General features: G+C 38.5%; 4 protein-coding genes across 4 annotated transcripts in view; 3 read left to right on the plus strand and 1 right to left on the minus strand.

The window, feature by feature from the left end:
• Nucleotides 1-54533: 54533 nt before the first annotated feature.
• LOC104101143 (serine/threonine-protein kinase Nek6-like) lies at nt 54534-118579 on the plus strand. The gene is made up of 6 exons (XM_070189918.1): nt 54534-54550; nt 117264-117346; nt 117545-117594; nt 117682-117755; nt 117850-117901; nt 118001-118579. The coding sequence occupies exons 1-6, from the start codon at nt 54534-54536 to the stop codon at nt 118577-118579; spliced, it is 855 nt and encodes a 284-aa protein (XP_070046019.1).
• A 2014-nt stretch (nt 118580-120593) lies between these two features.
• Nucleotides 120594-121421, plus strand: LOC138902106 (protein MAIN-LIKE 1-like). The gene is made up of 4 exons (XM_070189919.1): nt 120594-120599; nt 120693-121049; nt 121134-121319; nt 121398-121421. The coding sequence occupies exons 1-4, from the start codon at nt 120594-120596 to the stop codon at nt 121419-121421; spliced, it is 573 nt and encodes a 190-aa protein (XP_070046020.1).
• An 8278-nt stretch (nt 121422-129699) lies between these two features.
• Nucleotides 129700-131645, minus strand: LOC138902107 (uncharacterized). The gene is made up of 3 exons (XM_070189920.1): nt 131264-131645; nt 129886-130370; nt 129700-129837 (listed from the first exon to the last, which is right to left on the minus strand). The coding sequence occupies exons 1-3, from the start codon at nt 131643-131645 to the stop codon at nt 129700-129702; spliced, it is 1005 nt and encodes a 334-aa protein (XP_070046021.1).
• A 7090-nt stretch (nt 131646-138735) lies between these two features.
• Nucleotides 138736-143316, plus strand: part of LOC104101142 (protein NLP3-like) — a 5253-nt gene continuing 672 nt past the window's right edge. The window contains exons 1-4 of the mRNA XM_009608563.4: nt 138736-138981; nt 139948-140480; nt 141799-141846; nt 141954-143302. Of these exons, the coding sequence (XP_009606858.2) occupies nt 138858-138981; nt 139948-140480; nt 141799-141846; nt 141954-143129 (1881 nt within the window). The 5' untranslated portion in view covers nt 138736-138857 and the 3' untranslated portion in view covers nt 143130-143302. The remainder of the gene's footprint in view (nt 138982-139947; nt 140481-141798; nt 141847-141953; nt 143303-143316) is intronic.

Here is a 143316-nt window from a genome sequence, read left to right on the forward strand (position 1 = left end):
TGTCGCGAAAAATCTCAATTCGGTGCCGAAACAAATCCGAAACTATCCAAAAGTTATATAAAATAATTAATACATGCTCAATAATTCGAAATTAGACTATTAAATAAATTACCATATCCAAAAATGTTAAATTTCTAAAATTTACCCCGGGCCCACGGCCCGGACTCTAGAAATATTTGGAGGAAAACGTTACCCATAATCTCAAGAACTCAAATATACAATTTCTATCCGATTCCATAACCATTTTCGTGGTTAAAATCTCATTTTTGTCAAAACCTAGGTTTTTCATCTAAACCCTTGATTTTCAAGATTTACAGATTATAATCTACCCATAATCTATGTATTTAACTCAAAGTGTGTAGAATTAACTTACCTCCAAGTTGCTAATTGAAATCCTCTCTCAAAAAGCTGCAAAATTGCCCAAAAATGGATAAAATGGGCTCAAAAATGGCTGAGCCCCGATTTTTAACCCATTCTGTCAAGCAGCATTTTCACACCTGCGGAGGGCTAGCCGCACCTATGGAAAAAGCCTCGCAGGTGCGCATTTCTCCACTTTGCCTGGCTTCGCACCTGCGGTGAAGTGGGCCGCTTCTGAGCGTCCGTAGGTGCGACCAATGCCCTCGCACATGCGCTATTTTCGCTTCTGCGCCTGCTCCTTCGCACCTGTGTTACTCGCACCTGCGACTTCCCAACCGCAGGTGCGATTATAGCAGAAGTTGGAAGCTTCAGCAGTTGCTCAAATTTTTTAAATTGATCCGAGCCTCGTCCGGTTAACCCCCGAGGCCCCCGGGGCCCCGCTCGAATACACCAACAAGTTTGAAATCATAAAACAAACTTGTTCGATCCCTCGGAATATGTAAAACAACATCAAAATTAAGAATCATACCTCAAACCAAATTGATTCAACTTAGAATTTTCAAATTTTTCAAACTTACTCCGAACACGCCGAAACATACTTAAACTACTCAGAATGACACCAAATGTTGCATGCAACTCTTAAATCACCATATGGAGCTGGTCTCAGGCTCGAAATTCCAAACGGACCTCAATTACTCTAAAACCTACTCCAAACCAAATTTAAAGAACATTAAACCTTCAAATAGTTGATTTTCACTATTAAGCGCCGAAATGCTCTCGGGTTGTCCAAAACCCGATTCGAACATACGCTCAAGTCCAAAATCATCATACGAACCTATTGGAACCGTCAAATCCCGATTCCGGTGTCGTTTTCTCAAAATGTTGACCGAAGTCAAACTTAGCATTTTAAGGCCAACTTAAGGAATCAAGTGTTCCGATTTTAACCCGAACACTTCCAAGTTCCGAAACAACCGTCCCCGCAAGTCATAAATTAGTAAAAACACATACATGGAGTTTTATTTAGAGGAATGGGATTCTAAAAGTCAAAATGACCGATTGGTCATTACAACAACAAAGTTTTACAATTATGCTTAAACATACATCAATAAATAATGTAAATTTAAAGTAAAGAAAACATTAAAAAAATATTTACATGCCTCACACGTAACACTCAAGACGTGAGAAGAGAAAGATAAGAATATAAAAGTCATATTATGGTATGAAATGAGACTATTGATATTAGAACCGTATAACAATACGCGTCTAATTAACTGTTTACGCAAGATAGGCGAATACTTGTAAGCAGAAAAATATTGATAACTTCATGAATAAGAAGGTATTAAAGATGCTACTTTGTATATTTACCTGACCTCTACGATGATTTTCTACCTTTAACTTCAATGCACTTGATGGATATGTTTCATCCTCGTTTACTTTGGATATTATCTCGATCATAGAGAGATGCAGATTTGTTGTCGTTTGCAATTACTTTCTCCAACAAAGTCTTTTATTTCTACTAAAAGTTAGATTACATATGAATTTTTATTTTTAAAAATACCTTAAAAGGGACATAAGCGAACAAATTTGCATAATATTTTAAGTTGATTTGCTAACCATGTGTGTTGTTTGTTTTGGACTTCATAAAAAGATTACCAATTTGTATGTATCCTCCATCCAATCGACATATAGTCAATTGGGTCTATCATTCACTTGAATTACTTATATTCTCAACCAAAAAAAAAAAAAACCAACAAACAAACAAACTCGTCAAAAGTTATTGAGATCAAATAGTCTTATCATCCAAGCCAAAAAAAAGAACATTAAAAAGAAACCTTCAACAAGTTACTATACCGCCAACCGTCAATTTTGATGGGCACAAGAAAGGTAATCAAGAAATTCAGTGTAAATATCTTATATATAAAAATCAGAAAAAGATGAGAACTTTTGAAGACTATATAGGTGGAACGAAACAAGTAGGGATTAACATGCCAATTCCACCGGGTTGAGTCAATATCATGATATCTTGCTCAATATGATCTGATCGTTCAATTCATTAAAGCACTAATAGGTCATGGAATTATATTGCACATAGTAAAATTTATAAAACCTTTCAAACTGTTACCGCTAGTCTGCCAAACATAAATGTAAGGCCCGGAAAATTTCTAAGTACTTAAGCACTATTAAAAAAGTTGATGTACCCTAATTATATTATTTTGCGTGCATACGAGGACTATTAATGTGATGGATATCAATTGGATATGATAATAAGTGTACGAGGTATATTATAAGTGATTTGGAGTCTAAGGAGAGGCCTAAGTCTAAGCCAAGTTGAAAAATTACACGATAGACTAAAGTTCAAAATGAGTACGCACAAGACCAAACTTTGGACGAGCATATATATATATATAAGTATTTATGTGATGAACAACTTATCCAATTAAAGATCTTCGAGTCTAGTTTCTAACGCTTCAAACTATTCGTCATTTGGACACTCCTACAAGAAGTTATGACTAAATTACCAAAAGCTGGCAGAATTTTACACTACCGCGCCGCCCCATGCGGTGCAGCTGTGCAAATTTCCAGAACACTTCGAAAAATGATTTCTGGACACACTTTTCACTACCGCGGCGCGGCAGTGCAATTATGTATTTTTTTAACCCGACCCTCATTTCTTTAGCTCGTTTGGGGTTCATTTTTTGGGGAGTTCTTGATATTTTAGAGAGATGAAAGAGCAATTCTAGAGAGAGGAAGAAGCTCAAGTGCCTTGTTCATCAAAATTTTGTCCAAACCTTGAAGTCCAACAAGAAATCCCTCAAGTTCTTCATCAAAGAGGTAAGTTTCCATACCCCAGTTTTTAATTTCGGATTTGGATTAAAAGTAGGTTATGAGAAGTATGATTCTTAGGTGTGAGAGTATTATGTATACATGCGTGGATTTATTATGGAAATGTGAGTATGAATCGAGTATTGGAACTCATGGTATGGTGATTGGAAGCCATAAATTCTCACTTTAAATGAATACCCATTGTAGAGATTGAAAAGTGATTATTTGATGGAATTTTATTGGTTGGGTGTGAATGGTTGGTCACACATGTGATGTTGGGAGTATAGGTTGTTAAAGAATGATGGTGGGATGAATTATTGGTAAAGGGGTGTAATTGGAAGAACTAATTATATGGTTAAGAGATGTAGAAATGTATGCCTACTAGGTATTTGATAAATTATCTAAATGGCATAAACTATGGAATTGGTTACTAATGTTGGTCCCATTGGATGTTGATATTGTAGATTGAAGTTTCTTAGTGTAGTAGATCGATGTTGTGTCATTAAGGGGTGAATTTCAGTTTCGGCTCGTTAGCATTGAATTGAGGAGACAAGAAGGCATTCATAGGTGGATACGTGTGGAATGGAATTTCCGGAGTATTGATTAGCTTGCTCGACATTGGATTCGTCTTGTTTAAGGTAAGTAACACTTTTAAACTTGGAGCTGAGGGTATAAACCTCGAAAATACGTGTTACATGATTTGTTTGGAGGTGACGCACATGCTAGGTGACGGGCGTGTAGGCATGCTCCGTAGAAATTGTGACATAATTGTTTCCGTAGAATTGTATAGTCAAATAATCTTGAAAGTTATCCATATACATTTATGTGTTAAAGAAATTGAGTTGAGAATCATGTTAAAAATCATGCTGAGGCTATATGCCAGTATTATTAAGACCCACAAAGGTCATATTGCTGTTGAATTATTTGTTTAAATTGAAATTTCATACTTAGTCATATTCCTTCATTGCATATTATATCTCAGTCTCCGTTATTATTTATTGATACACCATATCATCATTTTAGGCTAGTTTCATGACATTGTGAGCCCGAGAGACTGGAGAAATTAATGACTGGGTGAGGCCGAGGGCCTGATTGTGAAGATATTATTATCGGATTGGGCTGCACGCCGCAATAAGTTTTATTTATTTATGCCTGGATCTGGCTTATTATAGCGGTTGGGCTGAAGGAGCCCCTCCGGAGTCTGCACACACCCTCAGTAAGCATAGTTGATTTATATATATATATGGGATGGATCTTCCTTGGGCATGGATCTTTCTATATATATATATATATATATATATATATATATATATATATATATATATATATATATACACATTGAGGGATGGATCTTCCCTGGACATGGATCGTGTTCGAATCATTTATGTTTGGGGATTGATCTTTCCCTGGGCTGGATTAGCCTTATACAGTATTGAATGACTAAATGTCAGTTATTATGTATATATATTTGGGATGGATCTTCCCTAGGCTGGATTGGCCATATACAGTACTGAGTGACTGTGCGTGATTGTTATTTTTATTTGGGCTGGATATGCCCGGTACAGTGCTGAGTGACTGAGTGTGCTGGGTATTAGGCGTGATGAGTGAAAATGCGAGATAGTGAGATTGAGCACTCTGAGAGTGTGAGTACATGAGTTCATCACTGTGTTGCATTGCATTAGACATGCCATATTATAATGAAATTTAGTACCTATTGTTAAAGTTTTTGATAAAAATCACAGATTTTAGACTTAATCATATTTTTGGTGTTTTCGGCAAAGGACTTGAGTTTTACTAGTCTACTTGAAAAAAAAATGTTTATTATTCAGGAATTGTATATGCGTTGAGCATTTATTGATGAGTTATTAATGGTGTTACTTTCATTATATTGTTATGAACTGTTATTGGATATTTGTGTGGACTCTGATCTTAGTACAAGCTCGTCACTACTTTCAACCTAAGGTTAGGTTTGTTACTTATTGAGTACATAGGGTCGGTTGTACTCATACTACAATTCTGCACCTTGCGTGCAGATTTCTGATGCTGATGATGTTGTGTATGGAGGGAGCTAGCATTGAAGATGTACCTGCAATCGAGTCATAGCTGCCTCTTGTTCATGGTAGCTTTAGAATATTTAATCTGTTCATGTATATTTCAAATAGATGATGTATTTTTATTTCATGCCAGCTTTGTAAATTCTTGTCTTAGAAGTTCATGATTTGTACTACTAATTCTTGGGGAGTGTATTAGAGTTAGTTAAATATTAATTAAATCAGATTGTTGTTATTTGGCTTACCTAGCAGGTGATGCTAGGTGCCATCATGGCTAGTCGAATTTTGGGTCGTGACAAGTTGGTATCATAGCACTAGGTTCATAGGTTCTACAAGTCATGAGCAAGTGTCTAGTAGAGTCTTGCGGATTGGTATGATGACGTCCATACTTATCTTCGAGAGGCTACAGAGCATTAAGGATAAACTTCTCATCTTCCTTTCTTTATCATGCGCCATTGATTCAGCTTTAATTGTACCTCCTTGAATTACTTCCACTCACTCACATGCATATGTGAATGCTCGGTATCAGCTATGCATCGACAGCGTGCTATTCTATGAACGAGGTACGAGATGTGTTTTATGTGTTTTGATGTTGGGCCACTCTGGAGGACTTGAGGCCAGGTGTAGACCACAGCTTATGCTCGGTAGTTTCAATTTTAAAAACTTGTGTGTTTGACTTATGTGTTCGGTAGTGTCCTTATAAGTTGAAATATGTGGCTCGATGAGTGGTTGAATGGCTAAATGATGAGTATGAGGTGACTGCGGGATGTGTTCAGATGGTTCGATTGTGATGAAAGGAGTTTGCTTAAAATGTCTTGGTGTTTGTCTTGATTTGACGTATCGTCTTGAGTTATGAGTATGTTGAAGGATCTTTCATGTGGTGTAATTGTGGAACAAATTAAATTTTCATAACTTGTTGATGAGTTAAAACTCATGAAGGTTAAGTGATTACGTAGTGGTTGCGGCAGTAAAAAGGGTATAGAAAGATGCCAGTTTGAGGCTAAACAGGCGGGTTATCACCTACGGAATGAACTACAGAGGTGTGATCCTTACAATATTGGGTGGAGAATTTGCTTTACTACCAATAGGGTAGATGTATTGGGATTTGAATTTGAATTAGTCAAGAAAGTTGACCTGACCGTCACGAGAGTGAAGGAGAGCTTAGTAGATAATTTGAGGTACCATATAGGTTGTGTTGCATGAGCTTGGGAAGAATTTCGTTAAATCTCACTACAATGTTATGGCAGTAATTGAATATGGGTATTGTGAATTACTGAATGTTTTGATCTATGGCTTTGAGCCAAGTGGGGGAGCCTGCTATTGACAATTCGATTTTACGATTATATATTAAATTTTTGTGTGGATTAGTTATGTCTGCATAGGTTGATATCGAAGATGACTCGAGCAAGAAAATTTCTGAATACGGGTTACATTGCACTTTATAAAAATATAAAAATTATGGAATGATTAAGTTGTTATTTTCGAAGAATGTAGTGCGCACGAAGTATGAATTTGATTGGTGGTGTTAAAGATAGAGTTATTTCTTTGGGAATTGTTGTGCTAATAGGATATGTGTCTTTCGACCTATTTGGGCGGTGCCATTTAGATTTGAGCAGAGTGAGTGACTCCTAAGAAGGTTCTAATGGATCCGAGATTTATATATAACAATTGAAAAAAATTTTGGGCTGTGTGTGGATAGAATATGAGATTTGCATTTGATGGTGCCGGGACTCGCAGTAATTCTGTATGACTATGAATTCTACATTCCAGTATAAGAAATGTAAAATAACAATTTTAAGTCCACATAACGTCATTTTAGAGTGGGTATCTCAGTTGTGGTATTTATGAGTGTAATTATGATGCGGTGAGGCTCTACAGATGCTTTGGTGGCAATATTCCTGGGTTTGGTAACCTACGTGGCTTGGTCGAGTTAGAGGAATTCAGTTTTGATAGCTTGGTTATGTGCAAACAGGTTTCAAAGTGTTCTTGATGGTTTCTACAATGGGTTGAGCCGGATATTTTCTACCGTTGTGAGGAACGTGTTGTGTATTGTGATTTTCTCCTGAAAGGGAGCATATGGAGGATTTCTAACTAATCGGGTATGTATTCTACTGGTGACTCGGAGTTGATATAAAATTCTCGTACTTTTCGTATGGTAGTCTAATAGAGGCGGTGTGTCCGATGGGATTGAGAATTTGCATGTACAAGGTGGCAGTTCAATTTTGAAGGGAAGGTCATGAATTATGGATAACATGGTCAGTTTCAGATATTTAGATGAATGTTATAACTGCTCGGTAATTCCTGAGAATGGTGCACATTTCAGAAGGCGCATTGTGTTCTGACTTGCGGATGTTCATTGCTATTGTTGTACTCACCTGGTGGATAGGCTGTTGATATTCAAATTATTGTTATTTGGCCCTGTCACGACCCAAAATTCCCACTGTCGGGACCGTGATGGCGCCTAATATTTCACTTGCTAGGCAAGCCGACGTTAGAGAATTATTAAGCAAATCCTTATTTAATTCAGTAAATAACAACAAATAAGCTAAAATGAAATAAAACGAGTACGAAATAATATAAAAACTTCATTAATTACTACCACACGGATCTGGAGTCACAATTCTCGAACTTCTAGGATTTACTACAAGTAAAAGTCTGAAATAAATACAACTGTTTGAATGAAAGAAACAGTAAAAGAAAAGAGCTGAAAAGATAGACAGGGACTTCAAGGTCTGCGAACGCCAACAGAACTACCTTGAGTCTCCGATGAACCAGTCCGAGCTGCTACGCCTCTCGATCAGCTGGGACCAATACCAAAATCTGCATAGGAAGTGCAGAGTGCAATATCAGTACAACCGACCCCATGTACTGGTAAGTGTCGAGCCTAACCTTGACGAAAGGCTATGACAAGACACCTACATAACAAACCTATGCAATTTTACTGTATATGTACAAATAACAGCTAAACATGTACTATTGGGAGGGGGAACATGATGAGGGGAATGCGAGATAGAGAACTACAGCAGAATGGTAACTTGAACAGTTAATATACTATGAGCCAATAAGAACAAGTAAACACAGTAAAGGAAAAATGCACGGCATCACCCTCCGTGCTTTTACTCTCAATCTCACCATAAGATCAATAGAAACGGCACGGCATCACCCTTCGTGCATTAACTCTCATAACATGGAACGATATCACCCTTCGTGCATTAACACTTACAATGTGGCACGGCATCACCCTTCGTGCATTAACAATCATAATGAAGACCGAGTGACTGTACAAGCTAGAACACGGCTGGGCTCTGAAATATCCAACCTCACAAACTGGTTGGCTAAAGTCTGAACATCTTATGCAAGTGGCCTCTCACCGACTGGAATGAACGCAAGGATGCCCATACTCACTGCCTTTCTACTCAATGCATCGGCCACCACATTGGCCTTCCCAGGACGATACAAGATGGTGATATCATAGTCTTTCAATAGCCCTAACCACCTCCTTTGCCTCAAATTGAGATCCTTTTTCATGAACAAATACTGAAGGCTCCGATGATCCGTGAAAACCTCACATGACACACCGTAAAGATAGTGCCTCCAAATCTTCAGCGCATGGACAATGGCTTCCAACTCTAAGTCATGGATAGGGTAATTCTTCTCATAATCCTTCAACTGCCACGACGCATATGCGATCACCCTGTCCTCCTGCATTAATACTGCACCGAGCCCTACACGGGATACATCATAATATATTGTATAAGATCCTGAACCTGTGGGCAACACCAACACCGGTGCTGTAGTCAAATCAGTCTTGAGTTTCTGAAAGCTCACCTCACACTCGTCTGACCATCTGAACAGGGCACCCTTCTGGGTCAACCTGGTGAACAAGGCTACTATAGATGAAAACCCCTCCACAAATCGACGGTAATAGCCCGCCAAACCCAAGAAACTCCTGATCTCCGTAGCTGAAGTTGGTCTAGGCCAGTTCTGAACTGCCTCAATCTTCTTAGGATCTACCTGAATGCCCTCTGTAGATACAATGTTCCCCAAGAAAGCGATTGAATCCTTCCAAAACTCGCACTTTGAAAATTTAGCATATAACTGGCTGGCTCTCAGAGTCTGAAGTATAATCCTAAGATGCTTGCATTCCCCTCTCGACTGCAGGAGTAGATCAAGATATCATCAATAAACACGATCACAAAGGAGTCCAAATGAGGCTTGAACACTCGGTTCATAAAATCCATGAATGATGTTGGGGCATTTGTCAACCCAAAGGACATCACCAGAAACTCATAATGCCCATACCGAATCCGAAAAGCTGTCTTAGGGACATCGGATGCCCAAATCCTCAACTGATGGTAGCCAGATCTCAAATCAATCTTCGAAAACACCTTGGCACCCTGAATCTGATCAAATAAATTATTAATCCTCGGCAATGGATACTTGTTCTTGATGGTGACTTTGTTCAACTTCCGATAATCTATGCACATCCTCATCGATCCATCCTTCTTCTTCACAAACAACACAGGTGCACCCCAGGGCGAGACACTAGGTCTAATGAAGCCCTTATCAAGCAAATCTTGTAACTTTTCCTTCAAATCTTTCAACTATGGCGGGGCCATATGGTATGGCATAATGGAAATGGGCTGAGTACCCGAAGCCAAATCAATACAGAAATCAAGATCCCTGTCGGGTGGCATCCCCAGCAGGTCTGCATGAAACACCTCTGGAAACTCACGAACAACTGGTACTGAATCCATGGAAGGAACCTCCGCACTAGAATCGCAGACATAAGCCAAATAAGCTAGGCACTCCTTCTCGACCATATGTTGAACCTTCATATAAGAGATAACCCTGCTGGTAGAATGGCCAGGAGTCCCCCTCCACTCTAATCGAGGCAACCCCGGTAAGGCTAAGGTCACCGTCTTGGCGTGACAATCCAATATAGCATGATAAGGTGACATCCAATCCATACCCAAGATAACATCAAAATTTACCATATCGAAAAGTAGAAGATCTACACTAGTCTCAAGACTCCTAATGGTGACCACACACAAACGATAAATACGATCTACAACAATAGCATCTCCCACAGGTGCGGACACATACACAGGAGCACTCAAAGAATCACGAGGCACAACCAAATATAAAGCAAAATAGGATGACACGTAGGAATAAGTAGAACTGAAGCATCTCTACTGCAAACTGAAATAGTACCTGTGATAACAGCGTCAGATGACTTAGCCTCAGGTATGGCTGGAAAAGCATAACACCGGGGCTGGGCCCCATCACCCTGAACTATGTCCCTGGGATAGCTCTAGCTGGTTGGCCTCCACCTCTAATGGCCTGACCTCCACCTCTAACAGTCTGGCCTCTACCTCTGGCTGCCTGACCCCTGCCTCTGGCTGGCTAAGTAGGCAGTGCAACAATTGGTGCCAGAACCATGGCACGAGAACCCTGATGTTGTGCGTTGCTCGATGCCCGAGAGCAAAATCTAGCAATGTACCTCGGATCACCACAAGTATAACAAAACCTTGGTTGTTGTGACTGCTGACCCTGAAACTGACTCTGTCGACCTGAGTAACCACCCTAAAAACTCTGGAGCTGGTGGTGCACTGTAGGCTAGCTGGTCGGAATAAGGCATATGAGGGCCACAACCACCTGAGGCACCGCGGGATGCCTGGAGTGCTGAATGAAACGGCCTGGGAGGATGGCCTCTACCAAAAGTACCCCCTGCCTCCAGATAAGGAACCGTTGAACCCCCCGGAATGACGTGGTCTCTTGTCAGACCCCTGACCTCCCTGAGCAAGAACCATCTCGACTCGCCTGGCGACATTGGCAACCACCTGAAAAGAAATCTCACTCCCAGTCTCCTTAGCCATCTGCAATCTGATAGGCTGAGCAAGTTTGTCAATAAACCTCCTCACCCTCTCTCTCGGTAGGAAGCAAAAGAAGAGCATGATGGGCCAAATCCACAAAACGGGTCTCATACTGAGTAACAGTCATACTGCCCTGCTGAAGACGCTCGAACTGACGGCGATGTTCCTCTCTAAATGTGATAGGGAAAAACTTCTCTAGGAAGAGCTGAGAGAACTGGTCCTAAGTAAGAGCAGGCGATCCAGCTGGTCTGGTCAACAAATAATCTCTCCATCATTTCTTGGTGGAACCAATCATCTAAAATGCAGCAAAGTCGACCCATTGGTCTCCACTATACCCATGTTTCGTAGCACCTCATGACAGCTTTCAAGATACTCCTAGGTATCCTCTGAATGAGCACCACTGAAGTGAACTGGGAAGATCTTGGTAAACCTGTCCAATCTCCATAAAGCCTCAGAAGACATAGCTGACCCATCGTCGGCATGTGCCGCAATAACCGGCTGAACTACTCCGGCTGGCTGAGCTACTGGAGTCTGATACTGGGGAGCCATATGCTCCAGAGTGTGAGTAGCAGGAGTTTGTGCTCCTCCTTCCGCCTAAGAGCCGGCTGGTGCCATGGGAAATATACCAGTCTGGGCCACACTCTCCATAAGGCCCACCAATCGGACCAAAGCATCCTAACGCACTGGGGTGGAAATGAACCCCTACGGGACCTGAGCTAGCCCGGCAGGAACAGTCTGGGCTGAGCTCTGCCCCTGCCTCGGCCTCTGGAATGACCTCGACCTCGACCTCTGCCCCTCGTAGGAGCTGCCACTGGAGGCTCTAGCTGTTGCTTAGCTGAAGATGCAGTACGTGTTCTCGCCATCTGTGAAGGACAATAATAGAAGAGTTCAATCAGCAATGATAGAATAACATCGCATGACAGAGAAGAATAGAAGTGAAATTTGTTCCTAAACTTCATAGCCTCTGGAAGATAAGTACAGGCGCCTCCGTCCCGATCCTTCAAACTCTACTAAGCCTGCTCATGAATTGTGAGACCTAGGCAACCTAGTTCTCTGATACCAACTTGTCACGACCCGGAATTCTCACTATCGAGACTGTGATGTCGCCTAACATTCCACTTGCTAGGCAAGCCGATGTTAGAGAATTATTAAGCCAATCCTTATTCAATTCAGTAAATAATAACAAATCAGCTAAACTGAAATACAGCGAGTGCGGAATAATATAAAAATTGCATTAATTACTACCACCCAGATCTGGAGTCACAATTCACGAACTTCTAAGATTTACTACAAGTAAAAGTATGAAAGAAATACAACTGTTTGAAAGAAACAGTAAAAGAAAAGAACTGAAAAGATAGATGGGGACTTCAAGGTCTGTGAACGCCAACAGAACTACCTTGAGTCTTTGATGAACTTGTCCAAGCTGCGACACCTCTCAATCAACTGGGACCAATACCAAAATCTGCATAGGAAGTGCAGAGTGCAGTATCAGTACAACCGACTGCATGTACTGTTAAGTGTCAAGCCTAACCTTGACAAAGTAGTGACGAGGCTATGACAAGACACCTACATAACAAACCTGTGCAATTTTACTGTATATGTACAAATAACAGCTAAACATGTACTATTGGGAGGGGGAACATGATGAGGGGAATACGAGATAGAGAACTACAGCAGAATGGTAACTTGAACAGTTAATATACTATGAGCCAATAAGAACAAGTAAACACAGTAAAGGAAAAATGCACGGCATCACCCTCAGTGCTTTTACTCTCAATCTCACCATAAGATCAATAGAAACGGCACGGCATCACCCTTCGTGCATTAACTCTCATAACATGGCATGACATCACCCTTCGTGCATTAACACTCACAATGTGGCACGGCATCACCCTTCGTGCATTAACACTCACAATATGGCACGACATCACCCTTCGTGCATTAACACTCTCCCTTACCATAATGCAATAAGCAAATAACAACAGGGAGATAGAATAACAAGTACAAGCCTTACTTCAACATTTGGTTCCACAATATCAACCTCAACTTCGGAATCAATACTCAATTATCACCAGAAGATCTGTAAACATGATAAGAACGATCAATTTAACAATACTAGTCTAAACATGGATAACATGAACAAAGGAAGCTATAATTGCAAGAAACCAAGCCCCACCCGCATGCTTTAACCCGACTACAACGCATAAGTACTCGTCACATCATATATACATTGTTCCCCAATAGTTAAACATATAGCAAATAGACAAAGAAATCTTATTTCCTCAAGTCAAGGTTAACCACAACACTTACCTTGCTCCAAAGGTCACTCAATGCTCAATTACCACTTTTCCTCTAGAATCCACCTCCAATCCACTTGTATCTATTCACAAACAACTCAATAATATCAAATATTACTAAAGAAATTAATTACATTCCATAAATTTAGATTCCCCAAAAACGTCAAAAATCGACCCCGGACCCGCTTGGCCAAAACCCAAGGTTCAGACCAAAATCTATTTACCCGTTCACCTCCGAGCCTGATTATATAATTAGTTTCGGAATCCAACCCCAAATTGAGGTCTAAATCCCCAAATTTTCAAAACACCCCCAATTCTTCCTAAATCCCTAGTTTTCTACCATGAAAGAACAAAGACTAGGGCTAGGAATTTAATAGGTGATGATAGAAATGGAAGAAAATGAGTTAAAGAGTACAAACCTACGAATTGATGTTGAGTTTTCTCTTCAAAATTGCACCTAGGCCGAGCTCTAATGGAGATTTTATGAAAAATGGGTAAAATCCCGTTTTGGTTATGTTTTAATGTCTGGGTGCCAGGCCCTCTTCGCGTTCACGAAGGGCCGGCCGCGTTCGCGATGAGCAGCAGCCTGAGTGGCTTTCGCGTTCGCGAAGGCTGCTCCCCCCTATCCTTTGTGTTCGCGAGCCCATGCTCGCATTTGCATAGAAGAATGACTGACCCCTCCCCCAAGTCCTTAAAGCTTTGCGTTCGCGAGAAGTTGGTCGCATTCGCGAAGGGTAAGGCCCCCATTGCTTCGCGTTCACGACCCAGCTACCGCGTTTGTGATTAAGAAAATCACCCTTCCCCAGTTTACTCTTCGCGTTCGTGAGAGTACCTTCGCGAACGCGAAGAAGAACACACCAGATAACAGCTGAAGCACAAAAAAGACAGATTTGTAAGTGCAAAAAGCTTCTGTAGCCTATCTGAAAATCACCCGAGCCCTCGGGGATGCAAACCAAATATGCACACAAGTCCAAAAACCTCATACGAACTCGCTCACATGAATAAAATACCAAAATAATGCCTAAAACTATGAATCGGATACCAAATCAAATGAAATTTTCAAGAAAACTTTAAAACTTCTATTCTCACAACCGAACGTCTGAATCACGACAAATCAACTCTATTTCTCACTAAATTTCACAGACAAGTCATAAATCTAATAATGGACCTATATCGGGCTCTGAAATCAAAATACGGACCCGGTATCGACAAGACCATACATCAGTCAATTCTAAAAATCATTAAACTTTCAAACTTTTAATTTTTCATCAAAATTTCACATCTCGAGCTAGGGACCTCGAAATTCGATTCCGGGCATACGCCTAGGTCCCAAATTATGATACGGACCTACCAGGACTGTCAAAATATGGATCCAGGACTGTTTGCTCATAACGTTGACCAAAGTCAACTTAAATGAATTTCTAAAGTAAAATTCTTATTTTTATCAGTTTTTAACATATAAGCCTTCCGGAAGAACACCCAGACTATGCATGCAAATCGAGGAAGACTAAAATGAGGTTTTTAAGGCATCAAAACACAGAATTAGGTTCTAAAATATAAGATGACCTATCGGGTCATCACAGGCCCGGAAGAATTATGGAAGTATTCCTATTGGGATGATCGTGCATGAAGGATATTTTAGTCATTCGAATGATGGAGTTGTGATCAGTTATGGTGATTTATATGTTCTACGAATTTGGGGACTGAAAGTTCTCCGAAGCCGACTGTTTCGGGGTCGCGAACTATGAAGATGTGGCCAAAGTTAACCAGATAATAGTACATGTTATGGTTAAGTCATTGAGGACTTTTAGAGGGATATTTATCCATGCCCGGATTGCGTTTAGGCTATAATAAGCCTGGAATTGACTGTTAAGCTTTAAGCTATGATGTTTCTCATATCTATAACATTGCGTGGGCTATTTGAGCCGTGTTTGAGGGTAAATAGGGGTTAAAATCCATGAACGAACTTGATAAATGCCTCAGTGATGAAAGATTTTCGATTCGAGCTATGATGGCACACTTTGTACATGCCTACACTTTAGCATGTCACTTATACTAGTCCAGGAACATGAAACTCTTATCTCACTCATCATATACATGTATACATATTTTAATGCTCTCATTCGATATATTTGGACAGGAGGCCTGGGACTATATCGGGCGGATTATATTATTAGCGCGTGAGTTGTCCATGCTAAACCATATATTGATATCATTGGCATGTGAGTTGTCCGTTCGGGTACTATTATTAGCATGTGAGTTGTCTATGCAACGCGTGAGATTTGCGATTCCTTGATTGGTTATCTGATTTATTGTTTCCTTCCTCTACATGCTATGATATTGCCTGATCAGGGCAATTGGAGAAAATTGTGCACATGAACGCACATATGTTCTTCTCACGGAATTTGATGAGTTGGTTTTAAATAATGTTCTGTGCCGGAAAGGCAGGATTACACCAGAATAGCTAGAATAGTTGTGCTTGGTGATATAAGGTCATTGGACCTAGAATGACTACTATCAGGTTTGATTACAGTGTGTGGAAGAATAATTTAGAATTCGGCTTAAATAATTAACTATGGTACTTGGTTGGTTTTGAGTAGTTACTATGATCGGGAATGGAGCTGCGAGTATGCGAGTTGTGTATTATGTTGTGTGATTTTATCTGGGGTTATGGTTAAAGCTTAATACAAGTTGCTCAAATTTATATAGTATGTAGATATGACATTTAGGTCTCGAAAGAAATTTTTGGATGTTGGAAATTGGATTCCAAGGTTTATGGGCTAAGGCTAAATTAGTAATTTTCAGTTATGTGGTGTCGTCATGCTTATATGGAATAGGGTGACGTGGGATCACCATTGGGTATGCATGCGTGATAAGATGAAATAGTGATTTAAAGGTTCAAACATATCAAAGAAGAAGCATCACCCCGTGATCAAATATATTGTATAGGAAATTTTATGGTCATTTTTATACTAGAACCTCTTAGAGTAATTATTGGAGGTCACCAAAGGTTTAGTTCGGGTGTTCAGCGTAGAGATTTAGAGTTGAAGAAAGTGAATGGGTTATTCTCAATATTTTCTCCACGAGGATGTTATGTGAATTTCTAATAAGGGAAAGTATGTGTAGTCACATTAGGCCTTATGAAATCTTGAGGGAAATATGCCAAACTATGAGTATGATGTCTCACTAGTATTGTCCTCAATGTATTCTATGTTTTTATATGTCTATGTCTAATGAAGGTAGTTGGAAATCCTTTGTGTACCATTTCGGTGGAAACTACTGAAGATAAAGTTAATGGATAATTGTCCTATGAGAGGTACTTAATTGTCATCCTTGTTAGATAAGTCTGGGAGTTGAGTTTGCCTCCATGAATGTGTTTTGGCGAAGTCTGTGAGTCGAAGAGCCCACCTCGAAGACTGAAATTGTTAAGGAAAGAAAATGTTCTCACTTGGTTGTATAGTCAAATAATTATGGATCGAAGGGTATTTTCTACGTGTTATGATTTAAATAGTTGCAACTCATGTCCAGGTATCAATTTTGATAATATAATTCTTGTAATATTGAGATTAGTGTTGTTGATATATATTATGATGCTTTGTCGAGTTGTGGATGTGTTTTTAGGATGGTTTTAGTGATTCTCTGGAAGGTGGATAGGCCCAATTACAAAGGAGACTCTGCCGAAATTTCTGAAAAATTTGGGAGTTAGTAAAATTTGGGAGATTAAGATGTGTGAAAGAAGAGATAAGTTATGTTATGTGTTTGGGGGCGGACTCTACTTCTCATTCGAGGATGAATGATCCTAAGCGGGGGAGAATGTAAGGCCCCGAAAATTTTTGAAGTACTTAGCGCTACTAAGAAAGTTGATGTGCGCTAATTATATTATTTTGTGTGCATACGACGACTATTAATATGATGGATATCAATTAGATATGATAATAAATGTACGAGGTATATTATAAGTGCTTTGGGGTCTAAGGAGAGGCCTAAGTCTAAGCCAAGTTGGAAAACTACATGATAGACTAAAGTTCCAAATGAGTACGCACAAGACCAAACTTTGGACGAGCATATATATAAATATATATAAGGATTTATGTGATGAAAAACCTATCAAATTAAATATCTTCGAGTCTAGTTTCTAACGATTCAAACTATTCGTCATTAGGACACTCCTAAAAGAAGTTATGACCAAATTACCAAAAGCTGGCAGAATTTTACACTACCGCGCCGCCCCATGCAGCGTGGCTGTGCAAATTTCCAGAACACTTCGAAAAATGATTTCAGGACACATTTTTCACTACCGGGGCGCACCTCGCGGCGCCCCATGCGGCGCGGCAGTGCAATTTTGGGTTTTTTTCTACCCGACCCCCATTTCTTTTAACTCGTTTGGGGATCCTAGTTTTGGGAGTTCTTGATATTTTAGAGAGAGGGGAGAAAAATTCTAGAGAGAGGAAGAAGCTCAAGTGCCTTATACATCAAAATCTTGTCCAAGCCTTGAAACACAACAAGAAATCCCTCAAGTTCTTCATCAAAGAGGTAAGTTTCCATACCCTAGTTTTCAATTTCGGATTTGGATTAAAAGTAGGTCATGAGAAGTATGATTCTTGGGTGTGAGAGTATTATGTGTACATGTATGGATTTATTATGGAAATATGAGTATGAATCGAGTATTGGAACTCATGGTATGGTGATTGGAAGCCATAAATTTTCACTTTAAATGAATACCCATTGGAGAGATTGAAAAGTGATTATTTGATGGAACTTTGTTGGTTGGGTGTGAATGGTTGGTCACACATGTGATGTTGGGATATAGGTTGTTAAAGAATGATGGTGGGATGAATTATTGATAAAGGGTGGTAGTTGGAAGAACTAATTATATGGTTAAGAGATGTAGAAATGTATGCCTACTAGGTGTTTGATAAATTGTCTAAATGGCCTAAACTATGGAATTGGTTACTAATGTTGGTCCCATTGGATGTTGATATTGTATATTTAAGTTGCTTAGTATAGTAGATCGATGTTGTGTCATTAAGGGGCAAATTTCAGTTTCGGATTGTTAGCATTGAATTGAGGAGACAAGAAGGCATTCAGAGGTGGATACGCGCGGAATAGAATTTTTTGAGTATTGATTAGCTTGCTCGATATTGGATTCGTCTTGTTTGAGGTAAATAACACTTCTAAACTTGGATCTGAGGATATATACCCCGAAAATACGTGTTATATGACTTGTTTGGAGGTGACGCAGATGCTAGGTGACGGGCGTGTGGGCGTGCACCGTAGTAATTGTGACGTAATTGGTTCCGTGGAATTGTGTAGTCAAATAATCTTAGAATTTATCCATGTAATTTTATGTGTTAAAGAAATTGAGCTGAGAATCATGTTATTATTTATTGATATACCATATCATCATTTTAGGCTAGTTTCATGACATTGTGAGCCCGAGAGATTGGAGAGATTGATGACTGAGTGAGGCTGAGGGCCTGATTGTGAGGATATTATTATGGGATCGGGCTGCACGCCGTAACAAGTTTTATTTATTTATGCCTGGATCTAGCTTATTATAGCGCTCTAGAGTCTGCACACACCCCTAGTGAGCGCAGTTGTTATATATATATATATATATATATATATATATATATATATATATATATATATATATATATATATATATATATATATTGAAGGATGGATCTTCCCTGGACATGGATCTTGTCCGAATCATTTATATATGGGAATGGATCTTTCCCTGGGCTGGACTGGCCTTATACAGTACTGAGTGACTGAATGTCAGTTATTATGTATATTTATTTGGGATGGATCTTCCCTAGGCTGGATTGGCCATATACTGTACTGAGTGACTGTGCTTGAGTTGTTATTTATATTTGGGCTGGGTATGACCGGTACAGTGCCGAGTGACTGAGTGTGCTGAGTATTGGGTGTGATGAGTGAAAATGCGAGACAGTGAGATTGAGTACTCTGAGAGTGTTAGTACATGAGTTCATCACAGTGCTGCATTGTATTAGACATGCCATATGATAATGAAATTTAGTACCTATTGTTAAAGTTTCTGATAAAAATTACAAATTTCAAACTTAATCGTAATTTCGGTGTTTTCGGCAAAGGACTTGACTTTTACTATTCTACTTGAAAAGAAAATATTTTGTAATGACCTGACTTGTCGTTTTAAGAATTTATGTTCCGTTCGGTGGTTTAAGGTTTCGAGCAGCTTTGAAATGTGTATTATGACTTGCGATGGTGGTCAAGTTTGGTTTCGAATGATTCGGGATTTAATTGAAAGAACAATTCTTGTTTTGGAAGCTTAAGTTGAAATAATTGACCGGATGGTGAATTATGTATAAACGACCCCGAAATATAGTTTTGATGATTCCAATAGCTCTGTATGGTGATTTTGGACTTAGGTGCATGTCCGGAAAACTTTTTGAAAGTCTGTAGTGAATTTTGCTTGAAATGGTGAAAGTTTAATTTTTGGGAAGTTTGACCGGGGAGTTGACTTTTTGATATCTGAATCGGAATCCAATTATGAAACTTTTCATAGATCTGTTATATCATTTATGACTTGTGTGCAAAATTTGAGGTCAATCAAAATTAATTTGATACGTTTCGGAGCAAAATATAGAAGTTGGAAGATTTGAAAACTCATAATTCGATTCGAAGCGTGATTCGTAATTTCGGCGTTGTTTGGCATGGTTTGAAGCCTCAACTAAGTTCGTATTAGATTTTGGAACATGTTTGTATATTTGGTTAAGGTTCCGAGGGCCTCGGGTGGATTTCGGAAAGTTAACGGAATGGATTTCGGACAAAAGGAGCTGCTGGAAGTTTTCTGCTGCATAAGCTGTTTTTGGACAGCAACTGGTACAATCGCAGAGCCGACTTTGGAAGCTTATATCTCGAAATTTATAAAGAATTTGAAAGTTTTCAAAACATGAAAGTTGTAGCCCTTTGATTATAGTTTGCAGAATGATAAACCATTTATCATTCGGACATTTATACAAAACGTTATAATCGATTGACTAAAGCTGGTACTGCAGTTTTTGGCTACAGCAGTGTGCATCGCCAGAAATTTTTACTGCACAAGGCTGATTTTGGGAGCTTATATCTCGCAATCTATAAGGAGATGGGCAATGAGCAAAATATAAACGTTGTAGCCCTTTGTATCTAGTTTGTAAAAAATTAAATTGTTTGGCAGTTGGAGTTGAGTATAAGAAGTTATGGATGATATACTACAGGCTGTCGGGGAAGAGTTTTGGTAGAGTTTGATATTTTCAGCATAAGCATGTATTGATCCAAAGGTCCATTTTTAGTTCTAAATATCGAAATTTGATTTCAAGACTTTTAGGATTTTGAGAATGAATTATAGGAGTGATCGGGAAAAAGTTTGGTCTAATTTCATCAAGTTGCGATTGGGTTTTTAGAACAAAACATGAGTTAATTGTTTAACGAGCGAAATTGGTATCGCATTGAGCAAATGAGCTCCGAATTGAGTTTCGATTGAACGACTAGGTTCGTATTATTATTTGTGACTCATAGGAACAAGAATCATCGAATTCCGAGTTCGTATGATGGAGTTAGAGCCTTTTACTTAATCAATAATGGTTGGTGCAAGCAAGTTCTAGTGTGAACTTTTAGTGACGAAAAATGAATTTTTAGTGACGGACTGGCAGAAACTTAAGGACCAAAAATGGTCATTTTCTTCATTTCGTTTTTGAATTTTCGGAGCACGGTTCTTGGGCGATTTTGCGTATTTCTTCACGACTTCGACTTGGGTAAGTGTCCTATATCCAAAAGTGATTATATTTCATAAATCCATGGTTATATTCATCATTTATTTCGGATTTAAAGGGAAGAAATCAAGATTTTTGTAAAACTTTTCAATAACGAAAATTTTAGATTTGGAGGTCGAGTTGTTATCGGAATTTGATAAAATTGGTATGGGTGGACTTGTAATTGAATGCATTGTCGGATTTTCTGAATTTCGTCGGATTCCGAGATGTGGGTCCCACAGGCGATTTTTGAGTAAAATTTCGAATTTTGTTGGAAAATTAATATTTTTATATGGAATTAATTCCTATAATTAGTATTCACTGAATTGAATTAATTTGTTTGATTTGAGTTGTCCGGAGGTCAATTCAAGCAAGAAGGCGATTTTGGAATATCGGCATAACTTCAAAAAGGTAAGTATCTTGCCTAACCTTGAGTGGGAGAAATTCCCCTTAGGCATTGAGTCTTATGTGCAATTTGTGTAATTAAAAACCATGTACACATGATGACGAGTACGTACTTGGTTTATATGTGCAAATTACATTGGTTAAAATCCTTAGATGCCTTTATGTATTAAATTGGAAATTATTGGCACTTATTAAATCCTTTAATTGTCTTACCTAAATCCTTGTTTTGTTGGATTTGTTTTTGAATGATGATTTGGTGTGATTGCTACTTTGAATTTTATATGAAATATTATTTTGTTGAGTTGTTCACTCCCGGATATATTTGTTAAGATTTTGTGCACATTATGGTTGAGCCATGGGCTTCTTATTATGAAAAAATAATGTATTATTGATTTCTATAGAAAGTTGTAATATTTGAGCACTTGATGTGCAATTTGTGATATGATGTAATATTTGAGCACTTGATGTGCAATTTGTGATATGTTGTAATATTTGAGCACTTGATGTGCAACTTGTGATATGTTGTAAAATTTGAGCACTTGATGTGCGATTTGTGATATGTTGTGATATGTGAGCACTTGAGGTGCAAGTTGTATTATGCTGTGATATTTGGGCACTTGAGGTGCGATTTGTGAAATATTATGATATTGATACGCATGCAGTGATATAAGGTCAGTGTGTTGAAACGCATGCGGTGAGATAAGGGTGGCTTGAAACGCATGGCTAGCAGGGGAACTACTAGAAGTCATGCGGTGTGATAAGGGTGGCTAAAACGCGAGATGCTATTTCGAAAAAAACTAATTTGTTTTAAATTAAATGTGAAAACTCCCGCGGTGATATAATGAAATGAGATATTGTCAATTTATTTATGATTTGTGACTACGAGGCGGTATCTTGGGAGTGCTCTGTTGATATTTCTTTATTTATATTCTTTTCTTGGTTGATTTTATTTCATTTAATATGTAAATTCTTGTCTTCTTCCGTGATGTACTAGTTGACTTTATTATTATGTGTTTTGTGCTCCTAGTTATATTTTGTTGGCTTTGGCTTTTTAGCACGAGACTCTGAAGAAGTATATTTCTGGTTTTTCTTACTGATTTTCGATGATTGAGTTGATTTAAATAAAAGAAATTACTATTATGATTTAAATTAAATAGTTTTACATCCAAATCAGTAGTTTATCTGATGCTTTAATTTAAATGCAATGTTATTTTCTTCACCCAATGATTTCTAAAATAAATTTATTTCTTTGTTGATTTCTTACTTGATTTAAAAAATTGTAAACTCACTTTAGTGGAAATAAATTGATCATGTGGATCTTATATACATTGATATTATTGGTACGTGAGTTGTCCATGCGGTTGTGATAGAAATATGGGCACGAGGTGCCGTGGAGATATGGAAGTGGGTTGAGACCCGTATTTTTCTGATTATGAAATGAGGTGTCACAAGGTGACTTTTATTTGAAGGAATTATATTCCAAAAATATTATTTGAAAGAATTATAGTTGAAAGAAATTTATTTGAAGGGTGTATATTCGAAATATATATTTATTTGACAAGGTTATATTCTAAGGAATTTTATTGAAAAACTTATATTTGAAAGATTTATACTTGAAGTACTTACATTGGAAAGACGTATATTTGAGGGACTTGATTGGTTGTATTTGTATTCCTTATTCGTTTGAGCCATATTTATGGTGTTCTTGTTGCCATTATTGCCATTTATTTCTATTATTATTATTATTATTATTATTATTATTATTATTATTATTATTATTATTATTATTATTATTATTATTATTATTATTATTATTATATACTACTACTCTGCACATGTTAATTGATTAGTGAGTGTCTTGAATGTACCTCGTCACTACTCCACCGAGGTTAGTCTTGATACTTACTGAGTACAGATCGTGGTGTACTCATACTATACTTCTGCACATCTTTGTGCAGAGCCAGGTACTGGAGATATCGGACTCGGGCAGAGTTAGTGTGTTGATCGCAAGGATTCAAGGTAGAGCTGCTTGGTTGTCGCAGTCCCTTGGAGTCTTTTCATTTTATTGTACTGTTAATTATTATTCGAACAATATTGTATATTCGATCCTTGTGATCATTCATAAATTCAGTTAGAGTTCGTAATACCATACTTGGGACGTTTTTAAAATTATTTCCGATGTTGGTTTCGACACGTGTGTTAAATTATATCTTTATTTTTTTTTAAAAAAAGGCTTGAATTGTAATTGTAATCGGCTTTCCTAATCTTAGAGACTAAGTGCCATCACGACGCCTGTGGTGAGATTTTGGGTCGTGACAAGTTGGTATCAGAGCTCTAGGTTCATAGGTTTTACGAGTCACGAACGAGTTTGGTAGAGTCTTGCGGATCGGTACGGAGACGTCTGTACTTATATTTGAGAGGCTACAGAGCTAGTAGGAAAATAATTTCACTTCTTTCATTCCTTATCGTACAGTATTTATTCAGCTTAAAGTATATATCTTTTGTTCTTTTGCATCCACTCGTGCATGAAATTTCGCACTCGGTATCAACTATGCGTCAATGGTTCGTGATACTACAAAGGGGTTATAAGGGAGCTAGGGTTGCTCAACCATTGTTTCCATGTGTCGTACAGATCGAGGATGCAGAAGTATTGAGAGATAATTCAACTGTGCATATGGGGGTGCAGCAGGTTCTGACATCTGGTTGATAAGTATGATCTTAAGAAGGTTTAATTAGTTGCCTAATCATCACAATCATTGTAGGGTCATGAGGTGGATGTAGTTCTGAAGATAGTTGGTGGTATTAGAGACTATGTGATTTGTATGGGATTTCCATTTAGTGAAGGGTACATACTGGTAGTCAAGGCACTGGAGGAAGCGAGTTTAACTGTCATGAGGATAACATGCGCCAAATAAATGACTTGAGGTGTCTTATGACTGGTGTCGTATGAGCGGTGAAGGTTAGTATTGTGGATCATCGGACTGTGTCCTATGGCTTCACGCCAAGTAAAGGGAGTCCACTGTCAACGATCAAATTGCGGGGTCATGTGTTATTTGAGCTTTGGACTGAGATGTATTTATGTGGTATTGAAAGGTTCTCCGAAACTTATATATGATTAAGAGCTGAGATTTGTATGGGATAATGCTGGGATTTGCGTTATTCCCCCATCCTTAATAATTTTACATTTCAGTATCAATGGGGTCATAGAAATAATTTCAGAATACTCGGGGTGTTCCAGTAAGTTCTTTTAATGTACCACCGGCACGGGATTCCTATAATGATTATTCCAGTTATCCGGCACAGACTCAGTGTGAGCAGCTGAACCCGCAGAGGGGTTATTATGAGTGTAGTGATACTAGACACATCAAGAGAAATTGTTCCAAACTTGGAAGGGATGGATTTCATCAGAGCACTCAAGCTACAAGTTTTATTCCAGTTAATACTCCACATGCACAACCAGTTAGAGGTAGAGGACAGGCGGGTAAAGGGCTCCCTAGAGGGGGAGGCCTAACCCGTTGATATATTTGCTATGGTGTGGCTGAAGCCACTACACCAGATAGTGTCGTTACAGGTAATCCTGATCTGTTATAAAAGAATATTTTTCCTTAATTTGATTCGGTTCTGAATATTAAAGCGAGTCCTCCTATTATGCTCCCCTTATGGGCGAGCTTCGTAACTTTGTGACCCACTTATATGTTTATCCCTGTTGGGAGATTTGATGATGTTAGCCCGTGTCTTTCATTTTTATTTTTGTATACCATTGAGGGCTATAAATCCAAAAGTGATTTTTATTACTCATTACACTGGGTTTTGATGTGATTTCGGAATAATTGATTTCAATTTAATGAATTCTTTGCCCTATTGGAATGAGGGGTTCATTATGTGTTGAGAAAATTGTTTACTACATTTATTGAAAAGAAGAAAGAAAGAAAATTGAAAATTTCAGTTGGCACAATGTGAAAAATACTTATGATTCGGAGTTGAGAACGAGATCCTCGCATTTTTATATGATGTGAAATATTTAAACTGGGCTACAAGCCGCGATGGAAGTTATATAAGGACGAGGTCCCTGTGGTGAAAACTTTATGAGTTTAAATTCTCCCTTTGTGAAATTAAATTTGAACTATAATATTAATGGGGAGTCATGCCTGTTAGGCCTATTTGATAATTCTTTTATATATTTCTGTGCATATTTATCCATATTCGTGCTGTAAACATTGCGTTTTAGCCTATAAGGTGAGTGCGCAGGTGGTGTTAAATGCGACTCGTTGATTCGGATAAATAATTATGAGGTCTTCATGCCTCGCGTGTTGCTGTCAGTGTTGCAAAAATTTGAAATGAGATTTTAGTTAATATGAGATTTATTGAGGATGTTGGAATTAATTATAAACAGCTATTATGACCAGAGATGTGGTTATGGGCATGCGTTGATGTGTGAGTAGGCACGAGTTGCTATAGCTTGTTGAAACTAATATTGTGCGTTAGTGTGATAATAACGCCTTTTGAAATTAATTGGAGTGCAAGAAGTTGGCTTTAAAGTTTATAAATAAGGATAAAAGAAATAATCTAAACTGAGATGGTGTTGTCGGACCCATGCTAAATTGTGGTTAAAAAAAAAGACGTAGAATAAACCGTGAGTATGCGTGTAATAATACACTCAGAAATTTAATGTTCTCAAAATAATTCTTGGCTTGTTCGAGGACAAACGTATGTTTTAAGAGGGGGAGGATGTAACGACCCGACTTGTTGTTTTAAGAATTTACGTTCCGTTCGATGGTTTAAGGACTCGAGCAGCTTTGAAATGTGTATTATGACTTGCAATGATGGTCAAGTTTGGTTTCGGATGATTCAGGATTTAATTGAAAGAACAATTCTTGTTTTGGAAGCTTAAGTAGAAATAATTGACTGGATGGTGAATTATGTGTAAACGACCCCGAAATAGAGTTTTGATGATTCTAATAGCTCCCTATAGTAGTTTTGGACTTAGGAGCGTGTCCGGAAGTTTGAGCGGGGAGTTGACTTTTTGATATCGGAGTCGAAATCCAGTTTTGAAAATTTTCATAGATCTGTTATGTCATTTATGACTTGTGGCAAAATTTGAGGTCAATCGGAATTGATTTAATACGTTTCAGCGCAAAATATATAAGTTGGAAGATTTAAAAACTCATAATTCGATTCGATGCGCGATTCGTAATTTCGGCATGGTTTGAAGCCTCAACTAAGTTCGTATTGTATTTTGGGACATGTTTGTATATTTGGGTAAGGTCCCAAGGGCCTCGGGCGGATTTCGGAAGGTTAACGGAATGGATTTCAGACAAAAGGAGCTGCTGGAATTTTTCTGATGCATAAGCTGTTTTTGGACAGCAACTGGTACAATCGCAGAGCCGACTTTGGAAGGTTATATCTTAAAATTTATAAATAATCTGAAAATTTTCAAAACATAAAAGTTGTAGCCCTTTGATTCTAGTTTCCAGAATGATAAATCATTTATCATTCGGACATTTGTACCAAACTTTATAATCAATTGATTGGAGCTGGTACTGCAGTTTTTGGCTACAGCAGTGTGCATCACCAGAAATTTCTTTTGCACAAGGCTGACTTTGGGAGCTTATATCTCGCAATCTATAAGGAGTTGGGCGATGAGAAAAACATAAAAGTTGTAGCCCTTTGTATCTAGTTTGTATAAATATAAACTGTTTGTCAGTTGGAGTTGAGTATAAGAAGTTATGGTTGATAGACTACAGGCTGTCGGGGAAGAGTTTTGGTAGAGTTTGATGTTTTCAACATAAGCATGTAATGATCAAAAGATCCATTTTTAGTTCTAGATATCGAAATTTGATTTTGAGACTTTCAAGATTTTGAGAATGAATTATAGGAGTGATATGGAAAGTTTGGTCTAACTTCATCAAGTCGCGATTGGGTTTTTAGCGCAAAACATGAGTTAATTATTTAACGAGCGAAATTGGTATCGCATTAAGCAAATGAGCTCCAAATTGAGTTTCGATTGAACGACTAGGTTCGTATTATTAGTTGTGACTCATAGAAATAAGAATCGTCGAATTCCGAGTTCGTATGATGGAGTTAGAGCCTTTTTACTGAAACAATAACGGTTGGTGCAAGCAAGTTCTGGTGTGAACTTTTAGTGACGAAAAATGAATTTTTAGTGACGGATGGGCAGAAACTTAAGGACAAAAAATGGTCATTTCTTTCATTTCGTGTCACGACCCAAAATCCCACCACAGGCGTCGTGATGGCACCTAGTCTCTAAGACTAGGTAAGCCGATTTCAATTACCTTTTGAAGCCATTTTTTTTATAATCGATTAAATAGGTAATCAAAACTAACAGCGGAATAAATATGAATGTACAACCTCCCAAGACTAGTAGTACTGAGTCACGAACTCTAACTGAATACATAGAATGATCATGTGGACCGAATATACAATACTGTTTGATTACAAGTTAACAGTACAATGAAATAAAAAGACTCCAAGGGACTACGACGACCAAGCAGCTCTACCTTGAATCCTTACGATCCCGCTTTAACTCTGCCCAAGTGTGTTATCTTCAATACCTGGCTCTGCACAAAAATGTGCAGAAGTGTAGAGTGAGCACACCACAGTGGTCCCCAGTAAGTATCAAGACTAACCTCAATGGAGTAGAGACGAGAAACAGTCAAGACACTCACTAGTCAAATAATCTGTGCAATATAGCATACGAAAATAATAGAAAACAAATAACAATAAGGGCAACACCAATCAACTAGTGATTTAAATAGCAAGGCAACACAAACATCATAAATATTACTCAACGAATAATAAACACAGGTACAACCAATTAATCAAGTCTTTAAAAATATACATCTTTTATCTATAAGTCTTTCAATGAAAGTCTCTAGAATATAATCCTTTTCAATAAATATATCTCAAATATACTTTCTTCAAATAAATATATCTTTCAAATAGAATTCTTTTAAATAAATCTCTTCTGAATATAATTCTTTCCAATAAATAGCTTTCGAATATAATTCCTTCAAGTAAATATCTTTCAAATATAATTCTTTCAAGTAAATATCTTTCAAATATAAATTTGTTCAAGTAAATATCTTTCAAATATAATTCTTTCAAGTAAATAACTTTCAAATATAATTTTTTCAAGTAAATATATTTCAAATATAATTCTTTCAAGTAAAAGTCACCATGTGACGCCTCATTTAACTTTCATGGCGTGAGAAATATATTCAACACATCACATCAAATGGCACGGCAATACGTTCGTGCACTTGTCTCATTCTCATCCAATATATATATGTAGATCAAATCAACTGGCACGGCAACACCCTTCATGCATTTATATCTTTCTCACAGTACATACATACAACAGTACCAATTAAGTGGGAGAAGTGCCAATAACAATCAAAAGAATAAAGTAGAGGCACACATGAAGCAACTCGACTACAAGTCACATAGAAAACATAGGTGAACAATAACATCTCAAGATAAAGGTATGAATGTATACACAACAAACAATATCACAATGTGTACATATCTCTCGTCCTCTCTTGCATGGAAACACCCTTCGTGCCATGATTATATGATAATATAAAAATAATTGCACGGCATCACCCTTCGTGCTTTTACTCTCATCCTCACCCGATAATATAAATGAGATGGCACGGCATCACCCTTCGTGCTTTTACTCTCATCCTAACCTGATAATATAAATAAAACGGCACGGCATCACCCTTCGTGCTTTACACTCTCAATGGCACGGTATCAACCTTCGTGCTTTACACTCCCCCTCACATGATAATATAATTCAAATGGTACGGCATCACACTTCGTGCTTTATACTCTTCCTCACCAAGAACATGTATATCATTAACAAGCAAGGTAAGAAGCATAAATAACGTCAAGGAGAGTGTTTAATCCACAACACAATACAACAATTCATATCACAATTTGCCACTGACCACAATCAAGTTCCAATATGTAGCAGAATCAATAACTTTCTCAATAAATAGCCCAAGGCGCCACATTCTTGATAATTATATTAACTCCTCAATTTAAACTTATTTAATAAACATTTACAGATAAGGATTCTATCATGAATTTAGTTCCAACAAACATATCAAATCAACAAACACACAGAATTCACATAAAATCCAAATAACAATAACACCAAATTATTATATAAAACACAAACTTGACAATTAAGGAATGCAACATGATAACTCAAGTATTTACTAGTGCCAACAATTATCCAATTTAATACATAAAGATGCCTAAAACTTTAAACCAATAAACTTTGCACATATAAGACCGAATACGTACTCGTCACCTCGCGTACACGGCTTCCAACCACACAATTTCTACATAAAACTCAATGCCTAAGGGGTAATTCCCCCACTCGAGGTTATGCAAGATACTTACCTCTTTGAAGTTATGTCGATATTCCAAAATCGTCTTCTTGCTTGAATTGACCACCAGACCGCCCAAACCTATCCAAATTAATTGTATAACTTCATTAAAATTCATCGGAAATAATTCTGGATAATAATACGTCGACTTAAAAATTTATTCTAAAAAGTCAACGCGGGACCTTCCTCTCGGAACCCGACATAATTTTCATGAAATCCGAACACCCATTCTGATACGAGTTCAACCATACCAATTTTATCGAATTCCAATAATAAATCGACCTCCAAATCTTAAATTTAAACCAAGAGGGTTTTCTAAATTTTTCAACCCAATTCACTAATTTAGTAATAAAAACAACAATAGATTCATGTAATTTAACCAAAATCAAGTTAGGAATTCTTACCCCAATGTTTTCCTTGAAAATCTCTTGAAAAATCGCCTCACCCGAGCTTCCTTGGTCCAAAAATGGAAGAACGACATGAATTTGGACTTTATTCTACTGCCCAGGGGTTTGTTCTTCGCGTTCGCGAGACTCCCCTCGCGTTCGCGAAGAACAAATTCTTCAAAAGTCATTTTCAAACTCTTCTCAGACAGCCTCTAGTATAATGGTCACAACTTTTTGTACAAAACTCCAAATGATGAATGGTTTAACTTTCTGCAAACTAGATCCAAGGGCTATCACTTTCATTTGTTGCTCATCTCCCTAATCCTTATAGATTACGAGATATAAGCTTCCAAAGTCAGCCCTATTCAACAGAGATTTTCAAACTCTTTCCGGATAGCCTATAGTATATCCATCATAAATTTTTGTACACAATTCCAAATGAAAAATGGTTTATCTTTCTGAAAACTAGATACCAAGGGTTACAACTTTTATTTTTGGATCATCTCCAAATTCCTTATAGATTACGAGATATCAGCCTTTAAAGTCAGACTACAAACAACAAAATGTCCTTCTTCGCGAACGCGAGAACCTCTTCGCGAACGCGAATAACAAAGTCCTAACAGCAAAATCCTTTTTCGCGAATGCCAGAGGCTCCTCGCGAATGCGAAGAACAACACCAGAACCAGCAACCAGCAGCATCAAAACACACAAACTTGGTCCGGAACCACCCTGAAATACACCCGAGCCCCTCGGGACCCCGTCCAATCACACCATCCAGTCCCATAATATAGCACGGACATGCTCGAGGCCTCAAATCACATCGAACAACATCAAAATGACAAATCACACCTCAAATCAAAATCTATGAACTTTGAACTTTTAAATTCTATATCTTGTGCCGAAACACATCAAATCAATCCGAAATGACTTTAAATTTTGCACACAAGTCATAATTGACATAACAAAGCTATTTAAATTTCCAGAACCGGATTCCGACCCCGATATCAAAAAGTCAACCCCCCGGTCAAACTTTTCAAAAATTCGACTTTCACCATTTCAAGCTTCAATTGGCTACAGACCTTAGATTCACAGTCCGTACACGCTCTTAAGACCAAAATCACCCAACGGAGCTAACGAAACCGACAAAACTCCATTCCGGAGTCGTCTTCACATAGTTCAAACTACGGTCAAAATTCTAAGACTTAAGCTTCCGTTTTAGGGACTAAGTATCCCAAATCACTCTGAATTATCCGGTAACTAAATTCAACCATGCACGCAAGTCAATACACATAATATGAAGTTGCGCAGGGCCTTATGCCGCCGAACAGGACATAAATTGTCAAAACGACCGACCGGGTCTTTACATTTCGTTTTTGAATTTTTGGAGCATGGTTCTTGGGCGATTTTGAGTATTTCTTCACGACTTCGACTTGGGTAAGTGTCCTATATCCAAAAGTGATTATATTTCATAAATCCATGGTTATATTCATCATTTATTTCGGATTTAAAGGGAAGAAATCAAGAGTTTTGCAAAACTTTTTAATAACGAAAATTTTAGATATGGAAGTTGAGTTGTTATCGGAATTTGATAAAATTGGTATGGGTGGACTCATAAATGAATGGGTTGTCGGATTTTCTAAATTTCGTTGGATTCTGAGATGTGGATCCCACATGCAATTTTTGAGTAAAATTTTGGATTTTGTTGGAAAATTAATATTTTCATATGGAATTAATTCCTATAATTAGTATTCACTGAATTGAATTAATTTGTTAGATTGGAGTTGTCCGGAGGTCAATTCAAGCAAGAAGGCGATTTTGGAATATCGGCCTAACTTGAAAAAGGTAAGTATCTTGCCTAACCTTGAGTGGGAGAAATTCCCCTTAGGCATTGAGTCTTATGTGCAATTTGTGTAATTGAAAACTATGTATGCATGGTGACGAGTACGTACTTGGTTTATATGTGCAAATTACATTGGCTAAAATTCTTAGACGCCTTTATGTATTAAATTGAAAATTATTGGCACTTATTAAATCATTTAATTATCTTACCTAAATCCTTATTTTGTTGGATTTGTTTTTAATTGATGATTTGGTGTGATTGCCACTTTGAATTTTATATGAAATATTATTTTGTTGAGTTGTTCACCCCCGGATATCTTTGTTAAGATTTTGTACACATTATGGTCGAGCCATGAGCTCCTTATTGTGAAAAAATAATGTATTGTTGATTTCTGTAAAAAGTTGTAATATTTGAGCCCTTGATGTGCAACTTGTGATATGTTGTAATATTTGAGAACTTGATGTGCAATTTGTGATATGTTGTGATATGTGAGCACCTGAGGTGCAAGTTGTATTATGCTATGATATTTGGGCACTTGAGGTGCGATTTGTGAAATATTGTGATATTGATACACATGCAGTGATATAAGGTCAGTGTGTTGAAACGCATGCGGTGAGATAAGGGTGGCTTGAAACGCGTGGCTAGTAGGGGAACTACTAGAAGTCATGCGGTATGGTAAGGGTGGCTAAAACGCGGGATGCTATTTCGAAAAAACTAATTTCTTTTAAATTAAATGTGAAAGCTCCCGCGGTGATATAAGAAAATGAGATATTGTCAATTTATTTATGATTTGTGACTACGAGGCGGTACCTTGGGAGCGCCCTGTTGATATTTCTTTATTTATGTTCTTGTCTTGGGTGATTTTATTTCATTTAATATGTAAATTCTTGTCTTCTTCCGTGATGTACTAGTTGACTTTATTATTATGTGTTTTGTGCTCCTAGTTATATTATGTTGGCTTTGGCTTTTTAGCACGAGACTCTGAAGAAGTATATTTCTAATTTTTCTTACTGATTTTCGATGATTGAGTTGATTTAGATAAAAGAAATTACTATTATGTTTTAAATTAAATAGTTTTACTTCCAAATCAGTAGTTTATCTGATGCTTTAATTTAAGTGCAATGTTATTTTTCTTCACCCAAATAATTTCTAAAATAAATTTATTTCTTTGTTGATTTCTTACTTGATTTAAAAAATTGTAAACTCACTTTAGTGGAAATAAATTGATCATGTGGATCTTATATACATTGATATTATTGGCACGTGAGTTGTCCATGCAGTTGTGATAGAAATATGGGCACGAGGTGCCGTGGAGATATGGAAGTAGGTTGAGACCCGTTTTTTTAAGATTATGAAATGAGGTGTCACAAGGTGACTTTTATTTGAGGGAATTATATTCTAAAAATATTATTTGAAAGAATTATAGTTGAAAGAAATTTATTTGAAGGGAGTATATTCGAAATATATATTTATTTGACAAGAGTATATTCTAAGGAATTTTATTGAAAAACTTATATTTGAAGTACTTACATTGGAAAGACGTATATTTTAGGGACTTAATTGGTTGTATTTGTGTTCCTTATTCGTTTGAGAAATATTTATGGTTTTCTTGTTGCCTTGTTTTTTACATAATTTATTTATTCTTGTTGCCATCATTGCCATTTATTTCTACTATTATTATTATTATTATTATTATTATTATTATTATTATTTTTATTATTATTATTATTATTATTATTATTATAATAATATACTGCTACGCTGCATATGTTAATTGATTAGTGAGTGTCTTGATTGTACCTCGTCACTACTCCACCGAGGTTAGTCTTGATACTTACTGGGTACCGACCGTGGTGTACTCATACTACACTTCTGCACATCTTTGTGCAGAGCCAGGTACTGGAGATATCGAGCTCAGGCAGAGTTAGTGTGTTGATCGCAAGGATTCAAGGTAGAGCTGCTTGGTTGTTGCAGTCCCTTGGAGTCTTTTCATTTTATTGTACTGTTAATTATTATTCGAAAAATATTGTATATTCGATCCTTGAGATCATTTCATAAATTTAGTTAGAGTTCGTGACTCAGTATTACTAGTCTTGGGAGGTTTTTAAAATTACTTTCGTTGTTGGTTTCGACACGTGTATTAAATTATATCTTTATTTTTTTTAAAAAAGGCTTGAATTTTAATTGTAATCGGCTTACCTAATCTTAGAGACTAAGTGCCATCACGATGCATGTGGTGGGATTTTGGGTCGTGACATATTTATTCTTCCGGAATTGTATATGAGCTGAGCATTTATTGATGAGTTATTACTGGTGTTACTTTCATTATAATGTTATGAACTATTATTGGACATTTGTGTGGACTCTGACCTTGGTACAAGCTCGTCACTACTTTCAACCTAAGGTTAGGTTTGTTACTTATTGAGTACATAAGGTCGGTTGTACTCATACTACTCTTCTGCACCTTGCGTGCAGATTTCTGATGCTGATGATGATGTGTATGGCGGGAGCTAGCATTAAAGATGTACCTGCAATTCAGTCATAGCTGCCTCTTGTTCATGATAGCTTTAGAATATTTAATCTATTCATGTATATTTCAAACAGATGATGTATTTTTATTTCACACCAGCTTTGTAAATTCTTGTCTTAGAAGCTTATGATTTGTACTACCAGTTCTTGGGGAGTGTATTAGAGTCAGTTAAATATTAATTGAATCAGATTATTGTTATTTAGCTTATCTAGCGGGTGAGGTGAGGTACCATCACGGGTAATCGAATTTTGGGTCGTGACAATAAAAGATATTGCACAAATCATCTCAGCCTGATGGCTTCCTGCGTAATGTGCACCAGTTTTTTCAAAAGAAAGGTCATTAGCATAGTTATTTCCTTAGCTTAGTAAAAAATAATGACAAATTAATTAACTTTATTATTTTCATTCTATAAATAGGAAAAGCTTTATCGAGCATTTAGTTGTAATTGTTTGTTGGGCACCAAAATCAGCATTCTGAGGCCGCAATGCTTAATGGAAAAATGACATTGCACAGCTGTTCTCAAAATAATAGCCGAAAAATATATATTATTTGTATATTTTTTATCTATATATATATATTCGTCATTATGTATGTTATATACAAAAATTATACAAATGTAACACACTTTTCGACTACCAAATATAAATAGTTTATGGCGCGGGATAAAAGTGGAAAAAGCTTAATAGCTAGGCACATAGAACTCTCTTCTTTGTATGTTATTTTTACCAAATTGTCTACAGCGAAGTAGAAAATTTGTTTATTACCTTGTCAACAAATATGGTTAATGTAAGAGTGATGTGTTCCTGGTAAAAGTCTTACCATACTTAATTTGAATAATGAAATCTATCCACCGTTTATTTACCCAAATTCTAAGTAGACATAATTCTAGTTCAATTCAAGGTTCGATTAATATTAGGCAAACTCTAAACATTATAATTTTATCCAACATTGAATTATTTATTGATCAATGTTTTAAGGCTATTTTTGTTAACCAATATTATATTCATATTTTTATAATAATACTAGTTACTATGTACATGTGTTGCACGTAAATATTTAGTCAGGACTTTTATGTGAAAGAACAACTAACTAAATTTAGTAACAAATTATTTACAAGATGATATGATCATTATAAAGTAATTAACTTGATAAAAATACAGCAATCATTTAAATGTTAAACATTAATGTTATTACATTAATAGAATACTTTAATTAAAAATGATATCGTCTTAACCTACAAAGATGATCAATTTAATTAAGTTAAGTAATATCCTATTTATAGTGTATAAATATTCTGTGTGGTAGTATCATATCTAAGACTTCTTTATAGAGGTCATTTTTTGGTGTCATATTTCCTTCTTTAACTTTGGCTTCTCATTCTCAAAAGTAAAATATATAGTTGTCCATCTTTGAATTACCTCCAAAAAGTATTACTTTTTCACTATTATACTTTGACATATTTGTGAGGGTTGTCTCAATTATTTATAAAGTTATGTCAAATCAAAATTATGTCGGATATAACCTAGTAAAATTATACTACTTTATCATATTCAAAGCAATAAAATATTAATTATACACGTGTTTTGATAAATCAAGTCCATGATTAATTAAGATTATATATATTTATAACCGCTCTCAAAAATAATATTTCTCTGTTCCAATTTATGTGAACCTGTTTGACTGGGCACATAGTTTAAGAAAAAATAAAGACTTTTGAAATTTGTGGTCCTGAACAAATCAAAAAGGGGCTCAGAGTATTTGTGTGGTTATAAAAGCTTCTCATTAAGGGTAGAATTGTAAGATTATGATAAATTATTTTCAAATTTAGAAATGGGTCATTCTTTTTGGAACGGACCAAAAAGAAAATAGGTTCACATAAACTGAAACGGAGGGAGTAGCAGATAAATATTTTTTTGTATATATGTGTATTATATATATAGTATATATTTGTTAGCTAGGTAATACCTTGAAAAGTTCAAGTTGATTTTCACATTCTATATGAACATCGTAATGTATTTTTACTTCTGTTACAGAGCCGGTCCAATCATTGTGTTCCACTTACTTTAGATTGTTTTAACCAATCATAACGCATAATACATTAATAATATTATTCTAAAAAATTTTGCTTTTTATTTGAATATAAATTGATGTAAATCTTGAATTGGAGACAATTGAGCATCTAATGAAAATAAATCAGTCAAAAGAATTTTTTTGTTAAACTTCGATATATAGAAGACTTTGACGACCTTGTTCTAGGAAACCTAATCTAACATCAATCGATTTTCTTTGAGAAATTTGTAAAGCAATTAACTACTCATACTGAAGTACAAATAAATAAATTAAAGAGCACAATCTCATCTGTATTATTAGAACCACTTTATTATCATATAAAAGAAACATATTCATATAAACTTGCCCCATTTTTTAATCCTTTAAAATTAGATTTTATATTTTAAAAAATTACTATTTAATTGTTTTCTTATTATTTAATATTTTAAAATTTAACTCAATTTATTTGAAATATGTAGTAACTCCTAATATTTAGGTAAAAGATACTAACTTAACTTAGTTTTAGCTTTATATGAACTAAATACAAATTAAGATTTTAAAGGATAGTAAGAATTTTCAACTTTGTTTAAAATGTTATTGATGTGTTTAGAATGTAGTACTAAATCTTCTTTTAGTACGTGCCTTTTTTTTCTAGTATATATATTCCTTGTTATAAAAGAATTGTAATTAGGAACAACAATTCTTTGAAAGAAAATTATGGACGTACTTTTCTAATTCAAGTAGGATCAACATTGTAGGGTCATGCATATGTATATTTAAATCGAAAAAGAATTCCATCATTAGGTAATTTACCATTAGATCCTTAAATTATACAAATATTTAAGGGTGTAAAAGTCGATCAATATTTTAGGTATATTTTAGTCGATCAACATTTAGCATAAATTATTCATGCTTTTATAACAATATAGATATAGATAGATATAGATATAAAAGATTAATATAGTGATAAATCCAATACAACCCAAACATTCATGGTAAATGACACTGTATAGCCACTCTCAAAATAAAAGCCGAAAAATATATATTTTTGTATATATACACATTATGTATGTTATATACAAAAATTATACAAATTTTATACACTTTTTCGATTACCAAATATAAATAATTTTCGACACAGGCTAAAAGTAAAAAAAGCCGAACATTCATTGTCACAACTGGTAAGAAATTAATAATTTAGGAAACAATGATACCAACCAATTAAAGATGAATCACATATTAATTAATTACCCATGCAGTATATACTAAACAAGAATTAAGCAAAATGGATCTTCTTTTGTTGAGAAGTCAAGTTCATGCTTAACATATTCTGATAAAAGAAACTGACCTTCCAAGTTCCAACCACATGCTATGGTAATAATGATAAGCATCCCAAAAATCTGAAAATACATGCAAAAGTAAAGGTTGCCCCTTCTCTTTCCTCAAGACATTTAGGGGGCGTTTGGACATAAAGAATTGTAAAATTTCGAAAAAAGTGAATTTTTTTTAAAGTGAAAATTATATTTGAAAATTAGAGTTATGTTTGGACATAATATAATTTGAAGCTGTTTTTTTTTTTTTGTGAGTAAGAAGTGAAAATTTTAAAAAATAACTTTTTAGAGTTTTTTAAATTTCCGAAATTCAACTTCAAGTGAAATTTAAAATTTTCATGGACAAACATTGATTCCGAAAAAAAGTAAAAAAATTTCTTATGGCTAAACGGGCCCTTAGTATTCAGAACTCATAAATGCTTCAACTAATCTAAATTTGTATATATAAGTTCACTAAGGAAAAAAACGCTTTCTATAAAAAAAAAAATATTTTCAAGTCTCGAATTCGAGACATCAGATTAAAGAGGAGAAAATTTCACGACCTATTATCACCACATTTCTTTGGTGGTCCTTCTCTTTCAATTAAATTTAGCAAAAGAAGACTCTTTTTGCATATCAGTCACACTCCTTAGCACACTTTGCTTTTGCCTTAAATCTTCCTTCTTTTTTCTCAATTAAAATTCACACACACATGCGTAGCTCCTTTTCTTACTACCCATCATGATTTCCTTGAGCTTTTTGCTCAATTTAATAAGAAACTTCTTTGCTCAGCTTTCATAAGTAATCTTTTTAGAATTTAATAGGGCTGTCAAATTTGGCCCAAGGCCAAATGACCCGTCCAACCTGTTCAAGGATGGGCTGGTTATTGACCCGTCCAATTATTGAACTTAGTCCATTTTGATCCAACCCATCTCAACTAATTTAAAGTTGATCCATTTTTTAGTCCAAATTGATCCATGAGTAACTTTACCAAAATGTCTTAGAAATATTTTTTTTTGATATGTTATATATGACAACTACAAAAGAAAAAAAATTTATTTAGTAATTATACAATTCATAAGAAAACACCACATATTAAGTAAAGCTTGAAAAAAGTTGGGCGGGTTGGGTTATGACCCCAATTTTAGCTCATCTTGACCCAACCTATCTTAGCCCAAGTAACTTTTAAGCGGGACATTTGACCCGCTCAATTATTGACTCAACCTATTTTGACCCGCTCAAAATCGGTCCAACCCGCTTATTTGACACCCCTAGAATTTAACTTATATATATATTGATTGTGTATATCATTAAGTTGTTGTAGTAGGTAATTTCCCTAAATTTCATGTTCTCATTAATTACTTATTATTGACTGTATAATTACTTTTAGGTAATTTGATAGTCTATAAATTATCGAGGGTTTATCGAAAATAATATTTTTACCTTTTTGAGGTAGGGGTAAGTTCTGCACCTTGATTAATTTTACGGGATATTTGTTATCTCCCACCGTCACATGTAGTGAGTAATTCTGTCCACCATATTTGGACATGTGTACTTGTTAGTGGTTCTTTCACGATTTCTTGATTTATTAATTGTCCCTCTTCTACCCTCCAGCCCCTACTTCCTCCTAATTCCAGGTTTCTTTCTCTTGTTCTTGCTCCACCCAATGGCCATTAGGGTACTAAAGATTTTCTTTATGTCTTTTTTCTTTGGGTTTTTGTTTTGTGATTTCATTTTAAAAAAGAATTTGTTGTTAATTATGTTCAACTGTAGGTATGTAGAAGATTCGGGAGAAATTCAAAAATAACCAGATTTACAAGTGGTAATTGAAAAATAGCCACAGTTTCAAAAGTAATCGAAATTTAGCCACTTTTCATGTAAAGATAAATCTGAACAAAAATACAGTTCAAAATCCAAAAAATATTCCAGCATAATATACTGGAGTTCCAGTATAATAAACTGGAACTCTAGTATAATATACTAGAGTTCCAGTATAATATACTCGTGATAACCCAAAATGTCATCTTTAAATTTAATAATTAATTCTGTATTCTAAGATTTCGAAAAGTACTATTTATTATTCCTTGGCTTACGTACACAGTCCGTAAAAATTTTTGAAAATATTTTATGTAAAAAATGGATTAAAATGTGAATTTGAACTTTAAAACTCAACTGAGTTGACTTTGGTCAATATTTCGAGCAAACGGGTTCGGTTCAGTATTTTGAAAGTTCCGGTAGGTCAGTTTCGTGATTTGGGACTTGGGCGTATGTCCAGAATCAAATTCTGAAGTCCCTAGCCCGAGATATGGAATTTAGATAAAAAATTAAAAGTTTAAGTTCAAATAGTGACCAGATGTCGAATTATGTACAAACGACCCCAGACTAGAATTTTAATGATTTCAATAGCTCCGTATGGTGATTTTATACTTAGGAGCGTGATCGAAATTGTATTTGAAAGTCCGTAGTAAAATTAGGTTTGAAATGGCTAAAACAAGAATTTAAATTTGGAAGTTTGATCGGAGAGTTGACTTGTTGATATCGGAGTTGGAATACAGTTCCGAAAATTTTTATAGCTCTGTTATGTCATTTATGACTTGTGTGAAAAATTTGAGGTCAATCGGACTTGATTTGGTAGGTTTCGACATCGAATGTAGAAGTTGGAAATTTTAAGTTTCATTAAGCTTGAATTGGAACATAATTCGTAGTTTTAGCGTCGTTTTATGTGATTTGAAGTTTCAAATAAGTTTGTATGATATTTTAGGACTTGTTGGTATATTTGGTTGAGGTCCCGAAGGCCTTGGGTGAGTTTCGGATAGTTAACGGATCAAAAGTTGGACTTAGAAGAGTTGCTGCAAGTTTTCTCTTCTGCTGGAAATTTTGGGATGTGATCGAGCCCAAGATCGAGGCCCGTGATCGAACTCCATGATCAGAGTCTAGGCTCGGAGTCCATGATCAAAGTCCATGATCGGACTCCGTGATTGGACTCTATGCTCGGAGTCCATGATCGGAGTCCATGATCGGAGTCCAGGACCGGAGTCTATGATCGGAGTCCAGGATCAGACTCCACGACCGGACTGCATGATCGGACTCCATGATCGGAGTCCAGGATCGGAGTCCAGGATCGAGGTCAGCCTGAACAGATCTATAAGTTATAAAAGCAGGGGCATTCGTCCCATTTGCCATTTTTGACGAACTTGAGCTTGAGCAGAGGCGACTTTTGACAGATCTTTCAAGGAACGACATTGGGGTAAGTGATTCCAACTTAGATTTAGTCTATATACACAAATATATCATTATTTTTACAATTTAATTAATGTTTTGAGATTGAATTTTGGAAATTATTTTTGAAATCTCATAGAAACGAATTTTCGAGATTTCGGTATCGATTCGGAGTCGGATTTAAGTGAAATTGGTTTGGTTGGATTCATAATTGAATGGGTTGTCTGATTTCGTAACTTTTGCCGGATTCTGAGACATGGGTCCCACGGACGAAATTTTAATTTACTTCGGAATTTTTATTGAAAATGTAGTATTTTCTTATAAAACTGATTCCTAGAAATTTTAGTGATTGTATCGTATTATTTTTGGTTAGATTCGAGCCAATCAAAGTTGGATAATCGAGGAAAGGGCCTTCTAGTGGATTAAATCGGAGCAAATTAACGTAAGTCTCTTGTCTAATCGTGTGAGGGTGAAATTACCCCATAAGTAATTAAAGTAATAATTGTTGCTAATTGTGGGGGCTACGTACGCACGAGGTGACGAGAGTCCGTGCGTAGCTACTATTAATGCTAAAGTCCGGGTAGTTTAGGATTCAAAAGCATGAATTACTTATGTAAATTATATTCTTTACTTAATTAATTTATATATATATATATATATATATATATATATATATATATATATATTGTGAATTGTTAGGGAAGATATTAAAGGATGAAAATCTCCTATGCTTGATTTTGGTATTTAAATTAATTAATTGTTAAGAGAAATTATTCTTCTTCCCGAATTTATCTTATAATAAATATACTCTCATTCTGGAGGTACATAAGAAAATGTCCTCCTTTCTTGTGGAGCGGGCCGAATGCCTCGGCAGGATAGATGCTTCTATGGATCGTGCTGCACGTCCCTCGGCAGTGTACACGACATTCTGGATTGGGTCGTACGACCTCAGCAGAAATCGTACTTAATAATAATAATTACACGATACTTGATAGTTTATTGTAGCTTGTGAAGCTAATTGATAAATTAGAAATATTTGGAATTTAATGAATTATTATCCCTGCTTGTTAAAGAATTATTATTATTCCTGTAAATGAGACTAATTGATAAATTGGAAATTTTTTTGAAATTGAAGGAATTTAATTATTTCTGCTCGTTAAACAAATCATTGTTATATTCTGTGAATCATGCTGATTTAGATATTCTAGTTTTAATTCAATTATTGTTACTGATCCATAGTGAGTATCAAAGTCGGCCATCTCGTCTCTACCACTTCGAGATTAGGCTTAATACTTACTGGGTACACGTTGTTTACGTACTCATACTACACTTGCTGTACTTTTTGTGCAGGACCTGAGGCAAGTACTAGTGGGGGATCTATCGTCTTACACCCACGTTATCCAGGGGCATAGTGGTAAGCTGCCTTTCTAAGCCGTTCTGCAGCTACCAGTGTCTTTCCTTGTATAATTTTTCATTCTGTCTATTTTTATTTCATACAGTATTTGAGGTTTTGTATAATCTTCTAAATGCTCATATACTTGTGACATCGGGTCTTGGCACACACATTGGTAGAATTTAGAATTGTATTATTTGTTTTTCTTGGATTTAAGTTAATCGGTATCTTTTCTAATTTCTTAATATTGCTAGTAAAATAATAAAATTTCTTAGAAAAATATTCTGAAAATAACTGATATATGTTTAATTTATTTTTTGGCTTGCCTAGTTGTAGTGTTGGGCGCCATCACGACCTATAGGTAAAATTGGGTCGTGACAACATGGTATCAGAGCACTAGGTTCACGTAGGTCTCACAAGTTATGAGCAGACCTAATAAAGTCTTGCGGATCGGTACAACGACGTCTGTACTTATCTTCGAGAGGCTATAGGGTGTTAGGAAACTACCTTTCTTAATATTCGATCATGCAATTAATGTAGTACTAAATATCCTTCTCTTATTCTCTCACAGATGGTGAGAACACGCTCTAATGAGGTTCCAGACCAGGGAAGAGCTAATCCCCCAGTTGCTAGACGCAGAGGCCGAGGGAGGGTTCCAGCCCGTGGTAGAGGGTGAGGACGTCCCAGGACTGTTCCAGTTATGCCGCTAGTGGGTCCAGCAGAGAATCCCATTATTGAGGAACATGGTAAGGTGCTTGTGGCAGAGCTAGCTCTGATGGATTTCACATCTGCACCGGGATTCCAGGATAGTCATATGTTGCGGTTCATGGACAATATGACTCAGGCCAGTTTATTTCCGGTAGACCCAGCAACATCTCAGGTGGGCAGGGGAGCACAGACCCCTACCGCACAGGCTCATGGACAGGCAAACTACTATATATCAGACCCAGGGTGCACTACCTGTGGGTGGAGCCCAGCTAGTGGCAGCAGGTACACCTGAGCCTAGGCCAGCTGTAGCCGCTGATCCGTAAAAACTATTGGACAAATGGACTAGACTACATCCTCCTGTTTTTGGGGGTGAGAGACATGAGGATCCCCAGGATTTCATTGATTGGTGCAAGGATAGACTGTACAACATGAGGATATTAGAGTCTCAAAGGGTAGACTTTGCTACTTTTTAGCTAGAGAGCAGAGCTCGTAGGTGGTGGCAGTCTTATGTTCTTGGCAGACCAGCAGATTCTCCTCCCATAACTTGGGACAGGTTCACTCGTATCTTCCTGGACAGGTATATTCCACCCTCCCAGAGGGAAGAGTTGAGGTTTCAGTTTGAGCAGCTCCAGCAGGGTCAGATGTCAGTGACCGATTATGAGGCGAGGTTTTCTGAGTTATCTCGCCATGCACTTATGATACTCCCTACTGAGGCGGAGAGAGTGCGGAGGTTTGTTATGGGTTTACATACTGGCATTCAGGCCACTATGGCTCGAGAGGTTGAGATGGGTACTTCTTATGAGCTAGTCGTGGAGATAGCCCGCGGGATTGAGGGTGTACGTCAGCGGAGCCGAGAGCAGGTTATGAGAGATAAGAGGTTCAAGTATTCTGGAGAGTTCAGAGGTGCTCCGTCTGGGGGCAGAGGTCAGTTCGTGAGAGGGCAGTCCAGAAGGCCCCCATATCCAGCACCACCGCCTTCTCGAGGTGCTCCAGTGCGACCCTATCTTAGTGCTATACCAAAGAGTTCTTATCGCCCACCAGCTATTCAGGGTCCTCCCAGTGGGTATTCAGTTCCACAAGGCCAGACTCTTAGTCAGCAACCCATCGCACCGAAGAGTTGTTATGAGTGCGGGGATCCCAGTCACATACGGAGATTTTGCCCCAGGCTTCGGGGTAAGCTAGTGCAATAGGGGCAGCAGCCTATGATTACTGGACCAGTTGTCCGACCACCAAAAGGTGGAGGACAAGTGGGTAGGGGCCATCCTAGAGGTGTAGGTCAGCCAGGCAGAGGCCAGCCCGCCAGTTGGCGCTCCAGCTCTGTTCTATACTTTTTCATCCAGACCAGATGCAGAGGCCTAGTATGCCGTGATTACGGGTATTATTTCTGTTTGCGGCAAAGATGCCTCAGTATTATTTGATCCAGGATCTACATATTCATATGTGGCATCTCTATTTGCTCCATTCCTAGGTGTTTCTCGTGAGTCCTTGAGTAGTTCTGTTTATGTGTCCACTTCTGTTGTTGTGAAGATCCTGTATTATTACATTCTGTGGTTTTGAAACTAGAGAAGATTTCCTATTGCTTGAGATGACCGATTTTGAAATTATTCTGGGCGTGGACTGGTTATCTCCATATCATGCTATTCTAGATTATCATGCCAAGACTGTTACCTTGGCTATTCCAGCATTGCCTAAGCTAGAGTAGAAGGGTTCATCTGTTAGTTCATTTAATCGAGTTATTTCTTTTATAAAGGCTCAACACATAGTTGAGAAGGGTTGTTTGGCTTATCTAGCCTATGTTCGGGATGCCACTACAGAGACTCCGGCTATTGATTCAGTGCTTGTGGTTCGGGAGTTCTCCCATGTATTTTCTTCAGATCTTCCAGGTATGCCACCTGATCGTGATATTGATTTCTATATTGACTTAGCTCCAGATATCCAACCTATATCTATCCCACCGTATCGCATAGCTCCGAAAGAATTGAAAGAACAACTTGAGGAGTTACTAGCCAAAGGGTTCGTCAAACCGAGTGTATCTCCTTAGGGTGCACCAGTATTATTTGTGAAGAAGAAGGAAGGAACAATGCGGATGTGTATTGATTATCATCAACTGAACAAAGTCACTATTAAGAACAAGTATCTGTTGCTGCATATTGATGATCTATTTGACCAGTTGCAGGGTGTTAGAGTGTTCTCTAAGATCGACTTTAGATCGGAGTACCATCAGTTGAAGATTCGGGATTCAGATGTTCCGAAGACTGCTTTCCGGACTAGATATGGTCATTATGAGTTTCTGGTGATGTCCTTCGGTTTAACTAATGCCCTGGCAGCATTTATGGATTTGATGAACAGGGTATTCGGGCCATATATTGATTTGTTTGTCATTGTCTTCATTGATTACATCTTGATCTACTCACGCAGTAAGGAGGAACACAAGCAACATATGAGAGTAGTGCTTCAGAAGTTGCGGGAACAAAAGCTATATGCTAAGTTCTCCAAATGTGAATTCTGGCTAGAGTCTGTAGCATTTTGGGGCATATTGTATTGGGCAAAGGTATTAAGGTTGATCCCAAAAATATTGAGGCAGTTCAGAATTGGCATCGTCCCACTTCAGCGACTGAGATCAGGAGTTTTTTGGGTTTAGCAGGTTATTATCGTCGGTTCGTGGAACGTTTTTCATTTATTGCAGCACCTTTGACCAAATTAACCCAAAAGGGTGCTCCATTCCGATGGTCCGATGATTGTGAGGTGAGCTTTCAGAAGCTCAAGATAGCATTGACCACAACACCAGTGTTAGTGTTGCCTTTCGGTTCGAGGATGTATACAGTATATTGTGATGCTTCACGCGTTGGCTTGGGTTGTGTATTGATGCAGGAATGGCGAGTTATTGCATATGCTTCATGTCAGCTGAAGCCCTACGAGAAGAATTATCTAGTATATGATTTGGAGTTAGCTGCGATTGTTCATGCTCTAAAGATTTGGAGGCATTATCTTTATGGGGTGTCTTGTGAAGTTTACACTGATCATCGCAGTTTGCAACATTTGATCAAGTAGAGGGACCTAAATTTGAGGCAGCACAGATGACTGGAATTACTAAAAGATTATGATATTACTGTCCTATATCATCCGGGCAAAGCAAATGTGGTTGCAGATGCCTTGAGTAGAAAAGCAGAGAGTATGGGTAGTTTGGCTTTCATTTCAGTAGAGGAGAGGCCATTAGCTTTGAATATTCAGTCCTTGGCCAATAGACTTGTGCGGCTGGATATTTCAGGGCCCAGCGGAGTTCTTGCATATGTTTTAGCTCAGTCTTTACTATTTGAGAAGATCAAGACTCGCCAGTATGATGATCCACACTTAATGGTTCTTCGAGAAACGGTACTACGGGGTGGTGCCAAGGAAGTTACTATTGGCACGGATGTTGTTTTGCGACTCCAGGATCGTCTATGTGTTCCTAATATGGATGGACTGAGGAAGAAGATCCTAGATAAAGCACACAAGTCTCGGTATTCTATTCATCCAGGTGCTACGAAGATGTATCGTGACATGAGGCAACATTATTGGTGGAGACGAATGAAAAAGGACATAGTTGAGTATGTGGCTAGGTGTCTAAATTGTCAGCAAGTTAAATATGAACACCAAAGGCTAGGTGGCCTACTTCAGCAGATGAATATACCAGAGTGGAAATGGGAACGCATCACTATAGACTTTGTAGTTGGGTTGCCACGGACCTTGCAGAAGTTTGATGTTGTTTGGGTCATTGTTGACAGGTTGACCAAGTCGACACACTTTATTCCTGTTGTGACTACGTATACTTCAGAGAGGTTGGCCCAAATTTATATTCAGGAGATAGTGTAGTTGCACGGTGTGCCAATTTCTATCATATCAAATAGAGGTCCTTAGTTTACTTCACATTTCTGGAGAGCAGTATAGAGTGAGTTGGGGACCCATGTACAGCTCAGCACAGACTTTCATCCGCAGACTGACGGGCAGTCAGAGCGAACAATTCAGATTTCGGAGGATATGCTCAGGGCATGTGTGATTGACTTTGGAGGTCAGTGGGATCGTTTCTTGCCTTTGGCCGAGTTATTGCTTTTTTTATACTTGGATCAACTTGGTGGATCATAAGAAGGACAAAAGAGACTTGAAAGGTTTAAGAAATATGATCCACCAACTTTCAGTGGCACAGCTACAGAGGATGCCCAAGGATTTCTAGAAAATTGTCACAGTATTCTCCATACCATGGGTATTGTGGAAGTGAGCGGAGTTGCCGTTACTATATTTCAACTGTCAGGCGCAACGGATCGGTGGTGGAAAATCTATGAAGAAGGTAGACTAGCCGATGCAACACCACCAACTTGGACTCAATTTTCAGAAATGTTCTTTAAAGAGTTTGTTACCCAAACTCTCCGAGATGCATGGCGCACGGAGTTTGAACGGTTGCATCAGGGCACTATGACAGTGTCAGAATATGCTATCGGGTTCAGTGAGTTAGCCCGTCATGCACCTATCTTTGTTCCTACAATCAGAGAACGGGTCCGCAAATTCATTGAGGGGCTTGATTATGATATTAAAATATGTATGGCTTGAGAGTTGCAAACGGATGCTCCATTTCAACAATTAGTGGAGATTGCAAGGAAGATTGAGGGTGTTTTAGTCGAAGAAAAGGAGTCTAAGGAGGCCAAAAGGTCTTGAAGATCTGGAGGGTTCAGTGGATTTTACTCTTCAGCTAAAACCCATTATAGCGGAGGCTCGAGCAGCCGGTCAGCTCAGTCTGCACATCAGATTACTCGGGGTGCTCCAGTTTATAGTGCACCACCGACACGAGATTCTTACAGTTATTATTCCAGTTATTCGGCACAGACTCAGTACGAGCAACCGCGACCTCAGAGGGGTTATTATAAGTGTAGTGATACTAGGCATATCATGAGAGATTGTCCTAGACTTGGGAGGGGTGGATTTCATCAAAACACTCCATCTACAAGCTTTATTCCAGCTGATACTCCACGTGCACAGTCAACTAGAGGTGGAGGACAGGCAGGTAGTGGGCGCCTAAGAGGTGGAGGCCCGACCCATTGATATAATCGCTATGTTTTGGCTGAGGCCAATACATGAGATGGTGTTGTTACTGGTACGATCCTAATTTTATTATAAAGGATATTTTCCTTAATTTGATTCGGTTCTGAATATTGAGATGAGTCCTCCTATTATGCTCCGCTTATGGGTGAGTTTCGTAAATTTTGTGGCCCACTTATATGTTTATCCCTGTTGGGAGATTTGAAGATGTGAGCCCGTGTCTGTCATTTTATTTTTGTACACCATTGAGGGTTATAAGTCCAAAAGAAGTTTTTATTATTCATTACAGTGAGTTTAATGTGTTTCGGAATAATTGATTCCAACTTTTATGAATTATATGCCCTACCAATATCAGGGTTCATTATGTGTGGTGAAAATTGTTTATGAAATATATGAAAAAGAAAAAAGAAAGGAAATTGAAATTTCAGTTGGCACAATGTGCAAAATACTTGTGATTCGGAGTTGAGGACGAGATCCTCACATTTTTATATGATTTGAAATATTTAAACCGGGCTACAAGCCGCGATGAAAGTTATATAAGGACGAGGTCCTTGTGGTGAAATATTTATGAGTTGAAAATTCTCCCTTTGTGAAATTTAATTTGTACAATAATATTAATAGGGAGTCATGCCTGTTAGGCTTATTTTGATAATTCTTGTATATTTTTTACTCATATTTAGTTATTTTCGTGCTATAAATATTGAGTTTTAGCCTATGAGATGAGTGCCCAGGTGGCGTTAAATGTGACTCAGTAATTCGAGTAAGTAATCATGAGGTCTCCATGCCTCACATTCTGTTGTCAGTATTGTGAAAATTTGAAATAATGTGGTGGTTAATATGAGATTAATTGATGATGCTGAAATTAATTATGAACAACTTTTAAGACCAGAGATGTGGTGATGAGTGTACATATGATGTGCTTCATGTCCGTATATCATTATGATAATGCAGTGCTTGTAATGCAGAGATTAGTGTTATTGATATATACATTGTGATGCTTTGTTGGATTGTGGATGTGTTGTTAGGAGTTGTTTGGTGTTACTCTGGCAGGTGGTTAGGCCCATTTGCAGGGGAGACTCTGTCGAAATTTCTGAAACTTTTGGGAGTTTGGAGGATTGAGACGTGCAAAGAAGAGACAAAATTATGTTATGTGTTTGAGGGCGAATGATCCTAAGCGGGGAAGAATGAAACACCCCAGAAAAATTTTAAAGTACTTCAACACTCTCAAGATAGTCGATGTGTGCATAGGCACAAGTTGCTATAGCCAGTTGAGACTAATACCGTGTGTTGAAGTAAAAATCAGACATTTTGTAAATGATTGGAGAGTTAGGGATTTTGCTCTAAAGCTTATAAGAATGGAAAAAAGAAATAATCTCAATTGAGATGGTGTTGTCGGACCCGTTTTAAATTGCGGGAATGTAGAATCACCCACAAGTATGTGTGCAAGAATATACTCAGTAATTTAAAGTCCTCAGAAAGATTCTTAGCACGTTCGAGGACGAACGTTTGTTTAAGAGGTGGAGAATGTAACGACCCGACTTGTCGTTTCAAGAATTTAAGTCCTGTTTGGCAGTATAAGGCCCAGAGAAGCTTCGTATTACACATATTGACTTGCGTGCACAGTTGAATTTATTTACCGGATGATTCAGAGTAATTTGGGGCGATTGGTCCCTAAAAAGGAAGCTTAAGTCTTAGGATTTTGACCGTAGTCGGAGCTGTGTGAAGACAACTCCGAAATGGAGTTCCATCGGTTCTGTTAGCTTAGTATGAAGATTTTGGACTTAGGAGCGTGTCCAGAAATTTATTTGGAGGTCCGTAGTGAAATTAAGCTTGAAATGGCGAAAGTCAAAATTTTGGAAAGTTTGACCGGGGAGTTGACTTTTTGATATTGGGGTCGGAATTCGATTCCGAAAGTTGTAGTAGGTCCGTAATGTCGAATGTGAGTTGTGTGCAAATTTGAGGTCAATCAGACATGATTTGATAGGTTTCGGCATCGATGGTAGAAGTTGAAGTTTCAAAGTTCATTAAGTTTGAATTAGGGTGCGATTCATGATTTCGATGTTGTTTAATATAATTTTAGACTTCAAGCAGGTCCGTGTTGTGTTATGGGACAGGTTGGTATGATTGGACTAGGTCCCGATGGGCTCAGGTGTGTTTAGGGGTGGTTTCAGACCAAATTTGAACTGTTTGGACTACTGTTGCTGAAGTCTGGTTTCCTTCTTCGCGAACGCGAAGGGAGTCCCGCGTTCGTGATGTAATGACCCAACTGGTCATTTTAACTTTTAAAACCCCGTTTCCTAAAATAAAATTTTTCGTATGTGCTTTTAATGATTATTGACTTGCGGGGATGGTTGGTTCAGGATTTAGAAGCGTTTGGGTTGAAATCGGTCAATATTTTGGGAAAACGACCTCAGAATCGGGATTTAACAGTTCCAATAGGTTCGCATGATAATTTTGGACTTGGACGTATGTCCTAATCGGGTTTTGGATAACCCGGGAGCGTTTTGATGCTTAATAGTAAATATTAACTATTTGAAGGTTTAAACTTCATTAAATTTGGTTTGTAGTGGAATTTTGAGTAATTGAAGTCAGTTTGGAATTTCGAGTTTGGGAATAGTTCCGTATAGTGAATTAAGACTTGCACGCAAAATTTCGTATCATTCCGAGTAGTTTAAGTATATTTCGGCGCATTGGAAGTAAATTAAAGAACTTGAAATTTTTAAGTTTGAATCAATTTGGTTTACGTTCATAAGTTTGATGTTGTTTTACGTGTTCTGAGAGTTCGAGCGAGTCTGTTTTATGATTTCAAACTTGTTGGTATGTTCGGGGGAGGGGGGTCCCGAGTGTTAATCGGACGAGGCTCGGACCAAGTTGGAAGTTGGGAGCCAAAACTGAAGCTCCCAGCTACTGTTAGAATCGTACCTGCGCTTGGCCAGTCGCAGGTGCGGCAGTAGCTCGCAGGAGCGAACCTCGCAGATGCGAGTTTTTGTGCGCAGAAGCGGAAAAGGGAAGGGGCAATCGACCGCAGATGCGGATGATTTGCGCACCTGCGAATGCGCAAGTGCGAGGCTTGGCATGTGAGGGAAAAATCGCACCTGCGAGGCTTTTCCGCAGGTGTGGAAGCCGCAGGTGCAGGTGCGAAAATGACTGTTGAGCAGGATGTGTTAAAAATCGGGGCTCAGTCATTTTGAGCCATGTTCTTCCATTCTTGGGCGATTTTGGAGCTTTTTGAGAGAAGATTTCAACTAGCAATTGAAAGGTAAGTTAATTCCACACTCATTGAGTTAAATACATAGATTATAGGTAGATTATAACTAGTAAATCTTAGAAATTAAGGGTTTAGGTGAAAAACCTAGATTTTTATAAAACTTAGATTTTAACCACGAAAATCGTTATGGAATTAGAAAGAAATTATATATTTGAGTTCTTGAGATTATGGGTAACGTTTCCATCTGAAAATTTCGGGAATCCGGGCACGTGGGCCCGGGGTGAATTTTAAGAATTTTACCATTTTGGATAAGGTAATTTATTTAATAGGTGAATTTTGAATCATTTAGCATATATTAATTATTTAGTATAATATTTGGATAGTTTCGTATTTTTCGGCGTCGAATCGAGAATTCAACGCGACGTGGTAATCGGAAAGTGGACTTTGAGATGAGGTAAGTCTTTTTTCTAATCTTGTGAGGGGGAAATTACCCCATAAGGATTAAATTGAATAATTATTGCTAATTGCGGGGGCTATGTACACACGAGGTGACGAGAGTCCGTGCGCAGCTACTATAAATGCTAAAATCCGGGTAGTTTAGGACTCAAAGCCTGAATTACTTGTGTAAATTATATTCCTTGATTAATTAATATTAATTGATATATATGAATATATTGTGAATTGTTAGATAAAGATATTAAAGGATGAAAATCTCATATGCTTGATTTTCTGTTTAAATTAATTAATTATTAAAAAAAATTATTCTCCTCCCGAATTTATCTTATAATAAATATACTCTCCTTCCGGAGGTACATAAGAAAATGTACTCCTTTCTTGTGGAGCGGGCCGAACGCCTCGGCAGGATAGATGCATCTATGGATCGTGCCGCACGTCCCTCGGCAGCGTACACGACACTCTGGATCGGGTCGTACGTCCTCGGCATAAATCGTGCTTAATAATAGTAATTACACGATACTTTAATAGTTATTTCAGCTTGTGAAGCTAATTGATAAATTGGAGAATCCTTGAAATCTAATAAATTATTATTCCTTCTTGTTAAGGAAATAGATTGTTATTCTTGTAAATGAGATTAATTGATGAATTGGAAAGTATTTGAATTGAAGGAATTTCATTAATATATTAAGAATTGTTGCATTTGAAGGAATTTAATTATTTCTGCTGGTTAAATAAATTATTGTAAATTCTTTGAATCATGCTGATATAGATATTCTAGTTGTATTTCAATTATTATTATTGACCCATAGTGAGTGTCAAAGTCGGTTATCTCGTCTCTACCACTTCGAGATTAGGCTTGATACTTACTGGGTACATGTTGTTTACGTACTCATACTACACTTGCTGCACTTTTTGTGCAGGACCTGAGGCAAGTACTAGTGGGGGACCTATCGTCTTACACCCATGTTATCCAGGGGCATAGTGGTGAGCTGCCTTTCTGAGCCGTTCTGCAGCTATTAGTGTCTCTCCTTGTATTTTTCATCCTGTCTATTTTTATTTCAGACAATATTTAAGATTTTTTATAATATACTAGATGCTCATACACTTGTGACACAAGGTCTTGGCACACACATTGGTATAATTTGGGTTTTATTATTTTTCTTGGTTTTAAATTTTGTCAATATATGCTTAATTTATTAACTTGGCTTGCCTAGCTGTAGTGTTGGGCGCCATCACGACCTATAGGTGAAATTGGGTCATGACACGCGAAAAGGAATTTGAGGGGCTGTTGGTTTGGCCTTCGCGAATGCGAAGCGTGGAATGCGAACGCGAAGGAGTTGGTCATCGCGAACGCGACGAGAAGGTCGCGAACACGAAGAGAAAATGATGGGGCAGAAACAGCTGGCCTTCGCGAATGCGACGAGGAGGTCGCGAATGCGATGAAGGATTTGAGGCAGTTGGGTTTTGGCCTTCGCGAATGCGAAGCAATGGTCGCGAACGCGAAGAAGGCGTATCTGGGTAGAATTAAAAGTCCCAAAAATGGGGGTTTGAGTTCATAACTCAAAATCAAATTTGGAACTCGGTAGAGGGCGATTTTTGGAGAGATTCTTGCATGGGTGTTTGGGGTAGGTTATTCTTATCCAGTTTTGATTTCCATGATTATGTCTTTGAATCCATTATTTAATTCGAATTTAATAGAGAAAAATCAAGATTTTTGTAAAATCTTGCAAAAATAAAAATTTAAGATTTGGAGGTCGAGTTGTCATTGGGATTCGATAAAATTAGTATGATTGAACTCGTATCGAAATGGGTGTTCGGATTTCATGAAAATTATGTCGGGTTCTGAGAGGTGGGTGCCACGTTGGAAAATGAAGTTTTCCACTTCTTTGGCATTCCGAGCTCCACTGTATGGCTTTGGCTCAGGAACTTTCAGCTTTTGTGCCATAAGGGCGAGGTTTACACCACCTCTAAATTGGTTTCCGCCTCCTCGAAGTAGGCCTTGTAAAGCAGCATTGACAACATTGAGCTGGCCTGTCAAGTTGTCTATAGTTTGTTGCATGGCAGTCACCATGTCTGCCTCTTGTTCCCTATTGGCTAAATCCTTGGCACGCTCCTGCTGGAGGACCTCAAATTTACCAAAAACTTCAGCTGCCTCTGTGGCTGCCATTTGCCGGTCTCCTTCAGAGTCGCAACTGATGTTTTCTATGTCAACTTCGGCCTGGATGAGTCTGCAATCCAGGTGTCCAACCTTTGCACTAGGCTGGTCTTTAGATCAGGCACCATTTCCATGATGAGCCGTAATGCATCAACCATTCCCTCAAGGGTCACGATGCGATCCCCATAATTTACCATGGTCAGAAATGGTGGTAATTGCAATGTAATCCCTCATCCAATGTCGAGCCTAGGCTCTGATACCAACTGTTACACGGCGCCTTCCTGAAGTTCCTTGGAAGGGCGACGTAACGCTAAGCAACCGATGTCAGTACGGTTGTTGTCCGCCAACTAAGGTCCCCTCCGTATGCTAGACTAGATTGTCAGTGCTGTACGGGAAAACCAATGTCATGAGCAATTGAAAGAGAGCAGAAAAGAGAATTGAGAATGAAAGAAAGCTTGATTGCATTGAATGAAAGCTATTACAGAAAAAACAAGACTGTGACGGGGGGGAGAGACACCAGTACAGAGAATTGTTTGCTTGCTTAAAATTTTTAATTGCTTGGTCCCCCTTAATAATGCTTTAAAAAAATAAACCAAAGTTACATGACTAGACCTATGAAAGCTGGAAAATCACACTTAAAGAAAATGCAGCAAAACTACTCTATATTTACAATGAAAAGGACTTAGTCTTCTACAAAGCAGCAATAAGTCCGTTGGCAGCAACTTTGTCTTTAGCATCAGGGTCTACGCGCGCGGCATTGTCAACGCGCGCGACGCTGTTGGCATCTGCCTGTGGCTGGGCACTGGCGATGGCTATCGGTGGGGCGACAGAGGCACATGCGCGCTTGTCACTTGGAGCTGCCGAGACCACGGGGCCGACCGTGGTGACGATCATTGGGAGGCTGGCCAGGATGCCACGGGGCGCGCCCAAGGGGTCATGGGGCATGACCCCTTGGAATCAAATTCCCAAAAATGGGGGTTTGAGTTCATAACTCAAAATCAAATTTGGAGCTCGGTAGAGGGCAATTTTTGGAGAGATTCTTGCATGGGTGTTTGGGGTAGGTTATTCTTATCCAGTTTTGATTTCCATGATTATGTCTTTGAATTCATTATTTAATTCGGATTTAATGGAGAAAAATCAAGATTTTTGTAAAATCTTGCAAAAACAAAAATTTAAGATTTGGAGGTCGAGTTGTCATTGGGATTCGATAAAATTAGTATGGTTGAACTCGTATCGAAATGGGTGTTCGAATTTCATGAAAATTATATCGGGTTCCGAGAGGTGGGTGCCGCGTTGACTTTTGTTGACCTTTTTGGATTTCAAGTCGACGTATTATTATCCGGAATTGTTTTCGATTAATTTTAATGAAGTTATACAATTAATTTTGATAGATGTGAGCTATCCGGAGGTCAATTCAAGTAAGAAGGCGATTTTGGAATATCGGCCTAACTTCAAAAAGGTAAGTGTCTTGTCTAACCTCGAGTGGGGGAATTTTTCCTTAGGCATTGATTCTTATGTGCAAATTGTGTAATTGAAAAACCTTGTATGCGAGGTGACGAGTACATACTTGATTTATATGTGCAAATTTCATTGATTAAATGTCCTTAGACGCCCTTATGTATTAAATTGGAAAATTTTGGCACTTAATACATCCCCTATTTATCATGCCTAGATCCTTGTTTGTTGAAATTGTTTTTACATGATGATTTGGTGTGATTGCCACCTTGAATTTTATGTGAAAATAAGGTATTGTTGATTTTTGTGGCAAGTTGTGATATTTGAGCACTTGATGTGCAATCTATGATAATTTATAATAATTGAGCACTTGATGTGCAATCTGTAATAAATTGTAATATTTGAGCACTTGAGGTGCAATTTATGAGATGTGATATTGGCACGTTATATTATGGGGAAGTTTTGTTCGGGTGTTTGCACGAGGCTTCTGCCGTGCTATTATTATTATTATTATTATTATTATTATTATTATTATTATTATTATTATTATTATTATTATTATTATTATTATTATTATTATTATTATTGATTTATGCACATGTGGCGTGACAAGACGGGGTATATATATGTGGGTTTGCGCATGTGGCGAGACAAGCTGGGAACATTATTATGCACGTGTGTCGAGACAAGGCAGGCATTTATGTTACTATTGCAAATGTGGCGAGACAAGGGGGGCTATGTCGGGATTGATTTGTGATGGCCTGGGGGCATTGTTATTGTTGCATATTTATTTTGGGACTACAAGGCGGTACCTCGGGATATCCCCTGTGTGATGACCTAGAATATCATCTTTAAATTTAATAATTAATTATGTGTTCTAAGACCTCAAAAAGTACTATTTATCATTCCTCGACTTGCATGCGCAATCCGTAAAATTTTATGGAAAGTTTTTTATGTGAAAAATAGATTAAAATGTGGATTAGAGCTTTAAAACTCAATTGAGTTGACTTTGGTCAACATTTTGAGCAAACAGACTCGGATTAGTATTTTGACAGTTCCGGTAGGTCCGTATCGTGATTTGGGACTTGGGCGTATACCCGAAATCAAATTCCGAGGTCCCTAGCCTGAGATATGGAATTTTGATGAAAAATTAAAATATTTAAGTTCAAATAGTGGCCGGATGTCTAATTATGTGAAAACGACCCCGGAATAGAATTTTGATGATTCCAACAGCTCTGTATAGTGATTTTGGACTTAGGAGCATGTTCGGAATTTTATTTGAAAGTCCGTAGTTAAATTAGGCTTGAAATGGCTAAAAATAAGAATTTAAGTTTGGAAGTTTGACCGAGGAGTTGACTTTTTGATACCGGAGTCGGAATACAGTTCTGAAAATTTTCATAGCTCCATTATGTTATTTATGACTTGTGTGCTAAATTTGAGGTCAATCGGAGTTGATTTGATAGGTTTCGACATCGAATGTAGAAGTTGGAAATTGTAAGTTTCATTAAGCTTGAATTGGAGCATAATTCATGATTTTAGCGTCGTTTTATGTGATTTGTAGTTTCAAATAAGTTTGTATGATGTTGTAGGACCTGTTGGTATATTTGGTTGAGATCTCGAGGGCCTCGGGTGGATTCCGGGTGGTTAACGGATCGAATTTGGAATTTGAAGAAGAGTTGAGGCAGCTGATATCTGGTACATCGCGAGTGCGAAAAATCCATCGCGGGTGCGAAAATTCAATCGTAGGTGCGAAAAATCCATCGCGGGTGCGAAGCCGCAGGTGCAAAAAAGTTTGCCGCGGGCGCGATGATCGCTGGGCAGTGAGTGTTTAAAGCGGGGATTTGAGTATTTTTTCTCATTTCTTCATTCTTGGACGATCTTGGGAGCTTCTTGAGAGGAGCATTCACCGAGCAACTTGGAGGTAAGTTAATTCACACCTATTGCAAGTTAAATACATGGTTTATATATGGATTTTGACATGAAAATTTGTAGAAATTTGGAGTTTTGAAGAAAAACCTAGAAATTGGTATTTTTGAGTTTCATCACGGAAATGGTTATGGAATTGGATGAAAATTATATATTTGAGTTCTTGAGATTATGGGTAACAATTACCTCCGAAAATTTCCGAAATCCGGGTACGTGGGCCTGGGTGAATTTTAGGATTTTTACCATTTTGGATAAGATAATTTATTTAATAGATAAATTTCAAATCATTTAGCATATATTAATTATTTTGTATAATATTTGGATAGTTTCGGATTTTTCGCTGTCTAATCGAGAATCCAACGCGACGTGGTAATCAGAAAGTGAACTTTGAGACGAGGTAAGTCTCTTGTCTAATCTTGTGAGGGGAAATTACCCCATAGGGATTAAATTAAATAATTATTGCTAATTGCAGGGGCTACGTACCCACGAGGTGACAAAAGTCCGTGCGTAGCTACTACTAATGCTAGAGTCCGGATAGTTTAGGACTCAAAGCATGAATTACTTGTGTAAATTATATTCTTTATTAATTAAATTATTTGATGTGTATATTGTGAATTGTTATGAAAGGTAGTAAAAGATGAAATTTTCACATGCTTAATTTTTGTTTAGATTAAATAAATTGTTAAAAAAAAATTGTTCATCCTCTCGAATTTATCTTATAATAAACATACTCTCATTCTCGGAGGTACATAAAAAAAATATTCTCTTTTCTTGTGGATCGGGCCGAACGTCTCGGCAGGATAGATGCATCTATGGATCGTGCCGCATGTCCCTCGGTAGTGTATACGACACTATGGATCGGGCCGTACGACCTCGGCAGAAATCGTGCTTAATAATAATAATAATAATTACACGATACTTTGACGGTTTATTGCAGCTTGTAAAGCTATTTGATAAATTGGAAATTCATTGAAATTGAATTGCAGCTTGTAAACCTATTTGATAAATTAGAAATTCATTGAAATCGAATTGCAGCTTGTAAAGCTATTTGATAAATTGGAATTTTTATTGAAATTGAAGGATTTAATATATATATTGAGAATTGTTGCATTTTGAAGGAATTTAATTATTTCTGCTGGTTAAATAAATTATTGTTATATTCTGTGAATCATGCTGATTTAAATATTCTAGTTTTATTTCAATTATTATTATTGACCCATAGTGAGTGTCAAAGTCGACCATCTCGTCTCTACCACTTCGAGATTAGTCTTGATACTTACTGGGTACACGTTGTTTACGTACTCATACTACACTTGCTGCACTTTTTGTGCAGGATCTGAGATAGGTACTAGTGGAGGACCTATCATCATATATCCACGTCATCCCGAGGCATAGTGGTGAGCTGCCTTTCTGAGCTGTTCTGCAACTACCAGTGTCTCTTCTTATATTTACATTCTGTCTATTTCATTTCATACAGTATTTGATATTTTGTATAATTTACTAGATGCTATTGCACTTGTGACACCGGGTCTTGGCACACACATTGGTAGAATTTGGTATTTTATTATTATCTTGGATTAAAAGTTTAATCAATATACGTTTGATTTATCAGTTGGCTTGTCTAGCTGTAGTGATGGGCGCCATCATGACCTATAGGTGAAATTGGGTCGTGACAACATGGTATCAGAGCACTAGGTTCACGTAGGTCTCAGAAGTTTTGAGCATACCTAATAGAGTCTTGCGGATCGGTACGGAGATGTCTGTACTTATCTTCGAGAGGCTATAGGGTGTTAGGAAACTACCTTTCTCCATATTCCATCGTGCAATTAATGTAATACTAAATATCCTTCTCTTATTTTCTCACAGATGGTGAGAACGCGCTCTAATGAGGTTCTAGACCAGGGAAGAGCTACTCCCCCAGTTACTAGAGGCCGAGGCAGAGGCCGAGGGAGGGCTCCAGCCCACGGTAGAGGGCGAGGACGTCCCAGGACTATTCCAGTTATGCTGCCAGTGGGTCTAGCAGAGAATCCTATTATTGAGGAATAGGGTGAGGTGCCTGTGGCAGAGCTAGCTCCGGTGGATTTCACATCTGCACCATGATTTCAGGATGTCATGGGTCGTATGCTGCGGTTCTTGGACAATATGACTCAGGCCAGTTTATTTCCGGCAGACCCAGACACATCTCAGGCGGGTGGGGGAGCACAAACCCCTACCGCACAGGCCCATGGACAGGCAGTTGCTGTATATTAGACCCAGGGTGCACTACCTGTGGGTGGAGCCCAACCAGTGACAGCAGCTACACTAAGCCCAGGCCAGCTGTAGCTGCCAATCCTCAGAAATTATTGGACCGATGGACTAGACTACATCCTCTTATCTTTGGGGGTGAGCGACATGAGGATCCACAAGACTTCATTGATCATTGCAGGGACAGACTGCACAACATGAGGATATTGGAGTCTCATGGGGTAGACTTTGCTACTTTTCAGCTAGAGGGCAGAGCCCGTAGATGGTGGTAGTCTTATGTTCTTGGCAGACCAGCAGATTCTCCTCCCATAACTTGGGACAGGTTCACCCGTATCTTTCTGGACAGGTATATTCCATCCTCCCAGAGGGAAGAGTTGAGGTTTCAGTTTAAGTAGCACCAGCAAAGTCAGATGTCTGTGACCGATTATGAGGCGAGGTTTTCTGATTTATCTCACCATGCACTTATGATACTCCCTACTGAGGCATATAGAGTGCGGAGGTTTGTTGCGGGTTTACATACTGGCATTCAGGCCACTATGGCACGAGAGGATTGAGGGTGTACGTCAGCTTAGCCGAGAGCAAGTTTCTAGAGATAAGTGGTTTAGGTATTCTGGAGAGTTAATAGGTGCTCCGTCTGGGGGCAGAGGTCAGTTCGTGAGAGGGCAGTCCAGCAGGCCCCCATATCCAGCACCCCCGCCTTCTCGAGATGCTCCAGTGCGACCCTATCTTAGTGCTATACCAAAGAGTTCTTATCGCCCACCAGCTATTCAGGGTCCTCCCAGTAGGTATTCAGTTCCACAAGGCCAGACACTTAGTCAGCAGCCCATCGCACCGAAGCGTTGTTACGAGTGCGGAGATCCCAGTCACATGCGGAGGTTTTGCCCCAGGCTTCGGGGTAGACCAGTACAACAGGGTCAGCAGCCTATGCTTACCGAACCAGTTGCTCCACCAGTAGTCCGACCACCAAGAAGTGGAGGACAGGTGTGTAGGCGTCGTCCTAGAGGAGGAGGTCAACCAGGCGGAGGCTAGCCAGTTGGCGCTCTAGCTCGGTTCTATGCTTTTTTGGCTAGACCAGATGCACAGGCCTCAGATGCCGTGATTACAGGTATTATTTCTGTTTGTGGCAAAGATGCCTTAGTATTATTTGATCTAGGATCTACATATTCATATGTGTCATCTCTATTTGCTCCATTCCTGGGTGTTTCTCGTGAGTCCTTGAGTACTCATGTTTATGTGTCCATTTCTGTGGGCGATTCTGTTGTTGTGAACTGGATCTACCGGTCCTGTATTAGTATATTCTGTGGTTATGAAACTAGAGCAGATCTCCTATTGCTTGAGATGACCGATTTTGAAATTATTCTGGGCATGGACTGGTTATCTCATATCATGCTATTCTATATTGTCATGCCAAGACTGTTACCTTGGCTATTCCAGTATTGCCTAAGCTGGAGTGGAAGGGTTCGCCTGCTAATTCATTTAATCGAGTTATTTCTTTTATAAAGCCTCAACACATGGTTGAGAAGGGTTGTTTGGCTTATATAGCCTATGTTTGGGATACTACTGCAGATACTCCGGCTATTGATTCAGTGCATGTAGTTCAGGAGTTCTCTGATGTATTTCCTTCAGATCTTCCAGGTATGCCACCTGATCGTGATATTGATTTCTGTATTGACTTGGCTCCAGATACTCAGCCTATATATATTCCACCACATCGCATTGCTTCGAAAGGATTGAAAGAGTTGAAAGAACAGCTTGAAGAGTTACTGGCCAAAGGGTTCATCAGACTGAGTGTATCGCCTTGGGGGTGCACCGATAATATTTGTGAAAAAGAAGGATGGAACAATGCGGATATGTATTGATTATTGCTAATTGAACAAAGTCACTATTAAGAACAAGTACCCGTTGCCCCGTATTGATGATCTATTTGACCAGTTGTAGGGTGCTAGGGTATTCTCTAAGATCGACTTGAGGTCGGGGTACCATCAGTTGAAGATTCAGGATTCGGATGTTTCAAAGACTGCTTTTCGGACTAGATATGGTCATTATGAGTTTCTGGTGATGTCCCTCGGTTTAACTAATCCCCCGACAGCATTTATTGATCTGATGAACAGGGTATTCAGGCCATATATTGATTCATTTGTCATTGTCTTCATTGATGACATATTGATCTACTCACGCAATAAGGAGGAACATGAGCAGCATATGAGACTAGTGCTTCAGACATTGCGGGAACAAAAGCTACATGCTAAGTTTTCTAAATGTGAGTTTTGGCTAGAGTCTGTAGCATTTTTAGGACATATTGTGTTGGGCAAAGGTATTAAAGTTGGCATCGTCCCACTTCGGCGACTGAAATAAGGAGTTTTCTGGGTTTAGCAGGTTATTATCGCCGATTTGTGGAAGGTTTTTCATCTATTGCAGCACCTTTGACCAAATTAACCCAGAAGGGTGTTCAGTTCCGATGGTCCGATGATTGTGAGTCAAGCTTTCAGAAGCTCAAGACAGCATTGACTACAGTACCCGTGTTAGTGTTACCTTCTGGTTCGTGAATATATACAGTGTATTGCGACGCTTCCAAATTGGCTTGGGTTGTGTATTAATGCAGGAAGGGCGAGTTATTGCATATGTTTCACGTCAGCTGAAGCCCCACGAGACGAATTATCCAGTACATAATTTGGAGTTAGCTGTGATTGTTCACGCTCTAAAGATTTGGAGGCATTATCTTTATGGGGTGTCTTGTGAAGTTTACACTAATCATCGCAGTTTGCAGCATTTGTTCAAGCAGAGGGACCTAAATCTGAGATAGCACAGATGGCTGGCGTTACTAAAAGATTATGATATTACTATGTTGTATCATCCGGGCAAAGCAAATGTGGTTGTAGATGCCTTGAGTAGAAAGGCGGAGAGTATAGGTAGTTTGGCTTTCATTTCAGCAGAGGAGAGGCCATTAGCTTTGGATATTCAGTCCTTGGCCAACAGACTTATGCGGCTGGACATTTCAGAGCCCAACCGAGTTCTTGCATGTGTTGTAGCTCAGTCTTCACTATTTGAACAGATCAAGTCTCGCTAGTATGACGACCCACACTTGATGGTTCTTCGAGAAACGGTACTACGAGGTGGTGCCAAGGAAGTTACTATTGGTGCGGATGGTGTTTTGCGACTCCAGGATCGTCTGTGTGTTCCTAATGTGGATGAACTAAGGAAAGGATCGTCCGTGTGTTCCTAATGTGGATGAACTAAGGAAAAAGATCCTGGAGAAGGCATACAGTTCTCGTGACTTGAGGCAGCATTATTAGTGGCATCGAATGAAAAGGACATAGTTGAGTATGTAGCTAAGTGTCTAAATTGCCAGCAAGTTAAATATGAGCACCAGAGGCCAGGTGGCCTACTTCAGTAGATGACTATACCAGAATGGAAATGGGAACGCATCACTATGGACTTTGTAGTTAGGTTGCCGCGGACCTTGCGAAAGTTTGATGCAGTTTGGGTCATTGTTGATAGGTTGACCAAGTCGGCACATTTTATTCCTATTGTGACTACGTATACTTCAGAGAGGTTGGCCCAGATTTATATTCAGGAGATAGTTCGGTTGTATGGCGTGCCAATTTCCATCATATCAGATAGAAGCCCTCAGTTTACTTCACATTTTTGGAGAGCAGTACAGAGTGAGTTGGGGACCCGTGTAGAGCTCAGCACAGCCTTTCATCCGCAGACCGACGGGCAGTCAGAGTGGACAATTCAGATTTTGGAGGATATGCTCGGGGCATGTGTGATTGACTTTGGAGGCCAGTGGGATCGTTTCCTTCCTTTGGCCGAGTTTTCTTATAATAACAGTTACCAATCCAGCATCGAGATGGCTCCATTTGAGTCTTTATATGGTCGTCGATGCCGTTCACCTATAGGATGGTTTGAGCCCGGTGAGGCTAAGTTATATGGTACTAATTTGGTAAGGGATGCCTTGGAAAAGGTAAAGTTGATTCAGGAGCAACTTCGTACAGCACAGTCCAGACAGAAGAGTTACGCGGATCATAAAGCCCGTGATATATCATTTATGGTAGGTGAAATAGTTCTCTTGAAGGTTTCGCCGATGAAGGGAATTATGAGATTCGGGAAGAAGGGCAAGTTGAGACCAAGGTTTATAGGCCCATTTGAGGTGTTGAGACAAGTTGGGGAGGTTGCTTATGAGCTGGCATTGCCACCCAGTCTATCGGGAGTTCAACCGATTTTTCATGTATCTATGCTCCGAAAGTATCATGCCGACCTATCACATGTGTTAGACTTCAGCACAGTTCAGCTACATAATAGCTTTGGTTATGAAGAGGAGCCAATTACCATTGTTGATAGACATGTTCGCCAAATGAGGTCCAAGAGGATTTCTGCAGTAAAAGTCCAGTGGAGGGGCCAACTAGTCGAGGAAGCAACTTGGGAGGCCGAGGAAAACATGTGGAGCAGATATCCACACTTATTCGGCACTTCAGGTATAATTCTAAACCCGTTCGAGGACGAACATTTGTTTAACAGGTGGAGAATGTGATGACCCAGAATGTCATCTTTAAATTTTATAATTAATTATATGTTCTAAGACCTCGAAAAGTATTTTTTATCATTCCTCGACTTGCATGCGCAATCCGTAAAATTTTATGAAAAGTTTTTATGTGAAAAATAGATTAAAATGTGGATTAGAGCTTTAAAACTCAATTGAGTTGACTTTGGTCAACATTTTGAGTAAACAGACTCGGATTAGTATTTTGACAGTTCCGATAGGTCCGTATCGTGATTTGGGACTTGGGCGTATGCCCGGAATCAAATTCCGAGGTCCCTAGCCCGAGATATCGAATTTTGATGAAAAATTTAAATGTTTAAGTTCAAATAGTGACCGGATGTCTAATTATGTGAAAACGACCCCAAAATAGAATTTTGATGATTCCAATAGCTCTCTGTATGGTGATTTTGGACTAAGGAGGGTGTTCGGAATTTTATTTGAAAGTCCGTAGTTAAATTAGGCTTGAAATGGATAAAAACAAGAATTTAAGTTTGGAAGTTTGACCGAGGAGTTGACTTTTTGATACCGGAGTCGGAATATAGTTTCCAAAATTTTCATAGCTCCGTTATGTCATTTATGACTTGTGTGAAAAATTTGAGGTCAATCGGAGTTGATTTGATAGGTTTTGACATCGAATGTAGAAGTTGGAAATTTTAAGTTTCATTAAGCTTGAATTGGAGCATAATTTATGATTTTAGCGTCGTTTTATGTGATTTGAGGTTTCAAATAAGTTCGTATGATGTTGTAGGACTTGTTGGTATATATTTGGTTGAGGTCTCGAGGGCCTCAGGTGGATTCCGGGTGGTTAACAGATCGAATTTGGAATTTGAAGAAGAGTTGAGGTAGCTGATATTTGCTGCATCGCGGGTGCGAAGCCGCGGGTGCAAAAAAATCCATCGCGGGTGTGAAGCCGCAGGTACGAAAAATCCATTGCGGGTGTAAAGCCGCAGGTGCGAAAAATCCATCGCGGGTACGAAGCCGCAGGTGCGAAAAATCCATCGCGGGTGCGAAGCCGCAGGTGTGAAAAAGTTTGCCGCGGGCGCGATGATCGCTGGGCAGTGAGTGTTTGAAGTGGGGATTTGAGCATTTTTGCTCATTTCTTCATTCTTGGACGATCTTGGGAACTTCTTGAGAGGAGCATTCACCTAGCAACTTGGAGGTAAGTTAATTCACACCTATTGCAAGTTAAATACATGGTTTATATATGGATTTTGACATGAAAATTTGTAGAAATTTGGAGTTTTGAAGAAAAACCTAGAAATTGGTATTTTTAATTTTTCACCATGGAAATGGTTATGGAATTGGATGAAAATTATATATTTGAGTTCTTGAGATTATGGGTAATGATTACCTCCGAAAATTTCCGAAATCCGGGCACGTGGGCCCGGGGTAAATTTTAGGAATTTTACCATTTTGGATAAGGTAATTTATTTAATAGATAAATTTCGAATCATTTAGCATATATTAAATATTTTGTATAATATTTGGATAGTTTCGGATTTTTCGGCGTCTAACCGAGAATTCAACGCGACGTGGTAATCGGAAAGTGAACTTTGAGACGAGATAAGTCTCTTGTCTAATCTTGTGAGGGGAAATTACCCCATAAGGATTAAATTAAATAATTGTTGCTAATTGCGGGGGCTACGTACCCATGAGGTGACGTGAGTCCGTGCGTAGCTACTATTAATGCTAGAGTCGGTAGTTTAGGACTCAAAGCATGAATTACTTGTGTAAATTGTATTCTTTATTAATTAAATTATTTGATGTGTATATTGTGAATTGTTATGAAAGGTAGTAAAAGATGAAATTTTCACATGCTTAATTTTTGTTTGGATTAAATAAATTGTTAAAAGAAATTATTCATCCTCTCGAATTTATCTTATAATAAACATACTCTCATTCCCGGAGGTACATAAGAAAAATATCCTCCTTTCTTATGGATCGGGCCGAATGTCTCGGCAAGATAGATGCATCTATGGATCGTACCGCACGTCCCTCGGTAGTGTACACGACATTCTGGATCGAGCCGTACGACCTCGACAAAAATCGTGCTTAATAATAATAATAATTACACGATACTTTGACGGTTTATTACAGCTTGTAAAGCTATTTGATAAATTGGAAATTCATTAAAATTAAATTGCAGCTTGTAAAGCTATTTGATAAATTAAAAATTCATTGAAATTGAATTGCAGCTTGTAAAGCTATTTGATAAATTGAAATTTTTATTAAAATTGAAGGATTTAATATATATTTTGAGAATTGTTGCATTTTGAAGGAATTTAATTATTTCTGCTGGTTAAATAGATTATTGTTATATTCTGTGAATCATGCTGAGTTAAATATTCTAGTTTTATTTTAATTATTATTATTGACCCATAGTGAGTGTCAAAGTTGGCCATCTCGTCTCTACCACTTCGAGATTAGGCTTGATACTTACTGGGTACACGTTGTTTACGTACTCATACTACACTTGCTGAACTTTTTGTGCAGGATCTGAGACAGGTACTAGTGGAGGACCTATCATCACATATCCACGTCATCCCGAGGCATAGTGATGAGCTGCCTTTCTAAGCCGTTCTGCAACTACCAGTGTCTCTTCTTATATTTACATTCTGTCTATTTCATTTCAGATAGTATTTGGAGTTTTGTATAATCTACTAGATGCTCATGTACTTGTGACACCGGGTCTTGGCACACACATTAGTAGAATTTGGTATTTTATTATTTTCTTGGATTAAAAGTTTAATCAATATACGTTTGATTTATTAGTTGGCTTGCCTATCTGTAGTGATGGGCGCCATCACGACCTATAGGTAAAATTGGGTCGTGACAACCTGTTGAGCACTTAGTTCGGGACTATGTTTGCACTTACCCTTGGTTATTTTGTTTTTCCGTAATTTAAAATTTTTGTGTTTTCTGTGATGTATTATTTGACTTAATATTAAGTGTTTTGTATTTCTTGATGTATTGTGTTGACCTTGACTTTTTTGTACGAGACTTTGAGGATTTATATTTTTGGGTTGTACTTATCTTTAATGATTGAGTTGTTTTAAATAAAATTAAATTTCCAGTATGTTTAATTTAATAAATTTTATATCTAAATCAGTAGTTTATCTGATGCTTTATTTTAAAAGAAATGTCATTTTTCCTCTCTCAAACGATTTCTAAAATAAACTTATCTTTTTATTGATTTCTTACTTGATTTAAATATTGTGAGTTTGAGTCACCCCAAGAGCAAGGTGGGGAGTTCTTGGAGGGAAGGATGCCGAGGGTCTATTGGAAACAGCCTCTCTACCTCATGGTAGGGGTAAGGTCTGCGTACACACTACCCTCCCCAGACCCCACTAGTGGGATTATACTGGGTTGTTGTTGTTGTTGTTGTTGTTGTTACTTTATTAAAAATAAATTGATCTTGCGGATCTTATATACATTGATATTTTGGTACGTGAGTTGTCCGTGCACTTATGAAAATAATATGGGCATGAGGTGCCGGGAAAAAATATGATGATTTTATTATTGACACGTGAGTTGTCCATATGATAATGATAGAAATATGGGCACGAGGTGTTGTGAAAAATATAAAAATGGGCTGAGACCCGTAATTTTTATGATTTGGAATGAGGTGTCACATGGTGACTTTTACTTGAAAATATATTTATTTGAAAGAAGTATATTCGAAAGATAATTATTCAAAAGAAGTATATTCGAAAGATATTTATTTTAAAGACTAATATGTGAATGATTTATATTTGAAGGACTTGACTTATTGATTTTACTTGCGTTCCTTATTCGCCTGAGCAATAATTATGATGTTCTGGTTGCCTTGTTGTTATATCACTAGTTGAGTTCTTGTTATCATTGCTAGTTGTTTTCCAGTACTATTGTATACTGCTATATTGCACAGGTTATTAGACTAGTGAGTGTCTTGACTGTACCTCGTCTCTACTCCACTGACGTTAGTCTTGATACTTACTGGGTACCGACCGTGGTGTACTCATACTACATTTCTGCACATTTTTCTGCAGAGCCAGGTATTTGAGTTATTGGACTTGAGAAGAGTTAAAGCGGGATCGTAAAGATTCAAGGTAGAGCTGCTTGGTCGTCACAGTCCGTTAGAGTCTTTTCATTTCATTGTACTGTTAATTTTTAATCAAACAGTATTATATATTCGGTCCTCGTGATCATTACATGTATTCAGTTAGAGTTCGTGACTCAGTACTACCAGTCTTGGGAGGTTGTACATTAATATTTGTTCCGCTGATAGTTTTGGTTACTTATTTAATTAAAAAAAATAGCTCCAAAAATATAATTAAAATCGGCTTACCTAGTCTTAGAGACTAGGTGCCATCACGACGCCTGTGGTGGAATTTTTGGGTCGTGACATATATTATGCTGGAACTTTTCGCGTGCTGGAATTCAAGCATAATATGCTGGAAGTTCATACACAGGTGCACCAATCTCCTGCATATTATGTTGGACCAGTCCGTGTTGCAATAAAATAGTGGCTATTTTTCAATGACTTTGCAAACATTGGTTATTTTTGAATTACCAGTCCGAAAACTGGCTAGCCCGTGCTATTTTTACAGAAGATTCGTTTGGCTAAATAGACAGAAAAGTTCAAGCGCACGGCCCATCAAGAGGTTAGTCATTTTAATCTTCAAAACACTAACATTCCTTTAAATGAAACCTTCTTTAAACATGATTACCGAGTTAAGAGAAAATGGTAACATTATTAGTATAATTTAACTATGATAGCCGATTATATTATTATTATTATTATTATTATTATTATTATTATTATTATTATTATTATTATTATTATTATTATCAAGTTACTAATTAATATTATATTATAGTGATTTATTTATAATTATTTTATAAATAATCTAAGTTATATTAAATATGTAAGAATAAATTAACTTTCCTATTATTGCTACCAAGGAATGTTTCATTTTTTAGGCACACCTAACTTGACCTGCTTTGACCAAATGCATTCTGGTGTAACAACCTCCCTGTCAAATATATATAAAAAAACACAATGAGAAATAAAAAAAAAAGGTAAGATGTAAAATGTTTGGTAGAGATTATAAATGTTAGAATTAACTTCCAACTTCTTTTCCATGTTGTCAAGTAATTATTCTTTCTGTCATAGTTTTAAAGGTTATATTAAATGAGAAATGTCGAGTACTTGCACTTATTTTTCAACATGGTCAAAGGCAAGATGGAACAACCATCACAAGAACCTTACTCCAAGTGCAGCAATAGTCACTTTTAATTTCACTATTTTAAATATATTCAAAATTTATAATGTATTTGAAAATTAGCCAATTCACCCAAACTTCAAGACTAAGTATCCTGAATTTGAAAATTCAGGACTTAGTGTCATGAATTTTTGAGCTGCTAATTTGAAATTTCTGAACTATTAATTTAAAATTCAAGACATAAAATTCGAACTTCTGGACACAATTTTCGAAGTTTAGGACACGTTGTCCTGAAGTCTGAACTTTGAGGTTTAAACTCTAGGATGTTGTGTCCTGAAGTTTGAACAAAATTAGCTAATCTTTAAATACATTATAAATCGTAGATATATTTTAAATAACATGCTTAAAAGTGGCTATCTGGTGTCATTTTCACAATCTTTTTAATATAGTATTATAAAGGAAATTATTCTATACATGTGTAACGACCCGACTGGTCGTTTTGAAAATTTAAGTCCCGTTCGGCGGCATAAAGTCCTTAGCAGCTTCGTATTATGTGTATTGACTTGCGTGCGTGGTTGAATTCAGTCACCAGATGATTCAGAGTGATTTGGGACACTTAGTCCCTAAAACGGAAGCTTAAGCCTTAGGATATTGACTGTAGTCGGAACTGTGTGAAGACGACTCCAGAATAGAGTTCTGGCGGTTTCGTTAGCTCCGTTGGATAATTTTGGACTTAGGAGCGTGTCCGGAAGGTTAATTTTGAGGTCTGTAGCTGATTTAGGCTTGAAATGGCGAAAGTCAAATTTTCAGAGATTTTGACCGGAAGTGAATTTTTTGATATCAAGGTCGGAATGTGATTTCGAGAGTTGGAACAACTCCGTTATGTTATTTTTTACTTGCCTGCAAAATTTGACGTCATTCCGGGTTGATTTTATAGGTTTCGGCACGAGTTTTAGAAGTTAGAAGATTTGAAAGTTCATAAGTTTGATTCTTGGTGTGATTCGTAGTTTCGACGTTGTTTGACATGATTTGAGACCCCAAGCGAGTCCGTGTTAAGTAATGGAACTTGTTGGTATATTTAGACGGGGTCCCGAGGGCCTCGGGTGTGTTTCGGATGGGCTACGGGCCATCTTCTTATATTTTTGAACTGTTGTTTCCGTCTCCTGGTTTCTTCTTCGCGATCGCGAAGAGCCTTTCGCGTTCGCGAAGTGTTACTGCTGACAACCTTATATTCCCTCTTCGCGTTCACGTTCAAGCTCTCGCGTTCGCGAAGGTCTGCCTTTTCCCTTCTTCGCGTTCGCATCCTTCCTTCCACGTTCGCGTAGTAGAAACCAGGCCCTGAGCACTGGTGATTATTTACCCTTCGCGTTCGCATGTCCTCTTCGCGTTCGCGTAGGTTCTTGTCCCTTGTGCTTCACATTCGTGTCACTTTGCTCGCGTTCACGAAGGGTCTTCTAACAGCCTTCACTTTTCTTCTTCGCGAACGCGATCACCCTTCCGCGTTCACGATGCTTTAAGACCTGGACAGAATAAATAGTACTCCATTCCGAGGGTTTGCCATTTTTACCATTTTTGGAGTTCTAGAGCTCGGTTTTGAGTGATTCTTTGTGGGGTTTTCAAGAAAATCGATTGGGTAAGTGTTATTCACCTAGAATTTATTATATTCCATGATTTTATCTTTATTTTTATCATTTAATTTGTGTTTTGAGTTGAGAAAAATGGGAATTTTTGAAGAAAACTTTCAAAATGAAAAATCATGATTTGAGGGACGAAATGGTATCGGAATTTGATAAATTTAGTGTGGTTGAACTCATATCGGAATGAGTGTTCGGGTTCCGTAAAATTTGTCGGGTTCCGAGGTGCGGGTCCGGGAGTCAACTTTTGGGTCGATTTTTAGATTTTGATAAAGATTGAAGCTTTATGATCCGGAATAGTTTCTTATGAGTTTTATTTGTACTCTGAAGTTATTTTGATTAGATTTGAGCCGTCCGGAGGCCATTTCACCGAGGAGTTCATTTTTGAGTATCAGCATGTCTTCTTTGAGGTAAGCATCTTGCCTAACCTTGTGGGAGGGGGGGGGGAGGAACTACCCCTTAGGATTTGAGTCTTCTATGCTAATTATACTCCGTGTACGCGAGGTGACGAGTACGTGCTCGAACTTATTTGTGAAAAAGTGGCCTTTTAGGGTCCTTAGGCTCTTGTATTCACTGAATATGCAGTTGTTCTTTTTATGATTACACTTCTTAATTACTAGTATCTCCTCTACCTGCTTAATTAGAATTAATTGCTTCATGATTCACTCTTATTGCTTATTTGATTCATATATGCCTTAACTGAAAATGTTATCCTTTCCCTAATTGCTCATCTTTAATTGAAATTATTACTATCTCTTCTGTAATTGTTCAGCCTTAATTGAGGTTATGGTTACCTTTCCGTTGCTTCTTCTTAGATGAATTTGTTGTATCTCTTTCCTAATTTCCCAACCTTAAAAGAAGTTAGATATCCTATATTTTGGTTGACTTGTCCTTATTTGGAATTATTCGACTTGTGTTAGCTTCCTCGTTGTCGAACTGTATATTGTGGACCATTGTTACATAGTATTTCCTTTCTTGTTGAGATGTTCTTATTATGACTAGCATTCCCCGATTGTGGCTACTACTTGTGAATTAGTTCCTCCGTTTCTTTAAGTTCTGGAAGCTCTGAGTTGACTTATTTGTCGTACCCTTGTATTATTGTCATTGTTGTTTTTGTACTTGTTGTTGTGAAGCACGAGGTTTCTGCCATGCGGTTATTGTTATTGTGATGCACGAGGTTTCTGCCGTGCGAGTGTTATTTGGGTTGCACGAGGTTTCTGCGTGCTATTGTTACTATTGATATTTGCACATGCGGCGTGACAAGGCGGGATATATATATATATATATATATATATATATATATATATATATATGTGTGTGGGGGGGGGGTTGCACATGTGGCGAGACAAGGTGAAATATTATTATGCACGTGTGGCGAGATAAGGCGGGCATTTATTTTACTATTGCACACGTGGCGAGACAAGGTGGGTTGTGTCAGGGATTGATTTGTGATGACTTGTGATGGCCTGGGGGCATTCTTGTTGTTGATACTTGTGTAGTGGTACACTTACCTGTGTGAGCTTTATCTTGTGGAAAGTTGTATGAAAACATTCTACGTGTTGTCCATTTCTTCTCCTGTACTTACTAGCTGGCATGAACTATGTTAGGACACTTGCACAAGAATATACGTAGTTGAGCACTCTTATCGGTTAAGAAGTTTTCTTGATATTATTGAGTATAGATGAACACCTTTGTTTACTTGCCTTCTATGTGAGAATGGCTCTATTTGGCACGTGAGTCGTCAGTGCGGTTATAAAGTGTAATGAGGGTACAGCATGCTAAGTGTTTGGGTTCAGGTATTGAAAACCCGTGAGTAGTGAATAGTATAAGGTTCGGTACCTCGTGGAGTTTATTGACTAAACCCAGGTGTGAAAGTTGTCGTATTGTTGAGTTATTACTTATCCTTTCTTTATCTGTGATTATCGGACTTAGGCTGTGTTTCTGCTCATTCTTCTATGTCATTATTATGGCGTTCCACTGATAGTTGTTGTTTTCCTTCCCTATTGCAATTATCGTATAAATTGCCATTTCGCGTAGTCTTTATGTAGATATCATATTTTGTTGGTTCTATACTTATACTTGTTTAGGTTATTTAGTCCAGTAGGTGTCTTGACTGTTCCTCATCACTACTCCATTGAGGTTAGTCTTGATACTTACTGGGCACCGCCGTGGTGTACTCATACTATACTTCTGTACATTTTTGTGCAGATCCAGGTATTTCGAAGTCACTTGATCATTAGCTAGCTGTGCGGACTTGTGATGACCCAAAATGTCATCTTTAAATTTAATAAGTAATTCTATGTTCTAAGACCCCGAAAAGCACCATTTATCATTACTCGACTTGCATGCGCAGTCCGTACAATTTTTCGGAAATTTTTTATGTGAAAAATAGATTAAAATGTGAGTTAGAGCTTTAAAACTCAACTAAGTTGACTTTGGTCAACATTTTGAGCAAACGGACCCAGATCAATATTTTAACAATTCAGGTAGGTCCGTATCGTGATTTGAGACTTGGTCGTATGCCCGGAATAGAATTCTAAGGTCCCTAGCCCGAGATATGGAATTTTGATGAAAAATTAAAAGCTTGAAAGCTTAATGATTTTTAAGAAATTACTGATATTGGATTTATTGACCTCGGGTCTGTATTTTGGTTCTGGAGCAGGGTATAGGTCCAATATAATATTTATGACTTGTCTGCCAAATTTGATGAGATTCGGAGTTGATTTGACGTGATTCGTACATCCAGTTGTAAAAATATAAGTTTTAAAGTTTTCTTGAAAACTTCCTTTGATTTGGTGTCTGATTCGTAGTTCTAGGTGGTATTTTGGCAATTTAATTGCGCGAGCAAGTTCGTATGATATTTTAGGACTTGGGTGCATGTTTGGTTTGGAGCCCCGAGGGCTCGGGTTGATTTCGGGTGGTTAACGGATCATTGTTGGACTTAAAAAAAACTGTAGAAATGTGCTTCTAGTTTCCTTCTTCGCGTTCGCGAGGGGAGTCTCACGTTCGAGAAGAGGAAATTTGGACTGGCACTTTTTGGGTTCGCGACTGAGGGAATGCGTTCGCGAAGAGTTGAGGTACAAAGCTTCGCGTTCGCAATAGAATCCCCGCGTTCGCGAAGAGAAAGGGGCTAGCCAGGAAAATGGCCTTCGCGTTCGCGAAGGGCATCTCACGTTCGCGAAGGCCAAGCCAGGCAAGCTTCGCGTTCGCGAAGTAGCCCTCGCATTCGCGAAGAATAAAATTGGTCAGCAGGAATTTGTTCTTCACGAACGCGAGGCACTGACCGCATTCGCGAACGGTAAAAGTTCTAGAAACAAAACATAAGTTCTGGAAAATAGGATTCGTCCCATTTTCAACCCTTTTCCATTTTTGAGCTAGGGTAAGGCGATATTTGGGCGATTTTTACGGAAAAATATTGGGGTAAGTGTTCCTTATCCTATATTGATTATATTTCATGATTCCATACTCGTTTATATCATGAATCCATGAATTTATGGAAGAAAAATTAGATTTTTATAAAATCTTCCAAAAACAAAAATTTAAGATTTGAAGGTCCATTTGATATCGGAATTGGACAAATTTTGTATGGTTGAACTCGTATCGTAACGGGTATTCAGATTTCGTGAGTGTTTCCATTATTTGAGATGTTGGTCCCACTGCCAAATATTTTAATGAATTTCGGATTTTTATTCAAAAAATTTGGAAATTCATAAGGAATTAATTCATATGATTAGTATTGAATATATTGGATTGTTTGTGAATAGATTTGAAGCTTTCAGAGGCAAATTTAAAAGGAAAAGTTGTGGTTGAATAATTGATTTCGAATTTGCAAAGTGAGGTAAGTGTTGAGGTTTACCTTTACTTGAGGGAATACAATCCTTAAATTATTTGTTATGTGAAATGCATGCGAATGACGTATAGGCGAGGTGACGAGTGTCTATAAGTCGTCAAATTGATTGTTTGCCTACTTACTTAAAAAATTCATAAATTATTTTGAATTATGAATTAATTATTATAATAATTATTTCTCTCCTATTCTTTGTCAAACACTAATCCTTGAATTCTTGCATTAATTGTTTCATGCTATTTGAATTATGTATCTTAATTGTTATTTGACATTTAGCATATTAAATATTAAACTGCCTATTTTCTCCCGGATTTCTATGATAATTTGCTATTTGTCATTGTTTGTTTCATAATTAAATCATAATTATTGTATGCTTGTTGTCTTATAGTTTTATATTAATTGTTGCAATTATCGGAAAAATTTCTTCTATAAGAACCAGTAAATGAATATGTTGGAGGAGCGGGCTGCACGCCGCAACAGAATTGATTGAAATGGATATATATTGGAGGATTGGGTTGCACGCCGCAACAGACTTATTAATTGGAGGATCGGGTTGCACGCCGCAATAGACTTATTAAAAAGTCTATATTGGAGGATCGGGCTGCACGCCGCAACAGACTTATTAAAAAGTCCATGTTGGAGGATCGGGTTGCACGCCGCAACAGACTTATTAAAAAGTCAATATTGGAGGATCGGATTGCACGCCGCAACAAACTTATTTAAAAGTCTATATATATATACTTGATTGAAATAAATACTTGACAGACTTTATTAAAAGGAATATATTGGGAGAGCGGGTTGCACGCTGCAACAGAATTGAATGTGAAGATATTGTGAGAGTGGGTTGCACGATGCAACAGAATTGGTTGAAATAATAATGGATTATGACTGTTGAGTTGGCTTCAATTATTATAAATGAGTTACCTGATTTATTTCTATTATTTGTTGTTGTTATTAATATTGCGTACAGGTTAATGTAAGTGAACCGCCTTAGTCTCGTCACTACTTCGTCGAAGCTAGGCTCAACATTTACCAGTACATGGGGTCGGTTGTACTGATACTACACTCTGCACTTCTTGTGCAGATTTTGGAGTTGGTCCCAGCGGCGTACCATAGACTTTCTCGGATTTCAGCTACCAGAGGAGACTTTAGGTATAACTACATGGCGTCCGCAGTTTTGAAGTCCCCGTCTATTTTACTTTAGCTGTGTGTTTATTTTTAGATAGCTTTATTTTATTCAGACCTTTATTTGTATTTATTCTAGAAGCTCGTGCACTTGTGACACCAATTCTGGGATGGTATTTAGACACCGTTATTTTTATGGATTATTTCACTATATTTCAAACTTTGCTTCCGCATTTGTTTCTTGATTATTAATAATTTAAAGATTGTTTAAAAATTGGTTAATATTATTCTAACGTTGGCTTGCCTAGCAAGTAAAATATTAGGAACCATCACGGTCCGAAGTTGGGAATTTCGGGTCGTGACAGTTGGTATCAGAGCATTAGGTTACATAGGTCTCACGAGTCACGAGCAAGATTAGTAGAGTCTGAAGGATCGACACAAAGACGTCTGTACTTATCTCCCTGAGGCTATGATGTTTAGGAACAATATCACTTCTTTCTTATTTTGTCGTGCGATTTTATTCTATCATCGATGATTGAACCATTCTACTCTTATTCTATCGCAGATGGTGAGAACACGTAATACCTCTACCGAGGGACAGGGACCAGAACCCCCGATAGTAACTATGGCAAGGGGTAGAGGTCAAGGTCGTGCCAGAGGCCGAGGTAGAGCTTAGTCCAGAGCTCGAGCAGCTGCACCTATCATAGAACCTCAGGTGTCATGCCAGAGGCCGAGGTAGAGCTTAGTCCAAAGCTCGAGCAGCTGCACCTGTCATAGAACCTCAGGTGGATCTTCAGGAGGAGTTCAGAATGTACCAGTTGGACCAGTTCAGGTCCCGGAAGGATTCATAGCCACTCCAGTACTTCAGGGCGCTCTAGTCCGTTTAGTAAGTCTTATGGTGGGCGTGGCTCAGAATGGTACATTTCCAGTGGCACCAGCCATCTTACAGGCTGGGGGAGGAGCACAAACTCCTACTACTCCCACTCCAGAGCAGATGGCTCCCCAGAATCAGGCTCAAGCAGCCCCGCCAGTTGGGGTAGTTTAGCCAGTTGTTGTGGCACAGATCGGTGATAGGCCCACCATGTTCTTTGAGGCCTTATTGAGACTGGATAAGTTTACTAAGCTCTTTCCAGTTCACTTCAGTGGTACACCTTCTGAGGACCCACAGGATTATCTTGAATGCTGCCACGAGGTGCTATGGAAGATGGGTATAGTTAAGACTAATGGGGTTGATTTTGCTGTATTTCAGATGACGGGTTCTGCCAAGAGGTGGTGGAGAGATTATACATTGAACCGACCAGTCGGATATCCTGTACTTACGTGGGAGCAGTTCTCTCGGCTATTTCTGGAGAAGTTCCTTCCTATCACACTAAGGGAGGAATTCCACAAGCAATTTGAGCGTCTACAACAGGGCAATATGACTGTAACTCAGTATGAGTCTCGTTTTGTGGATTTGGCCTGTCATGCTCTCCTTTTACTACCTACGGAGGGAGAGAGAGTGAGGAGGTTTATAAAGGGACTCACTCACCCTATCAGACTTCAGATGGACAAGGAGATCGGAAGTGAGATTTCCTTTCAGGCGGCTACTAATGTCGCAAGGAGGATCGAGATGGTTCTTGCACAGGAAAAAGGGCAGAAGTCTGATAAGAGGCCTCGTCAGTTCGATGGTTTCAGTGGTGCCTCGTCTGGAGGCAGGGGTAATTTTTGTAGGGGTCATCCTCTCAGACCGTTTCATTCAGCACTTCATGTATCTCCCGGTGCTTCAGGGAGTCATGGTCCTATTATGCCTTACTCTGGGCAGCCAATATTCAGTACACATTCAGCTCCTATCAGTACACCACCACTCCAGAGTTACTATAGTGGTTATCCGACCCATCTGGGTCAGCTTCATCTTTAGCATCCACGGCATCAGGATAGGTGTTATGAGTGTGGTAACACTGGCCACATCAGGAGGTATTGCCTTAGATTGGCAAGTAACAGATCTCGGCAAGATTCTTGTGCCATCATACCGGCACCGGTTGCTTCACTGCCTACTCAACCAGCTTGAGGTAGGGGTCAGGCAGCTAGAGGTAGAGGTCAGGCTATTAGAGGTGGAGGTCAGGCCATTAGAGGTGGAGGCCAGACCGTTAGAGGTGGAGGCCAGCCAGTTAGAGGCCTTCCCAGAGACGCAGTTTAGGGTGGTGGGGCCCAGGCCCGATTTTATGCTTTTCCAGCTAGGCCTGAGGGCGAGTCATCTGATGCTGTGATCACAGGTATTATTCCAGTTTTCCATAGATATGCTTCAGTTCTATTTGATCCAGGATCTACTTATTCCTATGTGTCCTCCTATTTCGCTTCATATTTGGTTGTGCCTTGTGATTCTCTGAGTGCTTCTGTGTGTGTATCTACACCGGTGGGAGACTTTATTATAGTAGATCATGTCTATCGTTCGTGTGCGGTTACTATTGGTAATCTTGAGACTAGTGTGGATCTTCTACTTCTTGAAATGGTAGATCTTGATGTCATCTTGGGTATGGATTGGTTGTCTCCTTATCATGCTATATTGGAATTTCATGCCAAGACAATGACCCTAGCTATGCCAGGGTTACCTCAGTTATAGTGGAAAGGAACTCCTGGCCATTCTGCCAGCAGGGTTATTTCTTATATGAAAGCTCGGCGTATGGTAGAGAAAGGGTGTCTAGCTTATTTGGCTTATATTCGCGATCCCAGTACGGATGTCCCTTCTATGGACTCAGTACTAGTCGTTCGTGAATTTTTAGAAGTATTTCCTGCAGATCTGCCGGGGATGCCACCCGATAGAGATATTGACTTCTGTATTGATTTGGCTCCGGGCACTCAGCCCATTTCTATTCTGTCATACCATATGGCCCCGCCAGAGTTGAAAGAATTGAAAGAGCAGTTACAAGACTTTCTTGATCAGGGATTCATTATACCCAGTGTCTCGCCCTGGGGTGCACCAGTATTATTTGTAAAGAAGAAAGATGGCTCGATGCGGATGTGTATAGACTATCGGCAGTTGAACAAGGCCACTATCAAAAACAAATATCCGCTGTCAAGAATTGATGACTTATTTGATCATCTTCAGGGTACCAAGGTATTTTCGAAGATTGATTTGAGATCTGGTTACCATCAGTTGAAGATAAGGGCATCTGATGTCCCTAAGACAGCTTTTCAGACTCGGTATGGGCATTACGAGTTCCTAGTGATGTCATTTGGGTTGACAAATGCTCCAGCAGCATTTATGGATTTGATGAATCAGGTGTTCAAGACTTATTTGGATTCTTTTATGGTTGTATTCATTGATGATATCTTGATTTACTCCAGCAATCGAGAGGAGCATGAGCAGCATCTTCGAAGTGTGCTTCACACCTTGAAGAATAATCAGTTATATGCCAAATTTTCAAAATGCGAGTTTTGGTTAGACTCAGTTGCCTTTTTGGGGCATATTTTATCGGCAGAAGGCATAAAGGTGGATCCTAAGAAGATTGAGGCTGTTCAGAATTGGCCTAGACCTACTTCAGTTACAGAGATCTGGAGTTTCCTGGGTTTAGCAGGTTATTATCGTCGGTTCGTGGAAGGGTTTTCATCTATAACAAGCCCATTGACCAGACTAACCTAGAAGGGTGTCCCATTTAGATGGTCAGACGAATGTGAGTTGAGCTTTCAGAAGCTCAAGACCACTTTGACTACGGCGCCAGTGTTGGTATTACCTACAGGTTCAGGATCGTATACGGTATATTGTGACGCATCTCATATTGGGCTTGGTGCAGTATTAATGCAAGATGGCAAGGTAATTGCATATGCGCCGCGGCAATTGAAAGTTCACGAGAAGAATTATCATGTTCATGAGTTAGAATTGGCAGCCATTGTTCATGCGCTGAAGATTTGGAGGCATTACCTCTACGGTGTCTCGTGTGAGGTATTTACTGATCATCGTAGCCTCCAGTATCTGTTCAAACAAAAGGATCTTAATTTGACGTAGAGAAGATGGATGGAGTTGTTGAAAGACTATGATATCACCATTTTGTATCACCCCGGAAAGGCCAATGTGGTGGCCAATGCCTTGAGTAGAAAGGCTGTGAGTATGGGCAGTCTTGCGTATATTCCGATTGGTGAGAGGCCATTAGCTGCAGATGTTCAGACTTTGGCTAATTAGTTCGTGAGGTTAGATATTTCAGAACCCAGTTGGGTTCTAGCTTGCACAGTCGCTCGGTCTTCTTTATATGAGCGCATCAGAGAGAGGCAGTATGATGATCCTCACTTACTTGTCCTTAAGGACACGGTGTGGCACGGCGATGCCAAACAGGTTGATATAGGGGAAGATGGGTTTCTGCGAATGCAGGGTCGTATTTGTGTGCCTAATATGGATGGACTTCGTGAATTAATTCTTGAACAAGCACACAGTTCCAGGTATTCTATTCATCCAGGTACCGCCAAAATGTATCAAGATTTGCGACAACATTATTGGTTGAGGAGAATGAAAAAGGATATAGTTGCATATGTAGCTCGGTGTCTGAATTTTCAGAAATTTAAGTACGAGCATCAGAGACCTGGTGATTTGCTTCAGAAGTTAGAAATTCCTGAGTGGAAGTGGGAGCGTATCACTATGGATTTTGTTGTTGGGCTCCCACGGACTCAGAGAAAATTTGACGCAGTTTGGGTCATTGTGGACAGGTTGAACAAGTCAGCACATTTCATTCCAGTGGCAGTTACCTATTCTTCAGAGAGGTTAGCTGGAATTTACATTTGTGAGATTATCCGCCTTCACGGTGTGCCCGTGTCTATTATTTCAGATCGAGGTACACAGTTTACCTCACATTTTTGGAGGGCTGTACAGCATGATTCAGGCACGCGGGTGGAGTTGAGTATAACATTTCATCCACAGAAAGACGGACAGTCATAGCGCACTATTCAAATATTGGAAGATATGCTTCGTGCTTGTGTTATAGACTTTGGAGGTTCTTGGTATCATTTCTTGCCACTTGCGGAGTTTGCTTATAATAATAGCTACCAGTCGAGCATTCAGATGGCTCCATATGAGGCATTATACGGAAGGCAATGCCAATTGCCAGTTGGTTGGTTTGAACCGGGAGAGGCTCGGTTGTTGGGTACCAATTTGGTACAGGATGCCTTGGATAAGGTCAAGATTATTCAGGATCAACTTCACACAGCTCTTTCTATGCAAAAGAGTTATGCCGACCGAAAAGATCGTGATATTGCATTCATGGTTGGAGAAAGAATATTGCTCCGGGTTTCACCTATGAAAGGTGTAATGAGGTTCGGAAAGAAGGGCAAGTTGAGCCCTAGGTATATCGGACCCTTTGAAATTCTTGAAAAGGTAGGTGAAGTAGCCTACAGGCTTGCATTACCACCTAGTTTATCAGCGGTTCATTCGGTGTTCTATGTGTCTATGCTCCGGAAATATCATAGTGATCCATCCCATGTGTTAGATTTCAGTTCAGTCCAATTGGACAAAGATTTGACTTACGAGGAGGAGCCGGTGGCTATTCTAGCCCGGTAGGTCCGACAGTTGAGGTCAAAGAGTTATCCTTCAGTTCGGGTGCAATGGAGAGGTCAGATGGTAGACGCATCTACCTGGGAGTCCGAGTCGGACATGCGGAGTAAATATCCACACTTATTCACCAGCTCAGGTATTTTTTTTTTCTAACTCCGTTCGAGGACGAACGTTTGTTTTTTAGTCGGAGAATGTGATGACCCAAAATATCATCTTTAAATTTAATAAGTAATTCTATGTTCTATGACCTCGAAAAGCACCATTTATCATTTCTCGACTTACGTGCGCAGTCCGTACAATTTTCTGAAAAGTGTTTATGTGAAAATGGATTAAAATGTGAGTTAGAGCTTTAAAACTCAACTAAGTTGACTTTGGTCAATATTTTAAGCAAACGAACCCGTATTAGTATTTTGACAATTCTGGTAGGTTCGTATCATGATTTGGGACTTCGGCATATGCCCAGAATCGAATTCCGAGGTCCCTAGGCCGAGATATAAAATTTTGATGAAAAATTGGAAGCTTAATAATTTTTAAGAAATTACTGATGGATTTATTGACCTCGGGTCCGTATTTTGGTTCCAGAGCTCAGTATAGGTCCACTATAATATTTATGACTTGTCTGCCAAATTTGGTGAGAATCGGAGTTGATTTGACGTGATTCGGACGTCCGGTTGTAAAAATATCAGTTTTAAAGTTTTCTTGAAAACTTCCTTTGATTTGGTGTCCGATTCGTAGTTCTAGGTATTATTTTGGTGATTTGATCCTGCGAGCAAGTTCGTATGATGTTTTAGGACTTTGGCAGGGGTTGATTTCGGGTGGTTAACGGATCATTGTTGGACTTAAGAAAAACTGCAAAAATCTGCTTCTGGTTTCCTTCTTCGCGTTCGCGAGGGGCGTTTTGTGTTCGCGAAGAGGAAATTTGGACTGGCACTTTTTGGGTTTTGCATTCGCGACTGAGGGAACGCGTTCGCGAAGGGTTGAGGTGCAAAGCTTCGCGTTCGCGAAGGGAAAGGGGCTGGCCAGGAAAATGGCCTTCGCGTTCGCGAAGTAGCCCTCGCGTTCGCGAAGAGTAAAATTGATCAGCGGGAATTTGTGCTTCGCGAACGCGAGGCACTAACCGCGTTCGCTAAGGATAAAAGTTCCAGAAACAGAACTTAAGTTATGGAAAATGGGATTCATCCCATTTTCAACCCTTTTCCATTTTTTAGCTTGGGTAAGGCGATATTTGGGCGATTTTCACAGGAAAATATTAGGGTAAGTGTTCCTTATCCTATATTGATTATATTTAATGATTTCATACTCGTTTATGTCATGAATCCGTGAATTTATGGAAGAAAAATCAGATTTTTATAAAATCGTCCAAAAACGAAAATTTAAGATTTGAAGGTCCGTTTGATATCGGAATCGGACAAATTTTGTATGGTTGAACTCGTATCGGAACGGGTGTTTGGATTTCGTGAGTTTTTTCGGGATTTGAGATATGGGTCCCACTACCGAATATTTTAATAAATTTTGGATTTTTATGCGAAATATTTGTAAATTCATAAGGAATTAATTCCTATGATTAGTATTGAATATATTGAATTGTTTGTGAATAGATTTGAAGCTTTCGGAGGCAAATTTAAAAGGAAAAGTTGTGGGTGAATAATTATTTTGAAATTTGCAAAGCGAGGTAAGTGTCGGGGTTAACCTTGACTTGAGGGAATAGAACCCTTAAATTATTTGTTATGTGAAATGTATGTGAACGATGTACAGGCGAGGTGACGAGTGTCTATACGCCGTCAAATTGATTGTTTGCCTATTTACTTAAAAAAAATTATAAATTATTTTAAATCATGAATTAATTATTATAAAAATTATTTCTCTCCTATTCTTTGTCAAACATTAATCCTTGAATTCTTGCATTAATTGTTTTATACTATTTGAATTATGTATCTTAATTGCTATTTGACATTTAGCATATTAAATATTAAACTGCATATTTTCTCCCTGATTTTCATGATAATTTGCTATTTGTCATTGCTTGTTTCATAATTAAATCATAATTACTGTATGCTTGTTGTCTTATAGTTTTATATGCAATTATCGGGAAAATTTATTCTATAAGAATTGGTAAATGAATATGTTGGAGGAGCGGGTTGCACGCCGCAACAGAATTGATTGAAATGGATATATATTGGAGGATCGGGTTGCACGCCGCAACAGACTTATTAAAAAGTCAATATTGGAGGATCGGGTTGCACGCCGCAACAGACTTATTAAAAATTCTATATTAGAGGATCGGGTTACACGCCGCAACAGACTTATTAAAAAGTCCATATTGGAGGATCGGGTTGCACGCCGCAACAGACTTATTAAAAAGTCAATATTGGGGGATCGGATTGCACGCCGCAACAGACTTATTTAAAAGTCTATATATATACTTGATTGAAATAAATACATGACAGACTTGATTAAAAAGAATATATTGGGAGAGCGGGTTGCACGCTGCAACAGAATTGAATGTGAAGATATTGTGAGAGCGGGTTGCACGCTGTAATAGAATTGGTTGAAATAATAATAGATTATTACTACTGAGTTGGCTTCAATTATTATAAATGAGTTACCTGATTTATTTCTATTATTTGTTGTTGTTATTAATATTGCATACAGGTTAATGTAAGTGAACCGCCTTAGTCTCGTCACTACTTCGTCGAGGTTAGGCTCAGCACTTACCAGTACATAGGGTCGGTTGTACTGATACTACACTCTGTACTTCTTGTACAGATTTTGGAGTTGGTCCCAGCGGCGTACCATAGACTTGCTCGAATTGCAGCTGCCAAAGGAGACTTTAGCTGTGTGTTTATTTTCAGACAGCATTATTTTATTCAGACCTTTAATTGTATTTATTCTAAAAGCTCGTGCACTTGTGACACCAATTATGGGATGATATTTAGACACCGTTATTTTTATGGATTATTTCACTATATTTCAAACTTTGCTTCCGCATTTATTTCTTGATTATTAATAATTTAAAGATTGTTTAAAAATTGGTTAATATTATTCTAACATTGGCTTGCATAGCAAGTGAAATGTTAGGCGCCATCACGGTCTGAATGTGGGAATTTCGGATCGTGACAGGACTGTTGTTGTGGAGACTCAAGGTAAACCTGTTGCAGCGTTCGCAGGCTTCAGAGTCACCTTCTAATTTGTATTCACACTATTTATTTTATTTCAAACAGTTGTATTTAAAAAATTATAACAAACTCTGTAAAGCTTATGACTTGTATTACCGATTTTGGGAATTGTAAATTTTGTAGAGACTTCCATTTCAAAAATTGTTAGATATTATTTAATTATTGTTCTTATTCAGTAAATATTAGGCTTACCTAGTCCCTAAGACTAGGTGCCATCACGATACCCAACGGAGGGAAAATTGGGTCGTGACAACATGCAACTCTTTCTATAAACAATTATCTAACAAAGTAAGTAATTATTCTTATCTCGCCATCAAGTGTAGGACTCTTTTGTGTGCATTGTGACAAGTTACACTTCTGCACATTTTTGTGCAGATCCAGGTATTTCAAAGTCAGTTGATCATTAGCTAGTTGTGCGGACTGTTGCTGTGGAGACTCAAGATAAACCTGCTGCTGCATTCGTAGGATTCAGAGTCACCTTCTGATTTGTATTCACACTATTTATTTTATTTCAAATAGTTATATTTAGAAAATTGTAACAAACTTTATAGAGCTTATGACTTGTATTACCGGTTTTGGGAATTGTAAATTTTGTAGAGACTTCCATTTCAAAAATTGTTAGATGTTATTTAATTATTGTTGTTATTCAGTAAATGTTAGGATTACCTAGTCTCTAAGACTAGGTGCCATCACGATACCCAACGGAGGAAAAATTGGGTCGTGACAACATGCAACTCTTTCTATAAACAATTATCTAATAAAGTGAGTAATTATACTTATCTCACCATCAACTTTAGGTCTATTTTGTGTGCATTGTGACAAGTTACACTTCTTCACATTTTTGTGCAGATCCAGGTATTTCGAAGTCAGTTGATCATTAGCTAGTTGTGCAGACTGTTGCTGTGAAGACTCAAGGTAAACCTGATGTTGCGGCATACTTCAGAGTCACCTTCTAATTTGTATTCACACTATTTATTTTATTTCAAACAGTTGTATTTAGAAAATTGTAACAAACTCTGTAGAGCTTATGACTTGTATTACCGGTTTTGGGAATTATAAATTTTGTAGAGACTTCCATTCCAAAAATTGTTAGATATTATTCAATTATTATTGTTATTCAGTAAATGTTAGGCTTAACTAGTCCCTAAGACTAGGTGCTATCACGATACCCAACAAAGGAAAAATTTGGTCGTGACAACATGCAACTCTTTCTATAAACAATTATCTAATAAAGTAAGTAATTATTCTTATCTCACCATCAAGTTTAGGAATCTTTTGTGTGCATTGTGACAAGTTACACTTCTGCACATTTTTGTGCAGATCCAAGTATTTCGAAGTTAGTTGATCATTAGCTAGCTGTGCGGATTGTTGCTGTGGAGACTCAAGGTAAACCTGTTGCTGCATTCGTAGGCTTTGGAGTCACCTTCTGATTTGTATTCACATTATTTATTTTATTTCAAAGAGTTGTATTTGGAAAATTGTAACAAACTCTTTAGAGCTTATGACTTGTACTACCGATTTTGGGAATTGTAAATTTTGTAGAGACATCCATTTCAAAAATTGTTAGATGTTATTTAATTATTGTTGTTATTCAGTAAATGTTAGGATTACCTAGTCCCTAAGACTAGGTGCCATCACGATACCCAACGGAGGAAAAATTGGATCGTGACAACATGCAACTCTTTCTATAAACAATTATCTAATAAAGTAAGTAATTATACTTATCTCACCATCAAGTTTAGGTCTCTTTTGTGTGCATTGTGACAATTTACACTTCTGAATATTTTTGTGTAGATCCAGGTATTTCGAAGTCAGTTAATCATTAGCTAGTTGTGCAGACTGTTGCTGTAAAGACTCAAGGTAAACCTGTTGTTGCGTTCGTATGCTTCGGAGTCACCTTCTTATTTGTATTCACACTATTTATTTTATTTCAAATAGTTGTATTTAGAAAATCATAACAAACTCTGTAGAGCTTATGACCTATTTTACCGGTTTTGGGAATTGTAAATTTTGTAAAGACATTCATTGCAAAAATTGTTAGATGTTATTTAATTATTATTGTTATTCAGTAAATATTAGACTTACCTAGTCCCTAAGATTAGGTGCCATCACGATACCCAACAGAGGAAAAATTGAGTCGTGACAACATGCAACTCTTTCTATAAACAATTATCTAATAAAGTAAGTAATTATTCTTATCTCACCATCAAGTTTAGGACTATTTTGTGTGCATTGTGACAAGTTACTGTGAAGGTGGAGACATGCAGGTACTCTAACAAATCTGGTGCACTAAACTTCCATTATGCGTAGGGTTCGGGGAAGGGTCAGACCATAAGGGCCTATTGTACGGAGCTTTGCCATGTATTTCTACAAGAGGTTATTTTCCCAGTTCGAACTCGTGACCTTCTGGTCACATGGCAACGACTTTACCAGTTACACCAAGGCTTCCCTTGACAAACAATTAGCATTTATTTGTTAATGATGATTTTGTTGATAAATATTGTAACTTATTTTCAGGGCTGAAATGATTAGAAAAGCCAGAGGAACTTTGTCCCTGAAGAGGTAACTGAAAAATGAGAATTTTCGCCAAAGACACACATACGAGAATTTCGGGTGTGTTTGGTATGAAGGAAAATTTTCATGAAAAATAGGTGGTTTTATTACTTATTTTTTTTTGTTTGGTTGGTGAGTAGAATTCTTTTCCAGAAAATATTTTTTAGTATTTGGTTAGAGAGCAGAAAATAATTTTTTATGCTACTCACCTCACCCCCCTTCCCCAAGTCCCTATGTTTCATGTGCTCTCCCTCCCCCCCCCCCCCAAATACCCAACATTTTCATTACTCTATTTTCTTCAAAAATTTAATTATTCTTCTAAAAATTCACTTAAACCCAAAGGAACCAATGTGTTGCTTTACGTTTTTACGCAAAAACAACGTTGAAATTCGTGCTCCATAACTAAAAATACTATTTTTTTTTTGGTTGAAAAAGAAAGTACTATTTCTACAACATGAAAATAAAGTACTCATTTTGTTGAATCATTTCTTCCATACTAGTCTTAGAGTACGCACGTTGCGCGTGTATCTCATATCGGCGAATATAAATTTTATAAAAATCACACAGGTATTGTTATTGATAAAAAAAGTCTGGATTATTAAATAAAATTATAAAAAATCTAAATTTCTGAGAAAAGGATAAATGTTAATTACATTTATCTAACTCAATAGAAGAAGATCTCTCCTCTACAAATACCTTATTATTTGGATTTTCGTTAGGGATAAAATTAGGTTCTCACGCCATCCTTTCTACGTAAATTCGGTCATTATCATGATAAAGAGATTGTATATGCTAATAAAATATTGTTACTTCCTTTAGCTCAATGGTGACGGGTAATATCAGCAGCCACATATCGACACTATGAGAAACTACAAAACTCAATGACAACACTTTTGAAAAATATTTAATTAATATTTACTTAAAAAAGAATAGCTTGAAATAACTAATATTTTTAATATTATCAACCTTAAATCTTTAAAATTTTAGCAATATGAAAATAATTGTGAGCTCCTGAGTATGATTTCTGTATAATTTTCTTTAAGTTTCGTCTCTTGATGTCTTGAAGTAGAACACTTCAAATATCACCTGTATTATTATTGTTCTGTGTGAATTCCTAAACTTATGAGTTCTTGTGAAAATCAACTTATTCGTTTTATATAAGTAATCTTATTGGGTTTACGTTCCTAAATATTATGAGTTTCCTATATAGTTCAAATAAGAAAAAATTTGATAGTCAATTCTAATGCTCGACCTCCACACCTTCTTATCAAGGGCCATGTCCTCGGAAATATGAAGCCTAACCATGTCTTGCCCGATCACCACTCCCCAATACTTTTTCGGCCATCCTCCACCTCTTCTCATACTCGTCAAAGCCAACCACTCACATCTCCTTACTGGGGCGTTCGGGCTTCTCCTCCTCACGTTCCCGAATCATCTGAACCTAGCTTCCCACATCTTGCCATCCATCGGGGCCACGCCCACCTTTTCACGACCCAATTTCACCTATAGGTCGTGATGGCGCCCAACACTACAACTAGGCAAGCCAACTAATAAATTAAACATATATTGATTAAACTTTTAATCCAAAAAAATAATAAAATACCAAATTCTACCAATGTGTGTGCCAAGACCTGGTATCACAAGTGTATGAGCATCTAGTAGATTATACAAAACCACTAATACTCTTTGAAATAAAAAATAATAGACAGAATGAAAAATACAAGGAGAGACACTGGTAGCTGCAGAACGGCTCAGAAAGGCAGCTCACCAATATGCCCCTGGATAACGTGGGTGTAAGATGATAGGACCCCCACTAGTACTTGCCTCAGGTCCTGCACAAAAAGTGCAGCAAGTGTAGTATGAGTACGTAAATAACGTATACCCAGTAAGCATCAAGCCTAATCTCGAAGTGGTAGACACGAGATGGCCGACTTTGACACTCACTATGGGTCAATAATAATAATTGAAATACAAATAGAATATATAAATTAGCATGACTCACAGAATTTACAATAATTTATTTAACCAGCAAAAATAATCAAATTCCTTCAAATGCAACCATCCTCAATATATTACTTAAATTTCTTCAATTCAAATAATTTTCAATTTATCAATTAATCTCATTTACAGGAATAACAATTAATTCCTCAACAAGCAGGCATAATAATTCATTAAATTCCAAGGATTCTCCAATTTATCAATTAGCTTCGCAAGCTGAAATAAGCTATTAAGGTATCGTGTGATTATTATTATTAAGCACGATTTCTGCCGAGGTCATACGACCCGATCCATAGTTTCGTGTACACAGTCGAGGGACGTATGGCACGATCCATAGATGCATCTATCCTGCCGAGGTGATCGGCCCGCTCCACAAGAAAGGAGGACATTTTCTTATGTACCTCTGGAATGAGAGTATAATTGTTATAAGATAAATTCAGGAGGAGGAACAATTTCTCTTAACAATTAATTAATTTAAACAGAAAAATCAAGTACATGAGATTTCCATCCTTTAATATTTTTATCTAATAATTCACAATATATATATATATATATATATATATATATATATATATATATATATATATATATATATATATATATAATTTAATAAAGAATATAATTTACACAAGTAATTCATGCTTTGAGTCCTAAACTACCCGGACTTTATCATTAATGGTAGCTACGCACGGACTTTCGTCACCTCGTGCGTACGTAGCCCCCACAATTAGCAATAATTATGAAATTTTTAATCACCTATGAGGTAATTTCTCCCTCACAAGATTAGACAAGAGACTTACTTCGTCTTGCTCCAATTTAGTCCAAGAAGGCCTTTTTCACGATTATCCAACTTTATCTGGCTCGAATCTAGTCAAAAATAATTCGATACAATCACTAAAAATTATAGAAATCAATTTTATAAGAAAATACTACATTTTCAATAAAAATTCCAAAATTAATTAAAAATTCATCTGTGGGACCCACATCTCGGAATCCGGCAAAAGTTACGAAATATGAACACCCACTCAACTACGAGTCTACCCATACCAAAATCACTAAATTCTGATAACAATTCGGCCCTCAAATCCTCAAATCTATCCAAGAGGGTTTTCAGACTTTTCCAACTCAATTCACCAATTAAATGATAAAAATAGTTATGGATTCGGGTAATTTAACCAATATTGAGTTAAGAACACTTACCCCATTATTTTCTCTGAAAATCTCCCAAACATCGCCTAAATCCGAGCTCCAATCCCATTTTCAGAACTTAAGCTCTCTGGTCAGTGATTTCTTCTACGTGATCACGAACTTCCTCACGCGATTGCGTAGCCCGCATTTTTCTGCCCAAATATTAACCGTACGCGATCGTGATGCACTAGGTTCTGACTCTACGTGATCGCATCCCTCTTCACGCGATCATATAGCACAAATGCGTGGCCCAGCTTCCTCTCAAAATTTTCCCTACACGATCGCAAACAATGACACGTGATCGCAATACACACACTGGCCAATCCTACGCGATCGTGGACGTGTCCACGCGATCGCAGTGAACAAATTCCCAGCTGCCCAAATTAACCCTACACGATCGCAACCCCTTTCACGCAATCGCATAGAACAAATCCACCTCTGCCTAAATTACTCTACGCGATCATAGACCAACCTACGCGATCGCATATAAGGATATCAGAAGAAAATACCAGCAGTTATCAGCAGCGTTCCAAAGGCCAAAAGTGATCCGTTAGTCGTCCGAAACTCACCCGACCCCCTCGGGACCTCGACCAATTATACCAACAAGTCCCAAAACATCATACGAACTTAGTCGAAACCTCAAATCACACCAAACAATGCTAAAACCATGAACCATCCCCCAATTCAAGCTTAATGAAACTTAAGATTTCCAACTTCTACATTATGTACCGAAATCTATCAATTCAAGTCCGATTGACCTCAAATTTTGTACATAAGTCATAAATGACATAACAGAGCTTTGTAAATTTTTGGAAATGGATTTCGACCCCGATATCAAAAAGTCAACTCCCCGGTCAAACTTCCAAACTTAAATTCCTATTTTAGCCATTTAAAGCCCAATTTAACTACGGACTTTCAAATAAAATTTCGAACACGCTCCTAAGTCCAAAATCACCATAAGGAGCTGTTGGAATCGTCAAAATTCTATTCAGGGGTCATTTTCTCAAAATGTTGACTGAAGTCAAACTTGGCCTCTTAAAGCCAACTTAAGGAACCAAGTGTTCCGATTTCAACCCAAACACTTTCAAATCCCGAACCAACCATCCCCGCAAGTCATAAATCATTAAAAGCACATACGGGAAGTTTTATTTTAGGGAACGAGGTTCTAAAAGTTAAAATGACCGGTTGGGTCATTACATTCTCCACTTCTTAAACAAACGTTCGTCCTCGGACGGGTTTAGAATTGTACCTGGAGTGCTGAATAAGTGTGGATATCTACTCCGCATGTCTTCCTCGGTCTCCCAAGTCGCTTCCTCGACTGGTGTTCCCCTCCACTGGACTTTTACTGTAGAAATCCTCTTGGACCTCAACTGGCGAACCTGTTTATCAACAATGGCAACTAGTTCTTCCTCATAGCCCAAACTATTATTTATCTGAACTGTGCTAAAGTCCAACATATGTGACAAGTCAGCATGATACTTCCAGAGTATAGATACATGGAAAACCGATGAACTCCCAATAGACTGGGAGGCAATGCAAGCTCATAAGCAACTTCCCCAACTCGTCTCAATACCTCAAATAGGCCTATAAACCTTGGACTCAACTTGCCCTTCTTCCCGAATCTCATAATTCCATTCATCGATGAAACTTTCAAGAGAACTTTTTCACCTACCATAAATGATAAATCAAGCGCTTTCTGATCCGCGTAACTCTTCTATCTGGACTGTGCTGTATGAAGTCGATCCTGAATCAACTCCACCTTTTCCAAGGCATCCTTTACCAAATCAGTACCATATAACTTAGCCTCACCGGGCTCAAACTATCCGATAGGTGAACGGCATCGACGTCCATATACAGCCTCAAATAGAGCCATCTCGATAATGGATTGGTAACTGTTATTATAAGCAAACTCGGCCAAAGGCAGGAAACGATCCCACTGACCTCCAAAGTCAATCACACATGCCCTGAGCATATCCTCTAAAATCTGAATTGTCCGCTCTGACTGCCCGTCGGTCTACGGATGAAAGGCTGTGCTGAGCTCTACACAGGTCCCCAACTCACTCTGTTCTGCTCTCCAGAAATGTGAAGTAAACCGAGGGCCTCTATCTGATATGATGGAAACTGGCACACCATGCAACCGAACTATCTCCTGAATATAAATCTGGGCCAACCTATCTGAAGTATAAGTAGTCACAACAGGAATAAAATGTGTCGACTTGGTCAACCTGTCAACAATGTCCCAAACTGCATCAAACTTCTACAACGTCCATGGCAACCCAACTACAAAGTCCATAGTGATGCGTTCCCATTTCCATTCTGGTATAGTCATCTGCTGAAGTAGGCCGCCTGGCCTCTGGTGCTCATATTTAATTTGCTGGAAATTTAGACACCTAGCTACATACTCAACTATGTGCTTTTTCATTCGTCTCCACCAGTAATGCTCCCTCAAATCACGATACATCTTCGTAGCACTTGGATGGATAGAATACCGAGAACTGTGTGCCTCCTCTAGGATCATTTTCTTCAGTCCATCCACATAAGGAACACATAGACGATCCTGGAGTCGCAAAATACCATCTGCTCCAATATTAACTTCCTTGGCACCACCTCATAGTACCGTTTCTCGAAGAACCATTAAATGTGGATCATCATACTGGCGAGCCTTGATCTGCTCAAATAGTGAAGATTGAGCTACGACACATGTAAGAACTCGGTTGGGCTCTGAAATATCTAGCCGCACAAGTCTGTTGGCCAAGGACTGGATATCCAAAGCTAATGGCCTCTCTTCTGCTGAAATGGAAGCCAAACTACCCATACTCTCTGCCTTTCTACTAAAGGCCTATGTAACTATATTTGCTTTACCCGGATGATTTAGGATAGTAATATCATAATCTTTCAGTAATTACAGCCATCTACGCTGCCTCAAATTTAGGTCCCTCTGCTTGAACAAATGCAGCAAACTGCGATGATCAGTATAAACTTCACAGGACACCCCATAAAGATAATGCCTCCAAATCTTATGAGCGTGAACAATCACAGCTAACTCCAAATCATGTACTGGATAATTCCTTTCGTGGGGCTTCAGCTGATGTGAAGCATAAGAAATGACTTTCCCTTCCTGCATTAATACACAACCCAAACCAACACGTGAAGCGTCACAATAAACTGTATACATCCCTGAGCCGGAAGGCAACACTAACACTGGTGTTGTAGTCAATGCTGTCTTGAGCTTCTGAAAGCTCACCTCACAATCATCGGACCATCGGAATGGAGCACCCTTCTGGGTTAATTTGGTCAAAGGCGCTGAAATAGATGAAAAACCCTCCACTAACTAACGATAATAACCTGTTAAACCCAGAAAACTCCTGATCTCAGTCACCGATGTGGGACTATGCCATTTCTGAACTGCCTCAATCTTTTTGGGATCAACCTTAATATCATCACCCGATACAATTGTCACGCCCCAAACCTGAAGAGGCGTGGCCGGTACCCGGTACCATACTCGGCCCGAGCGTACCACTCTGTAACTATGAGCTCTAGAGGAGTAACCCTCAACCTAGACCGATGAGGTCATAATTTAAATCATCTGAAAATATCGTCTCTCTCATCTAATGGGTAAACATACCCAAAAACTCATATATATTTAAATATATATATATATATATATATATATATATATATATATATATATATATATATATATATATATATATATACTATATATAAATGTGCATGCTGACAAGGCCGCCATGAACATCTACTGATATACAAACTATACAGGACTTGTCTACAAGCCTCTAGAGATAGCTAAACTGTATCATGGTCGGGACAGAGCCTCGACCTACCCATCAAACCTGTATATATAAAACGGACTCCAAGGTCTAGACCTGGTAACTCCGGGGAAGTGGAGCTTACCAACCAAGCTGATATTTGGCTATTTACTGGGAAGGTCCATTCATCTGTCTATCAGGACCTGCATCATGAAATGCAGCGTCCCTAGCAAAGGGACGTCAGTACTAAATAAAGTACCGAGTATGTAAGGGAACATAATATCTGAAAGCTAAAACTGAATTAATGATATAATAACTGAATGTAACTGGGAGTCAAAAATAATCTGAAGATATGCTTACCTGCTGATACTGACTCAACTCTCTCCATATAAGATGTAAAATAGTTGCCCAGCCCTATAAGGCTTGGTATGTGTAACTGCCCTGTCGTAGTAGGCTCGCTCATAGGCGCTCGGCTGTAGTAGGCTCGATATATAACTTACCATCTGATCAGAGGTTGCCCAATAGGGGCCTGCCTATCGATTATAGCTCGACGGTGGTGAAAATACTATATGTATGTATGTATGTGTATATATATATATATATATATATATATATATATATATATATAGACCCACTGCTATCTTGACTGGAAGAAGTCAATACTCAATTGAATATAAAGTCTCGATAAGGAATAATACTGTAACTTATGAGACTAGAATAATGTGAATAAATTCATGAATACGAACTTCTCTTTATGTCTCATTATTAACACATGTAGCTATGAGAACATGCCAAAATGAAGGAAGGGCATAGCCTTAGCATACCTTATCACAATCTTTCCAATCACCAAGTTGAACTCGTCTCTTCTCACCTTAACATACAACAACGATAATAATACTATCATTAAGTTACGAAAGGTACAACAAGCGCACAACGAACGAAAAGCTTATTTTGTATTAAAACGGACATCATCTCCCCTATAATCCTTACTTTCTCCAAATTCAAGATTACACCAACAACACCAAAAACAACAATAACAAAAATATATACATTATTTTCCAACCTTATGTACACCACACAATACTACAAAACAGCCCAACACGCCCCAATCTCTTCATACACAAAACGACCACCGTAGTAGTGTCAACAACCCGAAAATATTACGACGAACGACCAGCCCAATATCCTGAATTTATGTGGTATTTTTCCACACCCTTCCTCCTCCAAAACTCCACAAAGCAGTAGTAAAACACGCAGCCCAACAACACCACAAAACAGTCCACAAAACAGTCTGTTACAAGTGAATAACTCGAACTCACGGCTTTCGATCGCCGTCCTGTGAGTTCTTACAAATATAGAACGACTTAATATGCATCTACAGCAGAAAAAATGGATGAAATAGAGAAGTAAACTTACCTTATTTGTTGGATAACTCAGCTCCTATCTTGGTTCTTCAAACTCTAGACTTTATCTCTAATTAGAACTTGTAAGGGAGAGAAAATCAATTGGGGTTTGGGGAAAATATTTGGAAGGAGTTTTGCAGAGATTAAGTCTGGTTATTTTGCCCTATTAGTAGCCTAATATATGAAGGGTATAGGCCTTTAAAAGGCCTCTTTAAACGACATGAACTGGCCCATTTTTGGACGACCCAAACTGGCCCAGTTTTGGATTCTCGTTTAAGCAAGTAGGTGACAGTCTGTGTAGTCTCGCAAAAATGCCCATATATCTCTACTCCGATATTGTATTGACAAGAGGTTTAATGATTTGGAAAATAGACTCATAGATATTTAATTTGATGGGTGGAACACCCCATAACTCTAAGTATATTGGGATAAAATCGCAGATACATTTGACCCAAAGTTTTAGTAAAACCTATGAACGTAACTTGTGATGACTTTCATCGACTTTTGTTCCACCACTCGCTTGACTTCAAAACATAACACATGACTATCATACGAATAACATAACTCATAACATAACCTCCTTATCATGTTAAACACCCTAGTCTCACCCCAAAAGTACATGCTATAACATTCTCAACTTGTCGACTTTCGACGAAATATTATTTTCTTCAATTCCTTTATCTTCTGAACCTTCCAACCCTCTTTGTACTTGTTGTTCATGATCTTCAATATTTGTAACTTATGAGGTAACATGACTAACTTAATTTGTAAACTTTTCAAATATGATTTCATTTATGAGCTTACATCAATTGACTTACGACGTACTTGTACGTACGAAAACATGGGTTGTAACATCATTCCCCCCTTTGGAACATTCGTCATCGAATGTTGACTGGTGCACTTATCAGTCTCATAACCTATACCTATTATAAATATTTTATTGATGGACTTTCCATCTAGTCAACTGTTCTATGTATAAATCCATAGGCCAGGGCATTCCCGCTTTTAGGCCTCTTTCTCACACCACCACTTGTGGTCAGAATTCTTCAAATCTCGTAATTATTGCGACCTTTTGTCATGCAGCCTGTACGACTTTGTCCTTGTATGTGAGCCTATGCGACTCTTCTATTCCTTTTCCTCCATCTTTTAGCCAATATCTAGGCCTCACTTTGGGAACATATACAGAACTATGTCAAGTTGTTCCTCCCGGTGTATATAGGTGTAGTGAAGTTCTTCGCTCAGTACTTTGTCAAACTTATGACTGTTGTGATATCTTGTTTCGTAGCCTTGTAAATATATCCTTATGGATTTACTACATCTATGTAGGTTATAATACACCATCACACTTACTTCGATTTATTATTGCCGGCTTATCCTATATGTATAAATCTAAATCCTTTAGTTCTTCCTCATTATTGTTCATCTTAAGAATGACGGCCTAATATCATCTCATACTTTGGAACTTTTATCTGCCTATTGTTGATTCACCTTAATGTTGATCTCTAATCTACCACTGATAACTTGAAACCTCTTACGTAATACATTGTCCTTAGGGATCACGTCTCATAAGGGAACATCTAAAGTTATTTGCTTGATCCACCTAGGGACGATACTATACTTCAATAATCGTATTGCATCACATCCCAATGTGATTATTCTTATGAGGGGTATTCTAATCTCATGCAATTCATGAAATCCCTTCTCTTTGAATCATTAACCAATCAATGGCCTTAACGTCACCCTCTTATCTATCACAATTACACCCTTATTCTACTACCAGGGTAATATTTCATCTCTTCAAATTGCTCATAGTCTCATACTCCTCTGAGTTCATTCAGGCTATACTGAGTTTTTTTATAACTTATGGAAACCATCAGCTCTCTTATTTTGATGGGCTTAATTCTGAGGCCTTACCTATTCTCGTCACCTTCTCAATCACCTCTGCTTATCCTTACTCCTGTCCACCTAAAACCCTGTTGCTATACCACGCTTTAGCTTGCAACCTACACATATCTATTTATAGTTCTCACAACCTTCCTTTAACTTTCTAGAACCATACATTTCCTTATGTTATTCTGGAACTTCAAGCGAGACATCAAATCGTCTCTAACTCTTCTTTACTACCTTTCGGTACTTGGAAACTATAGGCTAGAAGATATGTCACTGACAACACCACTATCATTTGTGGATACTGAATCACGACGCTTCTAGCCCTCTATCTGATGTATGGACTACTCACAACTTTTTACACTTGATCATCTCGTACCTGCTTAACCTTTACCTTACTTAGATTTTAATATCGCATTGTATCTTCTGTCTCTTTCATAACCTCCCTTTCACATAGGTAGAATTCACATCCACAACTTGAAGCTCTACTATAAACTTGCACCTCCAGTGCGTACATAATCTGGCGGGAGCTTCATACTTACTCCTTATGAGGCTGGTACTTTTTTTTTATCTGGATTTATTGTAGAGCCGTTATAGAATATGGTTGTTGTACTATCTTTCTTGTACCTCTAATGTGAAGAGTGATTTTGAATGTTCAGAATCATAATTTCTATAATTATATTGGTCTAATAATCAGACTCCTAATTCACTTACCTGATGTAACTCGTTAGTTTCCTATTATATCTCATCCTTTAAGCAGGCTTAAGCTATCTTCCGATCTGCTGCTTAAGGTATTATTACTTTCGCCTTTGGTGGACGCCATGGAACATCCATAATATAATCTTCTAGCAAATCAAGCCTTTGTTTGTGAGGTGGAATCAATTCTTTCTTTTAACTTTATACCAGAGTCTCCTATAGTTGTAGGAATGTCAACATATATGATGCATGGATAATACTCTGAAATGTTAAGTGCGGTCATAACGTAACTAAGATTGAATAATTCCTTTCGTGCCTTCTAATCTTTCTGTAAAAGTGCGGAATTACTTCTCCTGGTCGTTCTGCCCTTTGTTGCATGAATACTTGGCATATCTTAGTGCCCACACCTATTGGAATTTCATGCAACTCATATGATCTCAAATATTACTTTTGATTTTTACTTCCCGTTCATTAGCCACGATAGGTGCCACTTTATTATGGAGTGTATACAATATTGTAGTGAGACTGTTGTTACAAGATCATTTCTTCTTTAGGTCACTATGCTTATGTTGAAGCCTTCTTCCTTATTTTCTCAGCTAGTCTTTCGTTGTAGTACTTAGGGAAGACCCTCTGACTCTTGTAAAGCTGGTAGCTTTTTACATCGTATACCCGACAAAAATTTTGATGTACTGACGCGCCAATAATTATCCTTAGTTACTTATCTCTATGCCCTTATGCTTGTAGGGTTACTTATGCACTCAAATTTTTATTATCTCCTTAGTGGCACTCTCTCTTTTATTTCCATAACACTTATACGGTACCTTTTACTACCCAGCTCCTATCAGAATATTTCTCAAGGATTATGATGTCGTATGTACGAGACCGAATTTCCTATGTTAGGTTTCACTTCGTTTATCTTGCATGATCTACTGATTTATCTGAGACCTCTGGTCTAGCCATGACTAGGCTCTTCCTGAATGAACTACTAACTACTCGTCAGTCCATGCTCATATTTACATTCTGGGTAACCTCTCTTTGGTTATGTCTTCTGTATTAACTTAACATTTGCACTGGCTCCTAATGTATCAAGTGTTCATTCGCACTTATTTATCAATAACATATGGTGTGGGAACCCTTACTGTCTCTCACCGGCGTCGTACTTGCATAATGTTCTGGAGTCGTATAATGTCTATAGGATCTGAATAAATACAATATCATTCCTTTTGTCATTTACTGCATTCTTCCTTTACTATTCCATAGTTACCTGAACTACTTAACTCCGACTTAATACTATATTACACCATCTTCCCCCCTTTAAGGGAGTATTAACATTTAATGCTATGAAGACTTACTTATAAATATTTTACCTCTTCATCTTCGGCATATTTTCACGTCTTTATTGACTCTTACTCGCCTTGCAGTAAACCTTATGTACCAAGGATAATTGAATATCTTACACACGATGGTATCAGATACCTAGTGTAACTGGAACACTTAGTCCCTTAAGCTTAACTTTTCTCAAAGTGCTTTCTTTAGGGAAGCATCTTCCTGAGTGACTTTTAAAGGTTATTCTTCTGTTGTCGATTGTATTATTGCTGGAATGTGATCTTTGAAATTCTCTTGATGTCGACTATCATCACCTTATTCGATCCCTAATTGATGTTCAGTTTATCTTGTTCACTAGCCCATGTTGATTTCTATTACTCTAGGGGTCTAATTTTTTTTTTTTTTTGGGTAATCACGTTGGACGCACCAACTCATTTCTCGAAATGAGGATATGAATTTCAGCCTATACTCTTTTATTGTCTCAAGTCCTATCACCTCTTATCTTTACCTTCACTTGACTATAGACTCGATAATCATATCATATTTTGATTTACCATTATCACCCATTTATCACATCTTACTCATAATACTTCATTTACTCTCTTCTTATTCTCCTACTAATACTTCTATCTATCACATTATTCTGAAAACTTCAACAAAACATGTTTCACTTTTATCTCCCCTGGCTCAATCCACCAATTCGGGTTCCTCTAACCCAAGCTGGATCATGATATCCCATTCTTCTCTTAAACTATATATATGTTAGCTCACATAGGGCATAACTGAGATGGGTGTGGCCAACTGTACATACCTCTATTTCTGTTGAAAGTAACTTAGAATCCTTTTATTTCTCTGCCTAGCGTGGAAATTCGGACAATCTTCAATAACTAGGTACCTCATACCCTTCTTCACCTTGCTTCTGTTACATGTTGAAACTTATACTTTTACCTTCTGATACTCCCATGGCCTGCTATTCATGAGGTATGTTAGATGTTCCCATCTTAGGGTAAATGGGAAATTCGCACATATGGTAAGAACGATCTAATAGGGTCTCAAACAGGGCCACGTAGTCAAGAATTCTCTCTCTACTAATGCTTTTACCTGCTGTTGTATTAGCCCTCTATCTAGCTAGCTATAATTTTTCTAATTGAAAGCATCTCTATATCATTAGCAAACATAAGCTTTGGCTCGAACTCTTATGACTCAGCTCTATAGCACGATTTGGATTTGAATGAAGGGTAACAGACTCCTAAATGCCTTGTAGCCTCCTGCTTATAAGTGTGTTGCACAACACACCCATAAACAAGACTCTACAAGACATGGCTTATAGACTATCTAGGATAGAACTGCTCTGATACCAAGTTTGTCACGCCCTAAACCTGAAGAGGCGTGGTCGGCACCCGGTTCCATACTCAGCCCGAGCGTACCACTCTGTAACTGTGAGCTCTAGAGGAGTAACCCTCAACCTAGGCCGATGAGGCCATATTCTGAATCATCTAAAAATATCATCTCTCATATGAGGGGTAAACATACCCAAAAACTCATATATATATATATATATATATATATATATATATATATATATATGTGTGTGCAGGCTGACGAGGCCGCCATAAACATCTACTGATATACAAACTATACAGGACTTGTCTACAAGCCTCTAGAGATAGCTGAACTGTATCATGGTCGGGACAGGGCCTCGACCTACCCATCAAACCTGTATATATAAAATGGACTCCAAGGTCTAAACCTGGTAACTCCGGGGAAGTGGAGCTTACCAACCAAGATGATATTTGGCTCTGTCTACTGGGAAGGTCCATTCATCTGTCTATCAGAACCTGCAGGCATAAAATGCAGCATCCCCAGCAAAGGAACGTTAGTACAAAATAATGTACTGAGTATGTAAGGCAACATAATAACTGAAAGCTGAAACTGAATTGATGATATAATAACTGAATGTAACTGGGAGTCAAAAAAAATCTGAAGATATGCTTACCTACTGATACTGACTCAACTCTCTCCATATAGTATGTAAAATAGTTGTCCGCCCCTATAAGGCTCGATATGTGTAACTGCCCTGCCGTAGTAGGCTCGCTCATAGGTGCTCAGCCATACTAGGCTCTGTATCTTGGCCATTCTGGGCTCGCTAATAGGCGCTCGGCCACAGTAGGCTCGATATATAACTTATCATCCGATCAAAGGTTGCCCAATAGGGGCTTGCTCGTCGATTTTAGCTCGATGGTGGTTAAAATACTGTATATATATATATATATATATATAGACCCTCTACTCTCATGATTAGAAGAAGACAATACTCAATTGAATATAAAATCTCGGATAAGGAATAATACTATAACTTATGAGACTAGAATAATGTGAATAGATTCATGAATACGAACTTCTCTTTATGTCTCATTATTAACACATGTAGCTACGAGAACATGCCAAAATGAAAGAAGGGCTTAGCATTAACATACCTTATCACAATCTTTCCAATCACCAAGTTGAACTCGCCTCTTCTCACCTTAATCTACAACAACAATAATACTACTATCATTAAGTTACGAAAGGTACAACTATCGCACAACGAACGAAAAGCTTATTTTGTATTAACGGACAGCATCTCCCCTATAATCCTTACTTCCTCAAAATTCAAGATTACACCAACAACACCAAAAATAACAATAACAACATATATATACATTATTTTCCAACCTTATGTACACCACACAATACTAGAAAACAGCCCAACTCACCCCAATCTCTTCATGCACAAAACGACCACCGTAGTAGTGTCAACAACCCGAAATTATTACGACGAACGACCAGCCCAACATCCTGCATTTATGTGGTATTTCTCCACACCCCTCCTCCTCCAAAACTCCACAAAACAGTAGTAAAATACGCAGCCCAACAACACCACAAAACAGTCTACAAATAGTCTGTTACAAGTGAATAACTTGAACTCACGGCTTCCGATCACCATCCCGTGAGTTCTTACAAATATAGAACGACTTACTATGCATATACAGTAGAAACAATGGATGAATTAGAGCAGTAAACTTAGCTTATTTGTTGGATAACTCAGCTCCTATCTTGGTTCTTCAAACTCTAGGCTTTACTTCCAATTAGAACTTGAAAGGGAGAGAAAATCAATTGGGGTTTGGGGGAAATATTTGGAAGGAGTTTTGCAGAGATTAAGTCTGGTTATTTTGCCCTATTATCAGCCTAATATATGAAGGGGATAGGCCTTTAAAAAGTCCTCTATAAACGACCCGAACTGGCCCAGTTTTGGATCTCATTTAAGCAAGTAGGTGACAGTCTGCGCAGTCTCGCAAAAACGCCCATATATCTCTACTCCGATATCGTATTGACAATAAGTTTAATGCGTTGGAAAATAGACTCATAGATATTTAATTTGATGGGTGGAACACCCCATAAATCTAAGTATATTGGGAGAAAATTGCAATTACATTTGACCCAAAGTTTCAGTAAAACTTATGAACGTAACTTGTGATGACTTTCATCGACTTTTGTTCCACCACTCGCTTGACTTCAAAACATAACACACAACTATCATACGAATAATATAACTCATAACATAACCTCATTATCATGTTAAACACCCTGGTCTCACCCCAAAAGTACATGCTATAACATTCCCAACTTGTCGACTTTCGACGAAACATTATTTTCTTCAATTCCTTTAGCTTCTGAACCTTCCAAACCTCTTTGTGCTTGTTGTTCATGATCTTCAATATTTGTAACTTCTGAGGTAACATGATTAACTTAATTTGTAAACTTTTTAAATATGATTTCATTTCTGAGCTTACATAAATTGACTTACGACTTACTTGTACGTACGAAAACATGGGTTGTAACATCAATATACCCCAAATATGCTACAGACTCTAGCCAGAACTCACATTTGGAGAATTTAGCATATAGCTTTTATTCCCGCAATGTCTGAAGCACTACTCTCATATGCTACTCGTGCTCCTCCTTACTGCGCCAGTAGATCAAAATGTCATCAATGAAGACAATGACAAAAGAATCAATATATGGCCTGAATACCCTGTTCATCAAATCCATAAATGTTGCCGGGGCATTAGTTAAACCGAAAGATATTACTAGAAACTCATAATGACCATATCTAGTACAGAAAGCATTTTTCGGAACATCCAAATCTCGAATCTTCAACTGATGATACCCTGACCTCAAGTCGATCTTAGAGAACACCCTAGCACCTTGCAACTGGTCAAATAAGTCATCAATATGCAGCAATGGGTACTTGTTCTTAATAGTAACTTTGTTCAATTGGCAATAATCAATACACATTCGCATTGTTCCATCTTTCTTCTTCACAAATAATACCGGTGCACCCCAAGGCGATACACTCGGTCTGACAAACCCTTTGGCTAGTAACTCTTCAAGCTGTTCTTTTAACTATTTCAATTCTTTCGGAGCCATGCAATACGGTGGAATAGATATAGGCTGAGTATCTGGAGCCAAGTCAATACAGAAATCAATATCATGATCAGGTGGCATACCTGGAAGATCTGAAGGAAATACATCGGAGAACTCCTGAACTACAGGCACCGAATCAATAGCCGGAGTCTCTGCAGTGGTATCCCGAACATAAGCTAGATAAGCTAAACAACCCTTCTCAACCATGTGTTGAGCCTTTATAAAAGAAATAACTCGATTAAATGAACTAACCAACTAAGACTTCCACTCCAGCCTAGGCAAAGATGGAATAGCCAAGGTAACTGTTTTGGCATGACAATCTAGAATAGCATGATATGGAGATAACCAGTCCATACCTAGAATAATTTCAAAATCGGTCATCTCGAGAAATAAGAGATCTTCTTTAGTTTCATAACCACATAATGTAATAATACAAGACCGGTAGATCTGATTCACAATAATAGGATCGCCTACAGGAGTGGACACATAAACATGAGTACTCAAGGACTCACGAGAAACACCTAGGAATGGAGCAAATAGAGATGACACATATGAATACGTGGATCCTGGATCAAATAAAACTGAGGCGTCCTTGCCACAAACAGAAATAATACCTGTAATCACAGCATCTAAGGCCTCTGCATCTGGTCTAGCCGGAAACGCATAGAACCGAGCTGGAGCGCCAACTGGTTGGCCTCCGCCTGGCTGACCTCCACCTCTAGGACGACCCCTACCCACCTGTCCTCCAACTCTTGGTGGTCGGACTACTGGTGGAGCAACTGGTTCGGTAATCATAGGCTGTTGACCCTGCTGTACTGGTCTACCCCGAAGCCTGGGGCAAAACCTCCTCATGTGACTGGGATCCCCGCATTCATAACAACTCTTCAGTGCGATGGGTTGTTGACTAAGTGTCTAGCCCTGGGGAACTGAATACCTACTGGGAGGACCCTGAATAGCTGGTGGGACATAAGAACTCTCTGGTAGAGCACTCAGATAAGGTCGCACTGGAGCACCTCGAGGAGGTGGTGGTGCTGGATATGGGGGACTACTAGACTTCCCTCTCACGAACTGACCTCTGCCCCTAGAAGAAGTACCTCTGAACTCTCCAGAGTACCTGAACCGTTTATCTCTCATAATCTGTTCTCGGCTCCGCTGACGTACACCCTTAATCCTGCGGGCTATCTCCACAACTAGCTCATAAGAAGTACCCATCTCAACCTCTCGAGCCATAGTGGCCTGAATGCAAGTATATAAAGCAGCTACAAACCTCCGCACTCTCTCTACCTCAGTAAGGAGTATCATAAGTGCATGGCGAGATAATTCAGAGAACCTCGCCTCATAATCGGTCACTGACATATGACCCTGCTGGAGCTGCTCAAACTAAAATTGCAACTCTTCCCTCTGGGAGGGTGGAATATACCTGTCCAGGAAGATACGAGTGAACCTGTCCCAAGTCATGGGAGAAGAATCTGCTGGTGTACTAAGAACATAAGTCTGCCAACATCTACGGGCCCTGCCCTCTAGCTCAAAAGTAGCGAAGTCAACCCCATGAGATTCCAATATCCTCATATCGTGCAGTCTGTCCCTACAACGATCAATGAAGTCATGTGGATCCTCATGTCGCTCACCCCTAAAGACATGAGGATGTAGTCTAGTCCATCGGTCCAATAGTTTCTGAGGATCGGCGGCTATAATTGGCCTGGGCTCAGGTGTAGCTGCTACTACTGGCTAGGCTCCACCCACGGGTAGTGCACCCTGGGTCTGATATACAACAGCTGCCTGTCCATGAGCCTGAGCGGTAGGGGTCTGTTCTCCCTCTCCCGCCTGAGATGTGGCTGGGTCTGCCAGAAATAAACCGGCCTGAGTCATATTGTCCATGAACCGCAGCATACGACCCATGACATCCTAAAATCCTGGTGCAGATATGAAATCCACCGGAGATAGCTCTGCCACAGGCACCTCATCCTGTTCTTCAATAATGGGGTTCTCTCCTGGACCCACTGGCGGCATAACTGGAATAGTCCTGGGACATCCTCTCCCTCTACCACGAGCTGGAGCCCTCCCTCGGCCTCAGCCTCAGCCTCTAGCAACTGGGAGAGTAGCTCTCCCCTAGCCTGGAACCTTATTTGAGCGCGTTCTCACCATTTGTGAGAGAATAAGAGAAGGATATTTAGTACTACATTAATTGCACGATGGAATATGAAGAAAGGTAGTTTCCTAACGCCCCATAGCCTCTCGAAAATAAGTACATACGTCTCTGTACCGATCCGCAAGACTCTATTAGGTCTTCTCATAACTTGTGAGACCTACGTGAACCTAGTGCTCTGATACCATGTGTCACGACCCAATTTCACCTATAGGTCGTGATGGCGCCCAACACTACAGCTAGGCAAGCCAACTAATAAATTAAACGTATATTGATTAAACTTTTAATTCAAGAAAATAATAAAATACCAAATTTTACCAATGTGTGTGCCAAGAGCTAGTGTCATAAGTTTATGAGCATCTAGTAGATTATACAAAACCACTAATACTGAATTAAAAAAAATAGACGAAATGAAAAATACAAGGAGCGACACTGGTAGCTGTAGAACGGCTCAGAAAGAAAGCTCGCCACTATGCCCCTGGATAACGTGGGTGTAAGACGATAGGTCCCCCACTAGTACTTGCCTCAGGTCCTGCACAAAAAGTGCACCAAGTGTAGTATGAGTACGTAAACAACGTGTACCCAATAAGTATCAAGCCTAATCTCGAAGTGGTAGAGACGAGATGACCGACTTTGACACTTACTAAGGGTCAGTAATAATAATTGAAATACAAATAGAATATCTAAATCAGCATGATTCACAGAATTTACAATAATTTATTTAACCAACAGAAATAATCAAATTCCTTCAAATGCAACCATTCTCAATATATTAATTAAATTCCTTCAATTCAAATAATTTCCAATTAATCTCATTTACAGGAATAATAATTAATTCCTCAACAAGCAGGCATAATAATTCATTAAATTCCAAGGATTCTCCAATTTATCAATTAGTTTCGCAAGCTGAAATAAGCTATTAAGGTATCGTGTGATTATTATTATTAAGCACGATTTCTGTCGAGGTCGTACGACCCGATCCAGAGTTTCGTGTACACTGCCGAGGGACGTGCGGCACGATCTATAGATGCATTTATACTGCCGAGGCGTTCGGCCCACTCCACAAGAAAGGAGGACATTTTCTTATGTACCTCCGGAATGAGAGTATATTTGTTATAAGATAAATTCAAGAGGAAGAACAATTTCTCTTAACAATTAATTAATTTAAATAGAAAAATCAAGTATATGAGATTTCCATCCTTTAATATTTTTATCTAACAATTCACAATATATATATATATATATATATATATATATATATATATATATATATATATATATATATATATATATATATATATATATATTAAGTAAAGAATACAATTTACACAAGTAATTCATGCTTTGAGCTCTAAACTATCCGGACATTAGCATTAATAGTAGCTATGCATGGACTCTCGTCACCTTGTGCGTACGTAGCCCCCACAATTAGCAACAATTATTAAATTTTTAATCACTTATGAGGTAATTTCCCCCTCACAAGATTAGACAAGAGACTTACTTCGTCTTGCTCCAATTTAATCCACTAGAAGGCTTTTTTCACGATTATCTAACTCTGTCTGGCTCGAATCTAGCCAAAGATAATTCGATACAATCACTAAACATTATAGGAATCAATTCTATAAGAAAATATTACATTTTCAATAAAAATTCCAAAATTAATTAAAAATTTGTCTGTGGGACCCACGTATCAAAAAAAGATGGTAGATTCATCAACCATGCATCTAAATAAATATAAACTAATTATTTGAAAAGAACGTAAAAGTAGAGGGATTTAATATTTTGTTATAGATTTTCTTTTTCTCCTGAAAGCATCTTGTTTCACTTTGTCTAAAACTATATATTGCTCTGGTCGCCTGTCCGACCAACTGAATCTCTCTGTCTAAATTAAAGCTCTAATTAGCAGTTTCTTTTTTTTCCTCCTTTTGCTTCTTAATTAAGTTCATTTAATTTACAGTAATCAAAATTTTATTTTTCTTTTTCAATATTAATCCCAAATTCTTTTAATTTGTGAAACGTTTCCTATTACTGTCATCTCTAAGAGTTGGACTTTTCTAGTATGTCTCTGCGCATGTGAAAAATTATGTTTTTTTAAAAAAAAAATTTAAAGAATTAACCTAAATAGCCGTTCAACCAACCACTTAAAATAAAAATAACCAATGAATATATAATATATGTACAATTCATATATAATATGTGTACAATCATGTATAATCTATATATACAGGTTATCAAAAGTAAACAAGTAAATTCAACATGCTATTTGTATAAGGATTTTTTTAAAAAAAACGGGGTTTGAATATCAAGAAAAATTAGGGTTTAACCAATTTTCTTTTACCCTTCTCAAAGATATGAATGCATGATAAATAAGAGGTTTACCTTTCTCTCCTTGATGTCCTGGTTTGTTTGCCTAAAAATGGGTAAGTTTACAAATTTAAACAATAAGTTTTTTTATAAAAAATAATTTTTAACAGTGTCAGCAAATTTTAGAACTTTGATGCATGTGGTCCTTATTAATTTAGAAGTACTTATAATGTAGTAGTACTAAAAATTGTCTGCTCCTCAAAGTTACATTGGAATCAAGACTGGCCTTTGACCATACTGCCTTTGCTATAAATATATAATTCTCCATTAATGAATTGAATGGAGAATGCAGAAAAGGGTCTGGAAAGTTTGTTGATCAGTGACTTTGACTAATATTAGAAAATAGTAGTGCAATATTTTAAATATAAAAATATAAACTAGTACCACATCAGAAATAATCTCTCTACCCGCATAACATAAAGATAAGGTATACGTACACATTATTATTTTCAGACTTCAATTATGGGATTACACTGAATTTGTTATTATTGCCGTCTTTGTATAAACTACCAAAATATCTAGTCATTCGAATTAATGATGTTGTTAATTTTTCTGAACCGAGCTCTCTCATTTTCTTGAAAAGTAGATTATAATAACAACAATAATATTAGAAGGTTCAACTAAATTTGTATGTTGATACATGACTTGTTTGTATTTTTGGTTGAAGTCCCGAGGGCCTCGAGGTGATTCCGGGTGGTTAACGGATTTGTCGAAGTTGGAATTTGCAGCTAGAGCTGCTGCTTCTGCTATTTCTACACCTGCGGAAGAAAGAGTCGCAGGTGCGAGGCCGCTGGTGCACGTGGGGAGTGTGCAGGTGCGGACAACGCTGGGCTAGGCAGGATGTGCATGTGCGAGTTGGAGGTCGCATCTGCGATCCTGCAGGTGCGAAACCTGGGGCGCAGATGCTGAAAGGGGAATGCTGGGTAGGCTTCAGATAAGAGGAGGAAACGCGCAGATGCGCCTTCGCAGGAGCAACGGATATTGCCGCACTTGCGGAGTCTGGGCAGATAAGTGAGTTGCGCAGGTGCGGTCGCGCGGGTGCGAGAAAAGGGGCCGTAGGTGCGAGATTCCTGGGCAGAAGTTATATAGGAACACTTCGAGATTTTTGGTGCATAGTTCACCATTTCTATTCAGTTTTTGGAGCTTTTGGGAGAGATGTGAAGAGGGAATCAAGGGGGTTTCGTTGAGGTAAGTTATTTGAGCCCTAATACTTGTATATATGATAATTTTCCGTTGTTTAATCATATTAATTAGTAAAAATGAGGGGTTAGGGCTTGGAATCTTTGGAGAGTAATTTAAGGATTTGAAGGACCAAACGATGTCGGATTTTGATGAATGCGGTATGGTTAGATTCGTGAGTGAATGAGCTTTCTAGTTTTGTAAATTTTGTTGGATTTCGAGACGTGTGCCCGGGGGCCGGGTTTAAGCCAATTATTTTGGTCTAATTTTGTAACTTTTCTTGTGGAATTCATTCCATTAGCGCGTATTGATGGTATTGTACTGATTGTGAATAGATTCGGAGCATTTGGAGGCCGAATCCAGAGGCAAGGGCATTGCAGGGTAGAGATTTGACCGATTTGAGGTAAGTAACGATTGTAAATCGAGTCCTGAGGGTATGAAACCCCAGAGTTTTTTGTATCATTCTACTATTTTTAGTGACTCACATGCAAGGTAATGGGCGTGTGGGCATGCACTGTTGGGGATTGTGACTTGGTCCGTCCCGTAGAGACTGTAAAGTTGCATCCTTTGTTGAAACTATATGATACTTATATGTTTTAGAAAGAATTTACGTAAATTGGGCTGAATGCCATGTTTGGGCCTTGCGCCAGTGCTGTTTGGACCCTTAGGGGCTTTTTCTTACTATTCTCTCATTGTTTTCGATTGAAAATCTATACTCAGTCATGTTTATACTTGTTTACCGCATAACTCAGTTTTATGACTCTATTTTGATGCATATAAATATTTTGGGCCGAATGCCCTGTTTTACTGAAAATGCCCGAGTGGCTTGAGAGGTTTATGATTGAGTGAGGCCGAGGGCCTGATTTGTGAGGATATTTATGGGATCGGGTTGCACGCCGCAGCATGTTTGATATCGACCGAGGGCCTGATTGTGAGGATGAGTATGGATCGGGGCTGCCCACCTGCAGCATACTTTATTATTATAGCACGTGAGTTGTCCGTGCAGATTATAGCGCTTGGGCTGAAGGAGCCCCTCCAGAGTCTGTACACACCCCCAGTGAGCGCACGTACCTAATGAGTGCGAGTGCCGAGGGCTGAGTGCTGAGTGGCTGGGAGACATGAGTGATTGTGAGGTATGCCCGAGTGGCAAGAGTGATTGTGAGGTATGCCCGAGTGGCACGAGTGACTGTGAGGTTTGCCCGAGGGGCTGTATATGAGTGATGTTTTTCCCGATAGGCTGTTTCATCATTTGTGCTCACCTTTGCATTGAGCCTTTTTTTGAAAAACTGTTGGAAAAATATATTTAAATGATTTTTACTGGAACCAGGTTTAAACGAGATGATTTGATTCAAACATTGATTTTTAAAGCATGTTGTACTTTACTAAGATTTCATGATATGAACGTTATATGCTTTATTGCTCGTCACTACTGCCCAGTCTTTATTTGTTGTTGTTACTTACTGAGTTGGCATACTCACGATACTCCCTGCACCTTGTGTGCAGATTCAGGTGTAGCTGGACACGGTAGCGGTTATTGAGTGTTCTGGTTGTAAATTTTCTTGGAGATAGCAAGGTAGTTGTTTGGCGATCGCAGCCCCTGCTCTTCTCCCTCTTATCTTCCTCTTGTTGTATTTAGCTATTTTTCAAGCGGAGTTAGCCTTGATATTGTTAGATAGATTATAGTAGATGCTCATGACTAGTGACACCCCGATGTCGGGCTTTTCTTTTTCGCACTTCTGTTTTCTTTGATTTTAACTCCTTAATGAAGGTTTTATGTTAAATAGTATTGAAATTATATTTGAAATGAAAATATCGGTTTGTTTGGAAATGAGTCGGCTTGACTAGTTCCATGATAGGCGCCATCATGACAGGGGTTAGTTTTGGGTCGTGACATCACCCCCCAATTTAAGCTTAATGAAACTTAAGATTTCCAACTTCTATATTATATACCGAAACCTATCAATTCAAGTCTGATTGATCGCAAATTTTACACACAAGTCATAAATGACATAACGGAGCTATGTAAATTTTCAGAATTGGATTTCGATCCCGATATCAAAAAGTCAACTCCCTGGTCATACTTCCAAACTTAAATTCTTATTTTAGCCATTTCAAGCCCAATTTAACTACGGACTTCCAAATAAAATTTCGAACACGCTCCTAAGTCCAAAATCACCATACAGAGCTGTTGGAATCATCAAATTTCTATTCAAGGGTCGTTTTCTCAAAATATTGACCGAAGTCAAACTTGGCCTCTTAAAGTCAACTTAAGGAACCAAGTATTCCGATTTCAGCCCAATCACTTTCAAATCCCAAACCAACCATCCCTGCAAGTCATAAATCATTAAAAAAACATACGGGGCGTTTTATTTTAGGGAATGGGGTTCTAAAAGTTAAAATGACCGGTTGGGTCATTACACACCTTCTCCCGAATATCTTCTGTAACGGCTTGACCGGTCATTTTGAGTTCTAGAGCGTCGTTCAGCGGTTTGAGGCCTTGAGTAGCCTCACTTCAGGTATTATGACTTGTACATGTGGTCGGAATGGAACTTCGGAAAGTTCGGAGTTGATTTGGAAGGAAAAGTCTAATTTCAGAAGCCTTAATTTGGAAGAATTTACTAAGGTCTGACTTTTGAGTAAACGACCTCAAAATTAGAATTTGAAGGTTCCAACATATTTGTATGATAATTGTGGTCTTATGAACTTGTCCGGATGTCGATTTGGAGGTCCGTGGGTTATTTTAACGTCATTTGGAAAAAGTTAGAGATTTGGATGATTTTGGAAAGTTTGACCGAGAGTGAAATTTTTTATATCAGGGTCGGATTCCGATTACGAAAGTGGGAGTAGGTCTATAATGTCAATTATGACTTGTGTGTAAAATTTGAGGTCAATCGAACTTGATTTGATATGATTCGGAAGCGTTCGTCGAAGTTTGGAAGTTTGAAAGTCAAAGAAGGATTTCGATCGTCGATTCATAGTTTTGATGTTGTTTGGTGTGATTTGAGGCCTCGACTAAGTTCATAATGTATTTTGAAACACGTTGGTATAATTGGTTAAGATCCCGAGGGCCTCAGGTGGATTCCGGAGGGTTAACGAATCGAGTTTGGGATTGGGGGAAAGCTGAAGCAGCTGGTGTCTGGTGCAATCGCACCTGCGAGAAAAGGGCCGCATGTGCGAGACTGCAGAAGCGACCCAGGGATCGCAGATGCAGAATGGAGTGAGGGTGGATGGATTCACAGGTGCAAGGAAATTGCCGCACCTGTGGGCTCGCAGATGTGGGTGGAGGAGCGCAGAAGCGGGAACTGGGCTAGGGGGGAGGCCGCAAAAGCGACAGTTTGTGCGCAGAAGCGCATTTTGGCACGCATAAGCGGAGATGGCCCAGGTGAGGGACTTTCGCAGAAGGGAATTTTTACTCGCAAAAGTGAGGCCGCAAATGCGGCAATTCTGTCCGCAGAAGCGAAAACTAGGCAGAACATAAGGGATTGAACTTGTTCATTTCATCATTTTTGTTTGGGATTTTCGGAGCTGGGTTCTTGGGCGATTTTGAGGAGTTTCTTCATGTAACTTTTCCACTTGTTGTGAGCTAAATGTAAGGTTTATATGTGGATTTAAGGAGAAAAATTTGAGATTTTGGTAGAAATCCCTAGAAATTGATATTTTTGGATTTTGACCACGAAATTTGACATGGAATTTGGAATAAGTTATATATTTTAGTTTGTGGTATTATGGATAAAGCTATCTTCGAAAATGTTTCAGAATCCGGGCACGTATGCCCGAGAGTTAATTTTATAGATTTTTTGAGCGGAGTTGGGAATTATTTAAATTGATTAATTATGGGTATTAGAGTATATTTTGATTAGTTTGCACATTGTTTGAATAATTTTGGATCGACGGGCTTTGGTTTGAGGTGTTAGAGAGGCCTTGGAGCCGGTTTTGAAACTTCGGAGCGAGGTAAGTCTCATGTCTAACCTTGTGAGGGGGAAACCACCCCTAGGTATTATTATTTGTTATGTGGAACTAGTTGTGGGTGCTACATACACACGAGGTGACGAGAGTCCGTACGTAGCTAATGCATGTTGATGTCCGGGTAGACTCAGGATATTATTTTGTAATATTTGAATTATTTGAACTCATGTTGCCAGCTTAATTAATTGAAGCTATAAATGAAATTAATTTAGAAATAAATATACGGATGCTAGGTCAAGCCTTAACACTTTGAGTTGTGGGTGAGTTATTTGAGAAACGGTAAATATTATATTCATTTTGTACCCATGTACGGTGTTGTAAATACGTGGCTCATATTTTGGTAACTTTCTTTCTTTTCTTGTGGAGCGGGACGAACGCCTCTGTAGTAGATATATGCATTTATGGTTCTTGCCGATCGACCCTTGGCAGTGTACACATTATTCTGGATCGGGCCAAACAACCTCGGCAGAATCGTGCGTTATATTGCTAGTAGTCTGAATATTCACGAGTTAATCTTTCTACTGATGCACGACATATTATACGATGTTCCTTATTTATTTGATATTGGCACTTGAAAATTTTTGAGCTGTTAAGGCAGGATACAAGATCGAGAAATTTATACTTTAAAAGAAATAATTGGAAGATTATGAATCTTACAGATTTACCTTATTATTTTTGTACGCTATATATTTGCTTAAGTTTTATTACATTGCTTTATTGGACCTTTAGTAAGTGTCGATGTTGACCCCTCGTCACTACTTCTTCAGGGTTAGACTATATACTTACTGGGTATGCGTTGATTTACGTACTCATGCTACACTTCTGCACTAAATGTGCATGAACTGACATGTTCATTTGGTAATTATCCTGGCGTGTAGGCACACCTGTGAGGAGATTTTATGTGAGCTGTATTCCAGGCTACGCATCGCAGTCCATCGAGCTCCATTGTACTATTTATTTTATTCTTTCTTATTATATTCGGGACAGACGTTGTAATATTATTATTGTATTCCTTAGAAAATGCTCATGCACTTGTGACACCGGATTTTGGGGATTTCTACTGGTTATTCGTTATTGTAGTTCACGTAGTCATTATCGTTTTTTTTCTTTCTTTCCTGTGATTCTATTTCTACTATTTAATTAAGAAAAAAATTACGATTTCAAAATACTAAAATGAGAAAGTTGATTTAATCACGACTGGCTTGCCTGACAGCGGTGTTAGGCGCCATCACGGCCTTTAGTAATTCTGGGTCGTGACATCTTCATTCCTAATCTTATCCATCCTAGTGTACCCGCACATCCACTTCAACATCCTTATTTATACTACTTTTATCTTCTGGATATGAGAGTTCTTAACCTGCCAACACTCTGCCCCATACAACATGGTTGGTCTAACCACCGCTCTATAGAACTTACGTTTGAGCCTCAGTGACACTTTCTTGTCACATATGACTCTAGATGCTAATATCCACTTCATCCACCCCACCCCTATACAGTGCGTGACATCCTCATCGATTTTCTCATCCCCTGAATAATCGACCCAAGATATTTGAAACTACGTCAAACGAACTCTATGAAGTAAAATTGCTCTTTAAAAAATTACTCATTAATGTTAAAAAATTATTTTGTTCACCATAAATACAATTTGAGTACCATTAGGATTTCACTTTCCAAATGCCATGTAAAAGTTACTTCAAACGAAATTTGTTTTGTATTAATATTCCAAATAATTGATTTTTTAAAACTATATTTAAGGTAAAATTTTAATAGATTGTAAAGTCCTAACTTTTAGGTACCTAGTTTAAATGAAGAAAGATTTAATAACCAAATTTCAATGAATTTATAGGTCCTGAATATTAGGAAAGTAATTACATGGCTATTTTATTCAGTGTGAACCCTATTTTAAAGAGTAAAAAAGGCGCGACATTTCACTAAGGGGATTCGTGCTTTTAATATAGTATATATTAAGGGTGTGTTTGATATGGAGGAAAATATTTTCATGTTTGGTTGGCTTAAATGTTTTGGAAAATATTTTCTTCGTGAATTCATTTTCCTCCAAATGGAGGAAAATATTTTCCCTATCAAGAGAAGGGAAAACATTTTTCAAAACTCCTTCTCAACCTTCCCCATCCTATTCTCTATCCCCCACCCCCCACCAACCACCACAAGAATAATGCCTTCTCTGTATTTCCAGCTCCCCATCACCACCAACCCACCCCTCGCTCCCCACCCTCACCCTAAATAAAAATATTATTAATAGTACTTTCGGGACTTGGGGGAAGGGGTGAAGAGAGTAGCATAAAAAAATATTTTTTGCTCTCTGACCAAATACTAAAAAATATTTTCCGGAAAACGTTTCCCACTCACCAACAAATCAAGGGAAAATAAGTGATAAACCACTTATTTCCCATGAAAATATTTTTCATGGAAAATATTTTGTAAGAAAATATTAAACATTTTCCTTCGTATCAAACACACCCCAAGTATAGTAAATTTCTATCATCTACTGGTTTTTAAAAATATATACCACATTGCAGCTTTTCAGCAGTTAGCTATATTCAACCATGTATTTGTTTTTTGCAAATAAGTGGTCATTATTGAAAATCTCGCAACTTCAAAGTTTCTTACACCAACCAGATTAGGGGGGACAAAAATAAGAAATAGCCTAATTTATAACTGATTATTGAAAAATAGCCACAATTTCAAAAGTTATCGAAATTTGGCTACTTTTTCATGTAAAAATAAAATATGAACAAAACCACCCTTAAAAATTCGGAAAAATTCCAGCATAACATGCTGGACTTCGAATTTTTTACATATAAGATTCTAGCATAATGTGCTGGAGTTCCAACATAATATGTTGGAAGTTTATACACAAGAGCTCCATAATCCAGTATATTACACTGGAATTTTATGTGTTTTAGCTAAAATAGTGGTTATTTTTCAATGAGTTTGCAAATATTGGCTATTTTTCGATTACCACTCCAAAAACTGACTAGCCCATGCTATTTTCACAACAAATTATGTCTTCAGAAGATATCTGTAAAGAGTGTATATTAATTTCTAACATTGACCATGTATTGTAATACTTCTGGTTGCTTAATAGATTAACTACAGGTAGTTGTCCAAAAAAAAGTGGAATTAGTAACATAAGGTTACCTGCTACAACTGATAGTGTGTAACTTTTTGAAATTGAAGAAAATGAAGCACCGCTACATATAAATGGATAGATCCAAAACAACTTTTATTTCATCTAATAAAGCTTAAGAAGTGGTAGCTTCTTGATTATTATTATTCTTATTTTGGTTTTTAAATTTGATATATAGATTGTGGGAACTCCAACATATATGTGCCCCTGAGCTCCTAGCAGATATACCCTATGGATACAAATCAGACATATGGTCTCTAGGTAAATAATCATCACACTATACCTATATTGCTCGAACTCTTCAAAAATACCGTTGGGTGCGTGTCAGATCCTCTAAAAGTGGGATCCGACACAAGTACGGCATCATTTTTTGGAGTGTTCGAGCAACATAGCATTATACTACTTTACTTCTTTTTTACCCTGAATTGCTTGAAATGATATAATGATTTGCTTGTCCAGGTTGTTGTATGTTTGAAATTGCTGCTCATATGCCTGCATTTCGAGCTCTGGTAAGTTACATAAGAACCTATATATCTTCTGCAATTTCCCTTCTACTCATTGAAAGAACAGGATTTAATTTGAAGTTAACCAATTAGGATATGACTGGACTGATCAACAAAATAAACAGATCCACTGTCTCTCCACTTCCAACCATATATTCCTCCACATTGTAAGACAATACACACCGATAGATTTCTCATTTCCATGATACGTTAAGTTTTAGACTAATTCATCAGCTTCTTGTACTGATTTGTTCGTTCCAGGAAACGATTGATCAAAAGCATGCTAAGAAAAAGCCCCGAGCACAGACCTACGGTCAGTTTAACACATTCGCATTTTGTTGTATCGATCCCAGAATAACGTTGCATATACATATATAACTGATTTAATACTTTTTATGTCGAATAAATTCAGGCTGCAGAGTTGTTGAGGCATCCACATTTACAACCATACCTTGCTAAATGCCGGAATTTGCCACCAGCGTTTGTATCAGTAGTTTCTAACAAAGAAGCAAAACATACTAATGAGTCAACTTCCAAGCCTACATTTGGGAAAGACCAAAGGCTACCGAAGGAAATCAGACAAGCGAAAAAACAGGACAAGGTTGCTGAACTCAAAGGGATGAATAGCAAGTGTGAATCACATAATATGGAGAGTGAAAGAATAAAAAACATATCTGTCAAAAAAAGTGGAAGTACTAATTCAAGGAACTCCACAAGAAGTACTTTGACTGATCAACAAGAAGCTGATACAAAAGAATTTACACTTGAGGCTGCTGAAAATACAATAGATGTAACAGATCAGGAAATGCATAAACCAACAGATCATAGGCCTATTGAGAGCAAGAAAGATGCAAAATCTCAACCAGAAGAGCAAAATAAATGCACATTGAAGAAACCAGGAATGCCAAAACCATATAATGAAATTGCAGCAAAAGACATCAGTAATGGCTACACTGAATTTGTTACAAGGGAAGAACAATGTGGGAATTAGTATGAGCAATGAAAGGGCAGAAGCACTAGAGTCATTACTTGAATTTTGTGCAGAGTTACTTAAGCATGAAAAGAGAGAAGAATTAGCTGGTGTGCTAAAACCATTTGGAGAAGAAGCTGTTTCTTCTAGAGAAACTGCAATTTGGTTGACAAAAGGATTAATGAATCTCCAAAACCAAGGTGAGGAAGCTGAGAGTGCATAGGTTCTTGCAATTTCCTTGTAAAATACTAAAATATAAGCATTAATTTCTGTTTTTGAATTGATCTTGAATTAATGCTTGTAGATAAAAGCTTAAAGCAGAAGAGAGCAAGACAGCTTTGTGCTATTATATTCTGCTCGAATCCTACAAAAATGCTACGCATATCCCTGCACCCAAGAAAACGATTAAACTTACATATACTAGACAATATAAGGTAACCGGTAAAGTAGCTGCCATGTGACCTGGAAGTAACGGGTTCGAGTCGCGGTATTAGCGTCTTGCAGAAATACAGGGTAAAACTGCATACAATAGGCCCTAGTGGTCTGGCCTTTTCCCGACCCCACACATAGCGGAAGCTTAGTGGAACATGCTGCCCTTTTATACTAGACAATATAAAAATCATTATACCGTCAATAGAATTTCAATGCTTACCAGCTAAGCTTTGATTAAACTTTTCATCTTTTGCTTATCACCAATCTATATTTTTTTTTTTTGTAATTCATATTTTAAAATACGAGTCCGGAACCAAAATAATGAGTGTTTGGACTCAAGACACAAAAATAGGTGAAAAAAAAACTTAGTGACAAAAATACATATAACGCCCTTTAAGGGCGTTATACGTGAATATGAAAAGACGGGTAAGTATAACGCCTCGTCCCTTTCCTTTCTCCACTAAACTAGAATTCTCCCCGCCCCCATTAAAACTTAAAAAAACAGTCCCTCCCCCCGCTCCCAACGGTCCCCCCATTAACGACCAAAAAACCTCGAGTGGACCCCACCCGTCCCACAAAAAGTAAAGATCCTCGGTCTCACATCCTAGCTAAGGCGTTCTCTCATTGTGGGTTGCTCGTTTCGGCTCTAAATCGCCAAATCTTCAACTTTCCTAAAATCTTAAATCGAGGTATTCCGACTTAGTTTTTGTTGAAACTCGTATAAAAAATACATATTAGTTGTTTTTAATGTGTTCTATGTTATTTTGTGATTGTTTTACGATTTAACTATTTTATTATTTTTATCCGGACTATGATATTAGTGTGCTAAAAAACATTAGTAAAAATAGAGAAATTATTATTAGTTGTTAAAAAAAATATTAATAAGTTACTTTTTTCTGTGGTATATGTATTTTCGTAAATGTTTTGTGATTAAATTTATTGTTATTTTTTTCTGATTTAGATTATACCCAAAAATACGTTAAAATAATTGAAAGTTCAAACACAAACTCTGTCCAATTCTAGTCAACGATCGTAAGAAAATAACATGAGAAAACAACAAAAATTCAGGATATCTTGATGCTACTGGACCTCAAATATCGAGCCCGGAACCCATATGTGAATATTTAATAATTAAATCTTGTATAATTATGAAAATTAATTATTTAATTTACAAACAAACATATAAAATAATAAAACTAACATGTAAAATAATAAAACTAACATATTAAAGTAAAATAATGTAATTAATCTTGTTTAATTTACAGTAGACGACATGGAGGTTCCGCCTTTGCATCCTGGACCTGCCAGCCTGGAGCTACTGTTGTTATAGGGCGATCATACGTCGTCTCACATATGGGAGGGACAGTTACTGGCCCAGACTTTCCGCGCCAGGAGAGTAGACGATATGTGGGGCTTTCTCAGGGACTGCGCTCTCCATCCCCACATAGTCAGACGCCTCCAGGATACGGGCTTTTATAGGATTGTGGAGATTGGACGGTTGCTGCTCAATTGGTCATTGATCACGACCCTGATAGAGCGGTGGCGACCGAAGACGCACACATTCCATTTGCCTATTGGCGAGGCCACCATCACACTGCAGGACATGGAGGTCATGTATGGGCTGCCCGTTGATGGATACCATGTTGCTCTGCCGCATGCCATGAGAGAGCAGACAGGTTTGCAGTACTTGGACATGCTGTAGCGGCTCACTGGTTTACAGCCACCGGAGGAGACTGCACTGGTTGGGGCCGGTCATCTACAGTTGACGACTGTCCGACAGCATTTGGAGGCATTGCACCCTGACATCACAGATGATACACCGGAGCTTCATATTCACCGGTACACGAGGTTGCTGCTACTCCTTATGTTTGGAGGGGTTTTGTTCCCGAACACTTTGGGGAACCTAGTCAGCTTGAGATTTCTTCATCATCTTGAGCGACTAGATGATTTACCCCAGTACAGCTGGGGTGTTGTTGTTCTCAGCTACTTGTACAGGCAGATGTGCCGGGAGAGCATGGACACCCAACGTGACATTGCTGGATTTTTGCCGATGCTACAGGTGAAAACATATTCGAATACTCTATTCATTATAACATACCCAGTAAATATATACCTTAAATTTTACGTCCACTTTATATGTTAGGTTTGGGCCTGGGAGCGGTTCCTGCAGTTGCATCCACCTTTACCACCATTAGCTCCGGGTGCACTACCTTCGTTTCTCCCTCTAGCTAGGAGGTGGCTTGATAGGCAGGGATATGGACGAGAGTACGAGGCTCGACATAATCTCCCCTTATGCAGGGATTTATTGGATTTGCTAGAGGGCGCACAGGTAAATGTATACCTAACTTTACTTGGCCTGGCTTCATATGTGTTACGTATACTCACGTTTTCTGTTGTTACTTAATAGTTCATTTTGGATGCCATACAATGACGAGCTAATAGCTGTCTTGCCCGATTATTGCTCGTCCGACCGAATTATGTGGAGCTCTTCCGTCCCGTTGATGTGCCTTGATATTGTGGAGCATCATGCCACCGAGCGAGTACTTCGCCAGTTTGGCCGCCCGCAGCTTGTACCGCCACCGCCCCCAGCATATCACACATTACCAGCGGAATGATCGTTCCAGGGTGGACCAGACATATATGGCATGGTGATTTCGGCCAAACCCACACCACAATTAAGTAGTAAGGAGGTCAATACAATTTTAAACCCAACGAAGGTCGGGATCGAATCCATAGGGAGTTAGAATATGGGATTAGGTGTATATCTAAGTTAATTGCAAGTTTTGGCTCTAATTACACTTTCACGACATGATTGGTATTCTACTTCTACTTTACTCTATTGTTTGCATGTATAAAACTAAGGACAATATTTTTGGTTTTGAGTTTTTCAAATGATTAAAAGGGACTAGGGTCGTGACTTTTACCTAGGTGGTTATCTAATGGGTCGTAAACTCCAGGAAAAATTTGATTGGTTGGGGTCATGATGTAGCAATCACATCCGGGTACTCACTCTATACCTCTCGGTAGTTTTAGTGATTGTGCCCAATTTGGCTTTCTCAAGTCCAATTAGGTATTTGCACAATACAAGTGATATTAGCTCAAGTCAGGTATTACTATCTCTAGGTTTAACCCTTTAATTGGGGCTATCAATTTCTTGAGTTCACCCCAATTTCTTATTAGCCAAGTTTTTCTAGACTTAGTCTCTCTTTCTCAAGTAGAGGCTAAGTCGAATAGGCATGAATCATTACTTGCAACCATTTATTCTAGGGTTCAATCATGAACATTGATAAATATTACTAACCCAATAAAAAATAAGCCCTAAATTAAACACCCATCAAATACCCACATTAGGGTTGGGTCACGACACTAGCTAAAGATTTAGCTACTCATAAAAAGTACAGAAATCAGAGAAGAAATTAAGATAGAATGCATATTAATTGATTAGGGAAAGAAAATCTAATGTATAGATGTTAATCTAATACAAAAATCCTCAAAATAGCAAAGAAAACGGTTCAAGTGCTCTTCACCAACGTCACTTCACCTAAAAATGACAAAAAATTCTATTTATACTAAGCTAAAAATATCTGACAAAATTGCCCCTGCAGAGGTTGTGCGGCCGCATAATTCTGGTGCGGTCCACACATTGAGCTTCTGCGGTCGCACAATTATTGTGCGATCCGCATTCTTGGAATTTTGGGCTTGGAACTTCGGGGCTTCTATGGTCCGCATAAAAACGTGTGCGACCGCATAAAAATGATGCAGTCCGCACTCTTTGACTTTGAACTTAAATCCAACTCTCTAATTCTTCACTCCTACGGACCGCATAATAATGAGTGCGGCGGCACTTGATATTCTACGGCCGCACAATTTTGGTGCGGTCCGCACTCCTTCAGCTTACCCAAATACTATTCTTTGAATCTCCTCTCTGTGACCGCACTAGAATTGTGCGGTCCGCACTGCTGGACGTTTTGCCTTGTTTTGGTTCTTGTTCACTTTTGACTCCTTTATGAGTTAATTTTGACTTCTTTGGCTCATATCCCAATATTCCTGCAAGTAAGCACATTTTGTTAGATTTCGGGAATGTCTTTAAGAATTTTTTAGCTAAATCGCAGTTAAAAGAGAGCAAATAATTGGTCAAAATCCCTACTTATCAACTCCCCCAAACTTAAGTTTTTGCTTGTCCTCAAGCAAATAAGGCAATTTCCACCTCCACTAGAAAAAGAGATATTTCAGCTGGCTTAAGGTGAATCAATCACATATCAATTGGGACCAACAATTACCCACAACACATATGAATTATCAACAATGCAATGGTTTGACATTTTGAGTACAATAATTCTAATGTGACACTAGAGCATCAACAGTTGACTCTATTCATCAAGGAAGCTCGTTCATGTAGGTCATTGTGGATCCCAAACTCCTCCTCCTCTACTCTCCATTAGCATATCTCACATTAGAATGCAACACTCGATACAAGGATTGTGAAAAGTTCGCTCTTCTCTTTCAAAAGAATGCCACAAGTCCGGCTCTAAGTACCATAAGCTTGCCCCTCATGTAAATCACCACTAATGTAAGCTCACTCAATTTGAAATCATGTAGGGATTTTGCGAGATGTAATGAAGGCTTTTGGACCAAGGTAGGACTTGTTGGAATAGAATAGTTTCATCTTTCCTTAAGCACTCCATTTGCTCTTTTCGGCTCATACTTTCTCGACTCTTTGAGTCATTTTCTTCTTCCTCGGGGACACTAGAGAGACGTAACATCACTCTTTCTTGATCATGACATTCATTTTTCTCTTTTTCTATTTACTTTAGCCTTTTGTCCCTACTTTCTTTTGAATTCCCTTCAACTCTTCATTTTATTCACTTTCTTTTTGGCATTTTTCTTCTTTTTTTTTCTTTGCCTTCCCTTTTCTTCATTTCTTTCTCTTCTTTGTACCTTTTATCACTTCAAACTCCTCGTCTCTCCCCCAAACTTATGTTTTAGCCCATTGTTTCTCAATAATTCTAAGGAAAGATCGGGTGCCAAGAGAGGGTCACTACAGAACGGATAAAGGCTTGTAACGTGATTATTGAATGAAAAAGGCTTCGGCTCAAAGGGGTTGACTAGGGTTATCACATTGGTAGGCTATGGAAGATTTCAATTTAAAATTGGATCAAGGAGAGCCTACAATCATTTCTCAAGCCAAGCTATACTTAGAATTTTGCCTAGAAAAATACTCAGGGCAAATTCTAGACTATTAGCACGGGAACTTGGACTTGCAATTCAATACCTCACCTCTCACACTGCTGGATTGCTAAAGAGAATGGAGTCGGGAGCCCACAACAACCCTAGCTAAGATTGAGAATCACAAATGGCTTGACTGAACCACTCGATGATTGTTTGAGTCAACACAAGAGTCTAAAGGTCATAACTAGAGCTATTTTATGCCAACAACTTTGTTTTTAACCATAAGGTCATAGGTAATTGTGTTGGTACCAAGTGAAGCATTCTCGAGACACTTTTATTCATTACTACTATATTTTGTCAAAAAATAAAAGAAAACGGACTCAATCCCTTAAGAAGGTTGTCACGCCATCCATCGTTGTTAAGAGCCACCCGGTTCACACAAAATCCACATTTGGAAAGAACCGTGGCATTAAGAAAACCAAAGGCTTATTGTTCACTCAAAACGTAAAAAGAAGCTATTAAAGTAAATAAGAAGTTATACTACTAAGGAAAAGCAAACTAAAGAAGCTATGAAGTAAACTACGGGAAGCGAGATAAATGAATATACGAACCGAAGTCTAATGAATATATACATAAGGTAAATTAATATCTACATCAAATGGGGAGAATATATACATACCAAAAGGAAAATAAGAATGAAAGAAAAATAGTATCAGAGTTATTACATGCCAAATGTCAAATGTCAGTTAATCAAAATAGACCACCGCCCAAATGAATAATAAGCATTGTCCCTAATGCTTAACAAAAATAGGAATAGGGAAGGGGTAGAGAGTCAAGAGAACTCCCTATGTGGTCTCAGTCTGCATGGGATCATCAACACCTTCTGTATCCTCTAACTATATGTCATCATCTCCTGGCTGAGGGACAACTGGGTTACTGAGCATCTGTATCATCTCAGTAGTATGTGCAGTCGCAACCGACTCCTCAGACTGGCCGGCTGCTGCCTCTGGTGCTGGGGCTATCTGCTCCATAAGCAAGTCCAATGGAAGATCTCTGGCAGATGCAATCTTTGCAACCTCTTTGCTCAGCTTCTCTACCAACTTTTTTGATGCCTGGGATCTACGTATCTTCTTGATTTGTTTGCCCAAATCCTTAACGATATTCCCATGCGTCGCCAGAGTATCAATAATATTCTTCTGGTTCTCCAGAGTCTTCTTCAATGTTTCCTCTACTGATGGAGGTACCTATGGCTCTGCTGGGGCTGCTGAGGCTGAGGACTGTGCTGAAACAGCACTGGATATATCAGTCATCTTTGTAGTAGTTGCTTGCATCCAGTTGTTCAGACTCACCAATATATGGGAGACTCGCAGCACAGTCTGAGGATATGTAGATGAAGCCGACATTGATAATGGCACTGATAGTCTAGCAGAAGAAGGTGATCCGGAAGATGAAGGTGGCATGGTTGTTGTCCCGCTAGAAGTATCAGTTGTGGTGGATGGCTCGGCAGCTGAATCAGTAACCACTACCGCTGGCTCCTCAGACTGGCTAGTAGAGGTAGTAGCTTTACCCTTGAATTTCGGGTTGTCAGTTCCCTGAAGTTGGTACCAAGAGAAAGGCTTCTTGGCCTTCACCTCGATGTCATAATGCCTTGGATCCATCCCTTGGTCCTTGAAGTACTCTGTGAAGAAGTTCGGGTATGGGTAGGACCTTTCATCTTTTTGGACAGCCAAAGTGATGTTTGTGTACATGATAGCACCCACATTAATTGGGTACCCAGCCATAATTGAGGCTACCAAGACTGCACGGGGAAGGGGAAGATTATTCTCGTTGAGGCATGGATCAATGCGGCTACATACAAATGTTTGCCACCCTTTTGCTTCAAAGTTTAGGGTGGCTCGGATTATTGGAACTCTTGCACTGAGCCACGGAGGTGTTGACCCTCGAATTGCCAGAATATCAGCTAGCCATAGGCGAGCTGCATCATCCATATCCAGCTTCTCCATGTATTGGACTGCCTCCACTTCCTCAAACCCCACATACGTGTTCAAGGTGCAGGCATCAAACTTGATTTTCAAATTTTGAAATTTTGTCACCTTGGTACTCTTTTTGATATGAGCTATATTGGTGTAGAATTCCTTGACCAAATGCTCATTGGCATCCATAATGCGGTGGGTGAACCATTTCCAACATTTTTGCTCCTGGAATTGTCGGAGGACATTGGGGTTGTACTTATCTAGATCTTTCATCAAGAACTGCCGCTCAAGAGTGAGTGACCGTTGCGACCACCATTCCCTAAATTAAGCAAAAGCAGCAGCACTGACGAATCTGTCCTCCCATATCTATGGTCTCTTTAATCTCTCCAAACCTCCTATTGTAGTATCCCCCATCTCTCATCGTATAGGACATCATCATCATCCACATTAATTGGATCAGCTAGAGCATGTGAGAAAGAAGGCTCAGAGGCTTGAATACCCTCTTCCGAACCATCAGAGGAACTGGCATAAGAAGACGACTTATCTACTAGGTGGAATCTACCAGGAAACTATTGTGATTGGGATTTCGGCTATGATTGCACGGAGTTACCCTCAGAAGTTTCCCCAGATGGGACATACTAACTGGTTTCCGAGGGTTCGGGAGGTCTGTTAGTTATAGCTTTCTTACTTATAACCCTTTAAAGTGTTAGAGGTAGGTTACTTTTACCTCGACATCGACCTCGGCCTCGGGAAGGTTCTGCCTCCTCTACCACATGAGCGAACTATTGTCTGCAATGCATAAGGATAAGAGTCAGTTAGATTTGTAAATCACAGGTGCATGCATAACAACTGCAGTAAAGCAGTCTCAAAAAGGGCAGTGCGGACCGCACAAAAGTGAGTGCGGCCGCAAACTGCCCAGTACGGACCGCACAAAATTGAGTGCGGTCGCATAACCAAAAGTGCGGACCATATAATTTTGAGTGTGGCTGCACAGCCCTAGGTTCAGACTACTGGGGTCTCTGGTGTTTCATCAGTGCGGACCGTACAAAAAATGAGTGCGGCCGGACAAGTCTCTTCGACCAATCTGTCCGGTTGGCATTCATAGTCTTTGACAGAATACTCTTGATCTCCCGGTTGGAGACTTCAACCTGTCCACTTGCTTGAGGATGATAGGGGGTCGACACTTTGTGAGTGACACCATACTTAGAGAGTAAAGTATCAAAAGCTTTGTTGCAAAAGTGTGATCCCCCATCACTAATGATGGCCCTTGGAGTACCAAACCTTGTGAATATGTTCTTCTTCAAGAAAGCTACCACACTCCGAGCTTCATTGTTGGGCAAAGCCACAGCTTCAACCTATTTGGACACGTAATCCACAACTACCAATATATAGGTGTTCCCACATGAGCTCACAAACGGACCCATATAATCAATGCCCCAAACATCAAAAATATCAATCTCTACGATGGTGATGAGAGGCATCTCATTTTTCTTGGAGATCCCACCGGCCCTTTGACATTCATCACAACACTTAACGAGATCGCTAGCATCCTTGTAAAGGGTAGGCTAATATAATCCACAGCTTAGCACCTTTGTAGCAGTTCTCACTCCACCATGGTGACCACCATATGGCGAAGAGTGGAAAGCTTCAAGAATACCCAATTGTTCTTCTTCTGGTACACATCTTCGGATAACACCATTAGTACAAATTTTGAAGAGATATGGTTCATCCCAATAGTAGTCCAGGCAGTCCCTTTGAGCTTCTTCCTTTGGTTTGAAGAGAGCTCATTCAGAACAATGCTACTCATAAGATAGTTGGCCACATCGACAAACCATGGAATCCCAGTCATAGAAATGGAAAAGAGTTATTTGTCAGGAAATGAATCATTGATCTCAAGGCCATCATATGGCCTCCCCTCCCCCTCCAATCGGGACAAGTGGTCCACCACTTGATTCTCACTACCCTTGCGGTCTTGAATCTCTAGATCAATGTCTTGCAATAGAAGCACCCACCGCATCAACCTTGCCTTAGAGTCTTTTTTGCTCATCAAATAATGAAGTGCCGCATGGTCGGTGTGAATAATCACCTTTGTACCCATTAGGTACGGGCGAAACTTCTCTATAGCAAAGACAATGGCTAGGAGTTCTTTCTCGGTCACCGTATAGTTGACTTGGGCCCCGTTCATGGTCTTGCTAGCATAGTAGACCAGATGAAAGATCTTGTTAATTTGTTTCCCCAATACCTCTCCAACTGCCACATCGCTTGCATCACACATGAGCTCAAATGGTAAGCTCCAATTTGGCATGGTGATAATAAGAGTGGTAGTCAACTTATACTTGAGTAGTTCAAATGCCTTTGTATAATCTTCATTGAAAAGAAACTTGGTATCTTTCTCCAAGAGTTTGCACAAGAGGTTTACCACCTTAGAAAAGTCCTTGATGAATCGGCGGTAAAACCATGCATGACCTAGAAAGCTCCTCACTCCCTTTACGGAAGTTGGGGGGGGAGTGTGGATATCACTTCAATTTTTGCTTTATCAACCTCAATACTATTCTTGGTAATCTTGTGACCGAGGACAATGCCCTCTTCGACCATAAAGTGACACTTTTCCCAATTCAACACCGAGTTAGTTTCCTCACAACATGCCAATACCTTATCCAAGTTATCCAAGCACTCTTCAAAAGAATTCCCCACGACAGAAAAATCATCCATGAAAACCTCGAGAAAGTCCTCCACCATATCGGTGAAGATGGCCATCATGCACCGTTGAAAATTTGTCGGTGCATCGCATAACCCGAATGGCATCCGCGAGAATACAAAAGTGCCATAGGGACAAGTGAAAGTGGTCTTCTCTTGGTCTTCATGAGCAATAAGAATCTGATTATACCCGGAATATCCATCAAGGAAGAAATAATAAGCACGTCCGGCTAACCTATCCAACATTTGATCAAGAAATGGAAGCAGAAAATGGTATTTCAGAGTAACTTTGTTGAGCTTCCTCTAATCCATGCACACTCTCCACCCGGTGACAGTTCTTGTCGGGATCAATTCATTTTTGTCATTTGTTATCACAGTCATGCTCCCTTTCTTTGGAACACATTGCACCGGCGAGGTCCACGAACTATCGGAAATGGGGTAAACAACCCCTACATCCAACCACTTGATGATCTCTTTCTTTACTACCTCTTGCATGGCCTCATTCAATCGTCTTTGATGTTCCACGGAGGGTTTGGCATCCTCCTCTAAAATGATTTTGTGCATGCAAAAGGTGGGGCTTATACCCTAAATATGCCAATGTCCAACCTATTGCTTTCTTCCTCCTTTTGAGCACCGCAAGGGTGGAATCTACCTGCACGTTAGTTAAGCACGAGGAAAGAATAACAGGTAAAGTGGAACAAGGGCCTAGAAACTCATACCTGAAGTGTGAAGGCAAAGGCTTTAACTCCAAGGTGGGAGACTCTTCGATTGAGGGCTTTGTTGGTGGAGTCTTCCGATTTTTAAGATCCAAGGAAAGTTTTCGGGGCTCATAAGTATATGATCTCATTCCTTGCAAAGCATTGACACAATCTACAAAGCCTTCTCATCCTCATCATGATTCAACAACACAGCTTCCAAGGTATCTTCAACATTTATCATAGCACTTGTGTCACCGACAATTACTTCAGTCACAATATCCACAAACGAACACACTTCGTTGCTATTTGGCTACCTCATTGATTTACAAACATGGAACACCACTTTTTCATCGCCCACCCGGAAGGTGAGCTCGCTAGCTTCCTTATCAACTAAGGCCTTTCCTGTAGCAAGGAAAGATCTCCCCAAAATGATTGGCACCTCGTAGTCAACCTCACATTCAAGTATCACAAAATCTGTGGGAAGGATGAACTTGTCGACCCGAACTAACATATCATCAATTATCCCCAATGGCTTTTTCATTGTACGATCTGCCATTTGCAACCTCATGGATGTGGGTCTTGGTTGCCCAATCCCCAATGTTTTGAACACAGAATAGGGCATCAAGTTAATGCTTGCCCCCAAGTCACATAAAGCTTTGGCAAAATCGGCACTCCCAGTAGTGCACGAGATTGTGAAAGCACCAGGGTCTTCCAACTTTGGAGCCATGGAGTGCACAATAGCACTCACTTGATATATCATTTTGACCATTTCACAGTTCATTGATCTCTTCTTTGTTACCAAATCCTTCATGAACTTGGCATATTCTGGCATTTGTTCTAAGGCTTCAACCAACGACACATTTATGGACAAACTTTTTATCATATCAATGAATTTCTGGAATTGATTCTCATTGTTTTGCTTTGCAAGTCTTTGAGGGTATGGAGGAGGAGGCATTGGCATTGGTGCCTTAGCCTTTGGCACTACTCTGGCATGTCAATCACGTGCTCCCTAGACGAGTTCACATCTTCTTGCGTCTCCTCCACATTTTCATCAATATCAATCCTCGCTTCTTCATTAGCTTGAACATCATTGCTTGGCTCATCATCATCTTGCACCAACATATCATCACCCACATGTCTTCTTTGGTTTGAGGTACTAGCAACTCCACCTCTCCCACTTCTTGTTGTTACGGCCATTAGATGCCCCGTATTCCTACCTTTCGGGTTCACCATCTTATCTTTAGGTGGTTCCCCCTTTGGGCGAGTATTTAAAGCTTGAGAAATTTGGCTAAGTTGAACCTCCAAGTTGCGGATAGAAGTGTTGTGGGAGGCTAATTGGGCATCAGAGTCGGTGTTTTTCTCCATCATTTGCTTAAACATGTTTTCAATCCATCCCATTTCACTATTGAAAGAACTAGGACCTTGCGACGGATATGGAGGCGGGTTGTTTGGTTGTTGATACATTGGGGATCTCTGAAAGCCCGACCCCCGATTTCCTTGATTGCTATTGTTCCAACCCCCTTTATTATTGTTGCCTCCCCAATTGTTTTGATTGTTACCACCCCAATTACCTTGATTATTTCCTCCCCAATTGCCTTGATTACCTTGATTACCCCAATTGCTTTGATTATTGTTGTTTCCACCACTCCAATTTTCTTGGTGGCCTTGGTTGTTCAAATTTCCTTGGTTTCCTTGTGATCTCCATTGTTGTTGATTTGGAGCATTGCTTCTTTGACCTTGATAATTGTTGACATATTGAACCTCTTCATCTTGCTCATCACATGAATCATCTTTATTATACCCACTATTACTTTGCTCAAATTGTTCCGGATGGTTTTGTACTTGTTGACCTCGTTGTCGTCTCTTGTTTACCATCATGTTCACCCCTTCCATAGCATTCACCTGTTTCAGCCCTTGAACCTGTTGAAGTTGAGCCTTGGCCAATTGGTTCATGCTGGTTGTCAACTCTGCAATAGCTTGCCCATGATCATGTAGCTCCTTGTGTAGGTGAATAACATTTGGGTCACCCTGAGGAACATTGGCTCTACTTTGCCATGCCGAAGAGGTGTCCTCCATCTCATCCAAGATTTCACAAGCTTCAAAGTAAGGCGTATTCATGAAGTTACCCCCAGCGAGTTACTTTACCACACACTGATTTGTTATGTTGACCCCCCTATAGAAGGTCTGTTGGATCATGGCCTCGGTCATATCATTGTTCAGGCATTCTTTGACCATGGTACGATATCTTTCCCAAATCTCGTCTAATGGTTCATTGGGCTCTTGTTTGAAAGCTAGAATTTCATCCCTTAGTATAGCCATGTGCCTCAGAGAGAATAATTTGGCAATGAACTTCTCGGCCAACTCATCCCAAATGTGGATGGAATGATTTGGCAATCTCTCTAACCAGTCCAAAGCCTTTCCCCGTAGATAAAAGGGAAATAGCCTTAACCGCAGTGCATCCTCGGAGACATTTGTTTGCTTGCTCCCCCAACAAGTATCGAAAAAACCCTTGAGATGCTTGTAGGCATTTTGGTGTGGAGCTATGGTGAAGAAACCCCGCTGCTTAAGCAGTGTAAGCATCACGTTGCTTATTTGGAAGTTTCCCGCCCTAATTCGGGGCGGGACTATTGCACTTGCATAGCCCTCATTCAGCAACACCCGCTGCACTGCTCTTGGTGGAGATGGGGGAGGGTTTGGGACATTATCATTAGGCGGTCGGCCTCGCCTGTTTACTTGAGACTCGGGATGAACCTCATCCACTTGATCATCATCTACCTCATCCCCCAATGGTAAATTTTCGAGGGGGTCGTTGTTAAGGGCCATTTTATACCTAAAAGCAATTCACAAACAAAATTAGTGATTTGGAAGGAAAGAAAGACAAAACACACAAATACCTAGATATATAGCTAAATCCGTTTAACTCCCCGGCAACGGCGTCAAAACTTGAGCTCGACCAAACCCACACCATAATTAGGTAGTGAGGCAGTCGATGCAATAATAAATCCAACGAAGGTCGGGATCGAATCTACAGGGAGTTAGAATATGGGATTAGGTGTATATCTAAGTTAATTACAAGTTTTGGCTCCAATTACATTTCCATAACCTGATTGGTGTTCTAGTTCTACTTTACTATATTGTTTGCAAGTATAAAACTAAGGACAATATTTTTGGTTTTGAGTTTTTCAAATAATTAAAAGGGACTAGGGTCGTGACTTCTACCTAGGTGGTTATCTAATGGGTTGTAAACTCCAGGGAAAATTTAATTAGTTGGGGTCGTGATGTAGCAATCGCATCCGGGTACTCACTCTATACCTCTTGGTAGTTTGAGTGATTGTGCCCAATTTGGCTTTCTCAAGTCCAATTGGGTATTTGCACAATACAAGTGATATTAGTTCAAGTCGGGTATTGCTATCTCTAGGTTTAACCCTTTAATTGGGGCTATCAATTTCTTGAGTTTACCTCAATTTCTTGTTAGCCAAGTTTTCCTAGACTTAGTCTCTCTTTCTCAAGTAGAGGCTAAGTCGAATAGGCATGAATCAATGCTTGCAACCATTGATTCTAGGATTCAATCATGAACAAGGCTAAATATCACTATCTCAATAAAAAATAAGCCCTAAATTAAACACCCATCAAATACCCACACTAGGGTTGGGTCATAACCCTAGCTAAATTTAGCTACTCATGAAAAGTACAGAAATCAAAGAAGAAATTAAGATAGAATGCATATTAATTGATTAGGAAAAGAAAATCCAATGTATAGATGTTAATCTAATACAACAATCCTCAAAATATCAAAGAAAACAGCTCAAGTGCTCTTCTATAACATCACTTCACCTAAAAATGACAAAAAGTTCTATTTATACTAAGCTAAAAATATCTGACAAAATTGCCCCTGCGGAGATTGTGCGGCCGTATAATTCTGGTGCGGTCCGCACATTGAGCTTCTGCGGCCTCACAATTATTGTGCGGTCCGCATTCTTGGAATTTTGGGCTTGGAACTTCGGCCTTCGGGGCTTCTGCGGTCCGTATAAAAACGAGTGTGGCCGCACTTCTGATTGTGTGATCACTTAAAAATGATGCGGTCCGCACTCCTTGACTTTGAACTTGAATCCAACTCTCTGATTCTTCACTCCTGCTGACCGCATAATAGTGAGTGTGACTGCACTTGATATTCTGCGGCCGCACAATTTTTGTGCGTTCTGCACTCCTTCAGCTTGCTCAAATACTATTTTCTGAATCTCCTCTCTGCAGTTGCACTAGAATTGTGCGGTCCGCACTGCTGGCCTTTTTGCCCTTTTTTGGTTCTTATTCACTTTTGACTCCTTTATGAGTTGATTTTGACTTCTTTGGCTCATATCCCAATATTCTTGCAAGTAAGCACATTTTGTTAGTTTCCGGGAATGCCTTTAAGCATTTTTGAGCTAAATCACAGTTAAAAGAGAGCAAATAATTGGTCAAAATCCCTACTTATCACATGGCTATAGGCACAGATTGACACTTGGGACCAGCGACATGACCTGATTCCGTCCCCCTCCACCTGACCGGATGGAGACTGAGCATGATTATATGGGCTGGTACCGCAGCGTTACCCGACTTTTCATCGGGAATGCCATTTAAGTTAAATTGTTGTACTGAAGTATTAATGTAAAATATCAATAAGATTTAACAGGAATGGAAACATAATTTTATTTCATACATTCTGCAAGATAACCAAGTACATACACTTATTACAACCACATTACGGAAACAAAACACTACGTGTATCCTTGATAGTTGGGTACATTAGATGAACTTCCACCAGGAGCTAGATTACCACCACCACCCAAACCAACTGAAGGACATTTACGATAGTCGTGTCCTATTTGCGAGCATATGCCACATCTGCGCGCATAAATAGTATCACCAACATCCATTTGGTTCTGTATATGCGTTCTTTTTTGCACTTATCGCTGACACAAAAACTTCTTGTTACACACCATTTTAAATGGTTCCGGCGGCCAATAATACTCAGTACCCACTGGCTGCAACTGTCCACTATAGGTGTTTAAGTATGCAGCAATACTATATTCTTTATCAACGTAGTTGGTTGGCCCTAAACTTGTATGTTGAAAGCACTTGATGGCATGTGAGCACGGCATGTGGTAGATGGACCATTTCCCACAAGAGCATAACCTTCTGAATTCATTTACGGTGTGTATTATTCCCCCCGTTGTGATGGATAGTGGTGCAAACTTCAAAAATATTTTGCTCGTTGCAATACTGCAAAAATGAATGCCAATGTGCTCGCTTCCTATATTTCTCAAATCTTTTCATTGGTATTGGCATAAATTCAACACCCTTTTTCATCAATGACGATGTATATGTATCCCTTTCAATAAACCTCTCTGCCATCAGCTTGAATGACATCCGCACCATGGCAATGACATACAATCTTCGTGCAGACTTCAATAACCCGTAGAAAGACTCTGACACATCTGTAGTCAGAATTTCCATCTTCTGCCACCATCCACATGCAAAGTCCACTTGTCAAGCTCATGTCGCATCAACCAACGATAGGCTCCCTCGTCTTCCTGCCTGATAGATTCCATGCACCTCCTGAATTTACACTCTTGGTGATATGTTGCAGCCATCCACATTAAATCATGCAAATCCTTGTTGGGATATGCCTTCTGGAAATTGGCCTTCAGGAGCCTCACACAGTAACGGTGGTAGGCATACGGTTCCTGCCATGCACGCAAATTCTGTACAGAACTTAAAATACCACCATGCCGATCAGATATTAGACAAATACCTAAACGTTGTTTGATAACGTGCTCTTTCAAGTGGTTCAAAAATAGTGTCCACGTCTCTTGGCTTTCATTGGCACAAATAGCAAAAGCTAAGGAAAATATACTTCCATTAGCATCTACTGCAATGACGATCAACAGCTTGATATCATACTTTCCATACACATGAGTCTCATCTATGGATATTACCGGACGGCAATGCACAAAACCATCAATTGCTGTTTAAATGCCCTGAACACGTATCTGAATATATATTCTGGTATTTTCGGACTCTGCTCAAGCTTCCATTCAATAACAGTCCCGGGATTAAAGTGTTGCAATGCGGCCATGTACCTGGGTAGAGATGCAAATGACTTATCCCAGTTACCATAAATAATTTCAAATGCACGTTTGCGCCGGAGAAATATCTTTCTTTTAGTAATGATACACCTATATTCCTGGTGGACGGATGTAATACACTCTTTGATCTTGTACCTTTTGAACGCTTCAATGTGTGAAACCAAGATAAGAGAAATCAAGTCAACATCCAAGTTGAAGTGATTCCCACTAAATATGTCCATTTCACAATTGTGGGTGCCAATGTATTTACCCATAACCCATATATTTGTTTTCTTCTTCTTCGCACGCATCATCCAATTACAACCCGTAAACCATCTACATCAAACAACCTTGTATACATCCGGAGTTGACTCACATACCATCATCTCACGACACTCTTATACGCTGTATATTTTCACCGCCCTGCTTAGGTGCGCTTTATCAGGAAAAAGCATGCCCTTTGACAGCACCGTTGGTTTAGACGCATCCCACATTGCTGTCCGAATTTTATCAGTATCCCTTGTGAGGGCATCCACATCCGGCATACTTGGTAAATGATCAAGGTAGGGAATCTCCCTTGAATGAAACGACACATGGGACTCGTACACTCTTGGTCTAACGGGGGGTGGAGCATGCTCCCTCGTCAAATCAGGTCCAGCATTCTCTTCCTCCTCATCATCACCCTCATCAAGGAAGGGTGTGTCATCTCCGGACTCATCAGCATTGTTTTCATAATCACTGTGTTCTTTCTGACTCTGTGCATCTGCCAGATCCCGATTAAATATGTCATCTTCGGGCAATTGAGCCAGGACATGACGTTCAAGTTACTCGTTTTCACTGCACAACCAACAAAATAATGAGTTACTCAAATTGATAAATACTTTACATATAGCTATATCACTTCACTTACAAATCGTAATGTGTTAACATCCCATGATGGACATCATCCTGTTGGTGATGACTCTCGGATAGGCCACCATGATTCAACACACCAGAACTACGCATATTCTAACTGGGTGTTGGTTCATAACTTATAAAATTTATATCTGGCGGGTACCCATTATAGAATATATGAGTATTAATACAAATTCAATACAATAAAAATAAACATCGTAACACAAAGGAAAATTGAAGTTTACCACTCGTTTTGTGGATCATGTAAAGTAGGAGAGAAATTATTTTCTCTCTCCTCATTCGCCCGTAGAGATAAGTTTAGATCAAGCCAAACTCTTTCAGCCGGAACCTGTTCGGCTAAAACTATTCCAAAATAACCACCCGATGACTGAGGGATATCCCTGCTTTGCGCAACCTCATTATTGCGAACGTCTTCAGCCTTGACGTACATTTCCAATATTTTTATCAAAAGAAATTTTCGGTATTCATCCGGAGTACTCAAAAAATCACTCAGAGTTTCATCATCCTCGATGTTAAACTCAGCATAACAAGCAACCCCTTGCGGAATGACGGAATACAGATATCTTCTGGTTACTTTTAGGTTCACCGAACGTTTGCTCACACTCATTTTTTACATAACAACGATATCAATCTATCATACTCCATTGTAAGTGGCAACTTAACATGACACTGTGGAGATAAACTATAGCTTACTGAGTTATTCGCCACCACAACCTCACCCTCCCCCCTCCCCCCAATATAATGAAACCCTAATTTTTTCTTCTTCAGACATTATGACAAAATGCAAAACAACTTAACAAAGAAAAATTTAACAAGACTTGAAAATTTTTCTAAATGGATTTTTACAAAATCCTTAACGTATTTAAATAAGGCAATGCCCAATCCGAGGGGTCGTATTTTTTTAGGTATAGCGCCTTAAATAAGGGCACTATACCCATTTGATTTATTGTTATGTCAGTTAAGCGCAAAATAATTATTGGCGGGCCCACAAAATATGTATAGCATCTTAATAAACGGCGTTATACTTACCCGTCTTTTCATATTCACGTATAACGCCCTTTAAAAGGGCGCTATATGTATTTTGATTACTAAGTTTTTTTTCCACCTATATTTGTGTCTTGAGTCCAAAAACTCATTATTTTGGTTCCGGACTCGGGGAAATACTTGTTACTAATGGGAATCTTAGAAGAGCTACGTGTACTTTTTTCACAAAATGTATTTATTGAATTTAAGTATATACTGTTGCAACTTAAATATTCTTTTATATCAGTGGTGGAGCCAATTTAGTTTAAAGAGAGTCAAACAACGACGAAATTAGAATTTTCATTAAGAAGTGTCAAAATATAAAAAGGTAAATATATGAAAAAGTCAAGGATATTCAATATATAGTATGTATACATATAAAAATAAAATTACCTAACTACACAATATAATTTTACCCGTGAGGGGTGTCATTGACAATCCTTGATATAAGATGGCTCTGACACTGGTGTGAAATTGACACCCCTTTATAGAAAAATTACACTGTGTAACTAGTTCAAAATTTTATTTTTATGTATATTTATTATATACCTCTACAGGGTACCCCATACCGTGGGAATATATTGGGCATGTTATTATTATTGTATATTTATTATATCTTGAGTCCCTTTAGCTTCTTCATGTACCCAGGTCTAGAGGCACACTTATGCTATATCAAGAGGGGTCACCGACACCCATAAAGTTAGACAAAAATTGCATATATGCATGTAAATGTTTTTAAAAAATAGTGACATATTAGTAACAGACATACTATATACAAAATAAATTTTGGTTGAATACAAAAGTGTATCCGTGGGTCCGCCTCTACGTGTACTTACTTTTATATTTTGATACCCAAGTAAAATTTCTAGCTCGGCCATTACTATTAATAAAAGGTAATGTTTATTAAAGGATTTATAAATATTTTTTACCCTGTCTATATTAGAAGTTAAACTCGAAATGAATTTAAGTTATACAGGTGCATGAGCATATTTACAAACTGAAATCAGAAAATGGCATTCATTCTAAGTCATAGGAAAGTCGCAGTATAAAATAATCCTAGCATCCAATTACAGCTGAGTCGAAAAGCATAAACGTGATATCCTCCTTTACACACAGCTCAGAGTATACTTTGACCTTTTGGATCATTTGAGCAGGGTAAGTAGTAAAGAAAATTAATACAGCACAGCACTAATCTATGTGGACTACACAAAAAAAACTACAAGTTTTGCTTTCTTTTAATTCATCAGTCTTGATTTCTTTCTGCTGCTGATAATTAAGTTTTTTCATAATGCCTGTTGAACTCAAATTTTCTTACAGAAAACAAGGTGATGGAATTATAAATCGGTGGGTTTTCTGGGCTAATCGTAATGGGGAGGAGCTGAACCATGTTAAATCTCTCTTCCAATTTCTCAGTGAGTTCTTCTATCTCTCTGTTTTGTGCATGTGTGGTTTTTTGGGTTTTCGCTTTTTCATCAATTTGTGTGTCACTATTTGAAAGATTTTTGAATTTGTGGTCTAAAACAAGTTTATAGACATTTGTATGACTATAAATCATTTAGCTAAGGGTAAAATGAGAAGTACTTCTCCACCCTACCTCCAGTGGCGAAGCTAAGAATTTTGAAAAGGTTGTTCAAGGTTTAATATGTAATTTTTGATATATATATATGTACTGAAAGTAATTTTTGATATGTATACATAGTATAATTTTCTATATACTCAGTATAATTTTTCCGATGAAGGATGTAGTATAATTTTTCCGATGAAGGATGTTCGACTGAACACCCTTCACTCTATGTGGCTACACCACTGCGTGTCTTCGAGGGACAGTTAAACTAGCGACTCATCTCGAACCTGCCTCCGGTGGGGAAGCCAAGAATTTTGAAAAGGGTGTTCAAGGTTTAATATATATGTATAGAAAGTAATTTTTGATATGTATACATAGTATAATTTTCTATATACTCAGTATAATTTTTTCGATGAAGGGTGTTCAATTGAACACCCTTCACTCTATGTAGCTACACCACTGCTTGTCTCTGAGGTACTATTAAACTAGCAGCTCATGAATGCTGCCACTCGCCTTTGACCATAGCCTCTCAGTTAACTAGCTACTTCGTCAAAAGTTAAATTGTTTGTAAATATAAAAAATTGTCATTCTTTTTGGGCAGCCTAAAAAGGAAAGTATGCCACGTAAAATGGAACAAAGAGAGTACATTCTATTTTCATTTTGTATAATATTGGTCTAATTAAGATGAGATTAAATGGAGCAAATGGAGATTCCTATAGCCCAACTTGCTTGGATTGCGGCGTAATAGTTGTTATTGTTGTGTTGTTTTGAAATTCTTTGACATCAATGTTGTCCAACTTTTTTCATTGGATAGGAGATTCTACTCACACTGATACACATGGTGACAGTCAAATAAACAGATTGACAATCAAGAATCTAGTTGAGCTTCTTGATGTTCAAGGAACTTGTTTGATTCAATTTTGGGCACCTATAAGGATTAATGGGGTGCAGACTTTTTTAACAACAGCAGACCAGCCTTTTGCTCTTAATGGCAAGATTCACGAGGGTCTGTGGGCGTACAGGCGTGTGTGTCTCCATACTATAGCTTCAGTCGACACCACAGATATCGCTGCAGCTAAACGCATCCATGTCCATGGCCGTCCAGCCCGTGTCTTCAGAAGTGGAATGCCTGAATTCAGCCCTCATGTCAGATACTATTACATGGATGAATACCCTTTGCGCAATTTTGCAATGTGTTTGGGAGTAGGTAGTTATTGGACTGTGCCAGTGTTTGAGAGTTCAGGGGACCATTGCATTGGCGTACTGGAATATGTATTCGACGCAAATGAAGGTCTTGATCTTTGCTCTATCTTAGACCGTTTCATCAACAATCACAGAATTCTTAAGGTATATCCTATATGCCCCTACTTTTCTTAGAGTTTAACTTTTATACACTGCCTTTGTTAAAGGAACTCTATATGTTTGGTCACTTAAAAAGATAAGTACGACTAACTGTGATAACAGGAACTAGTTACTCAGTAAATAAGACAGTCGACCAGCTACAACCAATAGTGTAAATTTTGTATTATGTACCCAATGTGGAGGACTAGGCATCCCAGGAACTTGTTGGATATAGTCTGTTTTTATGGGTTTTCCTTAAGTTGTGGTCAACCATTTTCAACAAAACAGGACGGTAGTAAATGCAATGTTCTCAAGAAGTAATTCTGTGAGTATTGAAAAACCTTGGTAAACAGACGTCACACAACATGCATGTTTTCACTCAGATTTCAATTAAATAAATGAAGTTTTCAAGATTTTACTACATCAAGTAACTTGGGCAAGTGAAATTTTTTATAGCCTTGAAAATTTTGCTTACCAACTTGAAAGTGAAACATTTCAAGAATCAGGGTTAGGAGTCCTGAGAATAACCACTTTTGATGGTTACTCCGTCTGTACCATTGTTATTTTCTGCGTTGACTTTGGTGGAAATTATGAAAATAAGGGTGAGAGGAGATACTCTGTATTGCTTCGAGTGGGTTGTTTACAATCTGGTGGGAAGATGAATTCGTTGCTGAACGTCAAATCACCACCCCGTTTTCATGATATTAGCACCTCTTATGTTCCACCAATAACATAGCTATATGTCAAAGATCACACCAAATTTCCTTGTGTTTTCAGAGTGAAGCTTGAGAGACGTCAAATGGACCTTCTAAATGTAAATTTGTTTAGTATTTGAAAGTTAAAAACTCACTTTAAAATTCTATGTTTTACATGTCTTAGTTTTACCATATTATTAAAGAGAAAGTCGAATGTGGCTAAAATCATGGAACAGCGGTAATACATGTTTTTCTGGTTATTGATGAACTACTTTCTACTATTGATATTTGACACTTAAGAGTAGCATTGGATGGTGTAACGAGAGATGTCCAGAAAGAAATGACTATTTTTCACACAATCAAACAACGTCTCATGGATCAGAAATTATTATAGTTGGTTTCTCATAAAATTGTAGTTCTTAATCTTCTATCCTCGTTGGATTGCTCATCAACAACAATAACAACTACAACGACGGCTCAGTCCCAAACAACTTGGAAACATTCTCCACATAATTGAATGTCTAAACTTGTATCAGATGCTTCCTTGAAATTAGATTTCCTCTATATTTTACAGCCTAGTTTGCTGTTTGTTATATTTCCTACTGCCCTGAAACTTATGTTATTTGCAGACAATGGGTCTGGCTCTCATTCCTTCATGGTTAGCATGCCCTCAAGAGGTAAACTCCTCTCATTGAACATTTATCTTGAACAATGCATGAACCCCTTCAATCTCTCTCTTTTCCTCTTTCCATTCCGTTGATGTAATTTAATTTACTCAAAGCAGATACAAGAAGTATGGGAGCAGGAACTTGCTAAAGTAAAGGAGGCTTTGGAAGTAACATGTAAGACTCACAAGTTACTCTTTGCTCAAACTTGGATTCCTGTGCTTGATTCAAGTAGAACAGAAATGTTGATCACCTCGGCCCCAACAAAATATTGGGGTGATGATATAGCACCTCTTGAATTTTTGGCTATTAGTGACCTACATCATGTACGGATTGGGCAAGGATTGGTTGGAAAAGTGTTTTCATCAAAGGGTTCATGCTTTTGCAGAGATATAACTCAATTAAGCATAGATTTTTACCCCTTAGTACCAATTGCACGCTCTGCTGGATTTACCGCCTGTTTTGCAATTTTTGTGAGACTGAAGAATGTGAGCTGCATGGTACTAGAATTCTTTTTACCTCGTGATGAGGCACTCGATGGAAATCCGCAAAGTTTCTTGAGCAAGCTATTAGCCACAATTGGAGAACAACTTCCAAGCTTTTCTCTAGATTCAGGACCAAGCTTTTTTGTTGAGGTTATCGGAACTGCTCTTGTTGATGGGCTTGATTTCTTTGAGATAAGCCAACCACAACCAGTGGTTGAACCAAAGGGAAACAAAAAACTGATGCATTTTGATTCCTTGAATCAAGAATCCGCTGATTTAGGAGCTTCAAGTTCAACTGATATAGCAGCTCATTCCATGGAAATTACAAAGGATACCCCTGGTATACATGGTATTGCTATTTCTCAAAAGATTTTGGAATTAGAGAATAAAGAAGAATCTGTGCTGCTAAATTCAGCACACCAACAAGGAGTTGAGGAAGCTGATGCGGTGGACAAAGAAAGGAATTTTGTAAATTTCAAGGAGAATGAAGTTTCCTATACTGATTCAGACATATTTGCAACATTTATTGTTGATCCAGAGCAAAATTTGCAAAAAAACTTGTCTATCAATGAAGCTTCTCTTGATGAAGAACTCAAGTCCTTTGGCATAGGCCAGCATCAACTTCCTTCGATGGTAAAATATGACACCCTCAATCAACTCTCTGATATTGATCCTTTGAGTTCATCTGATTTTGAAGAAATTATAACTGTGGATTATGGATGGGATGCTCGAATGAATCTTCAGTCAAAAGGACAAAGGAGAAACTACACAGCCAGATTTAGCATATCAACACAGAGTGGAGGCAGCTGATGTAGCGGACAAACAAAGGCGTTCTCTGCATGTCAAAGAGAGTACAATTTCCCATAATTGTTCAGAGAAACATAAAAGGATAAAGAGGATAGAAAAGGATTATGGTATTAGTCGTAGTGTTCTAGAACAACAATTTGGAAAGAAACTTTCTGATGCTGCAAAAGATTTAGGAGGTAAGCATATCTTA

Source organism: Nicotiana tomentosiformis, chromosome 11 (genome assembly GCF_000390325.3).
Source record: "Nicotiana tomentosiformis chromosome 11, ASM39032v3, whole genome shotgun sequence".
NCBI lineage: Eukaryota > Viridiplantae > Streptophyta > Magnoliopsida > Solanales > Solanaceae > Nicotiana > Nicotiana tomentosiformis.

Coding starts and splice junctions, on each gene's coding strand:
- LOC104101143 (XM_070189918.1), top strand. Junction 117,347..117,544: donor ATCAGACATATGGTCTCTAG/GTAAATAATCAT, acceptor TTGCTTGTCCAG/GTTGTTGTATGTTTGAAATT. Junction 117,756..117,849: donor ACCATATATTCCTCCACATT/GTAAGACAATAC, acceptor TGTTCGTTCCAG/GAAACGATTGATCAAAAGCA.
- LOC138902106 (XM_070189919.1), top strand. Junction 121,050..121,133: donor GATTTTTGCCGATGCTACAG/GTGAAAACATAT, acceptor TTTATATGTTAG/GTTTGGGCCTGGGAGCGGTT. Junction 121,320..121,397: donor ATTTGCTAGAGGGCGCACAG/GTAAATGTATAC, acceptor GTTACTTAATAG/TTCATTTTGGATGCCATACA.
- LOC138902107 (XM_070189920.1), bottom strand. CDS start 131,645: ATGAATACGCCTTACTTTGAAGCTTGTGAAATCTTGGATGAGATGGAG. Junction 130,371..131,263: donor ATATGTCAACAATTATCAAG/GTCAAAGAAGCA, acceptor CGTTGGTTGAAG/CCTTAGAACAAATGCCAGAA. Junction 129,838..129,885: donor CTAGCGAGCTCACCTTCCGG/GTGGGCGATGAA, acceptor TCAATGAGGTAG/CCAAATAGCAACGAAGTGTG.